The 144,179-nt window shown below is 37.7% G+C and overlaps 5 protein-coding genes, 4 long non-coding RNA genes and 1 pseudogene across 15 annotated transcripts in view; 7 read left to right on the top strand and 3 right to left on the bottom strand.

Moving 5' to 3' along the window:
* Positions 1-15,248, top strand: part of LOC127956070 (uncharacterized) — a 24,326-nt gene extending 9,078 nt beyond the window's left edge. For 2 of the 6 annotated variants that reach the window (XR_008153432.1, XR_008153430.1), the window contains one exon: positions 10,015-10,794. This is a non-coding gene — a long non-coding RNA (uncharacterized LOC127956070). Of the gene's footprint in view, positions 1-1,984; positions 2,252-4,777; positions 4,843-7,508; positions 7,636-10,014; positions 10,795-15,162 lie in introns of those variants that run through there. The other 4 variants (XR_008153434.1, XR_008153435.1, XR_008153433.1 and 1 more) reach the window with 4 other exon arrangements.
* Positions 1-56,008, bottom strand: part of LOC127956044 (uncharacterized) — a 114,906-nt gene extending 58,898 nt beyond the window's left edge. The window contains exons 1-3 of one of the 2 annotated variants that reach the window (XM_052553802.1): positions 55,943-56,008; positions 55,287-55,619; positions 54,880-55,188 (exon numbers count right to left, since the gene is read on the bottom strand). In XM_052553802.1, the coding sequence (XP_052409762.1) occupies positions 54,880-55,188; positions 55,287-55,619; positions 55,943-56,003 (703 nt within the window). In that variant the 5' untranslated portion in view covers positions 56,004-56,008. The remainder of the gene's footprint in view (positions 1-54,879; positions 55,189-55,286; positions 55,620-55,942) is intronic. The other variant, XM_052553819.1, reaches the window with a different exon arrangement.
* Positions 56,009-78,149: 22,141 nt separating this feature from the next.
* LOC127943340 (uncharacterized) lies at positions 78,150-101,845 on the top strand (the record flags this gene model as incomplete). The annotated part of the gene is made up of 7 exons (XM_052539710.1): positions 78,150-78,237; positions 78,340-78,639; positions 97,182-97,220; positions 97,717-97,800; positions 97,970-97,998; positions 101,507-101,572; positions 101,726-101,845. Coding segments are annotated over 7 exons (726 nt in total), but the record flags the coding sequence as incomplete, so codon positions are not given.
* LOC127956024 (uncharacterized) lies at positions 90,332-91,729 on the bottom strand. Its single transcript, XR_008153423.1, has 3 exons — positions 91,395-91,729; positions 90,603-90,635; positions 90,332-90,523 (listed from the first exon to the last, which is right to left on the bottom strand). It is a non-coding gene; the product is annotated as an uncharacterized LOC127956024 (long non-coding RNA).
* On the top strand, positions 93,247-96,854 carry LOC127956009 (uncharacterized). Its single transcript, XM_052553758.1, has 4 exons — positions 93,247-93,395; positions 93,729-94,061; positions 94,164-94,463; positions 95,436-96,854. Exons 1-4 carry the CDS (start codon positions 93,335-93,337, stop codon positions 95,534-95,536), a joined length of 795 nt encoding a protein of 264 aa, XP_052409718.1. The 5' UTR covers positions 93,247-93,334; the 3' UTR covers positions 95,537-96,854.
* On the top strand, positions 97,982-104,088 carry LOC127956017 (GTPase IMAP family member 9-like; annotated as a pseudogene).
* Positions 104,089-104,418: 330 nt separating this feature from the next.
* Positions 104,419-106,411, top strand: LOC127956037 (uncharacterized). The gene is made up of 3 exons (XR_008153425.1): positions 104,419-104,648; positions 105,564-105,778; positions 105,904-106,411. It is a non-coding gene; the product is annotated as an uncharacterized LOC127956037 (long non-coding RNA).
* Positions 106,412-106,588: 177 nt separating this feature from the next.
* Positions 106,589-107,139, top strand: LOC127956030 (uncharacterized). The gene is made up of 3 exons (XR_008153424.1): positions 106,589-106,759; positions 106,846-106,942; positions 107,076-107,139. It is a non-coding gene; the product is annotated as an uncharacterized LOC127956030 (long non-coding RNA).
* Positions 107,140-112,409: 5,270 nt separating this feature from the next.
* LOC127956001 (gastrula zinc finger protein XlCGF57.1-like) lies at positions 112,410-115,004 on the top strand. Its single transcript, XM_052553747.1, has 2 exons — positions 112,410-112,847; positions 113,276-115,004. Exons 1-2 carry the CDS (start codon positions 112,679-112,681, stop codon positions 114,427-114,429), a joined length of 1,323 nt encoding a protein of 440 aa, XP_052409707.1. The 5' UTR covers positions 112,410-112,678; the 3' UTR covers positions 114,430-115,004.
* Positions 115,005-117,940: 2,936 nt separating this feature from the next.
* On the bottom strand, positions 117,941-120,876 carry LOC127943145 (zinc finger protein 501-like). Its single transcript, XM_052539350.1, has 2 exons — positions 120,400-120,876; positions 117,941-119,467 (listed from the first exon to the last, which is right to left on the bottom strand). The coding sequence occupies exons 1-2, from the start codon at positions 120,551-120,553 to the stop codon at positions 118,560-118,562; spliced, it is 1,062 nt and encodes a 353-aa protein (XP_052395310.1). The 5' UTR covers positions 120,554-120,876; the 3' UTR covers positions 117,941-118,559.
* Positions 120,877-144,179: the final 23,303 nt, after the last annotated feature.

The following is a 144,179-nucleotide window of genomic DNA, read 5'->3' as shown; positions in this document are numbered from 1 at the left end:
TAGCGCCCCCAAGTGGCAGAGATGCGCAATTTTTTTGATTTGACCAAAGATTGAGCTCATACATATGTGTACCGAGTTTGGTGAAGATATCTCATTCCGTACAAGAGTTATAGTCAAAATAGCATTTGGCTAACGTTAGCATAGACGCTTTTTGGTGTACTGTTTCGCGTAAGAATTGAAATTTCAACTTTTTTTTGATAATTATTGATATTGAGTGTCCAGGGAATATTTATGAATTGGTTTGGTTCTGATTGGTTGAAAATCCTAGGACTAGTTCGCAAAAGTAGGTTTCGGATATAGCTCGATTTTGCGAGAAAACGGTGCGTCGTAGACCCCAAAAAGGCGCCGTGCACTTTTGTTCGGGCTAACCCAAGGATTGCAACAATGCCATGTTTTTGAGTCTACGGCTAACGGTATACGATTTACGGCCAAAAATGTCCAAAATTTTTGCTTTTCGCGCTGTAGCGCCCCCGTTAGGCCGATTGGGCTGAGACTTTGATAAGTTCTCCCCAAATTGAGCTCTACGATCTGTCCAAATTTCAGCTCTCTAGGCCTTACGGTTTGGGCTGCACGTTCAGTTCTAGGGCAGAAGAATAATAATAATAATAATAATTAAAGCTGCAAGCAGCATTTACCGGGGTTCAAGCACATTTAGGCCTCTGAGGTGGTCTGAGCCAACCTGGATGCATGGATGACATTTAAACACATCCAAAATGGAGAACAGGCTAACAGACAGACACACACACTGAAAGTAAATGATTAGACTAATATATGTATACTCTATAAGCATATGCACACACACACACACACACACACACACACACACACACAGAAAGACACACATATACATGCACAAACATTTTGTTGCAGATATAGGTATTTGAAATAAGTGATAGGTGACAATAAACTTATTGCAAGTCTTCTCTTTTTAAGAGTTTAGATGTCATTTTCAGGTTAAACTGTAATCACAATGTGGCAAAATAGTAAAAACTGATATATCTGTAAGAACAAAATGGAAAACATTGACTCAATGAGATTTAAAATGTTATAACAGTTACATTTTTAATGTTTTGGGATGAATTCATGAATCCTTTCAACAGTACTGTTCAACTTAACTGAATGAGCCCATTAGTGGTCTTCCGCTGCCATCTAGAGGTTATAAATTGCATTTACTCAAGCAACACTGTTTTTAAACATAACTGTTATAGTGTTTTTTTTTTTTTTTTTTTGCCCAATCTCTCTTAAATTTTGCATGCTTGTTTAGAATGAAATTATGCATTGTTTTACACAGTTTTGATAATGTGTGGGCTTTCTGTTTGTATTAATAGGCCTTTGTGTACACTATGAAAAGAACATATTATAAAATTACTGGTTTATAGTTGCCCAAATGCAATTGTTCAACATGTTTTTGATAGTTATTGACCTTCAGAGTCTACAGAATTGTACTTCAGTGGTTTTATTGATTTCCATCTTAAACCGTATCACAAGTATGCCAAAGTAACTTTTTAAAATAATCTTGAATATTTAATTAACAGCTTTATTGACAACATTGGTCCCAGAGGCAAAGTTGTTCAGAATGAGGAGATCTATCATATGATATGAAGATTTAGTGTTTTTGAGTGAATATATGAGCATTTTCAAACAATTTGGGGCCATTTACCATATAAATCTTGTGTTTTGAGACCTTTTCTACTGTTATAGCGCCACCTATGGTCTGATCTCCATGAAACTTTGCATGCTTGTTAAGAGTCACCTGATACATGATTTCACTGAGTTTCATACAGTTTTGAGTTTTCCTTTAGGTTTTATAGGCTTTGGGGTATGTTTGGACACACCCCTTTTTCTAAATTACCCGGTTACAGCTAACCAAAGGACAAAATTCAACATTTTTTTAATAATTATTGATCTAGAGAGTCCACAGAATATTACTGCAGTGGTTTGGTTCCGATCGGACAAAAAACCTAGGACTAGTTCGCAAAACTAGGTTTTTAACATATTTGTGAATAACAATTGAACGATTTGATTGACAGCAATGGTTCTTGAGGCAAAGTTGTGCATTACGAGGAGATCTATCAAATGATATGCATATTGTGTTGATATGTGAAACACCACGTGATTACAGAGCCATAAAACTCGTTAGCGCCAACTAGTGGCCGATTTCTTTCAAAATTCTTACAGACCTTAAGGTTCATGAGTCGAACGTACCCAGCGAGTTTCGTTCCGATCAACATCCGTTAACCCTTTCAAATAGGTGCTTAAATTTGTTTGGCCAATGACGGCCATGTTTTTTGAGATATGCAAATGTCCTCATAAGTACTTGTGCCCCTTCAGACCAAGACACTGCATACCGATTTTCAAGTTGATCGAGCCAACGGTTGCCTAGTTATAGCAATTTATGTGTTTTTTCTATCTTATAGCGCCCCCAAGTGGCAGAGATGCGCAATTTTTTTGATTTGACCAAAGACTGAGCTCATACATATGTGTACCGAGTTTGGTGAAGATATCTCATTCCGTTCAAGAGTTATAGTCAAAATAGTATTTGGCTAACGTTAGCATAGACGCTTTTTGGCGTACTGTTTCACGTAAGAATTGAAATTTCAACTTTTTTTTAATAATTATTGATATTGAGTGTCCAGGGAATATTTATGAAGTGGTTTGGTTCTGATTGGTTGAAAATCCTAGGACTAGTTCGCAAAAGTAGGTTTCGGATATAGCTGGATTTTGCGAGAAAACGGTGCGTCGTAGACCCCAAAAAGGCGCCGTGCACTTTTGTTCGGGCTAACCCAAGGATTGCAACAATGCCATGTTTTTGAGTCTACGGCTAACGGTATACGATTTACGGCCAAAAATGTCCAAAATTTTTGTTTTTTGCGCTGTAGCGCCCCCGTTAGGCCGATTGGGCTGAGACTTTGATAAGTTCTCCCCAAATTGAGCTCTACGATCTGTCCAAATTTCAGCTCTCTAGGCCTTACGGTTTGGGCTGCACGTTCAGTTCTAGGGCAGAAGAATAATAATAATAATAATAATAATAATAATAATAATAATAAAAATCCTAACAAATACAATAGGGTTTCAGCACTGCGTGCTTGAACCCCTAATAAAAATCCTAACAATTACAATAGGGTTTCAGCACTGCGTGCTTGAACCCCTAATAATAAAAATCCTAACAAATACAATAGGGTTTCAGCACTGCGTGCTTGAACCCCTAATTAAAGCTGCAAGCAGCATTTTACCGGGGTTCAAGCACATTAAGGCCTCTGAGGTGGTCAGAGCCAACCTGGATATTTGGATGACATTTAAACACATCCAAAATGGAGAACAGGCTAACAGACAGACACACACACTGAAAGTAAATGATTAGACTAATATATTAATTCTCTATAAGCATGTGCACACACACACACACACACACACACACACAAAGACAAAGACACACATTTACATGCACACACATTTTGTTGCAGATATAGGTATTTGAAATAAGTGATAGGTGACAGTAAACTGATTGCAAGTCTTCTCTTTTTAAGAGTTTAGATGTCATTTTCAGGTTAAACTGTAATCATAATGTGGCAAAATTGTAAAAACTGATATATCTGTATGAACAAAATGGAAAACATTGACTCAATGAGATTTAAAATGTTATAACAGTTCATTTTTTAATGTTTTGGCATGAATTCATGAATCCTTTCAACAGTACTGTTCAACTTTGCTGAATGAGCCATTAGTGGTCTTCCGCTGCCATCTAGTGGTTATAAATTGCATTTACTCAAGCAACACTGTGTTTTAAAACATAACTGTTATAGTGTGTTTTTTTTTTTTGCCCAATCTCTCTTAAATTTTGCATGCTTGTTTAAAATGAAATTATGCATTATTTTACACAGTTTTGATAATTTGTGGCCTTTCTGTTTGTATTAATAGGCCTTTGTGTACACTATGAAAAGAACATATTACAAAATTACTGGTTTATAGTGGCCCAAATGCACTTGTTCAACATGTTTATGATAATTATTGACCTTCAGACTCTAGAGAATTGTACTTCAGTGGTTTTATTGATTTTCAGCTTATACCTTATAACTAGTTTGCCAAAAGTAACTTTTTAAAATAATCTTGAATTTTTAATTAACAGCTTTATTGACAACATTGGTCCCAGAGGCAAAGTTGTTCAGAATGAGGTGATCTATCATATGATATGAAGATCTAGTGTTTTTGAGTGAATATATGAGCATTTTCAAACAATTTGAGGCCATTTACCATATAAATCTTGTGTTTTGAGACCTTTTCTACTGTTATAGCGCCACCTATGGTCTGATCTCCATGAAACTTTGCATGCTTGTTAAGAGTCACCTGTGACATGATTTCACTGAGTTTCATAAAGTTTTGAGTTTTCCTTTAGGTTTTATAGGCTTTGGGGTATATTTGGCCACACCCCTTTTCCTAAATTACCCCGTTACAGCTAACCAAAGGACAAAATTCAACATTTTTTTAATAATTATTGATCTAGAGAGTCCACAGAATATTACTGCAGTGGTTTGGTTCCGATCGGACAAAAAACCTAGGACTAGTTCGCAAAAGTAGGTTTTTAACATATTTGTGAATAACAATTGAACGATTTGATTGACAGCAATGGTTCTTGAGGCAAAGTTGTGCATTATGAGGAGATCTATCAAATGATATGCATATTGTGTTGATATGTGAAACACCACGTGATTACAGAGCCATAAAACTTGTTAGCGCCAACTAGTGGCCGATTTCTTTCAAAATTCTTACAGACCTTAAGGTTCATGAGTCGAACGTACCCAGCGAGTTTCGTTCCGATCAACATCCGTTAACCCTTTCAAATAGGTGCTTAAAATTGTTTGGCCAATAGCGGCCATGTTTTTTGACATATGCAAATGTCCTCATAGGTACTTGTGCCCCTTCAGACCAAGACACTGCATACCAATTTTCAAGTCGATCGAGCCAACGGTTGCCTAGTTATAGCCATTTATGTGTTTTTTCTATCTTATTGCGCCCCCAAGTGGCAGAGATGCGCATTTTTTTTTATTTTACCCAAAATTGAGCTCGTACATATGTGTACCAAGTTTGGTGAAGTTATCTCATTCCGTTCAAGAGTTATAGTTAAAATAGCATTTGGCCAACGTTACTATAGACGCTTTTTGGCGTACTGTTTCGCGTAAAAATTGAAATTTCAACTTTTTTTTGATAATTATTGATATTGAGTGTCCAGGGAATATTTCTGAAGTGGTTTGGTTCTGATTGGTTGAAAATCCTAGGACTAGTTCGCAAAAGTAGGTTTCGGATATAGCTTGATTTTGCGAGAAAACGATGCGTCGTAGACCCCAAAAAGGCGCCGTGCACTTTTGTTCGGGCTAACCCAAGGATTGCTATGATGCCATGTTTTTGAGTTTATGGCAAACGGTTTACGATTCACGGCCAAAAACGTCCAAAATTTTTGTTTTTTGCGCTATAGCGCCCCCGTTTGGCCGATTGGGCTGAGACTTTGATAAGTTCTCCCCAAAATGAGCTCTACGATCTGTCCAAATTTCAGCTCTCTAGGCCTTACGGTTTGGGCTGCACGTTCAGTTCTAGGGCGGAAGAATAATAATAATAATAATAATTAAAGCTGCAAGCAGCGTTTACCGGGGTTCAAGCACATTAAGGCCTCTGAGGTGGTCTGAGCCAACCTGGACGTATGGATGACCGTTAAACACATCCAATATGGAGAATAGGCTGACAGACAGACACACGCACTGAAATTAAATGATTAAACTAGTTTTTAAGAGTTTGGATGTCATTTTCAGGTTTCACTGTAATCATAATGTGGCAAAATTTTAAAAACTGATAAGTCTGTATGAAGAAAATTGAAAACTTTAACAGTGAGATTTAAAACGTTGCAACAGTGGGTTTTTTTTATTGTTTGGGCATGAATTCATAAATCTTTTCAAAAGTACTGTTTCAATTTGCAGAATGAGCCCATTAGTGGTCTTCTGCTGCCATCTAGTGGTTATAAATTGCATTTACTCAAACAACACTGTTTTTAAACATAACTGTTATAGTATAGTGTTATGTTTTTTGCCCAATCTCTCTTAAATTTTACATACTTGTTTAGGATGAAATTAGGCATTATTTTACACAGTTTTGATAATTTGTGGGCTTTCTGTTTGTATTAATAGGCCTTTGTGTACACTATGAAAAGAACATATTATAAAATTACTGGTTTATAGTTGTCCAAATAAAATTGTTCAACATGTTTTTGATAATTATTGACATTCAGAGTCTAGAGAATTGTACTTCAGTGGTTTTATTGATTTAATTTTCAGCTTAAAGCCTTGGACTACTTTGCCAAAGTAACTTTTTTAAATAATCTTCAATATTTAATTAACAGCTTTATTGACAACATTGGTCCCAGAAGTTGTTCAGAATGAGGAGATCTATCATATGATATGAAGATCTAGTGTTTATGTGAATATATGAGCATTTTCAGACAATTTGAGGCCATTTACCATGTAAATCTTATGTTTTGAGACCTTTTCTACTGTTATAGCGCCACCTATGGTCCGATCTCCATGAAAATTTGCATGGTTGTTAAGGGTCAGCTGTTACATGTTTTCATCAAGTTTCATAAAGTTTTGAGTTTTCGTTTAGGTTTTATATGCTTTTGGGTATTTTGGTCACGCCCCTTTTCTAATTTAGCCAGTTATAGCTAACCAAAGGACAAAATTCTGAAAATTTTATGATAATTATTGATCTAGAGAGTCCAGAGAAAATTACTGCAGTGGTTTGGTTTCGATCGGGTAAAAAACCTGGGACTAGTTCGCAAAAGTAGCTTGTTGACATATTTGTGAATTGCAATTGAACGATTTGATTGACATCTTCGCTCCTTGAGGCAAAGTTGTTCACAAAGAGGAGATCTATCATATGATATGAAGATCTAGTGTTTGTGTGAATGTATGAACATGTCCAACAAATTGTGATCATTTTCTATTGAAAATGTGTGTTTTTGAGGCTTTTTCAAATGTTATAGCGCCACCTATGATCCGATCTCCATGACACTTTGCATGCTTGTTAAGAGTCACCTGTTACATGTTCTCACCGAGTTTCATAAAGTTTTGAGTTTTCGTTTAGGTTTTATAGGCTTTGGGGTGTGTTTGGCCACACCCCTTTTCTAAATGACTGATTTAAAGCTAGCCAAACGACAAAATTCAACATTTTTTTGATAATTATTGATCTAGAGAGTCCACAGAATATTACTGCAGTAGTTTGGTTCCGATCGGACAAAAAACCTAGGACTAGTTCGCAAAAGTAGGTTTTTAACATATTTGTGAATAACAATTGAACGATTTGATTGACAGCAATGGTTCTTGAGGCAAAGTTGTGCATTATGAGGAGATCTATCAAATGATATGCATATTGTGTTGATATGTGAAACACCACGTGATTACAGAGCCATAAAACTCGTTAGCGCCAACTAGTGGCCGATTTCTTTCAAAATTTTTACAGACCTTAAGGTTCATGAGTCGAACGTACCCAGCGAGTTTCGTTCCGATCAACATCCGTTAACCCTTTCAAATAGGTGCTTAAAATTGTTTGGCCAATGGCGGCCATGTTTTTTGAGATATGCAAATGTCCTCATAGGTACTTGTGCCCCTTCAGACCAAGACACTGCATACCATTTTTCAAGTCGATCGAGCCAACGGTTGCCTAGTTATAGCCATTTATGTGTTTTTTCTATCTTATTGCGCCCCCAAGTGGCAGAGATGCGCAATTTTTTTGATTTGACCAAAGATTGAGCTCATAGATATGTGTACCGAGTTTGGTGAAGATATCTCATTCCGTTCAAGAGTTATAGTTAAAATAGCATTTGACTAACGTTAGCATAGACGCTTTTTGGCGTATAGTTTTGCGTAAAAATTGAAATTTCAACTTTTTTTTGATAATTATTGATATTGAGTGTCGAGGGAATATTTCTGCAGTGGTTTGGTTTCGAATGGTTGAAAATCCTATGACTAGTTCGCAAAAGTAGGTTTCGGATATAGCTCGATTTTGCACGAAAACGGTGCGTCGTAGAGCAAAAAATGCAGCTGTGCACTTTTGTTCGGACTAACCCAAGGATTGCAATGATGCCATGTTTTTGAGTCTACGGCTAACGGTTTACGTCCTGCGGCCAAAAATGTCAAAAATTTTAGTTTTTTGCGCTGTAGCGCCCCCGTTAGGCCGATTGGGCCGGTTTTTTGTATCTGAGTAGCGAGCAGGACTACTACCATCTGACCAAGTTTCAGCTCTCTAGGCCTTACGGTTTGGGCTGCACGTTCAGTTTTAAGGCGGAAGAATAATAATAATAATAAAAATCTTAACAATTACAATAGGGTTTCAGCACTGCGTGCTTGAACCCCTAATTAAAGCTGCAAGCAGCATTTTACCGGGGTTCAAGCATTTAAGGCATCTGAGGTGGTCAGAGCCAACCTGGATGTTTGGATGACATTTAAACACATCCAAAAGGAGAACAGGCTAACAGACAGACACACACACTGACAGCAAATGATTAGACTAATATATGTATACTCTATAAGCATATGCACACACACACACACACACACACACACACAAAGACACACATATACATGGACACAAATTTTGTTGCAGATATAGGTATTTGAAATAAGTGATAGGTGACAATAAACCTATTGCAAGTCTTCTCTTTTTAGAGTTTAGATGTCATTTTCAGGTTAAACTGTAATCATAATGTGGCAAAATTGTAAAAACTGATACATCTGTATGAACAAAATGGAAAACATTGATTCAGTAAGATTTAAAATGTTATAACAGTTAATTTATTATTGTTTTGGCAAGAATTCATGAAAACCGTGCTGTTCAACTTAGCTAAATGAGCCCATTAGTGGTCTTCCGCTGCCATCTAGTGGTTATAAATTGCATTTACTCAAACAACCCTGGTTTTAAACATAACTGTTATAGTGTTGTAATTTTTTTTTTGCCCAATCTCTCTTAAATTTTGCATGCTTGTTTAGAATGAAATTATGCATTATTTTACACAGTTTTGATAATTTGTGGGCTTTCTGTTTGTATAAATAGGCCTTTGTGTACACTATGCAAATAACATATTATAAAATTATTGGTTTATAGTTGCCCAAATGCAATTGTTCAACATGTTTTTGATAATTATTGACCTTCAGAGTCTAGAGAATTGTACTTCAGTGGTTTTATTGATTTTCATCTTAAACCGTATCACAAGTATGCCAAAGTAACTTTTTAAAATAATCTTGAATATTTAATTAACAGCTTTATTGACAACATTGGTCCCAGAGGCAAAGTTGTTCAGAATGAGGAGATATATCATATGATATGAAGATTTAGTGTTTTTGAGTGAATATATGAACATTTTCAAACAATTTGAGGCCATTTACCATATAAATCTTGTGTTTTGAGACCTTTTCTACTGTTATAGCGCCACCTATGGTCTGATCTCCATGAAACTTTGCATGCTTGTTAAGAGTCACCTGTTACATGATTTCACTGAGTTTCATAAAGTTTTGAGTTTTCCTTTAGGTTTTATAGGCTTTGGGGTATGTTTGGCCACACCCCTTTTTCTAAATTACCCTGTTACAGCTAACCAAAGGACAAAATTCAACATTTTTTTAATAATTATTGATCTAGAGAGTCCACAGAATATTACTGCAGTGGTTTGGTTCCGATCGGGCAAAAAACCTAGGACTAGTTCGCAAAAGTAGGTTTTTAACATATTTGTGAATAACAATTAAACGATTTGATTGACAGCAATGGTTCTTGAGGCAAAGTTGTGCATTACGAGGAGATCTATCAAATGATATGCATATTGTGTTGATATGTGAAACACCACGTGATTACAGAGCCATAAAACTCGTTAGCGCCAACTAGTGGCCGATTTCTTTCAAAATTCTTACAGACCTTAAGGTTCATGAGTCGAACGTACCCAGCGAGTTTCGTTCCGAGTCAACATCCGTTAACCCTTTCAAATAGGTGCTTAAAATTGTTTGGCCAATGGCGGCCATGTTTTTTGAGATATGCAAATGTCCTCATAGGTACTTGTGCCCCTTCAGACCAAGACACTGCATACCGATTTTCAAGTCGATCGAGCCAACGGTTGCCTAGTTATAGCCATTTATGTGTTTTTTCTATCTTATTGCGCCCCCAAGTGGCAGAGATGAGCAATTTTTTTGATTTGACCAAAGATTGAGCTCATACATATGTGTACCGAGTTTGGTGAAGATATCTCATTCCGTTCAAGAGTTATAGTTAAAATAGCATTTGGCTAACGTCAGCATAGACGCTTTTTGGCATACTGTTTCGCGTAAGAATTGAAATTTCAACTTTTTTTTGATAATTATTGATATTGAGTGTCCAGGGAATATTTCTGAAGTGGTTTGGTTCTGATTGGTTGAAAATCCTAGGACTAGTTCGCAAAAGTAGGTTTCGGATATAGCTCGATTTTGCGCGAAAACGGTGCCTCGTAGAGCAAAAAATGCAGCTGTGCACTTTTGTTCGGACTAACCCAAGGATTGCAACGATGCCATGTTTTTGAGTCTACGGCTAACGGTTTACGATCTGCGGCCAAAAATGTCAAAAATTTTAGTTTTTTGCGCAGTAGCGCCCCCATTAGGCCGATTGGGCCGGTTTTTTGTATCTGAGTAGCGAGCAGGACTACTACCATCTGACCAAGTTTCAGCTCTCTAGGCCTTACGGTTTGGGCTGCACGTTCAGTTTTAAGGCGGAAAAATAATAATAATAATAAAAATCTTAACAATTACAATAGGGTTTCAGCACTGCGTGCTTGAACCCCTAATTAAAGCTGCAAGCAGCATTTACGGGGTTCAAGCACTTAAGGCATCTTAGGTGGTCAGAGCCAACCTGGACATATATGGATGGCCGTTAAACACATCCAAAATGGAGAATAGGCTAACAGACAGACACACACACTGAAATTAAATGATTAAACTAGTTTTTAAGATTTTAGATGTCATGTTCAGGTTTCACTGTAATCATAATGTGGCAAAATTTTAAAAACTGATATGTCTGAATGAACAAAATGGAAAACTTTAACTCAATGAGATTTGAAATGTTGTAAGAGTGTTTTTTGTATTGTTTAGGCATTACATCCTTTCAACTGTACAGTTTAAGTTAGCTGAATGAGCCCATTAGTGGTTTTCCGCTGCCATCTAGTGGTTATAAATGGCAATTTCTCATACATCAATGTGTTAATCCTTTTAACTCTTAGTGTTTTTTGCCCAATATCTCTTAAATATGGCATGCTCGTTTAGAATGAAATTATGCATTATTTTACACAGTTTTGATAATTTGTGGGCTTTCTGTTTGTATTAATAGGCCTTTGTGTACACTATGCAAATAACATATTATAAAATTACTGGTTTATAGTTGTCCAAATGCAATTGTTCAACATGTTTTTGATAATTATTGACCTTCTGAGTCTAGAGAATTGTACTTCAGTGGTTTTATTGATTTTCAGCTTAAAGCCTTGGAATACTTTGCCAAAGTAACTTTTTCAAATAATCTTGAATATTTAATTAACAGATTTATTGACAAAATTGGTCCCAGAGGCAAAGTTTTTCAGAATGAGGAGATCTATCATATGAAATGAAGATTTAGTGTTTTTGAGTGAATATATGTGCATTTTCAAACAGTTTGAGGCCATTTACCATCTAAATCTTGTGTTATGAGACCTTTTCTACTGTTATAGCGCCACCTATGGATCAATCTCCATGAAACTTTGCAGCCTTGTTGAGAGTCACCTGTTACATGATTTCACCTAGTTTCATAAAGTTTTGAGTTTTCGTTTAGGTTTTATAGGCTTTGGGGTATGTTTGGCCACACCCCTTTTTCTAAATTACCCCTTTACAGCTAACCAAAGGACAAAATTCAACATTTTTTTGATAATTATTGATCTAGAGAGTCCACAGAATATTACTGTAGTGGTTTGGTTCTGATCGGGCAAAAAATCTAGGACTAGTTCGCAAAAGTAGGTTTTTAACATATTTGTGAATAACAATTGAACGATTTGATTGACAGCAATGGTTCTTGAGGCAAAGTTGTGCATTATGAGGAGATCTATCAAATGATATGCATATTGTGTTGATATGTGAAACACCACGTGATTACAGAGCCATAAAACTCGTTAGCGCCAACTAGTGGCCGATTTCTTTCAAAATTCTTACAGACCTTAAGGTTCATGAGTCGAACGTACCCAGCGAGTTTCGTTCCGATCAACATCCGTTAACCCTTTCAAATAGGTGCTTAAAATTGTTTGGCCAATGGCGGCCATGTTTTTTGAGATATGCAAATGTCCTCATAGGTACTTGTGCCCCTTCAGACCAAGACACTGCATACCAATTTTCAAGTCGATCGAGCCAACGGTTGCCTAGTTATAGCCATTTATGTGTTTTTTCTATCTTATTGCGCCCCCAAGTGGCAGAGATGCGCAATTTTTTTTATTTGACCCAAAATTGAGCTCGTACATATGTGTACCAAGTTTGGTGAAGTTATCTCATTCCGTTCAAGAGTTATAGTTAAAATAGCATTTGGCCAACGTTACTATAGACGCTTTTTGGCGTACTGTTTCGCGTAAAAATTGAAATTTCAACTTTTTTTTGATAATTATTGATATTGAGTGTCCAGGAAATATTTCTGAAGTGGTTTGGTTCTGATTGGTTGAAAATCCTAGGACTAGTTCGCAAAAGTAGGTTTCGGATATAGCTGGATTTTGCGAGAAAACGGTGCGTCGTAGACCCCAAAAAGGCGCCGTACACTTTTGTTCGGGCTAACCCAAGGATTGCTATGATGCCATGTTTTTGAGTTTATGGCTAACAGTTTACGATTCACGGCCAAAAACGTCCAAAATTTTTGTTTTTTGCGCTATAGCGCCCCCGTTTGGCCGATTGGGCTGAGACTTTGATAAGTTCTCCCCAAAATGAGCTCTACGATCTGTCCAAATTTCAGCTCTCTAGGCCTTACGGTTTGGGCTGCACGTTCAGTTCTAGGGCGGAAGAATAATAATAATAATAATAATATTAAAGCTGCAAGCAGCATTTTACCGGGGTTCAAGCACATTAAGGCCTCTGAGGTGGTCAGAGCCAACCTGGATGCATGGATGACAGTTAAACACATCCAAAATGGAGAACAGGCTAACAGACAGACACACACACTGAAAGTAAATGATTAGACTAATATATTAACACTCTATAAGCATATGCACACACACACACACACACACACACACACACACACACAAAGATAAACATATACATGCACAAACATTTTGTTGCAGATATAGGTATTTGAAATAAGTGATAGGTGATAATAAACTTATTGCAAGTCTTCTCTTTTTAAGAGTTTAGATGTCATTTTGAGGTTAAACTGTAATCATAATGTGGCAAAATTTTAAAAACTGATATATCTGTATGAACAAAATGGAAAACATTGACTCAATGAGATTTAAAATGTTATAACAGTTCATTTTTAATGTTTTGGCATGAATTCATAAATCCTTTCAACAGTACTGTTCAACTTTACTGAATGAGCCCATTAGTGGTCTTCCGCTGCCATCTAGTGGTTATAAATTGCATTTACTCCAAGAACACTGTGTTTTTAAACATAACTGTTATAGTGTTATTTTTTTTTTTTTGCCCAATCTCTCTTAAATTTTGCATGCTTGTTTAGAATGAAATTATGCATTATTTTACACAGTTTTGATTATTTGTGGGCTTTCTGATTGTATTAATAGGCCTTTGTGTGCACTATGAAAAGAACATATTATGAAATGACTGGTTTATAGTTGCCCAAATGCAATTGTTCAACATCTTTTTGATAATTATTGACCTTCAGAGTCTAGAGAATTGTACTTCAGTGGTTTTATTGATTTTCATCTTAAACCGTATCACAAGTATGCCAAAGTAACTTTTTTAAATAATCTTGAATATTTAATTAACAGCTTTATTGACAACATTGGTCCCAGAGGCAAAGTTGTTCAGAATGAGGAGATTTATCATATGATATGAAGATTTAGTGTTTTTGAGTGAATATATGAACATTTTCAAACAATTTGAGGCCATTTACCATATAAATCTTGTGTTTTGAGACCTTTTCTACTGTTATAGCGCCACCTATGGTCTGATCTCCATGAAACTTTGCATGCTTGTTAAGAGTCACGTGTTACATGATTTCAGTGAGTTTCATAAAGTTTTGAGTTTTCGTTTAGGTTTTATAGGCTTTGGGGTATGTTTGGCCACACCCCTTTTTCTATATTACCCCCTTACAGCTAACCAAAGGACAAAATTCAACATTTTTTTAATAATTATTGATCTACAGAGTCCACAGAATATTACTGCAGTGGTTTGGTTCCGATCGGACAAAAAACCTAGGACTAGTTCGCAAAAGTAGGTTTTTAACATATTTGTGAATAACAATTGAACGATTTGATTGACAGCAATGGTTCTTGAGGCAAAGTTGTGCATTATGAGGAGATCTATCAAATGATATGCATATTGTGTTGATATGTGAAACACCACGTGATTACAGAGCCATAAAACTCGTTAGCGCCAACTAGTGGCCGTTTTCTTTCAAAATTCTTACAGACCTTGAGGTTCATGAGTCGAACGTACCCAGCGAGTTTCGTTCCGATCAACATCCGTTAACCCTTTCAAATAGGTGCTTAAATTTGTTTGGCCAATGGCGGCCATGTTTTTTGAGATATGCAAATGTCCTCATAGGTACTTGTGCCCCTTCAGACCAAGACACTGCATACCAATTTTCAAGTCGATCGAGCCAACGGGTGCCTAGTTATAGCCATTTATGTGTTTTTTAAATCTTATTGCGCCCCCAAGTGGCAGAGATGCGCAATTTTTTTCATTTGACCAAAGATTGAGCTCATACATATGTATACCGAGTTTGGTGAAGATATCTCATTCCGTTCAAGAGTTATAGTCAAAATAGCATTTGGCTAACGTTAGCATAGACGCTTTTTGGTGTACTGTTTCGCGTATGAATTGAAATTTCAACTTTTTTTTGATAATTATTGATATTGAGTGTCCAGGGAATATTTATGAAGTGGTTTGGTTCTGATTGGTTGAAAATCCTAGGACTAGTTCGCAAAAGTAGGTTTCGGATATAGCTCGATTTTGCGAGAAAACGGTGCGTCGTAGACCCCAAAAAGGCGCCGTGCACTTTTGTTCGGGCTAACCCAAGGATTGAAACAATGCCATGTTTTTGAGTCTACGGCTAACGGTATACGATTTTCGGCCAAAACTGTCCAAAATTTTTGTTTTTTGCGCTGTAGCGCCCCCGTTAGGCCGATTGGGCCGGTTCTTTGTATCTGAGTAGCGAGCAAGACTACTACCATCTGACCAAGTTTCAGCTCTCTAGGCCTTACGGTTTGGGCTGCACGTTCAGTTTTAAGGCGGAAGAATAATAATAATAATTAAAGCTGCAAGCAGCATTTACCGGGGTTCAAGCACATTAAGGCCTCTGAGGTGGTCAGAGCCAACCTGGATGCTTGGATGACATTTAAACACATCCAAAATGGAGAACAGGCTAACAGACAGACACACACACTGAAAGTAAATGATTAGACTAATATATGTATACTCTATAAGCATATGCACACACACACACACACACACACACACAAAGACACACATATACATATGCACAAAACATTTTGTTGCAGATATAGGTATTTGAAATAAGGGATTGGTGACAATAAAAGTATTGCAAGTCTTCTCTTTTTAAGAGTTTAGATGTCATTTTCAGGTTAAACTGTAATCATAATGTGGCAAAATTGTAAAAACTGATATATCTGTATGAACAAAATGGAAAATATTGACTCAATGAGATTTAAAATGTTATAACAGTTAATTTTGTAATGTTTTGGCATGAATTCATGAATTCTTTCAACAATACTGTTCACCTTAGCTGAATGAGCCAATTAGTGGTCTTCCGCTGCCATCTAGTGGTTATAAATTGCATTTACTGAAACAGCACTGTGTTTTTAAACATAACTGTTATAGTCTTTTTTTTTTTTTTCCCAATCTCTCTTAAATTTTGCATGCTTGTTTAGAATGAAATTATGCATTGTTTTACACAGTTTTGATAATGTGTGGGCTTTCTGTTTGTATTAATAGGCCTTTGTGTACACTATGAAAAGAACATATTATAAAATTACTGGTTTATAGTTGTCCAAATGCAATTGTTCAACATGTTTTTGATAATTATTGACCTTCAGAGTCTAGAGAATTGTACTTCAGTGGTTTTATTGATTTTCATCTTAAACCGTATCACAAGTATGCCAAAGTAACTTTTTAAAATAATCTTGAATATTTAATTAACAGCTTTATTGACAACATTGGTCCCAGAGGCAAAGTTGTTCAGAATGAGGAGATCTATCATATGATATGAAGATTTAGTGTTTTTGAGTGAATATATGAGCATTTTCAAACAATTTGGGGCCATTTACCATATAAATCTTGTGTTTTGAGACCTTTTCTACTGTTATAGCACCACCTATGGTCTGATCTCCATGAAACTTTGCATGCTTGTTAAGAGTCACCTGATACATGATTTCACTGAGTTTCATACAGTTTTGAGTTTTCCTTTAGGTTTTATAGGCTTTGGGGTATGTTTGGCCACACCCCTTTTTCTAAATTACCCGGTTACAGCTAACCAAAGGACAAAATTCAACATTTTTTTAATAATTATTGATCTAGAGAGTCCACAGAATATTACTGCAGTGGTTTGGTTCCGATCGGGCAAAAAACCTAGGACTAGTTCGCAAAAGTAGGTTTTTAACATATTTGTGAATAACAATTGAACGATTTGATTGACAGCAATGGTTCTTGAGGCAAAGTTGTGCATTACGAGGAGATCTATCAAATGATATGCATATTGTGTTGATATGTGAAACACCACGTGATTACAGAGCCATAAAACTCGTTAGCGCCAACTAGTGGCCGATTTCTTTCAAAATTCTTACAGACCTTAAGGTTCATGAGTCGAACGTACCCAGCGAGTTTCGTTCCGATCAACATCCGTTAACCCTTTCAAATAGGTGCTTAAATTTGTTTGGCCAATGACGGCCATGTTTTTTGAGATATGCAAATCTCCTCATAAGTACTTGTGCCCCTTCAGACCAAGACACTGCATACCGATTTTCAAGTTGATCGAGCCAACGGTTGCCTAGTTATAGCAATTTATGTGTTTTTTCTATCTTATAGCGCCCCCAAGTGGCAGAGATGCGCAATTTTTTTGATTTGACCAAAGATTGAGCTCATACATATGTGTACCGAGTTTGGTGAAGATATCTCATTCCGTTCAAGAGTTATAGTCAAAATAGTATTTGGCTAACGTTAGCATAGACGCTTTTTGGCGTACTGTTTCGCGTAAGAATTGAAATTTCAACTTTTTTTTAATAATTATTGATAATGAGTGTCCAGGGAATATTTATGAAGTGGTTTGGTTCTGATTGGTTGAAAATCCTAGGACTAGTTCGCAAAAGTAGGTTTCGGATATAGCTCGATTTTGCGAGAAAACGGTGCGTCGTAGACCCCAAAAAGGCGCCGTACACTTTTGTTCGGGCTAACCCAAGGATTGCAACAATGCCATGTTTTTGAGTCTACGGCTAACGGTATACGATTTACGGCCAAAAATGTCCAAAATTTTTGTTTTTTGCGCTGTAGCGCCCCCGTTAGGCCGATTGGGCTGAGACTTTGATAAGTTCTCCCCAAATTGAGCTCTACGATCTGTCCAAATTTCAGCTCTCTACGCCTCACGGTTTGGGCTGCACGTTCAGTTCTAGGGCAGAAGAATAATAATAATAATAATAATTAAAGCTGCAAGCAGCATTTACCGGGGTTCAAGCACATTAAGGCCTCTGAGGTGGTCTGAGCCAACCTGGATGCATGGATGACAGTTAAACACATCCAAAATGGAGAACAGGCTAACAGACAGACACACACACTGAAAGTAAATGATTAGACTAATATATGTATACTCTATAAGCATATGCACACACACACACACACACACACACACACACACACAGAAAGACACACATATACATGCACAAACATTTTGTTGCAGATATAGGTATTTGAAATAAGTGATAGGTGACAATAAACTTATTGCAAGTCTTCTCCTTTTAAGAGTTTAGATGTCGTTTTCAGGTTAAACTGTAATCACAATGTGGCAAAATAGTAAAAACTGATATATCTGTAAGAACAAAATGGAAAACATTGACTCAATGAGATTTAAAATGTTATAACAGTTACATTTTTAATGTTTTGGGATGAATTCATGAGTCATTTCAACAGTACTGTTCAACTTAACTGAATGAGCCCATTAGTGGTCTTCCACTGCCATCTAGAGGTTATAAATTGCATTTACTCAAGCAACACTGTGTTTTTAAACATAACTGTTATAGTTTTGTTTTTTGTTTTTTTGCCCAATCTCTCTTAAATATTGCGTGCTTGTTTAGAATGAAATTATGCATTATTTTACACAGTTTTAATAATTTGTGGGCTTTCTGTTTGTATTAATAGGCCTTTGTGTACACTATGCAAATAACATATTATAAAATTACTGGTTTATAATTGTCCAAATGCAATTGTTCAACATGTTTTTGATAATTATTGACCTTCAGAGTCTAGAGAATTGTACTTCAGTGGTTTTATTGATTTTCATTTTAAACCCTATCACAAGTATGCCAAAGTAACTTTTTTAAATAATCTTGAACATTTAATTAACAGCTTTATTGACAACATTGGTCCCAGAGGCAAAGTTGTTCAGAATGAGGAGATTTATCATATGATATGAAGATTTAGTGTTTTTGAGTGAATATATGAGCATTTTCAAACAATTTGGGGCCATTTACCATATAAATCTTGTGTTTTGAGACCTGTTGTACTGTTATAGCGCCACCTATGGTCTGATCTCCATGAAACTTTGCATGCTTGTTAAGAGTCACCTGTTACATGTTCTCACTGAGTTTCATAAAGTTTTGAGTTTTCGTTTAGGTTTTATAGGCTTTGGGGTATGTTTGGCCACACCCCTTTTTCTAAATTATCCCTTTACAGCTAACCAAAGGACAAAATTCAACATTTTTTTAATAATTATTGATCTAGAGAGTCCACAGAATATTACTGCAGTGGTTTGGTTCCGATCGGACAAAAAACCTAGGACTAGTTCGCAAAAGTAGGTTTTTAACATATTTGTGAATAACAATTGAACGATTTGATTGACAGCAATGGTTCTTGAGGCAAAGTTGTGCATCATGAGGAGGTCTATCAAATGATATGCATATTGTGTTGATATGTGAAACACCACGTGATTACAGAGCCATAAAACTCGTTAGCGCCAACTAGTGGCTGATTTCTTTCAAAATTCTTACAGACCTTAAGGTTCATGAGTCGAACGTACCCAGCGAGTTTCGTTCCGATCAACATCCGTTAACCCTTTCAAATAGGTGCTTAAAATTGTTTGGCCAATGGCGGCTATGTTTTTTTGAGATATGCAAATGTCCTCATAGGTACTTGTGCCCCTTCAGACCAAGACATTGCATACCAATTTTCAAGTCGATCGAGCCAACGGTTGCCTAGTTATAGCCATTTATGTGTTTTTTAAATCTTATTGCGCCCCCAAGTGGCAGAGATGCGCAATTTTTTTGATTTGACCAAAGATTGAGCTTATACATATGTATACCGAGTTTGGTGAAGATATCTCATTCCGTTCAAGAGTTATAGTTAAAATAGCATTTGGCTAACGTTAGCATAGACGCTTTTTGGTGTACTGTTTCGCGTAAGAATTGAAATTTCAACTTTTTTTTGATAATTATTGATATTGAGTGTCCAGGGAATATTTATGAAGTGGTTTGGTTCTGATTGGTTGAAAATCCTAGGACTAGTTCGCAAAAGTAGGTTTCGGATTTAGCTCGATTTTGCGAGAAAACGGTGCGTCGTAGACCCCAAAAAGGCGCCGTGCACTTTTGTTCGGGCTAACCCAAGGATTGCAACAATGCCATGTTTTTGAGTCTACGGCTAACGGTATACGATTTACGGCCAAAAATGTCCAAAATTTTTGTTTTTTGCGCTGTAGCGCCCCCGTTAGGCCGATTGGGCTGAGACTTTGATAAGTTCTCCCCAAATTGAGCTCTACGATCTGTCCAAATTTCAGCTCTCTACGCCTTACGGTTTGGGCTGCACGTTCAGTTCTAGGGCAGAAGAATAATAATAATAATAATAATAATAATAATAATAATAATAAAAATCCTAACAAATACAATAGGGTTTCAGCACTGCGTGCTTGAACCCCTAATAATAAAAATCCTAACAATTACAATAGGGTTTCAGCACTGCGTGCTTGAACCCCTAATAATAATTAAAGCTGCAAGCAGCATTTATCGGGGTTCAAGCATTTTAGGTCTCTGGGGTGGTCTCGGCCAACCTGGATGTACGGATGACAGTTAAACACATCCAAAATGGAGATTAGGCTCACAGACAGACACACGCACTGAAATTAAATGATTGAACTAGTTTTTAATAGTTTAGATGTCATTTTCAGCTTTCACTGTAATCATAAAGTGGCAGAAGTGTAAAAACTGACGTTTACATTTATCTGACGCTTTTATCCAAAGTGACTTACACTTGCTATATATGTCAGAGGTCACATGCTTCTGGACCAACTTGGGGTTAAGTGTCTTGCTCAGCGACACATTGGTGTCTCACAGTGGATTCGAACCCTGGTCGCTCGCACCGATGGCGTGTGTCTTATCCACTGCGCCAACAACACCACTACGTCTGTTGGAAATGTCTGTTTGAACAAAATGGAAAACTTTGACTCAATGAGATTTAAAATGTAACTTTGTTTTTTATTTTTTAGGCATGAATTCACTTAAATTTTGCATGCTTGTTTAGAATGAGATTATGCATTATTTTACACAGTTTTGATAATTTGCGGGCTTTCTGTTTGTATTAACAGGTCTTTGGGTACACTACGTAAAGAACGTATTTTAAAATAACTGGTTTATAGTTGTTCAAATACAATTGTTCAATATTTTTTTGATAATTATTGACCTTCAGAGTCTAGAGAATTGTACTTAATTGGTTTTATTGATTTTCAGCTTAAAACCTTGGACTAGTTTGCCAAAGTAACTTTTTAAAATAATCTTGAATATTTAATTAGGAGTTTTATCGACAACATTGATCCAAGAGGCAAAGTTGTTCAGAATGAGGAGATCTATCATATGATCTAGTGTTTGCGTGAATATATGAGTATTTTTAACCAATTTGAGGCCATTTACCATATAAATCTTGTGTTTTTGAGACCTTTTCTACTGTTATAGCGCCACCTATTGTCCGATCTCCATGAAACTTTGCATGATTGTTCAGAGACATCTGCTCCATGTTTTCTCCTAGTTTTGTAAAGTTTTGAGTTTCTGTTGAGGTTTTATAGGCTTTTGTTTGTATGTGGCCACGCCCCTTTTATTAATGACCTGGTTACAGCTAACCAAAGGACAAAATTTAACATTTTTTTGATAACTATTGATCTAGAGAGTCCAGAGAATATTACTGCATTGGTTTGGTTCTGATTGGGTGAAAAACCTAGGACTAGTTCGCAAAAGTAGGTTTTTAACATATTTGTGAATAATTAATGAACAATTTGATTGACAGCCATGGTTCTTGAGGCAAAGTTGTGCATCATGAGGAGATCTATCAAATGATATGCATATTATGTGAATCTGTGTAATACCACGTGATTACTGAGCCAAAAAATCCAATTAGCGCCAACTAGTGGCCGATTTCTTTCAAAATTCTTACAGACCTTTAGGGCCCTAAGTCGAACGTGCCTACCGAGTTTTGTTCCGATTGACCTCTGTTAACCTTGTCAAAAAGGTGCTTACATTTCATTGGCCAATGGCGGCCATGTTTTTTTAGATACGCCTATTTCCTCATAGACCCTTGTGTCACATGGGACAATGACATGGCATACAAATTTTCAAGTAGATCAGGCTAACGGTTGTGTAGTTATAGCCATTTTTATGTTTTTACCTCTTATAGCGCCACCAAGTGGCAGAGCTGTGCAATTCTTTTTTATTTGACCAAAGTTTCAGCTCATCAAAATGTGTTACAAGTTTGGTTAAGATATCTCATTTCGTTCACGAGTTCTGGCCTTTTGAATGAAATTGGTCCTCGACTTGTGAAGGTATTAGCGCCCCCTTGCAGCAGTGAGTGAAAATTTCAAATTGTTTTTGATAATTATTGATAATGACTGTCCATAGAACATTTCTGCACTGGTTTTGTTACGATTGGCTGAAAAACCTAGGACTAGTTTGCAAAAGTAGGTTTTGGCTATAGGTCGATTTTACGGGAAAACGGTGCGTCGTAGAGTAAAAAAAGGCGCAGAACAATTTTGTTCCTTTTAACCCAAGGATGCAAAATATATAAAGTTTTTGAGTCTACGTCAAGTGGTTTAGGAGCTATGGCCAAAAATGTCTGAAAATTTAGTTTTTTGTGCTGTAGCGCCCCCGTTAGGCCGATTGGGCCGAGTCTTTGCGCCTGAGTAGCGAGCCAGACTACTACAATCTGGCCAAGTTTCAGCTCTCTAGCCCTTACGGTTTGGGCTGCACGATCAGTTTTAGGGAAGAATAATAATAATAATAATAATAATAATAATAATAATAATAATAATAATAATAAAAATCCTAACAAAAACAATAGGGTTTCAGCACTTCGTGCTTGAACCCCTAAATAATAAAAATCCTAACAATTACAATAGGGTTTCAGCACTGCGTGCTTGAACCCCTAATAAAAATCCTAACAATTACAATAGGGTTTCAGCACTGCGTGCTTGAACCCCTAAAAATCCTAACAATTACAATAGGGTTTCAGCACTGCGTGCTTGAACCCCTAATAAACATAAATAAAAATAAGTATACAGAGTATTAGAAATTCCATCTAGTGCAGCCAAATAAATTTACTCATTGAAGGACCCAAAAACATCTCTCCTCCTTTCATTACCCTGAACATACTGCTGGACAATTTCTTGTCTGTCGAGTCTGTCAAGCCTCTCTTGGTGAATATGGCACACAGCAATGCCATTCAGTCTTTTCTGTCTCATTGTTGATCTCAACCATGTTTTTAATCTGCGTAACCCACTAAAACTGCGCTCTGCCTCAGCAGATGATATGGGCATCACCATCAACAATCTTACTAATGTCTCTACCCGATCAAATAAGCCACGGACTTCAGGGGGCATTTCTTTCAAAGCTTGCACAGCATCTGCAGTTGTGCTGACCTTGTATTTTTAAACATGGCTAATTGGATTTTCAAGTCTTCCACATTCAGTTCAGGATATTTTTGAACTGCTGCATCATTGGTAATCGGAGTCAGGAGTGAGTTTTCAAGTTCTTTTAGAGTTTGAATGCCTGGTTGCATAAACCTCTCAGTAATTTGTGCATCTACTGTGTCAAGGACACGGTAGAACTCTACTCTGTAAAAATCCACAGCTGATCCAGGTGTGTGTGCAGGAGCCTGTCCAGAATATCTCTTAGTGTGCGTGGTGAAACAATGGGCTCTAGAGACAGATTGTCACACCTGTCTCCTGCCTCTTCAAAGATTGTCTCAAAGTGTTCAGTGTTGCTTTTGGATTTCAAGCTGTCTTGGACTAAAGAGACTGCAGAGAGCATGCCCTCCACTGTCTGTTTTTCTGGAGAGAGGCGTTTAGAATCTCTAGTTCATTGATCACATCTAAAGCAAGCAGAAGTCCGAGTACAACATTACCCTGTTGCAGTCGAACACATAAGCCCTCTGCCCGGCTTGCAGATTCAGAATTACTTGCAGCCATCTCATCAAGTGCATTTAGTACCATCCCATATTGGCTGAGAACAGCACGGATTGCAGGTGAGCGTACAGTCCACCTAGTGGGACATAAAGGCCTGATAGACAGGTCTGGCCTTTCCCCTTCAGCTGCAACAATGGCTTTAAACTTGTCTTTCAGCTTACCAGAGTGCCCAAAAAATGTGCCAAGCTCATGTATCCAGTCAAGTGCATTTTGCGCGACACTGGAGGCTGAGCAAGCCTGTTGTGTAACTAAATTAACACAGTGTGCTCCACAGTGTATATATGGTGCTAGTGGCTGTGCTCTCTGAATGACAGCCTGGGCACCCGAGTACTTTCCAGCCATATTTGAAGCCCCATCATATGCCTGACCTCTGAGGCCAGATATTGGCAAATTTAGTCTCAATAGAACGTCCAAAATGATGCTGGCAAGGTTTTCACCTGTTGTAGAAGTTGTTTCATACAACCCTATAAAGTCTTCGTGCACCAGCAAATCAGTGTCAATATAACGTAGGCACAGCGCCTCCTGCTCAACACCAGAGATGTCCCTTGTCCCATCCATAATAATCGAATACTGCAACACTGGTAGGGACCGGATCTCAGCTGCAATTGTCCTGATAATTGATGAACTCATCAAATTTATACGCTCATTTTGACTATCCCTAGATGTGTGCACCCCCCTCTTTGCAGATAACCACCTAGTAAATGGTTGATCATCTTCAGCTTTGTATTTTAAAAGTTGCTCATGGTTACCTTGATGATGTTCATGCCCCCTAAAGGCCAATCCCTGCCTCACCAGAAACATCTCTCCCCCTATTATTTTTAAGAGGTTAGCTCTGTTTTCTGCCTGCTGTGTTCTGACTGCACTGCTCAACTGTGTAGTAACTGGCCTGTTTTCATATGCAGCAGTTGTGACAGCAACCTTGTGACCCTCTGATTTCTCATGCATGGAACATTTTTCAAGCGCCTTTTTCCAGTTTTTAAATCCACTGCTGACAAAAGCTGGGTCTATACTCTTGGCTTGTGCTGGTTTCCCTGTCTTAAAGTATTTAGAGCAGTGAAAACACAGAACACCATCAGTACCCATAATAACGTGCAGCCAGGGATACTTCTCATACCATGATTTTTGGAATGTCAGTGTCCGGTCTTTCATCACTTGTTTTTGCAACTTTAGGGTCAGGTTGATTTGGCTTTGTATATGTCATTATCATGTCAACATCCTCTCCCTCTGTGTTGCCTCCTGTCCCTGCTTCTTCTGTCTGTAATCCTACTCTCTCTGCTTCTTCATGATGTCTTTTTCTACTGTGGCTGCCCTCCGGCAGATCCTCACTTGACTGACTAGGGCCTGCCTTACTGTCATCAGGAATAGCCTGCAGGCCAGGAGGACAATGTTAACATTTTAAATCTTATAATTTCAGTTAACCCTCTATACCCCAATAGAATTTTACAACAATATGAAATGCAACATATTCCTGAGAATTCCGGCTAAAACTATTAAAGTTTGTCATTATTTCAAATGTCTAAGAATAACTAAAAAATGATTAAAGTGTCAATTACAAGCAATTTATGGTTTAGAAATAGCTCTTTCAAATGATGTGCAAGTCATAAAGAACTAAACATCCATGTTTTCCATAGCTCATAATTTAAGACCATAAAAAAGGAATAAACATGATTTTGTAAACATGACCTATATCCTCTGTACAAAAAAAACAAACAAAAAAAACTTAATTTCACAGCTATAAGAGGATGTCAAAAAGGCTGTGTATGCCTTTATTTGTTGTTTGCATAAACCTTGCACTGCACAAATTTACTTACATAATAATTATTATAATTATATTATATATTATATGGTATATGATCACTATGGTTACCGCTACAGGCACAATTGAGGCAGCTACAGGCTCCTCCTCATAGGACCCCTGCATCAGGAGTCGTAGTAGCACATGATACACACACTGAAAGCGTAAACGTCGGTGGCAACACCATCATCATGTGTGTTTTTTTCAACAGAACAGCATGTAGTGAGAACGTGGATACAAAGTAATGGTGATCAGTAAATTATTATTGTGCGTCAGCCTGCGTCTTTCCCGACCCGACTCTAAAGCTGTCGCGCGCGGCAATAATTAAGGAGCGGTGGACAGGAACATAGCGGAAAACCTGATTAATCATCTGTTTTACGGATGTGTGTCACCTTTCGTGGCGAAAGTGAGGGGGACAGATCGTGTCATTATGAAACTGAGGGGGTCGTTTCCCCCCTGTCCCTAGTGCCATCTGCGCGCCTGATTAGGTGTGAGATGTTTGCGAACAACTGATGTAACATATTGCATATAACAAAAATCCCAAATATAACTGACAAAGTTAACATCACTATATATGTACATATATATACACAAGTACATTCATATATACACAGGTACATAACATGACACATGTCAATGCCAAAATCTGAAATGCTAGAAACATAGACAAGTGTTCTGAAGATGTGTTCACAAAGCAGTTCAGAACAGAGGAAAAGATCTAAGCGAGCGATAAATAATATGGATATTGAAAGTAAATACATTTAAAAATGAGCTGAAGCCCATGATATTGTCTTCTGGCTGAAGGTGCAAGCCAGGACAGCTGTTCTTACATCACACAATGATGTGTCCTCTAGGGGCATCGAAGGATGAATCGGCACAGGCTGTTGTATACCACATCAAGAGAGTGTAGACAAGTAGCAGTAGTATTAGCATATATAACATCTGCATAGTCCAGAATAGGTAGCAACAACTGAGAGACTATTCTTCTCCTAACCTGAAAGTTAAAGCAGTCTATAGATTGATATAATGTTTTGAGACGAAAGCTAAGTTTGTTGTTAATCGCTTGTACATGAGCTTTGAATGAAAGATCAGTTTCTAGCCAAATACCAAGATATTAGGTGATTACATTTGTTTGTTTAATTAAAAATATTGTATGTTTAGTCATTGTAGTAGTAATAACTGTCTGTTTATTGCTGCAAAAATTGTTTCATGGCCGGTTAAAAAATAAATAAAAATAATAAATTATATAATTTGCAGATGTGGCAAAAAGTTAGTTTTGGGCCCTGTTCCCAATCCTTTAAGAGTTGTAATGAGTAGTCCACTGAACAGCAAGTTAAAGATGAACCCATGTGCAGCTTTATTTATAAAGTGATCCAAAATCCAAACAATACAAACAGACTTGACTTGAAAAGTGAAGTGAAAGTTACTTTCCGATACTCTCTAGTTAGTGGAACACATAGAGCTTTAAACTGACTGTGACTGACTTAAATCAGTGAAGCTGCCTTTATGATGCCAGTCTGTGTAAACACCTTTTAAAAGAACTGTACTGAACAATCTAATTATCACCAAAATGTTCATTATTTGTGAAATGAAAAAGCAGCTAAATATTTATTCCTTGAAATTAAACTTAACTAAAATAATCATTAATGAAGAAGTTATGATCCCCATCCCGAGCCATTATCTCTGTTTCTACTAAACTGATCGCGATCTCTCAGTTCTTCTACAGCTCTACAGTTAAATAAAGCATTTCTGAGCACCTCTGCATCAGTCACAAACACCCCGCACAAGCACAGGGATATTTTAAAAGAGCCTGTTAACGCAGTCGCTATTTATTTCTAACTCACATCTAGAAACGGTCAGAATCCTGTAAATGTTTGAGGCCACACCATCAGAGGAATCTCAGGAGGTTTCTGTGTCATTGCTACAAAGAAAATATGTCTAAAGACAGAAAATATATTTACCATAAACATACAGGTTTGACAAAGGATATTTTATTATTGACAGACAAAATATAATTTTACAAGTATTGCTGAAAGCAGCTGTTCAAACGGTTCAAACACCAAATGATGATTCCTTTCATATTGTGATAAATGCTTACATCATCATACACAGTATATTTGCCATAATTAGTGCAAGCTGACAGTTAATTAATCACTCGAGACAATCAACGATTTAATGAGAATGATCTAAGAGAGTAAAACTGTGCTCTATTTTCTAGACTTTGTGCAAACAGAGCCTTAATTAATAATAAAGACACACAGACAGCTACTTAAAAAAAAATTATATATATATATATATATATATATATATATATATATATGGGTAATGAACTGTAATTTGTTCCTAATCCATGCAGCATTGAATATATATATAATGGCACTGAATGAAACCATTAAGAGTCAGTTACATAAGGCTCATATTGCTCTGCTGGTGCGATTATCTTATGATTATTTTCCTGATTTGTGATGGTTCTTGTTTACAGAAGCGTAAAGTTGACTGCAGTCTTCCTGATCTCCAGCTTTTGCTCCTCCGATGGAAGCGTAAGTCACTTTATCATCACAGCAAACCTGAATCAACATCACAGTGACTGTTTCAACCCACAGTTATTACAGCATGAGGTTTGAGCTCAGTTCACCACACATTTATATCAGAATAAGAGAGATACAGGTTACACTGAGAGAAGGAGGACATCCATGAGAGGACAAGAAGTGTTTGCTCACCTTGTTCTTTTTGGCTCTGTTTTTACTGACCGCAGTAACTTCAGTATAAGTCACATCATCTGTCTGCTCCTAAACACCAGTGAAAATACAGTAAATCAAGCTGTTAAAGGCCCATCCATCACTACTGTGTGAAGCAGACTCATTATTTCACACAGTTGCTGCAAATGGTTAGGAGAAACAGAGTCATGTTCATCTCACCTACAGGTTTAGTGAACATCTATTACATTTACATTTATTCATTTAGCAGACACTTTTATCCAAAGCGACTTACAGATGAAGACAGTGGAAGCAATCAAAAACAACAAAAGAGCAATGATATATAAGTGCTATAACGAGTCTCAGTTAGGTTAACACAGTACACCTAGCATGGGTTTTTAAATAATATAATAAATAAAAAGAAAACATATAGAATAGAAAAAGAATAGAGCAAGCTAGTGTTAGAGATCTTATATATATATATATATATATATATATATATATATATATATATATATATATATATATATATATATATATATATATATATCAAGATGGAAGAGATGTGTTTTAAGCCGATTCTTGAAGATGGCTAAGGACTCGGATTGAGTTGGGGAGGTCATTTCATCATTCTATTATACAGATATGATGTTATGATGCAGGGGCGTAGCCATCTTTTCAGAAGTGAGGGGAACAGAAATATGTATATATATAAAACATTACAAGATAACATTTCTGTAATAGCCTACCAGTCAACGGTTTTTGAACAGTAAGATTTTTTATGTTTTTAAAAAAGTCTCTTCTGCTATTTAAAATAACTGTTTTCTATTTTAATATTTTTTTTTTAAATGTAATTTATTTCTTTGATGCTCCGCTGTATTTTCAGCATCATTCCTCCAGTCTTCAGTGTCACATGATCTTCAGAAATCAGAAAAATATGATGATTTGCTGATGATCAATATTTAAAACAGATGAATATTTTTTTTTCCCCGGTATTCTTTGATGAATAGAAGGATCCACAGACCAGCGTTTATGTGAAATAAAAAGCTGTCGCAACATTATAAACTATCATTCAAAAGCTTAGAGTTAGTACACATTTATTTTTGGGAATAATATAAATTAAAGGGACTGTAAGTAGGAATTAATCCCATCTAGTGGTGAAATTGTATTTTGTATTCAAACTAATTTTGCTCTCCAGCGCCTCGCTTTTTCAAATGCGCGTTGCATCTACGGTAGGCGATATGTACCAAAAAGCTTTGACGGGATGTATTCTAATAGCACTTCGTCGAGTTTTCCTTCAGGTGAACAGGTGTGTTATTTCAAACAAACTGCAACATGACAACTAACAAACGAATGTTACAGTATGAATTACTGACTGTGGAAAACATGAAATATTGTAATTAGTAGTTATGTCTTTATTCGTTATATTTTCTGAATTATATGCATTGTTAGATATAAAAAAAATATATTATAATATAGATTGTAACACTGACTTACCTGTCGAGAAGAAAACTGGCCACTTCAGCGTCTCTTTTGAAATCTTTATCAAGCATTAGCTCTTTCCACCTAGAAAAAGCTTCCCCGACATTAACTCTTGTTTTCTGTAATCTACGGTCACGTTTCCTTTTACGTTCTATTTTTGACTGTTTTGGCGCGGCATATGTATGGTCCATAATAAGAATGCAATCCAGACTTTTAAACTTGCCGGTGCAGTTTCAAGCGCCTCTCACTGCTCTGCACCTGCGTTTCTGGCTCTGACCGAAAACGCACTGTGGAAACACGTTGGCTTAGTACTTGTTGTCCCTCTCTGCTATTATAGTTTTGCAAGATGGCAGATGGAAACCTGAAAAAAATCTACTTTAATTTTTATTTTATCTTATTTTATAAAAAAAATTAAAATAAATTGAGCAACAAATCAGAATATCAGAGTTATTTCTGAAGGATTGTGTGACTGGAGTAATGATGAAAAAAAAATTCAGCTGTGCAGTATCAATAAATTACATTTTGAAATATATTCAAACAGAAAAAAGTTATTTCAAATAGTCTTGTAAAAATATTCCAAAATGTTATTGTTTTGCTTTACTTTGTATCAAATAAATGCAGGCATGGTGAACAGAAGAGACTTCTTTAAACAACATTAACAAGCTCACTGTTCAAAAACTGTTGACATAGGCAACTTAATTTTTTCTCTAATTTCTAGCTTTTAATTGTCTTAGAAATCTATAACTGCTGAACAATAACAAACAACACTATTTTATCAAACAATAAGGCAGAATAGTTTATATATTGCAATAGATGCTATGTCAATTAGCACTGCATTGTTCATATACTTAATTTATCACCTGCTGGAGAACTATATATTGTCGCAATTGTATGTTTAATGTGTTAGTGTTTCCAAAAGTTTCAGTTTTTCTGTGAAAACATTGTTTTCAAACAGAAATAGCTTGACACTTTTGACCCCATATTAGGAGTTTCCTGTTATGACTTTCTGCGCGAGAGCGCCCTCCGGCTTCAAGGATGAATGAAACAAACACTGCAGGAGAGTTTAATGCTCCATGGTGTTCATCTCGCCCAGGGCAGTCGCAAGTGGGGTGAAAGGTGGGGACGATTATAGGGGCCCACGGATGAGTGGGGGCCCCCAGCGATCTCAACCCTCTGGCTGAGCTTTTCATTTTCATATGTTTTTAAGCCTGGCCACTTTCCAATTTAAACATTCAAAAGAGTTTAAATCATTTAAACACAAGACACAGAAAATCTCAACTCGTGTGCTGTGTTCGGTGTGCACGCATCTTACAGTCTCAGAGCTGTGTCCGACAGACAGCAACACTGAACCCAGATCTCCTTTGCGAAGTTCTCTTCGAATTTCCTCCTGCACCTGAACGAACAAATACAAATAGCAGTTTAAACAAACAGAAAAGGATGTAAAAAAGCCAATTTCAGCACCACGGTGTTCTGGTGTTTAGGGCTCACGCAGAGAAAGGCGTCTCAAAATACTTGAACACAGAATTTGCCTCTTTTTGCTCTTGTGCCGACAAATACATACAAAATATGTCAAAATACCCGTCTTGGAAAGTATGTTCGAAAAAAAAACAGTTGTTATGTCTTATTAATTAAAGTAAACAGTTGAGAAGAAAATCAGATGTGTATTATACTGGATGCATTCATTGTCTCTTAAAGTGACCACACCTAATTTAGCCACTAGATGGTGTAATGTTAATCCACAGGCACGTGCACTGGTAGGGCTCAACCTGTGCAGAGCACATGCTCTTTTTGCCCTTACACTCCGAAGTGCCCTTTTTTTATTTTTATTTTTTTATCAATGCTATTGGTCACCCTTTACGTCTGTCTGTCTGTTTTACAAATATTTAGCAAATGAAAGTTCTTAAAACGAGCTTGTGTAAATCTTATTCGATCCTCAAGCTGTCAGTAAGCTGATAACTCCGCCCCCTCTATATTCATTGAATCAACTGAAGATCCACATCAGCCTGCCAGCTGCACAGTAGACAACAGCGGAGCTGAACAGTTTTGCAAAGGGTAAATGAATATCTCGTTGTTTGAATAAGTACTACTAAACACTATGTCTATGTAAAGGCTCATATTTTATTTATTTGATGTCTGACTGACTCACTGACTGAGACATGTGGGACGTCGCCTGAGAGAGAGGGCTAGCATTTGCCATCTAGTCATAGCCAACAATTAAATAGCCTGTGCATATAGTAGCATTTCATCTTTTATAAAATGCGATTTAGGCCAAATGCATTTTACCACAGTAAAAAACTGAGCGCTCCGTCTATACAAAAACTAGTTTGTAACCTGTAGATGAAAATGTAATGTGATGCCGGCGATGACGGACAAAAAAAAAAATTCACATTTGCACACATTCGCTGGTCAAAAACCATATATTGATAAGTAATACAACAACATATCATTTGTTTTTACCATCGGAAAATCATAACAGGTGCGCCCCTGCGCTGTTTCGTACCTCGTCACCTAGATAACATGTATTTCTAAGAAATTTCGTCTTTGATTTATGATTGCTGATACACTTAATTAACATTTAGGCTAATCATGTTATGGTATACTCTCCGCTCATCTTCACATGTATTAAATGTATTAAAACATGGTTTTATTACACTAATGTAGTAGTAACTAAAAAAGATACAGAAGATCACTGTGAAATCTTTATATTTTATCATGCAGAATGTAATTCAGGATTCATTCCAAAGCTTCAATTATTTGATCCAAAATACAGCAAAAACAGTAATATTGTGTAATATTTTTACAATTTTAAATAACTGTTTTCTATTTGAATATTTTAAAATGTAATTTATTTTTGTGATCAAAGCTGAATTTTCAGCATCATTACATCAGTACTCTTCAGTGTCACGTGATTCTTCAGAAATGCTTTTCACTGCAACTGTACTTTTCACACTATTTTTATTTATTTTTTCATTGCTGGCTTATTTTAGGGAAAGTGTAGTGAATAAGAGACCTTCAAGAAACCAACATCCCTGGTCCACCACAGTATCAAATTTTTGCCAGGTAGGCGGATACATGTTGGATATGTTATAGTGACGGTATGGCTATAGTTTCTTATAATCTGGAATTGAGTTGGACATAATTACTTAAATTATATTTCAAAAAAGTTTGTCAAAAATACTTGACTCATTGCTCACCTTCCCCTCTTCTCAATGTCATTCATAATCATGTTAACCAAATAATACAAATTAGCTTATAAAACCAAACAGAATAGCTAAAAAAGAGAATATATATAATTTATATAAAAAAAGGGAGGGGGTGCCCTTTTTCAGTTTCAGCACATGCCCCTCAAAAGGTCTGTGCACGGCCCTGTTAATCCATGAAAATTAAATTAAGAAAATCACTCACTGCTCTTGACTGAATTACTCCTTAGTTTTAACAAGAATGAGTGCACAGTCAAACCAAAAATTATTCAGACATCATATATTATAAAAAAAACTACTTTTAATAGTAGGTGCAGGACACTATAATTAATTTAGGTAAGTGAGTATAGCAAAATAAAGTGAACCGTGACATATTATGCCCCAAAAAAACTTCATACAGTGGACAACTAGTGAAATTGATAGAAAAAAATGGGATCAAAAATTATTCAGTCACTTTGACCTCACCATGTTTTGCTTACATGTTTTGAATTTATATGTATTCACACCAGCTCCTGAAAAACACTTGACCGAAAAAGTGCTGGGGACGAATTTAAATGATAGTAAAAGTGGGGGGACACGTCCCCCACATCTCCCGCGTAATCTACGCCCCTGGTATGATGACTGTAACATGACCAGAGTAACTGTCGAATATTCACAGACATGAACAACATAAATCACTGAAGATGAATCATATTGTTCAGCAGGAGTAGGATGAATGGAAATGTTTGATTGTGTCACTGTTTCCATTCTGTTTATTTCTATCGCTGAGCTTTAGAGCAGAAACAGTAGAAATATCCTTGTCATGATCTAATGTGAGTAATAAGAGTATGATATTTCAGAATCAGACCTCTGTAGAGCTCATGATCAACCTACAAAACTCACCACAGAGTCATCCGTCGCTCTTCTGACAGCTGAAATATAATGAGATGGGAACAGTTATGATCAAACACTCAACACAGTGTCTAAAGCAGATGACAAGTGATTTCTGAGAGTCCAGAAGACTCTAGTACTACAGAATACACACATTAGTTTAACTCTCTTTAATACTGATTCAGATGTTCTGGACTGAACTCTAGAAACTCACCAGATCTTTTTTTACGAATCATCATCCAAAGAATCAGAGCAAGAAGGAGAAGAATGAATGAAGTGCCGACAACAATCATAATCACTGAGAGAGAGAGACGATACAGAGAGACACAATCAGCATTACTGTGTTTAACCAGATATAGACAGAGAACTACAACAAATAAAATGATAAATTATTAATTTAATACAAGCATTAGTATCCTTCAAATATACAGCTAGCAGTGATCAAATAAAACACTGTTTATCACTGCACTGGTATTAACACCTCTACAGTATATTATAACACTTGATTTTCATCACTTTATTTAATTGGAACTACTCCTTTATTTTAAGTGATTGCATGTATTTGTTAAAGGGACTGTAAGTAGGAATTACTCCCATCTAGTGGTGAAATTGTATTTTGTATTCAAACTAATTTTGCTCTCCAGCGCCTCGCTTTTTTCAAATGCGCGTTGCATCTACGGTAGGCGATATGTACCAAAAAGCTTTGACAGGATGTATTCTAATAGCACTTCGTCGAGTTTTCCTTCAGGTGAACAGGTGTGTTATTTCAAACAAACTGCAACATGACAACTAACAAACGAATGTTACAGTATGAATTACTGACTGTGGAAAACATGAACTATTGTAATTAGTAGTTATGTCTAATTTATTTGTTATATTTTCTGAATTATATGCATTGTTAGATATAAAAAAAATATTAATATATAGATTGTAACACTGACTTACCTGTCGAGAAGAAAACTGGCCACTTCAGCGTCTCTTTTGAAATCTTTATCCAGCATTAGCTCTTTCCACCTAGAAAAAGCTTCCCCGACATTAACTCTTGTTTTCTGTAATCTACGGTCACATTTCCTTTTACGTTCTATCTTTGACTGTTTTGGCGACGATGTTTTCTTCTCCTGTGGCGCGGCATATGTATGGTCCATAATAAGAATGCAATCCAGACTTTTAAACTTGCCGGTGCAGTTTCAAGCGCCTCTCACTGCTCTGCACCTGCGTTTCTGGCTCTGACCGAAAACGCGCTGTGGAAACGCGTTGGCTTAGTACTTTTTGTCCCTCTCTGCTATTATAGTTTTGCAAGATGGCGGAACTACATGGAAGCCTCCATCGACCTACCCGTCCCATGTATATAAAGATAATAAATTCTTCATTTACAAGGATTAGTTTAAACATTGGCATAGGTATTTGTACACCATTGAGGGCATATTTATGAATAAAAATATTGATTTTAGATAATAAAATACCTAAAAAGTTACTTATTGTCCCTTTAATGTGGAGACAAGAGGATTCAGTAAAATGACAGAGAAAGTTAATTTGCCTGTACCTTCTTTAGTATTCACTGTTGTCGTTGAATCAGCTTGAGCTGTGAAAGATGAATGTTAGTTTAGATGCATCAAACTGTAAAACAGTGTTTTTAAAGTGTTCATGAAATATTTTTCTATACCGTATTTTCCAAGAAATATTTAATCATCTGAAACTCTACAATTCCTTATTTGTCTATTTTTAAATGGAATTGCAAATTATATTTTCAATTACGTTTTCCATATGTGGACGTTAATTGAGACATAATACAAACACGATTGCAAATCTTTCATTACCGTTTGTATTTCGGTTTTGCAAATTCACAGTGACTGCCAAATTTCAAATGGCAAAGTTAATTTGCAATTGTATATACCATGTCTTACAAGTTATGAATCTGTCATATTTAAATCTCTATGCGTTGTGAATGTAACCTGCCAAAACTCAAGTGAAATCACAATCCCTTTTGCATTTGAATTTCCGATGCCTTACACAGATACCTGTCAATCAGAGTCAGGGGTGGGACTAAACAAGGGGCGTGATCATTATGTGATATATTAAGAGATATATTATCAGAGAGCTGTTTGAATCTCAAACACTATGTTAGGAATAATCCAGTGTGTTCTGTAACATGACGAGACTCTGAGAGCACAATGTGAATAAACCAAACTGGCTGAGCAACAACTTGAACACTACAACAATATTAGAGTCATTTTAATCCTGACGTCCTCTGAGGTCATTATCACTACAGTCCATTACTGAGACACAGGACGATTCAGTTGTGTTTGTATGAAAGCAGTGCTGGTGTCAGTGCTACTAATAATCAGAAAGGTGTCTGATATACAGTGATGCCATGGAGATATCTGATGACAGTATTTTCAGTATTTTCTTTAGAGTTGTTTATTTGACCTTAAAGTCATCTGCACACTAACAGACTGTACCTCACATTAATTAAATGCGCATGACACATGATTGTCTGAGTGAACTTAAATATATTAGGGGTGTGTGATATTGACAACAAATATATATCTCAATATTATATAATTAGATGGTATTTTGCTGAGTGTTATTGTGTTGATATCTTAAGGACTACTGTGACTAACGTAAGTTTTTGATATTCTTTATTTTCGTGTGGTGATCAATTCACACTGATAGAGATTCATCTTTTCCAATAAGTTTAAATATATATATATATATATATATATATATATATATATATATATATATATATATATATATATATATATATATTTATATATATTGTTGTGGCCAAAAGTTTTGAGAATTACATAAATATTGGAAATTGGAAAAGTTGCTAATTAAGTTTTATAATAGCAATCTGCATATACTCCAGAATGTTATGAAAAGTGATCAGATGAATTGCTTAGTCCTTCTTTGCCATGAAAATTAACTTAATCCCAAAAAAACCTTTCCACTGCATTTCATTGCTGTCATTAAAGGACATAAAAATGGCTTCACAGGCAAGGATAGTGTGGCTACTAAAATTGCACCTAAATCAACAATTTATAGGATCATCATGAACTTCAAGGAAAGAGGTTCAATTCTTGTAAAGAAGGCTTCAGGGCATCCAAGAAAGTCCAGCAAGTGCCAGGATCATCTCCTAAAGAGGATTCAGCTGCGGGATCGGAGTGCCACCAGTGCAGAGCTTGCTCAAGAATGGTAGCAAGCAGGTGTGAGCGCATCTGTACGCACAGTGAGGCCAGGACTTTTGGAAGATGGCCTGGTGTCAAGAAGGGCAGCAAAGAAGCCACTTCTCTCCAAAAAAAACATCAGAGATAGATTGATCTTCTGCAGAAAGTATAGTGAATGGACTGCTGAGGACTGGGGCAAAGTCATATTCTCTGATGAAGCCCCTTTCCGATTGTTTGGGGCATCTGGAAAAAGGCTTGTCCGGAGAAGAAAAGGTCTCATCCAAGGGAGTGGGATCACTCACAATTCTGCCCAAAAACACAGCCATGAATAAAGAATGGTACCAAAACACCCTCCAACAGCAACTTCTTCCAACAATCCAACAACAGTTTGGTGAAGAACAATGCATTTTTCCAGCACGATGGAGCACCGTGCCATAAGGCAAAAGTGATAACTAAGTGGCTCGGGGACCAGAATGTTGAAATTTTGGGTCCATGGCCTGGAAACTCCCCAGATCTTAATCCCATTGAGAACTTGTGGTCAATCCTCAAGAGGCAGGTGGACAAACAAAAACCCACTAATTCTGACAAACTCCAAGAAGTGATTATGAAAGAATGGGTTGCTATCAGTCGGGATTTGGCCCAGAAGTTGATTGAGAGCATGCCCAGTCGAATTGCAGAGGTCCTGAAAAAGAAGGGCCAATACTGCAAATACTGACTCTTTGCATGAATGTCATGTAATTGTCGATAAAAGCCTTTGAAACGTATGAAGTGCTTGTAATTATATTTCAGTACATCACAGAAACAACTGAAACAAAGATCTAAAAGCAGTTTAGCAGCAAACTTTTTGAAAACTAATATTTATGTAATTCTCAAAACTTTTGGCCACGACTGTATATATATATTAGTGGTGGGTCGTTATCGGCGTTAACGTGCTGCGTTATGAGCCATTTTAATCTAGTTTAATCTAGATTAATTTCAAGATCACAGTGAGATTAATCTAGATTAAAAAAAAAAAAAATCTATGCCCACCACTAATATATATAATATCTTTTATAGGCATTTTTACCTTTTATAAAGCTTTTTTTTGTGCATCATTTTTTTTTCAGTCTAATTATTAAATTAAACCAATCATTTATAATAATAAGTCACCAAGCAAATAAAATCAGTATTGACAAAATGAATCTTTGCAATGCATAGAAAACACAGAAGCTGCATCAGAAGGGACATTTAGATCCATTTACACACTGTTTAATGCAGGACATAAATGTATTTAACCAGAGACACAAATTAGAATTAAATTTGTTGTCGAAATAGAGCAAAAACAGTCAATATTGTGTCTAAGACATAAGTGTTTTAAAATTGAATTGTTGTTTATTGAACAGCTGTATACAAATCAATATTACATTTGTAATAATGCAGTTTAAGAAATGTGCACTGGTCTAACCTACAATAATTTCTATTGCCTTCGCTTAACTTAAGTTAACTTTCATGGTAGCTCATCATGAGTCATCATGGATGTTAGCCTGAAAAAATTAACTATATTTGCCCTTTGTCTTTTAGGCAATTAGCTTTAAATTCGGGGCACAGGTTAATCTTTGTTCATCACCACCAGGGGCGGACTGGCTATCTGGACGTTCTGGAGAAGTCCCCTTGGTATAAAGGAGAAAAAATGGTGGAGCTCGTCTCTAGAGCATCCCTGCTATATTCAGGGCTGGGAAGGTTACTTTTAAAACGTATTTCACTACAGATTACACAATACATGCTTTAAAAAGTAATCAGTAACATATTTCGTTAGATTACTCAGGTTTAGTAACTTAATCTAAATACTTTAAAATACTTTGAAATACTTAAGATTTGTAACACAAAGGAACATATTTACTGGATGTCTTGTTTTTATGCTTTCCAACTAGGGCTGAAACGATTAGTCGACATTATCTACAATAAAAAATTGACTACAAATATTTTTGTTGTAGAGTAGTCGTTTGATTTAATTTAACATAATTTAGAGCCTGCAAAAATGTAGTTTGACCAGTGTGGCACTGTATCGCAAGACTGTAATTCAGACCTCCTCGATGCAATTCAAGAGAAGAAGAGACACAGCCCTTGCTCAGCGCTGCTTCAGAGAAATCGAATGGCGTTTGGATATGAAAATATATAACGCGTGCTTTTCCCTCAATAACAAGACAAACAACAACACAAAAATCACAGCAGTGTGAAAGCAGCAGTTAAAAATGCATCTTATTACACCGATGTGGATGTCTGAACGAGCTCAGTAAAGCATGCACGTCACGTCTATAGTATTTTATGCAATACTTCAAATCAAGCAGCTTTATGGTATTAAACATTTATTATTGAGTATTTGATTAAAGTGTAAGTTTGGTTTGCAGAGATCAAAGCTTAATCTAGCTCATGACTGTTTTGATTATCATAACCCAGTAAGGTATTTTAAGAGAGATTACTCTACCAGTCAAACGTTTTTGAATGGTAACGTTTTGATTTTTAAAGTTTTTTTTTTCTTGTTTTTTTTTTAAGAAAGTCTCTTTCACTCACCAAGCCTGCATTTATTTGATCCAAAATACAGCAAAAGCAGTAATATTGTGCAATATTTTTATGATTTAAAATAACTGCTTTCTATTTGAATATATTGAAAAATGTAATTTATTCTTGTGGTCAAAGCTGAATTTTCTCCAGTCTTTAGTGTCACATGATCTTCAGAAATCATTAAAATATGCTGATTTGCTGCTCAAGACACATTTATTATTATTATTATTATTATTATTATTATTATTATTATTATTATTATTATTATTATTATTATTATTATTATTATCAATATTTAAAACAGTTGAGCACATTTTTTCAGGATTCTTTGATTATAAAGATCCAGAGATCAGAATTTATCTGAAATAAAATGCTATTGTAACATTATACGCAATACCATTCAAAAGCTTGGAGTCAATATATATATATATATATATATATATATATATATATATTTTTTTTTTATTGGGGTGGGGGGAGGGGTTGTTGAAGATCAATCGACAAAGACTATTATTTTCTATTTCAAATAAATGCTGATCTTCTGAACTTTCTATTCATTAAAGAAACCTGAAAAATTTTATTCCGCTGTTTTCAACATAATAATAATAATAATAATAATAATAATAATAATAAATGTTTTTTTTTTGGAGCAGCAAATCAGTATATTAGAATGATTTCTGAAGGATCATGTGACTGGAGTAATGATGCTAACAATTCAGTCTTGAAATCACAGGAATAAATTACATTTTAAAATATATATAAATAACAACAGTTATTTTAAGTAGTAAAAAACCTTTCAAAGATGTACTGTTTTTGCTGTACTTTGGATCAAATACATGCAGGCTTGACGAGCAGAAGATACTTCTTTAAAAACAATGTTACTGTTTAAAAATGTTTGACTGGTAGGGAATAAAATTGTTTATCCAAAAATAAAACATCTAATCACTTAACTTTATTTTGTTTCTTATCCATATTTTATACTTACGAAAGGAGATGTCAGCATGATCAGTTCTGTGCGCACAGGGCACATGCAGAGAGCGCGTCTCAAAGCCATTTAACACTGAATTTGCCTCTTCTTGCTCCGTACCAACAAATACATACAAAATGATGTAAAAATACCTGTCTTGGAAAGTTTGTTCGAAAAAACTGTTGGTATTATGTCTTAATTGAAAGTAAACAGAGGAGAAAGAAATCGGATCTGTATAATGATGCTTTGTCTCTTAAAGTGACCGCGCCTAATTTTAATTTTATCGTTAATCCAAGAAAATGAAAGACAGAAAATCACTTACTGCTCTTGACTGAATTACTTTGTAGTTTTAACAAGATTTAATAATTTTTGCCATTTATTAGTGGGTGCAGGACACTAAAGTCAATTTATGTAAGTGAGTAGGCTACAGCAAAATAAAGTGTAACACTTGCTTTGCAAAATTTGTGATAAACCAGATCAATGGGCCAATCAGAAGACACAGGAGTCGAGGGAGACAAAGGTGGACACACACACATTTTTATATCAAAAGTAAAAGTGTCAATGAAATAATTAACCAAACAAAAAATAGATTTTGAATCAACAATGCCTTTTTAAAGAAAATAAATTGTACAACATTCAGTTGTGAGTTAAATATTAAAATAATTACCCAAATTAAATGCCAGAAATTATCAACCAACAAAATAAATTTAAAATACTGGTTTGTTACCCACAGTAATAACGACAGAAAGATCAGAGTCCAAACCACACAAAAAAATGTGAATTTTCCCTTTTTCTTCTCAGAAAATGTCAGTTCCAAAAAAAAAAAAAAAAAAATACCTCAATCCTTAAGTTCAAAAGAGATGAACTCCTACAGAATGAACAGACTGGAGAAATGACACAAATCCACAGGAAGATGAGAAAAGTTGATCCAAGTTCGGTTTACGGGTGGCTCGTCATCTATTTCTTTCGTTTGTCACACGACTCGATGCATCCACACCAAAGAACGCAGTTCACGATAGAAAATCCATCTTCAAAACACATACATGCAAAACTGGCCTGCACACAACAGGGCAATATCCTTAGTAATTTATCTTTACATTAGCATCATTTAACACATTTCTAAACAACAATTCGACATTGTAATCACTCTTTACACATTGTGATACATTGCTTTTATGGTTTAGTCTCACATAATACTGTACATAAACCACGTTAGTTTCATTAGTGTTAATTTGGCCTTAAACATTGACACAATCAAGTGAAAGTGACGTGACATTCAGCCAAGTATGGTGACCCATACTCAGAATTTGTGCATTTAACCCATCCGAAGTGCACACACACAGAGCAGTGAACACACACACTGTGAACACACACCCGGAGCAGTGGGCAGCCATTTATGCTGCAGCTCCCGGGGAGCAGTTTGGGGTTCAGTGCCTTGCTCAAGGGCACCTAAGATTTATAAATCAGCCCTGAATTTGGCTCGTTCCAGTTTTGTATCTGCTACAATTAATAAATCAAGCAACAGGCCAAAAGCATTATTCAACACAATAAATAAAATTACCAAACCTCCATCTCATGTTGCTCTAGCTTCTGATAAACTTTGCACTTCATTCTTGGCTCACATGCTAGAAAAGACAGATGCCGTAAACCAGTGCCTCTTTAATGATGCCAGTAACAGTAGTTATCTGCCGAATCAACCTGTTCAATCCCTGCCTTTTTTCTCTCTGTCTACTCCTTCTTCTGTCTCTGAGTTAATCTTGAAATCCAACCCTTCATCTTGTCATCTTGACCCTGCTCCTACTACTCTACTGAAACTTTGCCATTCAGTTATTTCTGCACCTATCTCTCACTTCATCAACGCATCTCTTACCTCTGCTTCATTTCCTCTGTCACTCAAAACTGCAGCTGTTACCCCTGTTCTCAAGAAACCCAACCTTGATCCCTCAGATTTATCTAATTATCGTCCCATTTCAAATCTCCCCTTCATAGCTAAATTACTGGAAAGTACTGTTGCCTCCCAGCTTCAGTCTTTTCTAGTTGAAAATAATCTTTTTGATCCTTTTCAATCTGGTTTTCGCCCTTTGCATAGTACTGAAACTGCTCTAGTTAAGGTACTGAATGATCTGCTTCTCTCTGGTGATTCTGGTTCTTTGTCTATGCTTTTGCTGCTCGACCTCAGCTCTGCCTTCGATAAGTCTCCCATCAACTACTCATTTTGCGCCTTTCAGATGTGGGTATTTCTGGTGCTGCTCTTTCCTGGTTCTCGTCTTATCTCTCTGACAGACTGTTTTACATTTCAATTCAGAATTTTCACTCAACTACTGTCCCCCTGAAGCAAGGTGTCCCTCAGGGATCCGTTCTTGGGCCATTATTATTTATAATTTATATAATACCTCTTGGTCAGATCCTCCGCCGTCATGGTTTTAATTATAATTTTTATGCTGACGACATTCAATTATATACTACCTGTACATCAACTTTATCTTCCACAACTGACAAAATTGTGTACATGAAATAAAAGATTGGCTTCATTCAAATTTTCTAAAACTTAACATTGACAAAACTGAGATTATTTTCACTGGACCTTCATCACTCACTAATAAAATTCCTACTAACTTCACCTGTGAGATCGCAGGCTCTCTTATCAAACCATCTAGTACTGTTAAAAATCTTGGTGTAATTTTTGATTCCTCTCTATCTTTCCACTCTCACTAAATTGGCATTATTTCATCTACGTCGTATCGCTCAGCTCTGTCCCTTTATCAGTATCTCAGATGCTGAAACTGTCATCCATGCATTTGTAACCTCATGTCTTGATTACTGCAATGCACTTTTCATTGGCCTATCAGCTAGCTCCATTTCCAAATTACAATACATTCAAAACTCTGCTGCCAGACTACTCACCCACACCAAGCGTTCTGCACATATTTCCCCAATTCTGCATGATCTTCACTGGCTTCCTGTGGCTTACCGTATTAAATTCAAAATTCTCCTTCTCGCTTTTAAGTCTCTGCACGGCCTTGCTCCCCCCTACCTCTGTAACCTGCTTCTCCCTTACACCCCAACTCGCTCTTTACGATCCGCTGATTCCAGCCTACTCGTTGTTCCTCGGCATCGCCTTGCTTCAATGGGGGGGCAGATCATTCAGTGTTGTTGCGCCCAAAAATGTGGAACTCTCTCCCCCCATCACTCCGTTTTGTTAACACTATATCTGAATTCAAATCCATGCTCAAAACACACCTATTTTCTGAATGTTATAGTTCTTAGTGGGTTTTTTTTTCTTCTTTTCTTTCTCTGCTGGTTGCTGCCCCATCTACCCAATTCTCACTTACTGTACTTGCACTCTCTTTTGCCTATTGTTGTTCTGTCTGCTCTCTTTGTCAATTGCCTTTATTGTTGTTTGTTTATTGTAAGTGTCCTTGAGCTCTGGAAAGGCGCTATATAAATAAAACTTATTATTAACTTATTATAAGTCATGGTATTGAAGGTGGAGAGAGAACTGTACATGCACTCCCCCCACCTACAATTCCTGCCGGCACGAGACTCGAACTCACAACCTTTCGATTGCCAGTCCAACTCTCTAACCATTAGGCCATGACTTCCCTGGAACAGCAGGAACTCTATGCAAGTAAGTACCTAAACAAATGTCTCCAATCAGTGTAGTGTTGTAACAAACTGATTTTCGATTAAATTCTATGTTTTCTTCCAGGTATTTCACAATTAATTATCTTAATAACTCTTCCACTCTCTGTATTCTATCACTGTTTTTTTTTTCAATCTGCGTTGCTCGCAAGAGGCGGAGTCAGTGCTGCTACCTGGGTCTTTTCCGATTGGATCTCTAACATCTGCAGTGCTATTCAGAGTTCTGATTCGTTGCAATTTGCTGCAATAATTTACATATCACTTAAATTAATAATAAAATGTATAATTTAAACATTTTAATAAAATATTACTGTGACGAGTGGGGCGGGGCCGAGGGATGTGGGAACGAGCAAGGCCGGTCGAGTAATTGGTAAATGAGCGGGTCCCACAGAGGAGATGGAAGGATATAAAACTGGAGCGATGACCGTGAAGGACGAGAGAGGACCAGGCCTGGGCTTTATTTTATGTTTTGCTTTTTATTTGTGCGCATCAGTCGTCCGTGAGGGGCTGGTGCGCTGTTTTGTGTTTATTTGTCTAATTAAAATGTCATTTGGATTGTCTGCCTGTTCCCCCCGCCTCCTTCCCAATGATTATGGAGTTTGTATTATTACAGTGGTGCCGAAACCCGGGAGAAGGAGGGACGCGCTGCTGAAGATCCCTCGCTGCTGTGATGAATCCGCAGTGCCATCGAGCTGGCGAGGAGTGTGCCGCCATGGATGCTCGAAGCGGTGGACTGAAGCGAGTTGCCGGGGACGGACGAGCTCACTGCTGGCCGCCCGTGATGTGGAGGGGTGGCTGCCATCCGTGAGGGAGCGGAGGAGTCGGCCCCGTTCGCCAGGGGGCCGGAGCCTGCTGCCATCCGCTGGAATGGGAAGGAGCAGGGAACAGGAGACTCCTGCCGGCTGCCCAAAACCGGAGGAGCCGTCGGAGGAGTGTCGTGCCGTCCGCCGAGGGCCATACAGTGCCACCGCCAGGCACTGCGGAGGAGATCACCCAACTGGTGGAGGGCTGAGCAGCAGTGCGTCTGGCAACCAGAATTCATCGCTCTTCCTTCCATCTCCTTTTCTGAGCGCAGTCTCAAGGGTACCCCCCGGCCTGCAAGGAGTGATGGGGGTATGTGATGAGTGGGGCGGGGCCGAGGGATGTGGGAACGAGGAGGCCGGTGGAGTAATTGGGAAATGAGCGACACCTGCGACCCACCACTGGTCTCGAGTCCCACAGAGGAGATGGAAGGATATAAAACTGGAGCGACGAGAGAGGACCAGGCCTGGGCTTTATTTTATGTTTTGCTTTTTATTTGTGCGCATCAGTCGTCCGTGAGGGGCTGGTGTGCTGTTTTGTGTTTATTAGTGTAATTAAAATGTCATTTGGATTGTCCGCCGGTTCCCGCCTCCTTCTTCCCGATGATTATGAAGGTTTTATTATTACAATTACATTGTCACAAAGCTTTGTTTTATTTGCTGTACAATCACATACATAATTAAATATGTAATTATACTGATTTAAATGTTTAATATTTTGAACAAATTAACTTGGGTATAGACTGCAGATATACTAATTTGAGTCTGGGTTACAAAAGTGAACTGTGAAATATTATACCCCAATATTTTTCATACTATGGACTACCAGTGAAATTGATAAACTATTTGGGACCAAAAACTGTTCAGACACTTTGCCCTGACCATGTGTGACGATCATGTATAGGAAACACAAGGAGAGGGTAGATCCAATTGCAAAGTATGATTTAATAACAAAAAGGGTAATACAAAATAAACAGTCCAGGGAGACAAACAAAACAAAACAAAAGAGAAAACCGGATGAAACGGAACAGAAAACTCGGAGGAACGAGAAGGCAGGGGTAAGTCTCGGGAGACGAGAACATATCACACAAAGGGTAAAGACTCCATACAAACAACAGGTAAAGACATGTATTTATAGGGACACTAATGACAATTGATTTCCTGCACCTGTGCGATTAATTGGAGTGCAATTACTGTGAAGACAGGACTAGACTAGAGGAATTAAAGTGCCTATGGTGAAGTGCCTAAGGAGAAGCGAGCTCACTAGGGAACACCCAGGAAAACAGAGACTGACAGCGTGACACCGTGTTTACCAAAGTGGTTCTTCTTTAATTGCTAATTAACCATGAGTGAACAAAATTAAGCATTGCTTGGTAATTGGTCAACAAAGTATTGATAGCTGTGTAAATATTGGCATAGTGACATTTGTCTGACGTTTTGTTTGATTGTAATCCTTTACACACCTTTCTATCAAAGTTTTCTGGCATTATCAAGATAAATTAGTTCTGACAGTTTAACTACAAACTATAAACTTCTAAACTATAGCAAATAAACTATGATAATGTAAGACATGTTGAAAGTATCTGAATATATTTTGGTCTGACTTTCTTTTATTTTACATTGAAGACAATGCAGTGCTATTTTACATTTGATTATTCGGTTTCTGTACTTACACCTACAAACTTAAACAAGCTTAAACATTGTGTAAATAGCACAAATAAATAAATATAATGAACATGCAAATTAAACAATTTCAAACAGGGCCCACTGTACTACCTGCACCGGGGCCCCGTAAACCCCAGCAACGGCCCTGCAAAGATGATCTATTATTGGACATTTTGAATGAATAAAGACTTCAAGTTCATAGGTAAAACACATAAAGTTATCATTTGACTTTATAAACTTTTATTTCATGCATAATTCAGGGGTATGATTCTTCCGGAAAAATCTGGAAATCCAGCTTTTCCGTCCTGAAAATGATGCTCTCGTAAAAAAAAAAAAAAAATGGCGGATGGTGGTTGCGATGGGTTGGGTATTGGTAAACATAATGACCGCTCACCGCTGTCAACGTTTTTTTTGCCTCTGATTCATGTCGACATGTCACTCCTCAAGTAGTCGAATCATTTGTCACGATTGAAGTTCAAAGTGTATGCGCACTGTTATGAATGCACACACACCCAACCATCTACTCACGTGAACAGCTTCAGTTGACTGACGACAGTGAACACGGATGATTCAGCTAAGCAAATCCAATATATTGTCTTTCATTTTTATATGCAGGTCTAGTAAAATGTAACGACTCCTTTGAACTAGGGCTGAATCGAAAAAACGATTCGATTTTGATTTTGGCCTCCATCTATTATGAAAATCCATCGAGATAAAATGATTATTGCACCCCATTCCTGTATCATGTATCACTTTCTTTAAATAAATCACTCATATAAAGTTTTGGTCATATGGCCCCCTCATGATCGTGTTAAATAATCGTAATTACAATATTGACCAAAATAATCGTGATTATGATTTTTGACATAATCGAGCAGCCCTACTTTGAAACAATTCACTTTAATGAATGCTTAAAACTGATCTGGGTCGAGTCTCCTGATAACAATGTATCTTAGCTCTGAAGAGCGCTCACAACATACAAGGTTACAAACTCTCACCGCAATTCCACGTGCTTTTCCCAAAAAAATTATTTGACATGAACGCGTTCTACGTGCTACTTAAGAGTCGCTGTCCATTCGCAGAATTCTTGCTGAAATATAACCTATGGAATCGTATTCTGAACGTTCAACCTAATACTCGTCATCTGTTGTGGATTAGCAATCATAGAAGTCTATAATAAAGCTCATACCTACAGGCGGAGGCACTGACAAAATGGCTGAACAGAAAACACAAGAAAAGATACCTTTAAAAAATATAGAGGGAAATAAAGATGATGTTTTTAATAGATGTAAAGGAAACCATAGAAATAAGGGGAAAAAAAACATCTGGGAGGACAAGAAATGCCCAATAAATGATTTTTTTTGGAATTCATCCCTATTTTTCCCACATTACTCCTTTTTATGATTTTTTTTTTTGTTTGTTTAATCATTTAATTTAGATGTGTATTTCAATTTGTTTTCAATTTTTAATTAATTTATAAATTCATTTAAACAAAAAACTAGTACAATAATTTATTATTAATTTATTATTATACTATATAAATTATGTCACTGTGTGTGGGGTGGGGGTTGGATCTGTCGCCGCGTCATGATAAGTGCACCGTATAGTGTCCTGCTTTTTTGTCCTTTGCCAATCATACCTATGATGATTTGTATGGATCTGTTAACTGAATGCAAAGTGTGAATTTTAGAAGAAAGTTTGTGTTGTGATGAGCATATATCACTCACTGGGAGTTGCTAAATGAACAGCTGCTGCAGTGTTTTTGTTTCAACTGAGAATCAGGTGAGGTATTGGTTAAAATCCGCAAACTGTTTACTTAAATATTAAATTAATAAATGAAATCAAAATAAAAGTAATCACTGGTAATCTAAAATACTTTTCAGATGTAACTGTAATCTGATTACAGTTATTTAGTTTTTTAAATACCTAACGCCGTTACATGTATTTTGTTACTCCCCAGCCTTGTATATATATAGAGAGAGATTTTAGGTTTATGCTTATATATATTTTTTTAATTTTGCATTCTGGTCTTTTTCTATATATTTAAAGTATTTTAGTTCATACAATAATACATTTATTTCAATCCCCTACTGAAAAAAAATAAATAAAAAAAAAAAAAAAAAAAAAAAAATAGAAAGCATCACATCATCTGTAATGGTTTTACTGGTTATAATAAAATTGTATTGGTTTTAATGGAACTGTAATGGTGTCTGTTGGTCTCTTCTGTTATTTGGTCACCTTCTATTAGTGGCTTTTGTTTAAACCATTAAATGTAAAATGTCTCAAAAACACACTACATATTGTTTCTATGGTTTCCTCCACACCAAGACAAACATTGGAAAGGAAGGGAGGGCTTCACTTCTGCGGCTCTCTGTTCCATTCCATTCACACAGCATGTGTGTTCCGAGAAAATGTACAGGTGTGAGTTTCGTTATCAGGGGCATTGCACAAGATCCCGAGCCCTGCGCAGTCCTGATGGGCCCCCATGCCCCCCCCCCCCATACTATTTTAGTTTTTTAATCCCTACATCAACAAACTGCGCACTGTATGATAACCAAACAAGACTTGATGGACTGAATTGCTCTGCCTGTTTTTCCAGTCCCTCTCTATCTATCATTTGCACACTGTGCTCAAAGCAACACTCATGCTCCCTGCTCACTTCACTTCCACCATCATCCTCAATTACATCTTCACTATCTTTCTCTACATGAAGTATACATTTGAAATTAACCTCTTATCCTAATTATAACTTACGATAATAATACATACTGTGATGTTAGTGTCACTTAACACCTTTCAGTCAGAATAGCTAAACATGGTTTGCTTTCATTTTGAACTACATTAGCTCACCTTGTTTCAAATCCGAGGAAGAGGATGAAAGGTCTGTTGTTACTGATGTGAAAGTTTCTGAAACTGAGGGGCATGTGTTTCACAATGTTAAGATCTGCTCCTACTAAATCTGACAAATATAATGTTGTTCAATATAATGGTATAACTAATATATTATATAGACTCATTGCATGCAAAGTGAGATATTTCAAGCCTTTATTTGTTGTAATTTTGATGATTATTTATTACTTACAGCTATGAAAACCTTTTCACAATATTCTAATTCTGAATTTGTTGTTTTCATAAGCTGCAAGTCATAAATAATCATCAACATTAAAACAAATGAAGACTTGAAATATCTCACTTTGCATGCAATGAGTCTATATAATATATTAGTTATACCATTATAACAATATATTAATATATGAAATTAACTTTTGCACAATATTCTTTTTTATTGTTCGAATTTCACGGTAGCTACTGATGAGATAACAAGCTACCTATGACACTGATTAACCTACTATTGCTAATTTTTGATATAATTTAAAATGAAACATTTCAAAATTACGCTGTTATAATGGTGTGTTGTATGCAAACAGCATTGTTAGTGTTCAGTTTGTTTAAGTAGCTAAAGTAATTTACCTGAGATATATAACCAAATTGTCATCTGAAAGTGTATGTTCTGCTCTTTCAATGGGTTGTCTCAGTTCATTTTTTAGCACTAACGATTGCGGATTCGCGGGGATATTCAAGCAGTTTAGCACTATACATTTCATGCTTTAGTTTGTGCCCACCTTTTTTTTTAAATGGAGTCAGTAACCAACCCTAATTTTGTTTTCTTTACTCCTCCTGTCTTTGTTTTTTGGTGGCTTGATCTGGCTTTCTTTGAGAAAGACGTTCCTACAGCGCTCCACCAGATGCTCAACTGATGGTGCGTTCAAGTCCTCCTGGGAAGTTCGTACGCACGAGGTGGGAAGTCATGCTTATGACGGCATGTGCGTTCAAGTCACTTTCATCGGAGCAAGATGTCGGAGTACTTTCTCTTTATTAATAACACAAAAATAAAGCAATGTTCTTAAACTCTTGTTCTAAAAAACGAAGAACAAAGAAATGTGCATTAGGCATACTTCGTTTTTTAACGTTTAAAATTAATTGATGAAGCCACTGCCAACTTTATTGTTACAAGTTGCATTGTTATATTATAATACCATCATATTAAGTGTCTTTGATTAACTTACTCTGCTGTAATTAGAAAAGCCTGACAATATCACAGCTAAATACCTTTAAGTATTGTATATTCCGCCATGTTAATCACTGACACGCCCCCAGCTCGTACAGATCGGGGCTTAAAGAAAATCCGGATCTCCCCACTGGTATTTACAATATTGTGGTGGCGTTCATGTGCATTAAACTTGGAAATATGATCTATACGAGATAACTTGAACGCACAATAACAAACTGCGTGCAGATGGACTAAACCATTTGGTGCATTAGCAATGGGGTGGGATCATGAGACCGTCAGTCAATCAACCAAGTTATTCAGCCAATACACAAAATGTATGTTTCATCTGACATTCATTATGAAATTTAATTAGAAAATGAAAATATCCAGGTAAAATAAAATATATTCCAGACTTTTAAAGGGCCCTCTTGTTGTCCGTTAGAGAATGAGGTTTTCAGGCCATAAGTAAATGAACTGTGTGTGAATGTGAGCGTATTAAAGTCTTAAATACAGGACTGAAAACCGTATTCTGCTGCTGTGTGAACGAGGCCAGAGTCTCAACATTTCCCGAACTGACCTGATATTTAGATTCTTTATTAGTTTGACAGGGAAAGCTGTGCACAAACAGAAACACAAACACACACACACACACACATTAATTAATTAATTATTAAAATGTAATATATATATATATATATATATATATATATATATATATATATATATATATATATATATATATATACACACACATATATAAACTCCCCAGAAAAAGGGCAATATGTCTCGAAGAAAAAGGACAGGTGCTCAAGCCCCTTTTGTTGTCTATGTGTGCATGTGGCTGCTAGAGAGGACTCTATGGTACTTTATTTACTGTGAACTGAGTGTCTGGAATGAGGAATGTGTATATACACAAGTTTATTTGTAGAGTCTGATGAGTTATCTTGAATCACTGCTGTTGCTGTAGTTGACATTTAAACTAAATAAGAGAAAAAAGACTGCCTACAAAAAAGTCTGATAAGCTAGAAATTGCAAACAGGCAATTGTCTCAAATATAAATATGAGCTACAGATATAAACTTGTGGAGATAAGGTCAGAAAGTTTGAAGCTTGTGGTGCCAGTCTGTCATTCAAGTCTGAACAAGACGTAACTCATATCAAGGCGTTATGATAACGACATCTCTGAGAGTCTGATAGATAAAAGAAAACAATAAATATTTTTTTTCCTAATGTGTGCATCAGATCAATTAAACACAGGAGCTGGAATGTGTGTGAGAGGTGCTACAATAGACCACAAATCTGATGTGATGATTCACCAGTTTGTGAGAAAGACTGCTGGTGTGTGAGAGAGATGATGAACCTTGTGTAGGAGCTTCTGCTGTAGTCCGGCTCGATGTCGTCTCAGAGATTGAGCTGCTGAATGGATTCAGTGTTGAATCTGGAGCTGCAGAAGATGAACATCAGATACATCATAATACACCTGAACAAGCTAATCAGTAGGGATGGGCAAATCAATCCTGAAATATCAGTAAATCGATACGGATGCATGATCATGTTCTATTCTGTAATGTTAGTATAAATCATACACTGTCAGAATAAAAAGGTTGCATTTGATATGTGCAACACCCTTTCACTGGTAGTCCATCATAAAAATGAACCATAGTTTTACTAAAGTGACCATGGTTTAACTATAGTATTTGTAGATGTCTGTGGTTATCACTACAGTAAACACATTTTAACCATGTGTGAACAAAAATATAACTTAAAGGGTTCATATGATTCAATTTCAATTGTTCCTTTCTCTTTGGAGTGTTACAAGCTGTTTGTGAATAGATGATATCCCTAAAGTTGCAAAGACTAAAGTCTCAAACCCAAAGAGATATTCTTTATAAAAGTTAAGACTGGTCCATGCCCCTTTAAAACACCTTGTTAAAACACACCCCCACATTTCTACATCACTGTGTGGGAAGATTTGCATGATGCTGCCCAGATGTTCATGCCAAGAAAGAAGGTGTAACCTTTTATTAGCGCTGTTGTATTGTTGTTGCAGCCACTGCCATGTTGTATAGACGTTGTGTGTTTCACTGTGCAAGTGAAACTACTTTGTTTGTTCTTCCAAAAGAAGACACTAGATATCAGTGGTTAAGTTGTATTTACAGAACTGTTCCAGAACCAAATATTCAGATTTAAGACATGGTCTGTCTGAATACTCAGTTCTGATTGGCTGACAGGTGTTGATTAAATTCATTTAACAGCCCAGGTATTTCCAGGTCAGTTTAATCATGTATTATATTTTTGCCCTTCCTAAAAACATTGGTAACCATAGTAACATCTAACAAGTAGTAACTGACAAAAATATCCATCATTTTTATTGTTCCAGTCAAATATGGCAGTGCGAATATTATTAACATCTTTAATATGCTGGCAAATGACCATTGCATAAGCGTGATAATCAACGGCTAGCTGTGAATTAAACCGCTGTTTTTCAAATCGTTTAATGCACAGCTAGCTGTTGATTATCCCTTACATGTGCTGAGCATTTTACGGAGGACTGATTCCTGAACGTAGCCGACAATGATATCTGTGGCACAAAGCTGTTTCTATAAAGTGGGACAGTTTCTACTTTGTGAGGACAGTCTTGTGCTTCTGACTCACAGTCTGTAAGTACATTTTACATATTTAAAGAATTTGTTACTGATGATTCAAACGTGAGTTTTGAGCAGTGTAGAGTAGCGCTTGTTGTTTGTTGTTTCTCAGATCACAAATGCAGACATGGTTTTATGTTTATGCAGCGAGATACGCAACACAACTCATAAAAAGACAGTATAAGTCATTATAATCAGTAATTATGTCCCCACTGGATGCAGCAAATGCCTCGTTTGTAATGAGTTTTACTGCTTTTGTCTGGTTGTGCTGCTGGGAGACGCATCACAGTATGGTGAGGGGGTTAACATTTCCATCACATGCTTGAGGAATTCAGCCAATCACAAAGCACTGGAGAGATGGCCAATCAGAGCACACTTCGCTTTGTTTTTTTTTTTGGAAACACCCTTTAAACATGAAGAACAGATATTTTCCACATACACATTACCAACTACTCCAATAGATCAATCAATAAATAAAAAGTAGTTCCTACAATCCACAGTTGTTAGATCTAGATAAACCGAAGTAAAATGCACAAACTGAAAAAAAAATGTTTTTTTTATTTTGTATATTTTTTTTACTTGATAATGTTAGAATTAAAATGAAAAGTTTAGTTTTAGTTGAACTTAGTCAATGTTTTGTTACTTCTATAGCTCAGCTATATTGAGCAGCTTCTAGTATGTTCATGTCAGTTGTTTTCCACAGTGGTGAAGCGTGGAGCTCAGGTTGTGGCGGCTGTTGTAAATGAGTGTCGTCTATGATTGATGGGAGGACGGGTCAACAGACATTCACAGAGCAACAATACCAAAACCAGCTGATCATACTGACTACAGTTAAAATATGCAGCTTATAGATCACATGCATTGAACAAATAAAACAATGTTTATCACTGAACTGATATTAACACGAAGCAACAAACACCACAGTCATCATCTACAACCAAACCACTTCAGAATACCAGAAACTCTGATAAAAAGTCCAATTAACTGAACAATAAGACTTGACTTTCAAAATCCATGATATAACACTTGATTTTAACTTTATTTCATTGAAACTATTAATTTAAATGATAACCTGCATTTTTTAATCCGGACACGAGATGATTCAGTTCATCAACAGTGAGAGTTCAGTTGTTTGACTGTACCTTCTGTAGAAGTTACTGCTGCTGCTGTAGTTGAGTTTGTGTTGTGGACTGAGGACCGTGCTGTGGTTGAATCAGCTTGAGCTGTAAAAGATGAATGTTAGTTCAGATCAGATCAGTCTCAATTCCTTCATTATTCCCAGCATCAGGTTCTGGACTGTTAAACTCGACTGCAGTTCATTAGTTTGCAGCAGAGCTCTGAGTTTCTTCTGTCAGACTGAAAGAAGCTTTTGTTCCTCGGTTTGTTCTGCTTCAGTGACACTAACAGTCCTTAATGATACTGACATTATGAGACTCTAAAACTGATAATGAGATGTTTTCTCACCTGAACTGTTGACAGTGTATGTGACTGAGGTCTTGACTTGATCTCTGTGAGTAACATTACATCTCCACTCTCTGTTGTGATCTTCATTCAGGAGTGTTTTATTCAGAGAGATGATACACTGATCTGATGAGGATGATATCTGATATCTGGAGTCTGATATATTCAGTTTAACACCAGCCTGATTCACCCAGAACAGATGAATTCTCTCAGAACGACCCGAATCATCACAAGAGACTCGAGGATATGAATACAGCCGACAGAAGAGAGTCACAGAGAGACCTGCACTGATCTCAGTGTGTGAGGATGAGACTGAAACACAGAATAACACACACATCACACACTCTTCAATCATCATCAGAGATTAAATCAAGAATTTACCCTTTTAAAATTGACACATCATAAATTACCATGAAGAACATGCAGATAAACACCAGCATCAGGTCCTTGTTTTTGGTGTTTTCCATTCTCACCAGTCCATTGTTGACAGATGTAAGATCCATAATCTTCTGTTGAGATGTTCCTGATGTTCAGAGAGCAGTCAGACCCCAGACTCAGTCTCTCATGTCTCTCTATGTCTTTATTCTTTTCCCCTAAATGAATCAGTTCAACTGCTGAATCTCTGAATCTGTTATTATAGCTCCATGTAGTTGAGTTACAGTCCTGAAGAGCATTATTACAGGGCAGACGGACATCTTCACCAGAACTGATGAACACATGAACATAATCCACTCCACTGACACCTGAAACACAAGAACATCTGATTATTAATGTTATTAATTATATTAATGTCAGCATAAAAAGCAGAAGATTCAGTTCATACAGTTTTTTTATAATTTAATGCAAATAACACACTCTCAGAATAAACTGTTTCTTTATCAGAGAGCTGTTCAAATCACAAACACACTCTCAATATGAAATTAACTCAGCATCAGATGTTTGAGTGCGTTCAGGAATAATCCAGTATGTTCTGTGGTAAACACAAGATTAAACTGATCATGTTCAGATTAACTCTTTCTCAGTCTGATCACACTGAGTGTCTTGAAGAGAAAACAGATTTCTTTACCTGTGAGAAGTGAAGAGAGAAAGATCAGTCCCAGCAGACACAGATGATTATTATCAGACATTCTCTCTTTCTGACCTGAAAGTCTTTCTCTTGTGTATGTGATCTCATCTCTTTCTTTAAATACCGTTAGCTCTTCCTGTGTTTGTTCATTTCCTCTGGTCTGATCGACTGAGTGTTTAAATCATGCGAGAGTTGCTATAATAGTCACATTTCTCCTTCATTCTTCAGTCTGAACTGCACAGTGTTAACCACATTTGCTCTGAACCCAATCTTTAGGCCATTCTTTACTTCACTGTTAGTTTAGTAGTTTCCTGCATGACATTAAATTCTAGAAATAAAATCATTATTATTTTCCACTATCCATGACTCTCTTGTAGGAAATTAATTCTAAAATAGTTTTTAAAGTATTTCAAAATTATTAACATCAATTCCTGTTTGGTCAAACAGAGTCTTTGCACACGCTATACGAGCGTCTCTAAAGTGCTTCTACACATGGATCATAACATACAGCTTTTCATCAGATCCAGAGTCCTTTATTAACACTATAAACTCCAGCACATCTTCCCTTCGGATTCCACAGCAGCACGAGTCTCAGACGGCTGATGATTCACGGAGAGATGGATTTGTGTGCTGTGACACAGACTGAGATGTTTAAACAGATGCTGTTTTTGAATTGGTAGTAAAAAGATATATTTTATGAATGCTTTGGTTTGTCATCATGAGCAGAAAGATGAATGTGCCACTCAGTGATATCTTTTAGAGTCCAGAACAGTGACATCAGACAAACTTCTCACAAAACTCTAGACTCTCACAACAAAGTGCTCACTACGGTCTCCACGCTTGCTTGATTGAACATATAAAGATCATTTATTTGCTGTGTTTCTGTGAATGATTATGATAATAGTGATTATTGAATCATCATATCATACTCAGTTTTACAGTGATGTTTTGCATCTATTCAGAGTCCAGACCTTCTCACTAAGCTGAGATGGTTGACTCTCATAACTAAGTATAGCAGCTGTGTTTGGAAACACATCACTCATGTTACTCAGAACTCAGCTTGACCACAGTAGAGCTGAGCTCATCTCGCAGCCCAGTTTAGACTGATAGGTGTGAATCTGCTTCATTCTGATGTCACTTCCTCTTCCTTCTGTAAGTGAGCTGCAGCTTTCAGTTAACAATGAAATGAGTTCAGACTGTTTAATAAACTGATCTGAACCCTAATTTTAATTAAATCAACATCCTTCTGAATTAAATTGTATTTAAATTTCTATAAAAATCAATTAATATACAGTATGAGAGCAGTTTACTTTAACTTCATCAAGTCCTCCTTTCAAATCTTCTCTTTTATTATGGTCAATAATTGTATATATTAGATTTACATTACATTCACAGACAAATATCTGAGGGATTCTTAGGGCTCAAAGAAGTAAAATGATTAGTAATTAGATAATGACTGAAGTGGAATCTGATTTCAAGAGCCCAAAGAAATGAATCAACAAAAACAAACCTCTGATGAAGATGTATAAAGTGTCTGGAGCTGACACTAGTTCATTCTGATTGGCTGCTCACTAAATGTTGCTCCCATTGGTCCTTTGTGTCTGGATGGGCGGGGCTTGAGTCAGACTTTGGGTTATATTGTATTAACACGCAGTGTGAACACATATCTTTATACTCAAACAGACTTTGTTTTACATTTGCTAATTATTTTTGGACAATAATAATTCCTAACCCGGTAAATCTGCTCTTGTAACCCAGCTGTGAGAAAAGGTGAAGTTTGCGGAGATCATTGGTTTATCAAATTAGATTTCTTTAACTAAACACAATCAAGTTGAATTAATATGATCATGAATTAATCATTTGATTATTTGTTCATCTTTGTTGCTTTGCTTCACAGTTTAACATCCTCACATTACCAGCTCATGAAGGGAAATCACCAGATCTGAAAGAAATATCTGAGCAAAGGTGATCCTGACTTCAGTTTCTGCTGGATCTGTTAGTTCAGTTTAAACATAATGAACACATAAACACATATACATCACAGAAATTATAAAAGATCTTCCACTGCTTCACGAGTCTATCATCAATTGTCATGTAATTTTAATCAGGAGAAAAACGATGGTTGTCATTTACCAAAAGTAAATCTTTCTGTCCAATTTGTTCTCATTATTATTCACAGATATTCATATGTAAAGACTACGTATAAGTTTGCATAAACCCTGAAATGTAGAATATCTTTGTAGTGACAGCAATCTAAATTTTAAAGACTTATATGGAAACATTTCAAATGCACAGATATTTCTGAATCCTTTGAGGTTTTAGCACTGATCTAATGGAATAGCAGGATGATTGTCTTGTGGTCAGATCAGTTGTGGCAAGAAGTGTTAAACAGTGACGTGAGAGGCTGCTGATGTGTGTGTGTGTGTGAGAGAGAGAGAAAGAGAGAGAGAGAGAGAGAGAGAGATGTTGAAGCTTGTGTAGGAGCTGCTGCTGTAGTTTGGCTTGGAGTTTTCCTCATTGTTAAGCTGCATCGTAATACTGGAGGACACTGAAATCATATTTTCATACTTCATCATTACATAACATGCAGTTTGTGCTCCATCATCAGTTTGCAGTGGCAGTTATTCTGAAGAGAGGTGTTTCCACCGAGGCTGTTTCCAGCTGTAATTGGTTGTTTAGGTGTCTGAACCGCCAGCAAAGCAAACTAAAAGCTGTAATTAAGACTCAGGCAGCGGTTACGCCTCAGTTTTAAAATGCCTACTTGTGTCCCGAGGTGGAAAGGAAAGTGAAACTGAAGAGATAGTTGAAGCTCAAAGTGTTTTTCATCATCAGGAAGCTCAACTACATATCAGGAGTGGAAAAATGAAGAAAAAAGGGGAAGGGGAAGCACTGGAAATACATGAATGTAAATCAGCTTCCTGACTAGATGTTGTTTGTTCATAACTATTAAAGCAAAATAGAAATAGAACAATCATACTTTCATGCATGTAATCATTTATTTTACAAACTGAGAGTGATTTATTATAACTGTTGTAGTTCAGCGCGGCTCTGTCTCAGTTATGCTGCTGAAAGCTGTTCACACTCACGTTATAACAACCATTAGAGCAGTTACTTTGGTTTTTGAGCAGTAGCACCACTAACATGCTCTAGGGGGCTCACCAGACTACTCTTTCTCTGGATAAAAGGCAGGAAGAAGTAGAGTAGGAGTATTGTTTGGTTGGAGAGAAGCATGGCTTCCTTCTGCTAACCTTATGTATAGAGTCCGGATTGAGAAACTGTGGTTTTAAGCTCATCCAAGTAAGTGTTATCATTGTTTTGCTGGGTGACGTTATTTCAAGTAATATGTTTGGTGTTAATGTTAGCCTGTATGTTTTTATTTAGATGGACTGTCATAGATACCTCATCTACGGAGTTATCCTTCTTATTCTACTTGATGCTTCGGTCACACCCAGGGGCGGCTATGCTTTGACTAAGCCACACCCCTTCTCAACTTCTACCTCGAGGAGGTCCCCAAAGCCAACCCAATGGCCAAACAACACGAGAACAAGTAAGTGATAAAAAAATCTTTATTTAAATATTTAAAAAATAGCTTGGGGAATAGGGAAAGGGCAATTAAAACTAAACTCTGACTCGGCCCTCCAGATGGGCTATGGCCGGGAAGAGGTCAGGGAGAAGGGGGCCATGGGGATCCGGGGCATGGGACTCGGGGCCCGGCCAGAGTCTTAGGTATCCGTAGCGCCCTCCTTCTTCCTCCTCTTCGCTGAATACAACTCACGGTAAGTACTGGTTCACACAGTTCGTTCTCGGGGTGCTCACTCTCTTTTTCTTCCTCCACAGGCAACGGCTGGGACGCAAAGGCACAGTTAATTCGGCTTGGTTTTGCTCTCACCTCTTCGCTGATTGCAGCTCACAGTAAGTACTGGTTCACACAGTTCGTTCCTTGGGTGCTCACTCGCTTTCTCTTTCTCCACAGGCAGCGGCGTAAGTACAGGTTTCCTCGGTCTCTCCTCGTGTTACCCACTCTCTCTCCTTTTCTCTCCACAGGTATCAACTTGGACACAAAACACAGTTACTCTGCTTTGGATGGCTTTCACCTCTGGGCTGGACACAACGTACTGTAAGTACAGGGTTCGCTCTATTCCTCCTCGTGTTATTCACTCTCTCTCCTTTTCTCTCCACAGGTATCAACTTGGGCACAATAGCACAGTTAGTTTGCTTTGAATGACTCTCACCTCTGGGGCTGAACACAGCGTACTGTAAGTACAGGTTTCCTCGGTTTCTCCTTGTGTTACTCACTCTCTCTTTCCTTTTCTCTCCACAGGTATCAGATTGGACACAAAGCACAGTTAGTTTGCTTTGAATAGCTCCCACCTCTGGGGCTGAACACAGCGTACCGTGCTAACTCCGGAGATCTGAAGCACGCTCACAACATATACTGTACTGAACTAGGCTAGAACCAGCAGTCTCCTTGTCCTCCCGCGACGGAGTGCGTGAAGGCGGGGGTTTATCTGACAGGACACACGGCAATACACAGCACCACGTCAAAATTTTAGGTTTTCACAGCACGAAGACTCACCCACCACACTCAGTGTACGAAAAGGACACCCGTCTTCCTTCACTTCGCTTGGTTCGGATCTGGCGATGGAATATGCGGCCTAGCTAGTGATGTCGTCGTTGTGACTACTTCAATAAGTATTCCTTCGGCTCTCCCACCACGCTATATTAGGGGTAGGGCCGCCCTCCTCCTCCTGGGGAGATCTACACAACGCCAGGTCAATATACAGGGCACTTTCGGCTTGCTCTTAGTACTCACATCAATGCCGCTTCCAATCCCCTTTTTCACGTCGTCTCAATTCGCCGTATAATACATTCACTTCTCAACCTTTAAGGTTCCCGATGTCTTCACAATCGTACAATTCCAGCCTGAGGGAGAGAGAGAGTTAGACAGCCACCAGCAGCGCACCAAGACAGGCACAACACAGTGCTTCACACACACCAGAAAGAGCTCCCAGACTGTGAAATAACTTGGCCTTAAGTACTGCCTTGTCCAGCGTATCCTCCAATCACCAACCGCTGTCCCTAACTAGGCACAGGTGCATCGAATTCCCTGATTTTCCCTCTTACGGCGCTACCGGACGTTTCGGTGTTCTGTTTTTCCGGTCCGGGCGGAAACACTTCCGGGCGGAACCAAACTTCCCGAATTTTGGTTCCGCCCCTAAAGATCGTCACCTTGTGACACTTCCATCCTATGCTGTACTGTTTCTTAATGGATTCTAATTAGTCATGCCAGTATCACCATTGGATGACTTGAATCAACTGAGATTTGAGATGTTTGAGGCCAAAAGGACACCATTATTGCAATGTAAGCTGAACGGAAGCCTGGATTGACTGAAGCTAGAATATGAAATGAACTACTGAACTTTTTTGCTCTTTTCTTGTTTGACAAATCCACTATCGTCATCTGTACCTGTGGTATGGACAATGACCAGATACGTTTGCTACCATATGTCCTTTTTCACTATATCAACTTAGAAAACATGCATACATCTCTTCAATTGTTTGTTCACTGTTTTGATAGTTTTGTGGGAAATATTTGATATAAACATTTATGCAATTACTTGGGTGTTTGTACTTGGTTTGTGTTTCTGAGTCTGAATTTCTTAATTCCATAATAGTCAATGAAGCCCTTCATTATAAATGTATTTGTGATGAGTCCTTCTGAGAGTTCTCAGTTGGAAGGTTACAACGTGGATGACTACTTGTTTTTTTTAATAACTTGTTCACTATATGATTTTAAAGATATAAACTCAAAGCCTCAATTCTGTCATTGACATATACAATGAAAGATGATATTAGCCTGTTTGTGTGAGGAAGTGAATGACTATGTTACCTCACTGACACGTCACACTAGGCTCAAATACAAAGCGCAATAATTTCACTGTCCCATATACCCGTAATCCATTTAGTGCAATCCAAAAATTTACATTGTTTTTACACTGTGGGGGGCTCCATTATTTTATGTGCACAGTACATTCTGCGTTGATGTCGTCAAATGGTTGCACTCAGTGAGATCCTGACACTTTTTACTGCGACACAACTCAGAAAACACAACTGAAGACAATAAAATACTGATACGATACCACATTGTGTGGTTTTTGGATGTAATTTTCAGTCGGAGAGCAACAAGAGAAGCAATATAATACTTCACTGATTTCCTAGCGATAAGAAGAGGAGAAAAGAATGGGAAGATGCATAAACGTAGAGATAAAACGTTTTAAAGACTGATTTTTTTCTCTCCACTTCAGCCCTGATGCCTTTGAGGTTTTTAGTGGACCACAGCTACTGAAACAGCTTACAAATGGCTGAGATGAGAAACTCTATGCCACCCTGTTATAATGTAAATATGCCAAAGCTAATCGTGGTGCTGCGGCTGCTGGATGAGTTTCTCAGCGTGGATTTCCCTCGAGATCTAGGGAGTTTAGACTCCTTGTGCGGAAAATCGATGGTACGGCATTTGGTTTAAGCCTATACTTATATCCATCACCACCTGTAAGCTCTTTCAACAGCTGTAGTCATCATATCAGTTAATAGAAACAGTTTAGATGGCATTTTCCTTTCATCTTGACTAAGAATAACACATTTAGTGTTTACAGCGGTAATCAAGAAAAACCTGCATCACTGCTGTTCCTTACGCGCCACCTGCTGACAGAGAGTGAATTTACATTTTCATTCAGCCTGTCTGCTGTTTGCTTTGTTTTATGTAGCCTAATTCCACAAATCTAAAGTCAGACCATTCTGTTTTTGCTTTGGGTTTAGAAATTATACAGTCTAATTTAAATCAAAATAGAGTTTAACCCTCCTGTTACCCTCAAATCTGAAAACATCTGTTACCCACTGGGGTCATTTTGACCCCAGTAATTTAAACCTCAAGAATATGATTTTTTTTTTTTTTTTTTTTTTTTACAAAGGTTTGTGTCTCAGGTAATTTATGTCTTTGTTGACTACTTAAATAGCCTTTTAAGTTGACATACACCCACTCTGGCAGGGATGGCGGAAGTATGGCTTTGAGACGCAGCGTCTAGTTCCCTTTGGAGAACCATGGTTACATAGGTAACCTGGGACGTTCCCCTTCAGGAACTCGAGCTGGATCCAAAATGCTATGGGAACGAGAATGCCCAGCCGCCAGACTTGCAAGTCCCTGCCTAGTGTGTATACAAGGAGCACAGCTAAGGCAAGATAAAGAAGAGCCATAAGTGGCTCGCAGATCCAAACCATAAAATCTGATGAATGTGAGGGGCGTCCAGCTGTGTTGCAGATGTCCTGTATAGACACACCTGACAAGAAGGCCTTGGAGGCTGCCATACTTTGGTTCAAGTGAGCCTTGACTCCAAATGGTGTGGGGAGATCAGAGGACTCAAGGTTTTAGGATAGCATCCTGATCAACCACTTCTTCTGGCCGGAGGCCTCAGCCTCAGTGCACTGCAGAGGAAACATGTAACCAGAGGGTGTCTGCCCACTGAATGGCCACCAAGAGGGGGATGGTAGACTGTAATGGCCCCCACATAGACCCTCAGGGTGGAGTGGGTCAAACTTGCAGAGAGAAGGGCCTGCAGGAACTGCAGAACTGTCCCAACTGGGCAAATAACTGGGTCGTGCTGGCATTCTTCGCACCAGGAGGTGAAAGGTTTCCACCTCAAGGTGTACAGTTTCCTCATGGAGAGAGTTCTGGATTGAAGGATGATCTCAGCAACCTCGGTTGAGAGACCAAAAGCTACAGGATGTGCCCCCTCAGGGGCATATTGCATTTTGCCCTTCCAGTGTCAGCATTCCAAAGGCTTGCTGTTGCTTCTCCTTTTGCCTTGTAGACTCCTGCCAAAATAAGCAACCCAATGTATTCTTTCAAGTCAGTCACATCAAATTCTTTCCAACCAACCCCATACACACGCCTACCCTCATTTCAAGTACATTCTTTTCAATTGATGGTGTGGTGAAAAGATGAAATGCTGATTTTATATATTGGACATGGCTGACAGTATATCTAGTGGCCCATGGAACCATTTTGTTGACATTAGCGGCACTAAGTCTACCCTGTTGTTCAGGTGGTGAGCGGGATCATGATAACTTTCCATTTTTGGAAGGTAATGGGTTTGTGGGTGGTTGAGAGACAACAGCAGGGTCAACATTAGGAGTCTCATTCTCATCTGAGGAGGATGCCTCATAATCAGGGTCCTCAATATTACCATCGGTCTCAGACACATTCTCCTCGGTCACTTTCACTGTCAAAATCTCAAAATCTCATTGACAGAAAATCTTTGCTTAGATGTAATTTTCAAATGAGAGAGATGGAGAACATATAGAGCACACAGAGCACAAAGAGAAATGGTTTAGAATGCTTCTGTTCATGCTTTTATAATGTATGCTCCTCCCCTTTGTTTGGTAAACCATGAGAATAAGGTTTCCCCTCCCCACGGCACAGGAAATATCAAAGTTCTCACAAAAATGATGTTTTCCCCTCCCCTACGGCACGGGAAACATCAAAGTTCTCATGAGAATTATGTCCCATGTCATGTGAACTACTTCAGATACGGTTATGTTAGGTTAGAGCCCTAAAACAGAAGAAGTTTTTTAATATAATACTGAATATGTAAAATTATAATGAACATTATATAATTATAACATGTTATAGACCCCTTTTGCGCGGACGTCACAGGTACATCACGGCGCTAGCTGGAGGCAAAATAAATGGAAAAGTGGAGGCGGATAATACAAACCAACACAGGGTCGGCTACTCAAATGGAGTAAAAAGGAGCTTAAAATGTCATCTTGTTGTGTTGTTGGTTGCCAGAATCGACGGAGAACATTTTATATACATTGTTGTGATTAATTGTGACCGGAATTTAAGGACATGGTAAGAAAGAATAAATAAAGTAAGTTTATAATTAATTTGCAGTCTTCGGAATTTTTTTCTCTAGAAAATATTTACATCTTAATAATAATTTTACTGTAATGTCACTCTTTATTTAATCTAAGGATTTATACGCCCTCAGTTTCTCTTTACTTTACACGCTCGGTTTCTCTATCAGGTAACGTTAAGTGAAGATGTCAGGCCACTCAATCGGAGGTAATCCTGTCAGATCGTCCATCCAATGAGTGATTGTGTAGGGGTCGACCAATCTGGTTCCGTCCGTTAAAGTTAACTTTTTCAAATAATTATCGCGGTCCCGGACAGTGAGTGACCTTAAATATTCGGATAAAGCAGATATATTCAGATTTTCTCCAGCCACTGTTAAAAAAACAAGCTAAGAAAACTCGCTAGCTACCGCTTGTTCAAGTGTTGAAGGGAATCTTTCTGCCTCCAGCTAAGCCCCGCCCACACAAATACGTCACCTTGTTTACCAACTGTAAAAGGGTCTATAGTGACCTCAATAAAACAACCAAAACAAATGTGTGTGAAATTTCTATATTTCTTATGTTTTATACAGCTAAAAGAGCCTGGGGTCAAATTGACCCCAAGGAGCACCGATGCTACAAAATGTGTACAGGACATCGAAAAAAAATATCAGCAGGGTAATTTTATGTTTATAAAGTTGTCCCCATCAAATTAGGAAAATTCATTAAATCTGAAGATTTTTTTTATTTTTATAATGTATTTACAGACGTTAAATATTGAATGGGGTCAAATTGACCCCAAAGTTAAAAGGAGGGTTAATAAAGCAAATAACCATATACTTCATGTACTTATATTGTCTTTCCTTCTTGTCTTTTGATTAAAATACATTTAAAAAATCAGTCTTGGATTCTGCCGTAAAGTTAAGATCATTGAATCCCTAAATTTATTTTTGAAATGAAGAAATTTGAGGTTTAAATGTTAGTAATGCAGCTGCCTTTGGATGATAAAGTTCTCTAATTTAAATTTCTAGATGAGTTAATGTCAGTTTATTTATTGTGCAACCACCTTATTTCATATGTAATTTGTTTCATGTCATAAAGCTATGAAGTTTCTGTGTGAATGATCGGTGGTGGGATTGACCTATCGGTAAGTCCCTCCGCTCAAACACAAATGAGCCAATGGCAGTTGAGTATCAGTTGCACAGGGAGCAAAACTCGGACATCTGTAGGTTTCAGCCATAGGCATAATATATATGTATATTCATGTCTATGGTTTCAGCATTGGAGGATGCAAAGCTCACATTGGTTTGATAATGTTTATGCTACGAAAATGTAAATCAATGTGTCTGTGGTACTAATTCTGATTCCAGATATCCTGAGAGGATAGGCAATGACATTTATTTTATTACATTTCCTAACCTAAAAAAAAAAAAAAAAAAAAAACAGAGCAAAAAAACAAATTGTTCCTAAGCATTCAACCCCAATCCCAATGAAAAACAAATACTCATTTTACTATATTTTAATATTCTCATACTCCAATTAAGTTAAAGTTTTAATCTGCTCAAGCAAAACATTAATCTTGTGTTTCAGCAAGGTATCTCCGGCTAAAAATAATGTTAAAGTTAGTGTCCATGATAACACACTGTTCTCACGTGCAATGTACAGTAGGTCAAGAACACCTAAACAAAGGTCTAAATTTCAGTGTCTCTCCATATTAAACTGGTTAAATGTACATTAATTTAATCTTACTCTGCGATACATGAACAGTGTTGATCTGGGATGTCGTGACCTGCGATCATGACGATTGTAATTGGAGCCTTCTCCCGCTTGCATTGTGGTGAACCCTGGCTTTGAGTTATCCAGCATATTTATTTTTATATTTTGTATATCCCTCCATGGCATATTTAATTCCCACTTGACTGGTTGCCCTTCTATGTCCAAAATTGTTCAAAAACATTGTGGGACAAGGCTTTCACACTGACAGGCTGTCATTGTAAGCAGAGATGTATAGTAACGAAGTAGAACTACTTCACTACTGTACTTAAGTACTAAAAGGCGGTATCTGTACTTTACTAGAGTATTATTTTTTTCTCCTACTTCCACTTTTACTTCGGTACATATTTTCGCTGAGTTTAATACTTTTACTCCGATATTTTTTTTATGTGCTGCATCGTTACTCGTTACAATTATAAAAATGTTACGAATCATTCCATTACAAACCCAGATTACCACTGCCAGAACTGTAGATGGCAGGTTTGATGAAGCTGGCACATCATTGAGCGAAGACTGCGCGTGCTGACTGAACTGCTGTGAAGAGAGAGATGAACACCGAACCGAGCCAGATAATGACTCGTTCACGAGTCAAGAACCGGTTGCATCGGTTTTCGGATGACCAGTAACGTTAGTTCTTTCTGACAGTTCGATTCAATAAACCAGTTGAAGAAAACAGTTCACCGATTCTTTTGCGCTCGATGCAATGGCGTCATTGGCGTTGACTGCACATGGGCTCATCATAACATTAACACAGAATCAGTTCAGAATCAATCACCAAAAGAATCAGTTCGTTTCAGACGCTCTTTGTGTCGGTTTGCTTCACGCTAAATCACACATGCGCAGTATCATCAGCTCGGTTCACGAATCGGACGCGTCTGACAGAAACGGTTCTTGACTCGTGAACGAGTCATTATCTGGCTCGGCTCGGTGTTCATCTTCAGTTCTCTCTTCACAGCAGTTCAGTCAGTGTACTGTTTGAGTCAATGAATTACTCCGGGATATTGGTTTGTTTTAACTCAGAGGGAGTGTCAGACACATTAAACAAGTTAACAGCTTAATTCATCTGTGGATTAATGCGCATTGGAGACGCGAACTGTTTAAAACGATTCAGTTCGATTTGGTGGACTGTTTCAAAAAGATCCGGTTACATCGAATGATTCGTTCGCGAACCAGATATCACAAACTGCTTTGTTTTTAACTGTCTTACAACAGACACGGAAGAGAAGACAATGCTGAATAAAGTCATAGTTTTTTGCTATTTTTGGACCAAAATGTATTTTCGATGCTTCAAAAAATTCGAAATGACCCTCTGATGTCTTATGGGTTTGAAACAACATGAGGGTAAGTTATTAATGACATCATTTTGCAAATTGGGCTAACTAACCCTAGTAACTGTTTTTTGTTTACAAGAAGTTACAGTCAAAGGAATTGTGATTGTCCTTTAGGTTAATCATTTGAAATAGTAAAAACAATATGTTTAAACTTTTGACTATTTTCTTTAATAGCTACATTACAGAATACTTCTACTTTTACTTTCAGTACTTGAGTAGTAAATTTTAAAATAGACTACTTGCAATACTTAAGTACAAAAAATGTTGAATACTTTAGTACTTCTACTTAAGTGTGGTGCTTAAAGAGCACTTCTACTTCTACTCAAGTCACTTTTTTGATAGAGCACTTGTACTTTTACTCAAGTATGGTTCTCTAGTACTTTATACATCTCTGATTGTAAGAGAGTGAGCAGCTCAGTTTGTTTGTCCAAGGGGGCAACAGTAACTAAAGAGGGAGGGGGAGGGGCTTATCGATAGGTCAATTGGCTGTGCAAGGGGCACCAGCTAAAATCTTACCTAGAGCACCAAATTGGTCAGAGCCACCTCTGGACAGGGCATAGGATTAATAAAGTGAGTGCACATACTGTAAATTAATGTAATAAACTCATAATTATCCTGGTAGTCTTCAATAAAATCACTTGATGAATAATGAATATTGAATATTGAATAATGAATATTGAATAATGAATAATGAATAATGAATAATGAATATTGAATAATAAATAATGAATATTGGCTGACCCATTATTTAAATTCTTCACTTGCACAGACAACAATGAAAAGACTGTATCAGTCAAAGCTCATCTTTGGGGAGGGAATAGATACAGGAGACTGTGATAAATGGTGATGAGATGAGAGAAGTGCCCAGGGTGGCATCGATATTATTACAATCATGTATTCCTAATTGCAACAGATCTTTGTTAATTGCAGTGGAAACTGTGGGCTCAATTTAACAACACCACAAACATTATATATATTTTGTCATAATACTATTAGTGAATAAATATATTTTTGAAAGTGCAACCTAACGAGATATTCCAAGAATGCTGATATTTCACCAGTATTTCACCAATCAATCTGGAACAAAAAAATTCTAGCTGGAATATGTCCATCCATCAATTATGAGCATTTAACGGAAACATGAGGAGCGAGCGGTTGCGATAGCGGATGGAGGAATGACGAATCCACCGGCTGAAGGGAAGATGTGCTGAAGTTTGTGGTGTTAATAAAGGATTCTAGATCTGATGTGTTTTCTCAGGGCTGGAGAGAGAAAAGAAGCACATTATGATCCATGTGTAGAAACACTCATTTCTCCTAAGATGCTCTTGTTAATAATTTCAATATACTTAAAAAACTGTTTCAGAATTCATTCTACAAATGAGTCCTGGATGATGGAAACCTTTTCAGTAACTATCAATTTTGATCACTAATAATTGTATAATTTTATTTCTATTTGACGAAATGCAGACTAAGAGAAAGAAGCGTTCCCCTGCGTTTCTCAGTGCTAGTGGTTATGGTTATGGTTAGAGAGTTTGTAGAAAACGCAGAAGGACCTGAGCTCAAGACAACACCAGCATCAGTCAATGCTCGGCTCTCGAGGGAAGATTAACCTGTTGAGGTGGAAAGCTCTTTTTTAGCTCTTTGATTCTTCTTTAATTGTGTGATTTTACTTGTTGGTCTATTAACCTTTTATTTAACCCTTTCCACATGCCCAGAGAAACACATATTAAACATCAGCTGCCAACGTTTTTTGTTTGCAACATAAACATTATTCATCCTTTTACATTCACAGTCACCTACACCACGAGGCCTTCAAAATGCATCTGGCTTTCATAATATCAAAACAACTTCTACAAATGTCTTTTATAGAATAAATCAAATATTTCATCAATATCTACAGGAGAAATGTGAAGCAACACTTGCTTGCGTACTGGCACAGCGTCACTATATACTCTAGTACATTTAAACACTCAGTCTGTCAGATCAGAAGAAGTAAAGAAATACAGGAGGAGCTGGAGTGTTTAAAGAAAGAGTTGCGATCATATACTGAAGAGAAAGACTGAGAGAAAGAGAAAATGTCTGATAATAATCATCTGTGTCTGCTGGGACTGATCTTTCTCTCTTCACTTCTCACAGGTAAAGAAATCTGTTTTCTTTTCAAGACACTCAGTGGAATCAGTCTGAGAACAATGATCAGTTTATTCTTGTGTTTCATACAGAACACACTGGATTATTCCTGAATGCAATATGTGTTGTTTGTATTAAATGATACAAAAATACCGTATGATCTGAATCTTCTGCTTTTTATGCAGACGTTAATATAATTAATAGTATACTGATCAGTCACGTGTTCTTGTGTTTCAACATGTGTTTTTGACATTCTAATTTCTTCAAATGCACCTGTATAAAATAATTCTCAGATGTTCTTGTGTTTCAGGTGTCAGTGGAGTGAATAAGACTCATGTGTTCATCAGTTCTGGTGAAGATGTCCGTCTGCCCTGTAATAATGCTCTTCATGACTGTACATCAACTACATGGCTCTATAACAGATTCAGTCATTCAGAAGCAGTTGAACTGATTGGTTTAGGGATAAAGAAGAGAGACATAGAGAGACATGAGAGACTGAGTCTGGGGTCTGACTGCTCTCTGAACATCAGGAACATCTCAACAGAAAATCATGTGTCACAGGTCGGGGGGGCCAAGCTGGACTGCACCCACCCCTGAAACCCAGGATCACCTCGGGGAGCGTACCAGAAGAACCAGACGGACGAGAGTATAAAAAATGAACAAGGTTTTATTTGGTTAAAAGCAATTTAAAAGTTCAGTGTTCCCTCCGTGTCTCCCGACCAGAACGGAGCCAGACCTCGGACGCCGGGAAGGCGTGGAGTCGTCAGCAATTCGTGCCTGTACGGGGCCAGCAAGAGCCAGGGTAGTCTGTCACCCGTCCCGGAGTGAGGGGGGGTATCCGGGTAAGTAGAGCTCGTGGATGTTTCGGTCGAGACCGGGAAAAGGAATAATTCGTGTGTCCACCTCTTTTCATAGGGACATCACATGCGGCGTTCGGCTCAAAGGATCCTGCGATCTGCACAGCAGAGTAAGTAATCAACAGTAAGTATGTGTTCTTGAATAAGTAGTGGGCTTACGGCTGGGAGATGCTTCGGTTGAGTGCCTGGGTGTGGATTACGGTGATGGTGGTGGGCTCTCGGGGTGGTGAGCGTCCGGCATTAACTCTATATATCTTCCCCACACTCTGTAACTTCACTTCAAACGATTTATTGTGCAAACACACCACTTCAGACACGGCACACCCACTCTTAGTGCAAATAGAGCCAGCACTCACCCGACGATGACTCCGTCCACTTCACAACGTTATCACTCCCAGTCCAGATGTATACAATTGATCGAAGTCCCAGATCAGGTCTCTTAACTTCCCTCCGATAGCGATGGCGCGGTCTGGTCTTCACTTGCTTTCCAAAACTCACACTCTTTCTGTCCTGAATATCTCCACTCGATCGCTGATATATCTTTTGCACAGCCAGATAGCCGAAACCCCACAATAGTCCTCAAATACCTCCACACGCCAGCCCAAACGTCCCAGGAATTCACCTCTCCTAGGGGAACACATCCAAAGAGAAGAACCACACACGGGGGCAAGCCAACCAGGAAGAATAGCCGGGAGAACGAACGACCAAAAAGAATCACCCACACTCCATATGGTCTCTGCACTTCTCTTTTTATGTGGTTACTCCGCCTCCATAATCCTCTCACAGATCGCCACATCAAACTCCCCACACCAGATGTCAATCTGTCATTAGCGTTGTTATTGCGACATCGGGCGCAACCCGGAAGTGGACCGGTGTTACCGCGACACCGTCCCGAGGGGAACACAAAATTCCGGCGGGACTTAGTTCCGCTTCCCTTTCGTCACCCCGTGACATACCCCCCTGCCAAACCGTTCTAGTCCCTAGAACGCCTTTCAGTCGCCCATTCTCCATAGCGTGCCGGGGGCCGACCTTGGTTCTCCCTCTGGGACCGTCGTGGTGGCGAGACAGGGTCGATGTCCGCAGGCATATCCATCGGGTCTCTGGGGGCCATTTCTGCGGGGACATTTCCCCGTTCTCCTGGGATCACGGCCCATCCTGCTATCCACGGGGCTACAGCTTCAGGCTCCTTTGGCGCCTCTTCTACGGGGCTGGGATAGTTCGGACAGGGGCGGATCATGTTCCGATGGACCACTCTAGCGGGCCCGGCTTGTCCTTCGGGCCGAATTGTATATACTGGCTGTCCAGGCCGCTGCTGGCCCTCGACCACGTATGGTGCATTCTCCCATCGGTCACTGAGCTTCCCCTTCCCTTGTCGCCGGTTGTCCCTTACCAGGACCCTTTCTCCTGGGAGAAGGGGGGCTTCCCGAGCCGTCCGGTCGTACAGCCTCTTGTTTTTCTTCCCAGCCGCTCGGATCCGTCCCGAGACTTGCTCGTATGCAAAATGGAGGCGTTGGTGGTGGCGCCTTACCCATTCAGTTACGTTCCCCTCCTCCTCGGTTGCTGCCGTCCCCAGCAATAAGTCGGTGGGCATCCGCACATGCCTGCCAAACATCAAATAAGTGGGGGCGTAGCCCGTGGTACTGTGCGTACTATTATTGTAGGCCTGAACCAGATTTGGTAGCGCACTCACCCAGTCGCTCTGATGTTCATGGTCTAGCGTGCCGAGCAAGTTCAATAGGGTCTGATTGAACCGCTCGCATCCGCCATTTCCCTGGGGGTGGTAAGTAGTGGTATGGGTCTTGGTGCAGCCGTACACTTTACACAGCTCTCTGATTACCCGAGACTCGAAGTTTGGCCCTTGGTCCGAGTGTAGGAACTCGGGGCAACCGAACGGCTGGAAGACAGCTCTCCACAGAGCAGTGGCGGTGGTGTTCGCCGTCTGGTCCAAAGTAGGAATGGCCCAGGAGTACTTGGTGAACAAGTCGGTAATGACAAGGATGTTCTGATAGCGGTCTGCCGGCCGACCCAAAGTCAAGAAGTCCATTGCGACTATGTGGAGAGGAGCCTTTGCCTGGATGGGGACCATCGGTGCTCGTGCCTCCTTCCTGGCTTTGAACAAGGTGCAACGAGGACAGGCCTGAACGAAGGTACGTACCGTTGCTTCTAGGTTGGGCCAGTAGAAGTGTCGCCTCAAGAGAGAGACCGTTTTCTCGTGCCCTTGGTGGCCCAGCTGATCATGGTATGCTATCAAGAGCTCTTGTACCTGGCCTTCGGGGACAACGATCTGTCGGAGTTCCTCGTCCAGCCCCGGATCTCGGACAGACCTACAGAGTACTCCCTCCTTCACCTGTAGTCTGGCCCATTGTCCCAACAGCTTCCTTCCTGTTCCCCCTTGGGCCCGTTGTTCGGCCAACGTCGGTTTTCGGCCCCGTTCCAGCCATCGCATCAAGCCACTGATCTCCCTGTCGGCCTGCTGTCGCTCTTTCCAGCGGCAGGGGTCCCATCCCCAACTCACAGGCATCCCCTCATGTTGAGTCCCCGGCGCCTCCACAATGCCCACCATATACTCCTCTCCTTCGGGGTCTGGCGTGGGTTCCGGTGGGTCCCTCGGACCTTGAGCTTCCGGGAGTCGGGACAGGGCGTCAGCGTTGGTGTTCTCCCGTCCTGGCCGGTATTGGAGCTGGTAGTTGTAATTGGCCAACTGGGCCACCCAGCGCTGTTCCACTGCCCCCAACTTCGCCGTCTGTAGATGTACTAGGGGGTTGTTGTCAGTTACTACCGTCACCTGGGCACCCCACAAGTAATCTTTAAACTTTTCGCTGAGTGCCCATTTCAGCGCCAGCAGTTCCAACTTGAAGGAGCTGTAATTGGCGTCGTTCCTCTCTGCTGGATGAAGGCTCCGGCTTGCGTAGGCTACGACCCGCTCTACACCGTCCTGTTGCTGGGCCAACACGGCCCCCAAACCCAGGTTGCTAGCGTCCGTGTATAGGACAAAGGGCTTGGAGAAGTCAGCATACGCCAGAATCGGCGCCTGCAGCAACTCGTCTTTCAGTCGCCGGAACGCAGCCTCACACTCGGGGCTCCATAGGATAGCCGGCGATCCGCGACCTCGGGGGCGTCCTGTCCCAGCCAGCAACTGATTTAGGGGCTTTGCGATCTTGGAGAAGTCCTTGATAAAGCGGCGGTAGTACCCCACGAAGCCCAGGAATGACCGGACCTGCTTCACCGTCTGCGGGGCAGCCCACTCTCGCACCGCCGACACCTTCTCCGGGTCGACCGAAACTCCCGCCGCGCCCACACAGTGTCCCAAGAATTTGACCTCCCGCCGTAACAGATGGCATTTGTCCGGCTGTAGCTTCAGCCCATATTTCTCCATGGCCCCGAAGACCTGCTCAAGGTGTTGTAAGTGGGAGTCAAAATCTGGGGAATAGACAATCACATCGTCCAGGTATACCAAGGTGGACTCCATCAACTGACCTCCCAGGCACCGCTGCATCAGCCTCTGGAAGGTGGCAGGAGCGTTGCAGAGGCCGAAGGGCATCCGGTCCCACTCAAAGAGACCGAACGGGGTGGTAAAGGCGGTCTTCTCCCGGTCGGCCTCGGCCACTTGTACCTGCCAGTAGCCACTTGCCAAGTCCAGCGTGGAGTACCATGCCGAGCGTGTCAAGCCAGCCAGGGAGTCCTCAATCCGGGGTAGGGGGAACGCGTCCTTCCTAGTGACCAGGTTCAGCTTGCGGTAGTCGATGCAAAACCTCCATGCGCCAGTCTTCTTCTGTACCAACACGATGGGAGCTGCCCACGGGCTGCTGCTCTCTCTAACAACCCCTCGATTGAGCATACCTTGCAGCAGGGTACGAACCTCCGTGTACAGGGTAGGTGGGACGGGTCGGTACCTTTCTCTACTGGGCTCTGCATCTCCGGTGGGGATCCGATGTTGCACGACGTTGGTGCAGCCGTAGTCCTCTTCGTGTGCCGAGAAGACATGTTGCCACTTGCTCAGCAGGTCTCGCAGCTTCCTGGCCTGTGTCGGTCCCAGCTCCTCCCCTTGCAGGGAACTTCCCTTCAAGTGGCCGGGCACCTCCTCCCCTAGGCTCTGGGGCGACGAGCTCGCTTGGGTAAGGGCCACTTCCACCACCGCGGGGTGTACTTGGCGAAAGCTCACGTCCTGGTCCTCCCGCACCTGATGGGATTCTACCGGCGTTACCTTGACCAGCCGCTGATGTTTATGTAGGTGCACAACATGGGGCGTCCCGTTCCGAACTCTCACCGGGATCCGTCCTCTTCGTACCACGGCCAAACCTCTGGCGACTTCTACCTGATGGCCATCCCAGTGGGGCTCCACCAACACCCATTCCTCCGCTCCCACGTCCCGCTGGAGGACTCGCACCCATACTAGGGCCTCGCTGTTCGCTGGCACGGACAGGGCATAACGGCACGCTACCCGACCTGTCCCTTCGCGGCCTTGCCGGGCCCGGGACATCTGGATCCGTCTGCATTCAGCGGCGACACGTTCCCATTCCTGTTGTTCGGCCAGCGAGATCCCTCGAGCGGGCGTTGCCCGAAACAATTCTTCCCAACATGCAGATAATACATTCATACCTAGCAAGGCCCGGTGACTCCCCAGACAGTGGTCCTTTACGATGATCACTCCCTTCTGGGGCACGATCACTCCGTGGATCTCCAAGTCCGTCAGCCTGTAGCCAATGTAGGGGATGTCCAGACCATTTGCTCCTTTCAGGGAGAGCCAGGGAGCCTCCGTCCCATGCATCCTCTGATCTCCAAACAGCTCTTGCGACAGGCTCTCCGCGAATAGGGTCACCTGGGATCCGGTGTCGACGAGACAGGGCACCTTCACACCACACACCTGGACCTCCACCACTGGGCTATGCCCGACCAGCCTGTCCTTGGAGCCTGTTCCGATGGGTGGGTCATCTAAGGGGGTCCCGACCACACGACCCACTGTGGCCGGTCGACCTAAAAACCCCCCTCCGAACCTCTTCGAGGACCACACTGTCGGCTGTAATGGCCTGGTTGGCCACAGCGGTTGCAGATAGGTCGTCCTTGCTCGTCCCATTCAAACTGGGGCCGCCTGGGCCGGTTAGGTCGCCTCCCTGCGTCCCTGTTCCCGTCCGAGTACACCCGGTCCCGCGAGATGGGCCTCACCTCTGGCCTGGTAGCCCCAGAACGCAGCTCGTCCACGAGCGTCTTGGTTAGCTCCGCCATCTGCTCCCGGACATCCTTTAGGAGTTCGAGCTTCAGAGTCTGTTTCCACTCTGCCATGTCGGGGACAGCCACTGCGGAGCTACTTATGGCCGCACACACAGAGGGTTCTTGCACCTCAACCTGATCGTTCTCCAATGCCACCGCTTCCTTCTTTAGGTCTTCGAAGGTGAGTTCCGGCTCCCTTCTAAATTGGACTCTAAGTCCCTGGCGTACCGGGCCTTCCCTTAGCCCCAACAGGAATTGGTCCCTCAACAGAGTCTCACTATCTCCGAGACCATGGTCTGGGCGTCCCTGCAGCCTGGTAACTCGCTCCCGTAGTTGGAGGGCGAAAGCTCTGACGGATTGGCGGGGGCCCTGCTTGCTGCTGAAGAACTGGGCCCGGAGAACCGCAGTTGGAGTGGCGTCACCATACCTTTCCGTCAGGAATCTGAACACAGACTGGGCGGTGGTTCGGACAGCTTCGGGGGCGGCTTGGACTTCCCGCCGCGCTTCCCCGTCAAGGGAGTTGAGGGCAAACTGTAGCTGTTGGGTCGCGCTCAGTCCCTGTAGCCCGGCCAGATATTCAATCTGAGCCCGCCATTCGGAGAGGCGCACCTCTGACTCATTTCCTCCATATTTCTGGACCCAGGGGTTTCCCATGAACACTGGCATGACTCGGGGTGGGGCCCCCAGTGCCTCGTCGTCGGCCATCTGAGAATCCCTGGTCGCTCAACCCGAGGTGAAACCCTGCCGACTACGCCAAATCTGTCACAGGTCGGGGGGGCCAAGCTGGACTGCACCCACCCCTGAAACCCAGGATCACCTCGGGGAGCGTACCAGAAGAACCAGACGGACGAGAGTATAAAAAATGAACAAGGTTTTATTTGGTTAAAAGCAATTTAAAAGTTCAGTGTTCCCTCCGTGTCTCCCGACCAGAACGGAGCCAGACCTCGGACGCCGGGAAGGCGTGGAGTCGTCAGCAATTCGTGCCTGTACGGGGCCAGCAAGAGCCAGGGTAGTCTGTCACCCGTCCCGGAGTGAGGGGGGGTATCCGGGTAAGTAGAGCTCGTGGATGTTTCGGTCGAGACCGGGAAAAGGAATAATTCGTGTGTCCACCTCTTTTCATAGGGACATCACATGCGGCGTTTGGCTCAAAGGATCCTGCGATCTGCACAGCAGAGTAAGTAATCAACAGTAAGTATGTGTTCTTGAATAAGTAGTGGGCTTACGGCTGGGAGATGCTTCGGTTGAGTGCCTGGGTGTGGATTACAGAGACTGTGGTGGGCTCCTCGGGGTGGTGAGCGTCCGGCATTAACTCTATATATCTTCCCCACACTCTGTAACTTCACTTCAAACGATTTATTGTGCAAACACACCACTTCAGACACGGCACACCCACTCTTAGTGCAAATAGAGCCAGCACTCACCCGACGATGACTCCGTCCACTTCACAACGTTATCACTCCCAGTCCAGATGTATACAATTGATCGAAGTCCCAGATCAGGTCTCTTAACTTCCCTCCGATAGCGATGGCGCGGTCTGGTCTTCACTTGCTTTCCAAAACTCACTCTTTCTGTCCTGAATATCTCCACTCGATCGCTGATATATCTTTTGCACAGCCAGATAGCCGAAACCCCACAATAGTCCTCAAATACCTCCACACGCAAGCCCAAACGTCCCAGGAATTCACCTCTCCTAGGGGAACACATCCAAAGAGAAGAACCACACACGGGGGCAAGCCAACCAGGAAGAATAGCCGGGAGAACGAACGACCAAAAAGAATCACCCACACTCCATATGGTCTCTGCACTTCTCTTTTTATGTGGTTACTCCGCCTCCATAATCCTCTCACAGATCGCCACATCAAACTCCCCACACCAGATGTCAATCTGTCATTAGCGTTGTTATTGCGACATCGGGCGCAACCCGGAAGTGGACCGGTGTTACCGCGACACCGTCCCGAGGGGAACACAAAATTCCGGCGGGACTTAGTTCCGCTTCCCTTTCGTCACCCCGTGACACATGGATCTTACATCTGTCAACAATGGACTGGTGTGAATGGAAAACACCAAAAACAAGGACCTGATGCTGGTGTTTATCTGCATGTTCTTCATGGTAATTTATGATTATGTGAACAATTTAAAAAGGGTAAATTATTGATTTAATCTCTGATGATGATAGAGAAGTGTATGATGTGTGTGTTATTCTGTGTTTCAGTCTCATCCTCACACACTGAGATCAGTGCAGGTCTCTCTGTGACTCTCTTCTGTCGGCTGTATTCATATCCTCGAGTCTCTTGTGGTGATCCGGGTCGTTCTGAGAGAATTCATCTGTTCTGGGTGAATCAGGCTGGTGTTAAATCAGACTCCAGATATCAGATATCATCCTCATCAGATCCCTGTATCATCTCTCTGAATAAAACACTCCTGAATGAAGATCACAACAGAGAGTGGAGATGTGAAGTTACTCACAGAGATCAAGTCAAGACCTCAGTCACATACACTGTCAAGAGTTCAGGTGAGAAATGAATTTCACTGGGGGAAGGGAAGGATGGCATAAAATACAAGGTATAAATTGCCTTATGTTGCTTTTTGTTGTCAGTGCTATTTCTGAGCATAAAAGGGTCCTAAGGGAAGTCTTAAATGATAATAGATGATAGACTCATGAAGCAGTGGAAATTCTCACAGGCTCCATTACATATTTATCATTTCTGTAATGTGAAGCTCAAGTATGATGTGATGATGATGGTCTGTTCCTATGTTCATTATGTTTGAACTGAACTAACATGTATGATCACAGATCTGGCAGAAACTAAAGTCAATATGATTGCTGGATCATTATTCAGAGGTACCACATGTCTTTACATTGTTCATTGTTTCGTAGCTTTGATTTAATTCCCAGTTTCACAGTTTGAGTCTCTTTGTTTTCTCTTGATTCTGTTCATCTGTCCATCTTTCCTGCAGTGATTGTGATTATTGTTGAGTTTGTGGTGTTTGCTGCTCCTACTGTGATTCTTCTTCAGATCATCTGTGCAAGAAGAGCTGGTGAGTTTTTCAGATGATTCAACATTGATCTGAAACAATCTGCACTCATGAGAGCTCAGTAAATGATTTTGTGTTCAATTATTTTGCAGAGAGGAAGGACTCGCAGCAGCCAGAGGAAATAGTGCTGAATATGATGTCAGAATAAAATGCTTTACAAATAACCAATTACAGCAAGATTTATCTTCATGCCAGTGATATTATGGATAATTGCATACAGTTTATGTCGATATTTTCCATACTGTATTGATTGTTTTAAATATAATTTTAAATACAGCGATCAACAATGCAAGACAGGCACCTTTAATATACAGTACAGACCAAAAGTCTGGACACATTACTATTTTTAATGTTTTTGAAAGAAGTTTCTTCTGCTCATCAAGCCTGCATTTATTTGATCAAAAATACAGAAAAACAGTAGTATTGTGAATATTATTACAACTTAAAATAATATATTTCTATTTGAATATACTTTAAAAAAAAATAATTTATTCCTGTGATGCAAAGCTGAATTTCCAGCATCATTCCTCCAGCCTTCAGTGTCACATGTAACATCAGTCGATCACATGATCATTTAGAAATCATTCTAATATTCTGATTTATTATGAGTGTTGGAAACAGTTCTGCTGTCGAATATATTTGATCAATAAAAGGTTAAAAAGAACTGCATTTATTCAACATAAAAAAAAAAAATCTAATAATATATATTCTAATATTATATTTTCTTTACTATCACTTTTATCAATTTAACATCCTTGCTGAATAAAAGTATTGATTTTATAAAAAAAAAGAAAGAAAAAAAACTTTTTATTCATCAAAGAATCCTAAAAAAGTGTCACATGTTCTGAAAAAAAGTTTCCAACTTTGATAATGAATCATCATATTAGAATGATTTCTAAAGGATCATGTGATAATGATCCTAAAAATTCAGCTTTGCATCACAGAAATAAATTATTATTTAAAGTATAATAAATTTAAAACAATTATTTTCACAATATTACATTTTTTTCTGTATTTTTGATCAAATAAATGCAGGCTTGATGAGCAGAAGAAACTTTTTTCAAAAACATTAAAAATAGTAATGTTTCCAAACTTTTGGTCTGTACTGTACATGAATGGTTTTTACAGAAATACTAATATTAATACACACTTTCTAAGTAATTTTGTGTCCTTGACTCATCTGATTGTTACATTGAACTTTTTAAATGTTTTAATAGTCCATATAGATTGATGATGCAACACATGTCTGTTAATTACAATATTGTCACAAACTTTTATTGTCTATTCTCGTTAATTCATCAGTTGAACCATTTAGGCTTTGCTTGTTAGATTTACCTCTTGAGTGTGTTATTGAAGACTTTTAACCAAATCTTCTGCATCATCGTCTGCTTCTACAACTATGTGTGGCAAAGTACCACAGGTGATGGACTCGTGACTCGTCCTCACTATTTAACAATTTGATTGAACTGTTAGTAGCAGCCATCTAACCAAAACAGGTACATTAGAGTTCAAGCACAAAAAAACAGTCTTTACGCAGATGACATATTACTGTATCTACAAGACCCCCCATCAACATTACAAAAACAATTAAACTTATTGATTTTCTAATATTTCTGAATCATTCACCTGAAGTAAATCATCTATTCTTTCACTTTATCCCAACAACCTGAATGTGATAACCCAGACACCACGTATCCCGTCATGCATCAATCTCATCACATATTTAGGCAGTTAGGGTTGTTTAGTCTTAATTTCACTCCATTATTTAAAACAATAAATGATGATCTTCAATGCTTGGTGAACTTACCACTATCAATTATTGAGAATTCTACTGTAAAAAATAAGATCCATTGAATTAAATTGACTGACCTACAGAAACCAATAAAACACAAGCAGAACCAAAGCACCACATGTTTGGGCAAACAGCTTCATAATATATGCAAATGGTTTAATCCAAACCCTTCAAACTTGGGCATATTCGTTCTGATACCAGATCACTCTAAATTGTAATGTAGACACATGGATTTTATGTTAAGCTGCTTTGTAACAATGTGTATTGTGAAAAGCTATATACAAATACATATGAATTGAATTAATAGCAACAGCTCTGTATATATATATATATATATATATATATATATATATATATATATATATATATATATAATCCCCGGTATGCAGGGGGTCCCGGCACCATGAGCTCATTCCTGAGGGGACTGGACAAGGATATTTTGGTCGATCATAAACTTCTACTTCGAAGTCTGAATTGTTCAACCACAGGACTAGATTAATAAGCTCGATCAAAGGAAATCACCACCAGGAAGAGTACAACAGATTGTGTCCTCATCCATCCCTAGCAGAAAACAAGCGCACAGCAACGAGTTGTGATAACTCACCTGATTTGCAAGATATATAAAAAATAAAAATAAAAAAATAAGCAGCGCAACTTTTCCCAACATTGATAATAAACCAGCATTTTAAGCCCTATTCACACGGGACTAGTATTATCTGGGGACCTTGAGTGATTTCACAAGATGGAAAGAAAGATGCTGGCCAAGGCTAAGATATGCCGATTTGCATGAGTCTAATACTATCACAGGTTGGTATTCAGCAAAATATGGTAAGTCATTTGCGGGGGAATTTTTATGTTACACATGACAGACATGACCGATTTGCAGGGAATTAATATCACAAACAACCTGCACTATTATAACAAATGACTGGAGTTCACAGGTAATACTAATCACGTGCGAATAGGGCTTTAGAATGATTTCTGAAGGGTCATGTGACAGAAAACTGGAGTAATGATGCTGAAAATACAGTTAGGCATCACAGAAGTTAATTATATTTTAAAGAATATTAAAATAGAAAAACATTATTTTAAATTAAGTACAATTTAATGATTATTTTTTTCTGTATTTTTAATTTAAAATGCAGGCTTGATGAGAATAAGACACTTTCATAATGCTGCATAATTATCAAAAATGGTAATATAATAAAGTCCTTTCACATCACCATTTCGCCAGCTTACACTCACATAACAGGCCTGTAGGTGGCACTTGGGCTTCATTATTGATGATAGTTTCATGAAATCATAAATGGTGTTCCACACATAAACATAAGGGAACTGAACACTGATTACCATTATTGTGACTTTTAGCACTGCACGGTATATAGCCCAGTGAGTGTATAAAAGACCTACTGTGTATGTGAAATCTAGCAACTGAACACATATCCCAAAATTCTAACTGAGAGACAGAAAAAGTACATAGTCCATAAGTTGGACTTTTTTAAAGATCATAGTTATGCAGCGCCACCTCTTCGGTTGACTGATAAGAACATAAGAAACCCAATCTCGTCTGAAAGTATATTCTCACAGCAGAGGCTTTTGTTTGCTTCATTGTAAAATGTGATTAATTTTTGCTTCAGTCTGTCTTAAGATAAGGACACTAAGTTGGCCATATTCATATTTTGCAATTGTATGTAACCAAATATGAACCTCTGAAGTATCCATTATAATAGATTTTTAATCACTGCAGTTCAATTCAGTTTTCACAGTTACAGACCAAATGCAGTATAATTTACAATTTACCAGTCATTTACTGTTAAATCTACTGTTTTACTGTAATACTTTACAGTATGTTACTGTACTGTACCATGCACTACATTAAAATGTTAATTCATTTCATTTGTTGAAACTGACTGTCTTACATTGGCAGACTGTCATGTTAGCTTAGAAACTATAATGTATAATGTGCTAGTAAGTTGTATTTGAGCAAATTATTACTGTGAACTTATTTTATTTGAGTCTACTAAAAACCCTGCCTTAACCATGTTTTTTTTTTACTCTCTTTTTTTTAATATGCAATTTTATACATACATTTTTTTATAGACACACTTACATTTTCAAAATGAGACTGCAATAGAATAAATAATAATTAATAAATTAATGGTTCACATTTAATACAAACATTAATTCAAATAAAATGTTTCTTATGAATAATCAAAGAAAAAAAAGAAAACATATTAAGAAGAGCATATATTAATAAGAGAGCGTGCCATGAGGCCACCGAGGTATGGACCTATGTAAATTTTTCATGTTTAAATATAAAATGTGTTCTCTAAATGACTAATTTGATGTTGAAAACTCATGTGTTTCTGCATGTATAATGTAGTTTAGACAGTTTGCATAAATGTTTAGCATCTGTAGTGTAAGCATAGCATAACTCCGGTGAGAAGTGACAGAAGCACAGAGGACAGAGGAAAACAGAACACCGGTCACAAATTAGCACATAATGAAGATTTCTTAAGAAAATGTTGAAGGATTTCAGTATAAGCAAAGAGGACACACGTTTTCCTTTGTTGTAAACAAAACTTGGTTCTTGTGAGGCAAGCGTATTCTCACCGGAGCTTATGCTATGCCTACGTACTGCATCAGCCGGAATGCCACTCTCTTGACAGAAATATGACAGTCAGTGGAATCTAGAGATAACAGTTTATAAAGTTTTAAATATGGATATTTTGCTTACACAACCACATTGCTTTACTTCAGAATGCCTTTATTCATCCATTTATTTATTTATTTATTATTTACTTGAATCTTCATTCTCTTTTTTTTTCTTTTTTTTTTTTTTTGTGAACTATCCCTGTAAGTCAAAAGTATATCCTTGTTTGTCTGCGTTCCATTCAGTCTCAGAGCATGTCCACACAAACAAACTGCCTGCCAAAAGTGTATTATTATAATATTTGCCCATGCTTCTTTTTCCACTCCAAAGTTCCAATAATTCCTTCCCACTAAAAGCTGCATGGATATATTTGCTTACTCTGACTGGCTTGTCTATGAAAACGATTTTGATAAAGATTTATATCATTGCCACGATAGGTATTGTCATTTCACCCAGCCCTATCATGCAGTGATGCTTTAAACACATTTCTGTCATGACAAATCTCAGAGGGATTGGCATGATAATGTACAGGACTATGTTAATGTATTTGGTCTTGGAGGAATAGATCTGCTACCCTGCTGCTGCTGAGGCAGAGCAAGTACAGACATGATACTGCCAAGAGAACTACACAGGCTGCTGTGAGAATGTAAGAAATATTACTGCTGCAAATATAACATACATGAAATAACCCCCAAATAGCATATATGAATCACCTCATAGCAGATCTAAACAGGTGGAGCTGGGGAAGGTGGAGGTTTTCTAAAGCAAGCTGCAACTGGTACAGGCAAGCACTAGTCATATATTTAAATATTGAGCAGCTAGCTCATTTTCTACCCACTGCACCATTAGGAGTTTCATGAAACAACAACTGAATAACTATCACAACTAATCTGCACTGAGATGGGCTTCGTTGCCGGTTCTCACACCTTGTCAGACGGATAGGGCTCTGGCTCTGGGGTGTTCCCCATCTCTGTCGCTCCTCTTAGCAATAGCTCATCAGTCGTGGTGTGTTCTGGCTGTTGCTCCGTGCAGCAGGTTGATGATTGGCTGGGCACTGGGTCCGGAGTAGGGCCAATTCATCGGCATAATAAAGGCTGATTTATACTTCTGCGTCGAACCTACACCATAGTCTACGCATAGACGCACATCCTAAACCATAGCCTACACAGTAGCCTGATGTACTTGTACTGCAAGCGCTCGGATTGGTCTGCAAGAACCCCTCCTCCCGTATGTACTTGAGTTTTGTGTGTGTTTATGTTAATATATTTTGATGTTACACCTTCTTATAGAAAATAAAACAAAGCAAAGAACAGAGTGTCTTATTTATTATATTACACAGCATTATACATCACTAGTTGTCCACAACAAACAGTGTTGATCTGCCGTGATACAAGTCCTAGTGGAGATGGAAATAATGTCATATTCTTCTGTTTCCTAGTGGTCTCCTTTTGATTTGATATTTATTTTCCGCCATTAAGGCTATAATGCTTCTCTGACGAGCCACTTCTTCTTTGGCTTTTGTCGTGGTACTGTAGGTTACACAAGCATCATGCCCGTGGACACTGCACACTAGTGGTTTGAGTGTGTACTGCACGTCGACGCGGACAACGACGCAGAAGTAGAAATCAAAACTGATGCTTAGCCTACAGCGTAAAGGTCAGATGCAGAAGTATAAATCAGGCTTAAGCAGTCAGTGGTGAGTTACAGCTCTCAAGCATCCACTCACACTGATCAATTCTGTCTCTCTGATAAAATCAAAGAAGACTTTACTATTTATTTGACATGACCAATTTATTAAAATCATAAAATTTAGATCCTGAAGTCCATTTTCCTTAGTTCTTCTATATTTTTTTTCCTTTCTTGTTTGTACTTCCTACCTTGCAAGAAATGCATGAGGTATTGCTTTTTTTTAACATTACAGTGTTCACATAACTTTTGTGGACGTTTCCCTATCATTTTAAGAGTGCGGTTAGTTTTCTGTCTTTGTAGTTAAAAATTACATATAATTTTCTCCTTTAAAACTTTAAAATCATCCAAAGTCGTTGTTTTATCTTTTTAGTAAAAAGCATTTGACATATGCTTTGGACGTTGCCTTTGTAGACTCTGAGTTGGTACTTCCACCTATGTCATGGCTGAGGAATAAGAGTGCAGGCGCATCACAAAGGTTTTATTTTTATTTATTTTTTTATTTTTTTTTAAGAAAATTACCAATAATTTTGCTAGATAAGACCTTTATTCCTCAGCTAGGATCATGTAGAACCCTTTGAACCTTCATTGAATCTAAGTTTTTAATCTTTAATCTGCGGGCCACCATAAAAGTCCACTGTATTAAGAAAAATCATGGAACATATTTCTCAAAAAATTTAATTTCTTTGTAACTGAAGAAAGAAAGACATAAACATCTTGGATGATAGGGTGAGTAACTTATGAGGAAAATGTGTTTTTGTGTTTGTCATAAAATTATGAATAAATAAAATAACACTGTGTTAATGAAAAAAAAATAATAATAATATGAGGTATGCCTAATTCTGTAAAAATGCAAAATATACAACAAGGCTGAAGAGGTTTTAACAACAGTTTTATTTAGCACAACCAAGGCTGTTTGTGTTACCCAAGGTTTAAATATAGTAACGTATTTTTTTTTTTACTATTGAATAAAAACGTTTAATTTTCGTAAGGTGCAGGGTACAGTAAATCCAAGGGTTAAGGTGAGTTTGTCACCTACTAACTGTTGCATATTCTCTATTTTGTTTTATTATGAAGTTCTTCTTTGTTATTTTCCAGTTACCTGTGTAAGTTTTGTAGCCCTTTGTTATTTTATTATGTATAGCTTCAGCATATCACAGTGTTGGCAACTCAGCCAACAGATTTGCCTTGAAACATTGCCACTGTAAAAAATTGTCCTGTAAATTAACGGTAGTATACTGGCAGCAGGGTTTCCAGCAGTGTACCGTAATTTTACAGTTTTATTACCGTTTTCTGAATTACGGCTTTTTTGTAAATTAACGGTAATATACTGGCAGCAGGGTTTCCAGCTGTGTACCGTTATTTTACAGTTTTCTGAATTACAGCTTTTTTTGTAAATTAACAGTAATATACTGGCAGCAAGGTTTCCAGCGGTGTACCGTAATTTTTCAGGATCATTACTGTATTCTAGTTTTTTTTTTTTTCTAAACCGTAGAACTGGCAATTTTGCCAATCATTAACTTTATTAAAAATATCTGTATTTTAACAAATTCACAAACTGGCATTTCATTTATACTAAAAAGTGGCAGCAAATAGACAGAAAAGAGAAGACCAAGGGGGTATTTCTTATAGAACACTATTTATTTAAGTGCCCAACCAATAATTCAAATGCTTTCTCCAAAAAAAATAAGCAATCAAAATGGAAGAGTCAGTCTTTGTATGTGTTAGAGAAAGATGAGATGAAGAGAGAAGAAAATTAACCAATTTACAAAACAGACAATGTGCAAAATGAACCCTGCAGAAGTCTGTGGACATATTTAAACTAATTTAAGTTGACCATATAAAACACAAAACAAGCAGCCATTTTAGGTCTAGCTTTGTGCTATGAGTACGACAATGCATGGGCATGGACTTGGAGTGTACGTTCCCCTAAAAACAGCCTTTAAGAAATGGCAAACAACTTCTGAACAAGAATCTTATTTTGGTGTAATAAGTCAAAACCTGGCAAGGATTTGTAGAACAGTCCAAGAACGTTTCAGAAGCATAAAACTGTCACCAACTCTGATGCAAGTGTAGCCAGGGAGGGGTGTAGTCTGAAACATAAACATTGAGAAAAATCCTTTTTAAGTTAAAATAACATCAGCAGAATTTTAATAGAATGTAACAAAAAACATGTATACTGCATAATAATATAAAACATTTCAGAAACTTAGGACCCTACGATTTCCACGATGTGAAAAACATGGAGGCAATCACGGAATCAAATCATGAAAACGGAATTAGGCAAATAATGTGGATTGTCACAGAATTTGTCACATTTGTGATGAATACAATAAAATAGTGTTGTACACTAACTGAAATCGCGATGTGGATTAGTGTATTAATGAATAAAAGTTGCAATACTATGTTAGAAGTTGTACTTATAATTTTTGTAAAGTTATCCAAAGGATTAATTAGCTAATCAAAAAAGGGAACACTAGATTAAAGGGGGGGGGGGGGGGTTGAAATGCTATTTCATGCATACTGAAGTTTTTTTACACTGTTAAAGAGTTGGATTCCCATGCTAAACATCGACAAAGTTTCAAAAATTAAGTTGTACGTTTGAAAGTTTGTACGTTTGAAGGAGTATTTTTGTTCCAAAAATACTCCTTCCGGTTTGTCACAAGTTTCGGAAAGTTTTTTTCGAGTATGGCTCTGTGTGACGTTAGATGGAGGGGAATTTCCTTATATGGGTCCTGAGGCACTTCTGCCGGAAGAGCGCGCTCCCGTATAGCAGAGCACTGAGAGCACAACAGACTTCACTGATCAGAGCCAGAGCGTCGCCAAATGTCACAAAAGGAGTGTGTTTTTGGTTGCCAGGGCAAGACAACCCTGCACAGATTACCAAAAGAGAAACAGCATTAAGGGACCAGTGGATGGAGTTTATTTTTACAGAGCATCAACGGAGTTGTGCAAGTGTTTGTGTTTGTTCCCTGCATTTCGAAGATACTTGTTTCACAAACAAGGCCCAGTTTGACGACGAATTTGCGTATCGTTTATTTCTTAAGGATGATGCAATCCCAACGAAAAAGGGTCAGGATTGTGTGTTGGAACCGCAGGCGGTGAGTAAAACTGCTTCAAATATCTCTGCCTCCTTGTTAGTGTGTCCGCCTCCCATGCCGAGACCCGGGTTCGAGCCCCGCTCGGAGCGAGTCATTGCTGCTGCTGCTCTCGTTCAGTTTCATCCTCTGGATCTGATTCTGGATCATAAATAAACGGCTGAATCTGACTGTTAACCATGGTTTGTTTTGGATGATGTTTTTTTTTCCTCACGCTAATGTCACAACTTCCAAACGCTCTCAATGCAAAAGCCTACTGGCGCTAGTGATTCTTTAGCTCCACCCACACGTCACATTAGTTTACAGAAAAGATAATCAATAGCTGCAGCTCTATCCCACATACACAAAAAAAAAAAAATCAAGTGTCTTCACATCAATCCTTCAAAATAAAGGTTTGGTCTAATGTGATGTGATTGTGACGGAAATATATCACTTTTGTACAGTAGAATATGTCATTTTCAAAGTAATATAATAATACAAATAAGAATTATAGTAATAAAAATAATAATAATCATTAAAAATGATGTTTAAGGAATAATTACACAATTGTTATTCCATGTTTTAATTGTAACAGGAATAAAAATGGAATTTGAGAATAAAACGTATTTCTAAAATGTATTTTAACCATTAAGATGTAATTTGAAAAAGTTAAAACAAAACAAAAAAAATCATAAAACATATTTACTTAATTTCTTCGTGAGTGTTAAGTTAAATATTAAGCAGACTTTGAGCAACATTAGTGGACCAACTAAACTGATTAATAGTGTGCATGTACTCAAAAAAAAAAAAAAAAAAAAAAAAAATTCATGGTTTTAATAAAATCATTATATTATTTCAACCTCGAATTTTTTTGTGTGTTTGGATAGTTTTTGTGTAACCTGGGACTGAACAGTCGCAACAACATAGGGGTTGTAATGAGTGCGGACTGTATCCTCTTCAGGGTAGTTCTCAGTGCCACTGACGACTTTTTTTTGGGTCAAATATAGGTTTGTGGATTTTATTTATAAAACCGTTTCTTTGCTGTAAATTATTTTATTTTATGCAATGCAAACTACAGGGGCGCAACATTAGTAACCAAAATGAGTCACACCAGTCTTTTTCAACTGACTACTTTTAAATGTTGATTTTTTTTTTTTGTTAAACAAGTTTAAATGTGAGAAATATTCTGTGTGTGTAAACTGTGAAATCAGTTGTATTAAGAACTGTATTTAATGAAAATGTATGTGTAACTTCACTTGCCTAGATGAAGTCCCATTTGAAGTCCATTCGATTTTTTTGTAGAGTGGCAACCTTTGGATTGACTGTAGTGGACTTCTTATTCACCACCTTCCCCGTCTTCCTGGAGACTACCTCGCCTCGGCAGGTCTTTGAGCCTCTTTCTGGGTTTATTCCATAGAATCATCTAAGGAAAGTTGCATTACACATTACCGAAGTGTATAATAACCATTTTTCAAAATTCTGATTAATTAATTTGGTTTAGAATTTAGATTAATTTTGTAAAACTTTATAATAAGTATAAAGTAATAAAGCACTTATAAATCATTTGCAAACGATCTATATATATATTCTGACTCGTTTCGATTTAATGTGGATCTACATGCCTTTCTCCTATTTTCTCCGTGTCTGGCATGTGTATAAAACCACATTTGACAGTGTTTCAGATGATGAACTGAAAAAACTGAAATGGAAGAACACAAGTAGAACACAGGAGAAAGGTTGAGGTAACTAGTTTGCAAATAATTTATTACTTTACTACTGTATACTTATTATAAAGTGTTACCACAGATTCTAAGAGAGTGATTAAAACATACGCAAAAAGGAAAACACTTACCTTTGAAAAAACTCTAACGTGCAACAGGCCTCCTCTTGATACTGCAGATTGAAGATGTAGTGCACAGCAAACACTTGCAACTGCAGTCAAAAATGTTGACTGGACACTCACAAAAAGAAAAGAAAAAAAAGAAGCAATATTAACAATTGTGCACAACAGCAATGTTAACAATTTTAGATCTCAGCCATCAGTAAATGTTTCTTCTTCATCATGTGCAATGACACACTAACCCAGCAAAATCAGATGAGGATTGGCAGGTAGATTGAGTGTCTTCTCAACCTCAGATGCAGATGCTGCAACCTGTAGAGAACACACAATACACAAATAATATTACATAATATAATGTGGTGAAGTGGAAAGAAGAAAATTAAATACTTACATCTGCATGTGAAACCAGTCCATCTTCATGTTCCTGGAAGTGGGACATTAACGTTAGAATCTTGACAAGCAGGTGTACCATATCTTTGTTCTCATCCAGGGACATCCTCCAACTTTTCATTAAAAACACTTAAAAATATTCTGTCTACTGCTCTCTCCTCTTCCTCTCTCTCTAACTCTCTCTCTCTCACACACACACACACACACACTCACTCACTCACTCTCTCTCTCACACACACACACTCTCTCTCTCTCTCTCACACACACACAAAACTGTATTTGAGGCTGAGGAACAAGTTAGAATGTAAGTGAATGAAGTAACGTTTCCTCTGTGATATAGAGATTTGTGCCAATAAATCCAGTGCAAAATTAAAATTAAAATGTGCTCACATACAAAGCCCACTTTATTAATAATAAGTTCGCATATATTTAGATTACACTCTAACTAGTTTTAGATACGACTTATATTGAAAGACTAATGTGTCACTCCGAAAAAAACAAACGTTTCTCACCATAACGTTAACGCTACTCTTTCCATCTATCAAGTCAAGTGCTCATGCAAAAGGCGATGAGTTTATGCTTCCTAAGTAAAATTAAGTTTACAGGCCTATTTTCGATTTCCCAATATATAAGGATAATATATAAGTTACCAACTTTATACGCACCTAACTTAGCAACATTAATGCAAATAAAACAAATCCTCCATTTTAAACTACACTGGGTTGGCGCCAATGCAAAATGTAAATATAATTGTGCAAATAAGTGTTTCAGAAAATCAGGAAAACACACTTACTTCATATCCTCGTTATCTGCAATCTGTAATCGAGATTATATTTGAGATAATATCCGTTTTATTCACAGAGACTTTTCTCTGGTATCAGACGCTAACCGTTGCTCCCCTCCCCCACCGATCACGTGCTCATCTTGTTGCCAAATATGTTCAATTCATATCCAATTAAATAATCAGCGAACGCAAGTATTTTATATTTAACTATTTACAAGTTTAACATTTACAGGATTTTACACCAGGAAAAAAAAAAACGATGCAAATCCTTCACAAACACACTCATACACACTTAACTTTCAGGAGAAATTTGTAAAAATTGCATACATGCTAGTTCACCGTCTTGGCAAGATTTGTCAAAGGTAAATTCAAATATTGTGCCCACATAAAAAAAACGCTGCAGTTTAAGATAAAAATGTATTCAGACTTTGATCTGCTTACCTGTAAATGAGCCTCAACTTGAGATGAAATCCATAAAACTTTGAAACCATGCTCCTCCATGCGTCAGCTAGCCTTTGGTTCCCCCTCTCCCACCGATCACGTGTGCATTTACGGTAAGACACCGTAATTTTAGAAAACAGTTCAGTACTGTATATTTACGCTGTTAATATGCTGTAAATTTACAGAAATTTATGTGGAACAGAGTCCTCACAAAAGTCTATATATATATATATATATATATATATATATATATATATATTATATTATATTATATTTGGTTAGATATAAGCTTTGTGCAGCACTTCCTTACATTATGCAAACTCAACAAGTTTTAACCATTTTCTTTTCTTTTTTTTTTTGGTGAAAACTGCATCAGAGGGGGAGGACTTTTCTGCTCCCTCATATTCTGCAGGGACAACATTGCAAGTACTGCAAAAGATCTCCAGAAATGTGCTGACTCCTGCCCAAAGCGGAAAGAAAAACAGACAGTATACCTTTTACAAATACATTTAGGACATGATTTTGTGTGTGTGTTTACTGTTTATTTTTTTGTATTTTGTATCAGTGGTTGCAAATTAGTTTTTTTCTGCATTTTGCTTTTGTAAAAGATCTGTTATACTGTTATATCAGTTTTTTTTTTTTTTAATAATAAAAATATATCTTTGGTAACTTGTGGTCTTTGGACCTTACATTTAACTATTTAATACAGTTCACTGTTAATAGCTTTAAAACATAGCTATTGTAGCATAACTAAAATTAATGTTACACTTATATGTAACAAGAGGTTATATAACAAGGTCTCACATTAAATTAAAGCCCGCAGATGTTACACTACACGTAACAAAAGGGTAACAAGGTTTCACTTTAAATTACAGCCTTTAGATGTTACACTTGCACAGTAGCTTAAAAAAATAAATTAAAATAAAACCTATGCAGGAAATACATCATCACAATCTTTGAAAAATGTCCATTATACATTGGAAAAGCATTTCTCAAGTGCTTTAAATGGCAACTTTGCCTGTGTCACAGCACACATATCCAACAATATATGTCTTTTATAGTCTCTAAATGCTATTCTAGAAAGTTCACATGCAACTGCTTTATGTGTGAACAAGAATTGATGTGGAAACCTTCTCAGTAAGAAACCAGTTTTATCAGAAATAATGTAATGTTATTTCTACTGTAAGTTTTAACAGCATGTTGGAAACTGCTAAAAGAGAGAAGTGAAACTAACAGAAAGGCACTTGTGTGCAGGGATGAGGTCAGTACGCTGGACTCAGACCATACATGGGTTCAGCTCGTGTGGCTGACACGAAAGAAGACTTTTCACACAAATGTGAGACAACACTTCTCCATTACATACTGGAATATAGTGCAACTCGAGCAGATTTTTTTAACACTCAGTCTGTAGATCAGAGGAAGTGAACAAACACAGGAAGAGCTGGGAGTGTTTAAAGAAAGAGTTTATCATACAGTATAATGAAGAGAAAGACTGAGAGAAAGAGAAAATGTCTGATGAGTGTCATCTGTGTCTGCTGGGACTGATCTTTCTCTCTTCACTTCTCTCAGGTAAAGACATCTGTTTTCTCTTCAAGACACTCAGTGGAATCAGTCTGAGAACGATGATCAGTTTATTCTTGCCCATGTTCCCGTTGTGCTCTCAGAGTCTCGTCGTTACACACAGAACACACTGGATTATTCCTAACATAGTGTTTGAGATTCCAACAGCTCTCTGATAAAAAAACAATAGTTTAATCTGGAGTGTGCTGTTCAGGAAAAAAATATAATGTTTTGAATATTCAGATTTTTATGTTGGTGTGTTTTATGTTTTTATTTATTAATATATAACATTCATTTATTAATATTTAACATACTGATCAGTCACATGTTCTTGTGTTTTAGGTATCAGTGGAGTGGATTATGATCATGTGTTCATCAGTTCTGGTGAAGATGTCCGTCTGCCCTGTAATAATGCTCTTCATGACTGTAACTCAACTACATGGCTCTATAATAACAGATTCAGTCATTCAGAAGCAGTTGAACTGATTGGTTTAGGGAAAAAGAAGAAAGACACAGAGAGTCATGAGAGACTGAGTCTGGGGTCTGACTGCTCTCTGAACATCAGGAACATCTCAACAGAAGATTATGGATCTTACATCTGTCAACAATGGACTGGTGAGAAGAAAGACCAAAAACAAGAACCTGATGCTCGTGTTTATCTGCATGTTCTTCATGGTAATTTATGATTATGTGCTCAATTTAAAAAGGGTAAATTCTTGATTTAATCTCTCCTGATGACTGTAGAGTGTGTGATGTGTGTGTTATTCTGTGTTTCAGTCTCATCCTCACACACTGAGATCAGTTCAGGTCTCTCTGTGACTCTCTTCTGTCAGCTGTATTCATATCCTCGAGTCTCTTGTGATGATTGGATCCGTTCTGAGAGAATTCATCTGTTCTGGGTGAATCAGACTGGTGTTAAATCAGACTCCAGATATCAGATATCATCCTCATCAGATCACTGTATCATCTCTCTGAATAAAACACTCCTGAATGAAGATGACAACAGAGAGTGGAGATGTGAAGTTACTCAGAGAGATCAAGTCAAGACCTCAGTCACATACACTGTCAAGAGTTCAGGTGAGAAAACATCTCATTATCAGTTTTAGAGTCTCATAATGTCAGTATCATTAAGGACTGTTAGAGTCACTGAAGCAGAACAAACCGAGAAACAAAAGCTTCTTTCAGTCTGACAGAAGAAACTCAGAGTACTGCTGCAAACTAATGAACTGCAGTCGAGTTTAACAGTCCAGAACCTGCTCCTGGGAATAATGAACAAATTGTGACTTGACAGCAAATTTTGTGTACTTCCTGCACAACCGTCTGTGTGTGACATCACCTCCCAATACAAACACACCCCTGGTTTAGTCCCACCCCTGTCACTGATTGACAGGTATCCGTGTCAGGCATCAGAAATTAAAATGCAAAAGGAATTGTGATTCCATTTTTTTGGGGCAGGTTACATGCGTGACACAGAGAGAGTGAAAAAGCAGATGCGGTAATTAATACTGTTTTTAATACTGCTCCAGGTGTGTGTTCACGGTGTGTGTGATCACTGCTGTGCACTTTGGATGGGTTAAATGCAGAGCACTCTGAGTATGGGTGACCATACTTGACTGTATGTCCTGTCACTTTCACTTAAAATATGACAGTCTCACTTGTAAGACAAGGTAAATTTCAGTTGCAAATTAACTTTGTGACACAGCCCTGGACACTTTGTGTCTTTTTGCCCCTGTAACCCAGTTTCTTCCGAATTTGGTTTGAATAGTTCATGGGTGTGTTTAGTTTTCCCTCATCATGTGTTCCGTGTCCCTGTTAATTTAATTATTCATTGCACCTGTTTTTCCCCAGTTATCCTGTCTTTACAAGCCTTGTCCTTTAAGTTGTTTTGTCGGGTCTACAAACCACATACGTGTGTCTTCCTCAGTGTTCCATGTTGGAAATACTCTTTCACTTACCCTCGGCTCCGTGTTCCTTCCGTCACATATTGTGACAGAAGATCCAACCTAAAAAAAGTTAAATTGTGTGTCTCCCCTCCATTTATTTCCATAGTGTGTCCATGGATCCCTTCCTTTGCACCGAGTTCTTCCTCCTCCTGCCAGAGCAGAAAGGTCGTGCTCTCGAGGAACATAAGAGACAGTTCCTACTGCTAGCTAATGTCACCAGCTACTAGGATGACCCACTCTGTACTTTCTATAACACCAGCCTGAACACAGAGTGCAGAGCATTGTCATCCGAAGATGGTCCTCGGGAGAAATTCTCTGCCTTTGTGGAATGGACTCACCACTTACTATCTGCCCTGAGGAGGATCGCGCTGGATCCACTACCGACCCAGAGCCCAGCCCACAATCACAAATGACGGAAAGCCAGAGTGTAACCCGTCAGACCAGGTATGAGAGCCGGCGACAGTGCCACCACGAGAGAGCAAGCCACGGACTGTGTGAGTGCGGAGTGGAGCTCCACCACCTGCATCACGGCTGAGGGTGAGCAGAATATGAAATGCCAAAAGGGCCAAAATGAGGAGGTGGATTTTTTTTTTGGTGTAGGAATCTGAACTGGAGGACGAACTGCCCCCTCTCCTCTCTTCAACGTCTCCACTGGTCCCTTCCAGCCCTCCTTCATCTTTGGTTTCCTCGTCCAGCCCTAAGGGGGCTTCCTATCTTCCAGTGCCTGTTCCCCAGTGAAGCCCAGGAAGCACTCCAGTGTCGGCTCAAGCTCCGGTGCTCACTCCAATTTCGGCTCCAGTCCCAGAGCTCTCTCCAGTGTCGCCTCCAGCCCCAGAGATTACTCCAGTGCTTGTTCCTATAAAGAATCCTCCAAAATGCCTGCCCTCCCACCTGCTCCTGTCTCCCTCACCTCCGCCTCCAGCCCTCCTCCGTCCTTGGTTTCCTCGTCCAGCCCTGAGGGGGCTTTCTATTCTCCAGTGCCTGTTCTCCAGTTCCCCTCCACCACTGTCGTCTAGCAGCCCCTCTTCTAGCCCACCATCTTTGCGGTGCAAGCTTTGCGAGACTGCCATCCTCCAGGGCCGCTATGGTGGAGTTTCCTTCACCTCCGCCTCCAGCCTCCGAGGCCTGGATTCTGCCTCGGGCCATTGACCTCTTGGCTCTACCATAGCTTCTATCTCCCTCCTCTCCGCCGTGGCCCAGCAGTCCACAAGCTCCACCCGACTCCCCACGACCATCCTACACCTCGGGGTCTCCACTCCTCTGGCTTCGCCTAATCCCTCTGCCCCTCCTGCTCCATCAGGCTCCTTCATCCCCTCAGCTCCACCTCAGTCCTCTTTCACTCTGGCTCCAAATCTTCATCTTTAGATGTTCCTTACACCTGTTACCCCAATTATCCTGTTTTTATAAGCGTTTTCCTTTTTTAGATCAGTTTTGTCGGGTCTACAAACCACATACGTGTGTCTTCTTCAGTGTTCCATGTTGGATATATACCCTGTGTTGGATTAATAAATTCTTCTTTCTCTTATCCTTGGCTCCATGTTTCTTCTGGACAGCATATTGTGACACTTTGCTTGGCAGTCACTGTGCGTTCGCAAAAGTGAAAACACAAACGGTTATGCAAGATTTGAAACTGGGTTTGGATGATGTCAAAATTAATGCGTCAACGTATGAAAAACGTAATTGAAAATAACAATTTTAGCAATTCCTTTTGAAAACATACTACTTTTGTAGAATAGATAATTGTAGTTTTGGATGATTAAATTTTTTTTACAAGATATGGTATAGAAAAATACTTCAAAGAAACCACGGTTTTATAGTTTGAAGCATCTGAACTAACATTCATCTTTCACAGCTCAAGCTGATTCAGGGACAGCAGGGATTACTATACAAGGTACCGTCAAATTAACTTTCTCTGTCATTTTACTGAATTGCCTTGTGCCCAGTTTAAATGCATGTAATCACTTAACATAAAAGAGTAGTTTCACTGAAATAAAGCAATGAAAATGAAGTGTTACATTATAGATTTTGAAAGTCAATGATAAGTTATTTTAGACTTTTTGAAGAGTTCCTGTTGAAGATTTATGGTTATAACTGAGCTGAAGAGTAGAGCTCATTGTCTGGTTGTAGATGATGACTGTTGTGTCTGTTGTGTCATGCAGTCAATATAGATGTGTTAATAGCAGTGCAGTGATAAACAGTGTTTTATTTTAGCTGTATATTTCAGCTGTAGTCAGTATAATAAGTTGTTTTGAGGATTGCTGCTCTTAACACTCACATGTTTTAGAATCAAATTAACTATTTATCATTTTATTTGTATCAGCCATCTGTCTATATTTGGTTAAACACAGTTTTGCCGATTGTGTCTCTCTGTATCGTCTCTCTCTCAGTGATTATGATTGTTGCCGGCACTTCATTCATTCTTCTCCTTCTTGCTCTGATTCTTTGGCTGATGATGCATAAAAAAAGATCCGGTGAGTTTCTAGAGTTCAGTCCAGAACATCTTACTCAGTATTAAAGAGAGGTAAACTAATGTGTGTATTCTGTAGTACTAGAGTCTTCTGGACTCTCAGAAATCACTTGTCATCTGCTTTAGAGACTGTATTGAGTGTTCGTAACTGTTCCCATCTCATTATATTTCAGCTGTCAGAAGAGCAACTGATGACTCTGTGGTGAGTTTTGTAGGTTGATCATGAGCTGTTAGTGTTTCATGAGCTCCACAGAGGTCTGATTCTGAAATATCATACTATTATTACTCACATTAGATCATGACAAGAATATTTCTACTGTTTCTGCTCTAAAGCTCGGCGATAGAAATAAACAGAATGGAAACAGTGACACAATCAAACATTTCCATTCATCCTACTCCTGCTGAACAATATGATTCATCTTCAGTGATTTGTGTATATTTTCATATCTGTGTATATTTGACAGTTACTCTGTCATGTTACGATAGGATCCATCATCCAGAGCTGGGAACAACTCATTGTTTTGTGAGTCACAAGTAAATTTTGAGTCTTTGCATTCAAGTCTAGAGTCAAGACGGACAAGTCCAAGTCGAGATGTAAGTCCTCATCTTTATGCTACAAGTCCTAAACAAGTCATTAGTTCTGTTTTTTTTCCAAATTATCATCTCTGTATTCATTACTACAGTTCATTTCATGTCATTAATAGTCAATAGTAAGTATAATTAAGTATCATAAGAATAAATATATAATAATTAGTGGTGGTTCGTGGAGGAATGAATCACTGCTTGTGAACAAATCGTAGGCCTAAGTGAATTACTAATTTATTTAATGTTCACCGTTTCATTTTTAAATAATTCAGTGATTTTAATGAATCATTTAAGTCAAATTTATAACTTGCCAATATGTAAACCAGATGCTAATTTATCGCCACCTTTTGGCATAGGTCTACTGAACTAGACATAGTTTTGAAGAAGCTGAAAGATAAATATATCCAATAGTTATAATGTATCGGCTAAAAATCCTTAATAACAATAAGAATCCATCAGTGAATGGATTTAATAGACGGAAGGAATGAATAAATGTGTTGCAACTATATTATTTTATGTTGATACATAATATATTCCTTTAACAAATATTGATAACAACAAATGATTCAAATGTGATGCTGTCATGGAGAGGAGTGCAAAACGGAAATATAGTTACAGTCATGAGAGTGCACTGTCTAAGTCAAGTCTTGAGTAATGTGACTCAAGTCCACAACTCTGCTGTCATCATAACATCGCGTGTGTGAATATTGGAGAGTTACTCTGGTCGCGTTACGGTAGGATCGGTCATCGTAACATCGCGTCTGTGAATATTGGAGAGTCACGCTGGTCGCGTTACAGTAGTATCGGTCATCGTAACATCGCGTCTGTGAATATTGGAGAGTCACTCTGGACGCGATACAGTAGTATCGGTCATCGTAACATCGCGTCTGTGAATATTGGAGAGTCACTCTGGTCGCGTTACAGTAGGATCGGTCATCGTAACATCGCGTCTGTGAATATTGGAGAGTCACTCTGGTCGCGTTACAGTAGGATCGGTCATCGTAACATCGCGTCTGTGAATATTGGAGAGTTACTCTGGTCGCGTTACAGTAGGATCGGTCATCGTAACATCGCGTGTGTGAATATTGGAGAGTCACTCTGGTCGCGTTACAGTAGGATCGGTCATCGTAACATCGCGTCTGTGAATCTTGGAGAGTCACTCTGGTCGCGTTACAGTAGGATCGGTCATCGTAACTACGCGTCTGTGAATCTTGGAGAGTTACTCTGGTCGCGTTACAGTAGGATCGGTCATCGTAACATCGCGTCTGTGAATCTTGGAGAGTCACTCTGGTCGCGTTACAGTAGGATCGGTCATCGTAACATCGCGTGTGTGAATATTGGAGAGTCACTCTGGTCGCGTTACAGTAGGATCGGTCATCGTAACATCGCGTGTGTGAATATTGGAGAGTCACTCTGGTCGCGTTACAGTAGGATCGGTCATCGTAACATCGCGTGTGTGAATATTGGAGAGTCACTCTGGTCGCGTTACAGTAGGATCGGTCATCGTAACATCGCGTGTGTGAATATTGGAGAGTCACTCTGGTCGCGTTACAGTAGGATCGGTCATCGTAACATCGCGTATGTGAATATTGGAGAGTCACTCTGGTCGCGTTACAGTAGGATCGGTCATCGTAACATCGCGTCTGTGAATATTGGAGAGTCACTCTGGTCGCGTTACAGTAGGATCGGTCATCGTAACATCGCGTGTGTGAATATTGGAGAGTCACTCTGGTCGCGTTACAGTAGGATCGGTCATCGTAACATCGCGTGTGTGAATATTGGAGAGTCACTCTGGTCGCGTTACAGTAGGATCGGTCATCGTAACATCGCGTCTGTGAATATTGGAGAGTCACTCTGGTCGCGTTACAGTAGGATCGGTCATCGTAACATCGCGTGTGTGAATATTGGAGAGTCACTCTGGTCGCGTTACAGTAGGATCGGTCATCGTAACATCGCGTCTGTGAAAATTGGAGAGTCACTCTGGTCGCGTTACAGTAGGATCGGTCATCGTAACAACGCGTCTGTGAATATTGGATAGTCACTCTGGTCGCGTTACAGTAGGATCGGTCATCGTAACATCGCGTCTGTGAATATTGGAGAGTCACTCTGGTCGCGTTACAGTAGGATCTGTGATCGTAACATAGCGTCTGTGAATATTGGAGAGTCACTCTGGTCGCGTTACAGAAGTATCGGTCATCGGAACATCGCGTCTGTGAATATTGGAGAGTCACTCTGGTCGCGTTACAGTAGGACCGGTCATCGTAACATCGCGTCTGTGAATATTGGAGAGTCACTCTGGTCGCGTTACAGTAGGACCGGTCATCGTAACATCGCGTCTGTGAATATTGGAGAGTCACTCTGGTCGCGTTACAGTAGGACCGGTCATCGTAACATCGCGTCTGTGAAAATTGGAGAGTCACTCTGGTCGTGTTACAGTAGAATCGGTCATCGTAACATCGCGTCTGTGAATATTGGAGAGTCACTCTGGTCGCGTTTCAGTAGGATCGGTCATCGTAACATCGCGTCTGTGAATATTGGAGAGTCACTCTGGTCGCGTTACAGTAGGATCGGTCATCATAACATCGCGTCTGTGAATATTGGAGAGTCACTCTGTTCGCGTTACAGTAGGATCGGTCATCATAACATCGCGTCTGTGAATCTTGGAGAGTCACTCTGGTCGCGTAACAGTAGGATCGGTCATCATAACATCGCGTCTGTGAATCTTGGAGAGTCACTCTGGTCGCGTTACAGTAGGATCGGTCATCATAACATCGCGTCTGTGAATCTTGGAGAGTCACTCTGATCGCGTCAGAGTAGGATCGGTCATCATAACATCGCGTCTGTGAATATTGTAGAGTCACTCCGGTCGCGTTACAGTAGGATCGGTCATCATAACATCACGTCTGTGAATATTTGAGAGTTACTCTGGTCGCGTTACAGTAGGATCTGTGATCGTAACATCATGTCTATATAATAGATGTTCATTAAACCTGTAGGTGAGATGAACATGACTCTGTTTCTCCTAACTGTTTGTAGCAGCTGTGTGAAATAATGAGTCTGCTTCACACAGTAGTGATGGATGGGCCTTTAACAGCTTGATTTACTGTATTTTCACTGGTGTTTAGGAGCAGACAGATGATGTGACTTATACTGAAGTTACTGCGGTCAGTAAAGACAGAGCCAAGAACAAGGTGAGCAAACACTTCTTGTCCTCTCATGGATGTCCTCCTTCTCTCAGTGTGACCTGTATCTCTCTTATTCTGATATAAATGTGTGGTGAACTGAGCTCAAACCTCATGCTGTAATAACTGTGGGTTGAAACAGTCACTGTGATGTTGATACAGGTTTGCTGTGATGATAAAGTGACTTACGCTTCCATCGGAGGAGCAAAAGCCGGAGATCAGGAAGACTGCAGTCAACTTTACGCTTCTGTGAACAAGAACCATCACAAATCAGGAAAATAATCATAAGATAATCACACCAGCAGAGCAATATGAGCCTTATGTAACTGACTCTTCATGGTTTCAGTCAGTGCCATTATATATACGTTCAATGTTTTTACATGTTAAGAAGCAAGTTATTGGTTATTCTGGTCAGTAAGTGATGTTTTTTTTTACAATATATTTCCGTGTGTCTTTTTTATTAATTTAGACTCTGTTTGCACAAAGTCTAGAAAATAGAGGAGAGTTTAACTCTCTTAGATCTATCTAATATTATCTTGAGTGATTAATTAACTGTCAGCTTGCACTAATTATTGCAAAGCTACTGTTGATGATGATGTAAGTGTTTATCATAATATGACAGTAATGATCTTTTGGTGTTTGAACCGTTTGAACAGTTGCTTTCAGCAATACTTGTAAAATTATATTGTATGTGTCACTAAAAAATGTCCACTTAAAGTTTACTTTTGTACACTAGTCCTGGTTTCACAGAGAGCTTAAGTCAGGACTATACTGTTTAAAATTTGTGCAAGTTTAATTAAAATATAGTAAAAAAAAAATGCTACAGAGGAAAAAATACTGTAAATAACAGTAAGTTTCTGTACTACATACAGTGGAAAACTGTAAAAGATCTAACCAGATGATTCATGTCATTGTACAGTAAATTATCATAAAACAATGTATAATTTACGGTCAATAACTAAACAGGTATCCCCTGACAATCACAGTTGAAAGTATTTTGTTTAAATAATCATGTTTCTTAATAGTTTTTGTAATCATTAATCTACATTAATTGTTTTATGTTATATCTGCTGTTGTTTAATGTATGTTTATTGCATTATTTAAGAGTTGTTTGTGTTACCCTGATGGTGTTTTGTCTGTGGATTGTACTGATTGGAAGGACAGGAAATGGAAAGAGTTCAACATGAAACACTATTCTGGGAAGAGATGATCAAAGCCAGATGTGATCCGATTCAGTGATGTCTGCATGTGAAAAGAGAATTGGTGAAGTTGATGGTCGATCAGTAGCTGTGGTTGATACTCCAGGACTCTTTCACACATCACTGTCAAATGAACACGTAGCAGAAGAAACTGTGAAATGTGTTTCACTCTCGTCTCCTGGACCTCATGTGTTTGTCATTGTGTTGAGATTAAGGATATTCACACAGGCTGAGATGAGCACTAAAGATCTGATCAAGAAGATCTCTGGTCCAAAATCTGCTCCGTTCAGCATCGTTCTGTTCACTGGAGGAGACGATCTTGAGAATTGGTCCATAGAAGATTATGTGAGACAACATTCTTCAGAACTGAAGAAACTGATCAGAGATTGTGGAAACACATTCCTGGTTTTCAGTAACAGAGAAAGACAAGACAGAACTCAAGTGATTCAACTGTTAAACATGATAGAAGAGGTGAAGAACAGTAATCAGGGTCGATACTTGTTTGAGGAGGCTGAGATGTCCACACTGAAAAAATTATACTTTGGACCAACAAAAAAAAAAAAAAAAAAAAAAAAAAAGCTGTAATTTGTTACAGCTACATTTATTAGTTTTTCTCAAACTAAATTTTTGATTTGGTTGAAACTTTTCATATAATTAAAAATTACATTGAAACAAAGTTAAAATATAGTTTTTTTTATGGACACCAAATCATTATTTTTACTTTGGAAAAACGTACTTTTTACCATAACATCCAAGTATAAATTTGACTTTGGACTAAACTAAATAAATTGCTGTAATTTTGTTACAAGCAATATTGTTACATTAACTTAAGTTAAATTTCTGAAATTTTTCATAACATCTAAATCAATTTATTTTCTTTAGTCACAAGATAAAACTTTACTTAAATGTAGGTGAATATATATTTTTGTTGAGTTACCATAAATAAAGACAGGTTCTACTTGTCAGCCTGGTGAGAGAGTGTATCCTTGTCACCCCTTTGAGAAGTCTTTGTATATCCGTGAGTGTTTCTTTGTAGTTAGTGTTCTAGTGTTTTGAGTCTTTGTTTATCGTGTCAACATAGTCCTGTTAAGTTATTTTGAATCTGCACTAGTCCTTGTTTTCCCCCTCGTGGGTTTTGTTTTCCCCTTTTTGTGTTTAATAAACCCTTCGTGATGTGATTCCTGTCTGCATTTGAGTTCCTCCTTGCCAAACCCTGACAGAAAGAGGTTTGACTGAGAGAAAAGCATTACAGGTAAAGAAGAAATCATGTGATTTTTGTACATTTAATGTGTTTGAAAGACAAAAGCCTTCTAAAGACATACTACATCGTCAAATAACCTACTTACTAATAATTCAAATAAAAATAAATTCATGTTCAATTGTAGTTGATGCAGTGTTGAAATATTGAGAAAACCACTGAAATTATTTCTGTAAATGCTGCGATGTCTCTTGATTTGCTGTGTATTTATTTCTACCGGACTCGTGATTGGCTTTAGTGTGAATGCCAATGAAACTGGAAGACTTTCTGAGTGTGTGCAAGCGGTAGACTATTTTAGAAAGATGTTAAATAATGAATTCATTATTAGGAAGAATTAATAAATTATGAATAATCTATTGCTATCATGTGAATAATAAGCAAGTCTGCTTTTGCAACCCGTTCTCATCAGTCTGCGTATAAATAACACGACTTTACACTTTCTTTTTGCGTGTAATGCATACGCCAAATGCCATTTTTGCGTGCATATGATACGCCAATCCTTCCCATTAATTTCGGTGGAGAGCAGATGCGTCCAAATAACACGCATCATCTTCAGCGGCAGTGACGTCACCAGCGAGGCTCGTTCAGTTCACCTGATGCGCGTACACCTTCAAACAGGTAAGCAAGGGTAAATATATTTTTTTATTCTTCTTTTTGTAATGATATCACGTGGTTAAGCGTATTGTTTTAATTATTTCAGTATTTCTGCATCACGTTAGACAGGGCCGTGTTTTTAAAGGGCATTTTTTGCTCCAATTATGGGTCAGTGGGCTGCTCAGCTAGCCTACCATTGTCATTAGCCTAAGCTAACCTGTACTGTTTATAGACCTGTTGCAGTTTTAAATAAATTTATAATGTGACATATGGGTCTTCAGCTTTTAGACATGACTAATACAAGCACAACAAAGCACCCAACCCAATATCGCGTGATAATCGTGATCGTGTAAAAAGTCCACACATTTAGCATATTTTTACAATACTAGCCTAACTTTTGCTTGACCACGTCATGTGTAGCCAATACACACACAGTAACTACAGCATATTTACCATGCTTCTCCTACTGTAACCGTAGTTTTACTCTGGACTTTGTAACGCACATAACCACGACATTTACTATGGGTTTACCATAGTAACCATAGTTTTACTCTGGTATTTGTAGTTACTAACACACAATAACCACGACATTTACTATGGGTTTACCATAGTAACCATAGTTTTACTCTGGTATTTGTATTTACTAACACACAATAACCACAACATTTACTATGGGTTTACCATAGTTACCATGGTTTTACTCTGGTATTTGTATTTACTAACACACAATAACCACAACATTTACTATGGGTTTACCATAGTAACCATAGTTTTACTCTGGTATTTGTATTTACTAACACACAATAACCACAACACTTACCAGGATTTTACCACAGTAACTGTGTTTTTACTCTACACTATTTGTAAAGCACAGTAACCACTAAGTTTGCCATGCCTTTAATATCTTTTTGTGATGTAATTGTAATTCAGTGTTTTTTCTGTCTTGCAGTTACGTCGGATTACATACTCCACAACAACCTGTAATCCAGCAGATCTTTAAAGAAGCCATCTCTTGTAAAATCTCTCTCTCTCTCTCTCTCTCTCTCTCTCTCTCTCTCGCTCTGCTAGAATTAACAGTTAACTCAACTCCACGCTCCCAATGCTGATATTGAAGAAGCTGTCAAGGGGGCTGAACAAGTCCTTCAAAGGATCAACCCTTCACAGGTAATGTTGAAGACTCTTAGTTATAACTGATTTGCTTTAATGAACGCATCCTTATATTATGTGTTAATCAAATATTTTGGTCACAGATCATTTTAACACACTGTCTCAACATGTTTATATTTCAGGAAGGCCTGTCATGAGATTTGAATTTGACCATCTTGTGCATTTATGAAGAAGACCAAAAGCTGCAAAGGCAACACTTCCAATGGTACGTCAGATACATTTTTCTCAGCATTTGATGTTTCTTAAATTTTGGTTCACTTAGCCCATCAGGAAGAACACTCAACAAAGAGCATGTTGTAGTAGTAATAATTCATCCAATAATCATATTATATTGCACAAGCGTACTTGTACAAAATTCTACAACTTTTACTCCTACTGCTGTTATTGGCCATTACCACAGCTCCCATCAGATTGTGCCCATTGTAAGAGTGTTTATATCATGAAGTTTAAATGAAGTCCATTGTATTCTTTATTAATCTTTACAAATTGGTGCCGCCTCTTCCTGTTTCAACAGTACATGATATCTGTCCACACCTCATAGTCTGCCTTTCTTTCTATGGTGATGTTACTGAACACATCTGTCTTAGAAGCAAGAGAATGGAAATCCTAGTTTAACTTTTCAAGTGCTACAAATCAAATCTTCAATGAATTTGGGCAATCAGATCACTTAAAGTTGTTCACACAAAGACCAATAACTATAATGAGAAGTATTTTAGCATCCACACCAATAGACAGTACTGTTCTCTTAAATCTCTTAAATGTTCCCCTCATTCTGTTAAATTTATACACAACATTCTGCCTTTCTCTGCCTTTTTCACTTCATCTTCATGCTGTACTCCCTCACTCACACATTCTTTTATGCTCTGTTGTAAGGCAGAAACTGAGAGTTTGCATGATGGTATTTTCTCAGACGCTGAATCTGATGTGTACAGATGAACTCAGGAGCCTACTAGAGTTGCCAAGGAACTTGTGCTTGAAGTATATAATTATATCTGCTTTATTTATATTTTTAAACAACAATAATGATTAAACATGGGGTCAATAAATATTTTCTTGTTTTACAGCTGAAGACCAGAAACGCAAAGAAAATCAGTCAAACCAGTCCTAAAGAAATGAGGAATGAACATGGACTTCTTGTGCCCCAAAAGAAAAGACAGAAAGGTGAAAAGTTTCACATTTCAATTTGTATGTCTGAATTCAATGCAGTTATGTGTGGTACAACATTGATGTTGATCTCTCAAAAGACTTTTCAAGTCCGCAGTTATAGTTTTTCACATATACATCTTTTTTATAGCTCCTAAAATGAGCAAATAAGCTGTGCATCATCTCTGTGATTTGGGAAGGAAATGAGTGAATATTGTGAGTACAGACACCTGCAACTGTATTCACCAACACTATTACTCTAGAATGGTTATTGCTGACTTATTGTTTTGTCTGTTTGTTTGAATTAAGATGAAGCCAGATGATGAAGATATCGATTGAATGGCCACCGAGTGCATCACTGCTACCTGAACCCATCAGTTATCTGCTGTGAAGACTGCATTCACAAACCGCTCTACTGCGACAGCTCAGATGTTACGGCCTGTAAAAGTAAACATCACAGCTAAACAACGAGAGCTAGTTGTGGTGGGATTCTTTTGGCCAATACCCCCAACAAGAATCAATGTTAAGTCCAGTGCAACAATTGTCTTAATATAGTATAAAAATACTATATATTGTTTATTGATTTACCATAACCTAAATACATGTTTTGGCCCTCCAGGACATCTAGACCAGGTGGAGTGTGAGGAGGACCGTCAGAGACTCCAGCCAGCCGAGCCATGGATTGCTCTCACTGTTACCATCAGGCAGACGTTATCACAGAACCTACACCAGCAGACAGTGAGACAAGTTCCTTTCACAGGCAATCAGACTGAACTGAACTCATACCAGTAAAACCATACACACCCCACCAACCTCATATGCCCTGCACTCTTATCAGTTATGCTGACTGGACTCAATATTATTATGCACCCTGACATTCTGTTTGCACTAATTCATACCGTGCTTTACTGCAGAGATGTATGTGTACTGTGATTATTATTGTTTTCAATTCATGCTCTTTGTATAGCATAATTTTTAACATATATTGTTCTCTACCTGAATTGAGTCCCTTATATATGTGTGTTGCATATATATATATATTCAGAATTTGTATTTCATATATATTCATGAATTAATTCATTTGTCATCCATACTGTCACGCTGCAGTCTGCACCCAAGACTTTCATCACCTGTATACTTGTGTTCATTGTATTGTGACAATAAAGATATTCAGAGACTCAGTCACAGTGCAGAAACATCTCTGCACGGCACCGCACATGGAATGGATCGCCGGACCGCATCCGCGTGTAGTGTGAAAGCTCTATAATACGGAGCCCGGGAATCAGTTGTATAAGATTAAAAACCCGAGACCCCTCCGTATATTCACCAGGCCCACCTATTAATGACGTTCTGTATCCGCCACTGTCCCAAACTGACTCAAATAATTCGCGAATCCCGCTCCGAACTCCCAAACTGACTCAAATGATTCCCGATCCCCAAACTGAATCAAATGATTTGCAATCCCGCTCCGAGACCCCGAACTGATTAAAATGATTCACGCTCTGAACTCCCAAACTGACTCAAATGATTCCCGATCCCCAAACTGACTCAAATGATTTGCGATCCCCAAACTGATAATGATTAGCCATCCCGCTCCGAACTCCCAAACTTATATTAAAATCGCAAACATTTCACATTAAAACTTAAAATGGACAAAAACAGCCGACTATCATGCCTTCTCTTTTGCATTTAAGTTTTAATATTATAAATATTACATGTCACAAAGAAATTGTTTTTTCACCTCCACCATGAATGAGACGAGAGTTGTTCATTATGTCGCCTTGTTGTAAATTTTATTTTTCCTTGCTTTGGCAGACACTGTGCGTTCACTTAATCGAAAATGAAAATGGTAATGCACGATTTGCATTTCCGTTTGGATTATGTCACATTTTATGCAAATACAATTTGCAATTCCTTTTGAATAAAGTCTGCAATATCATTCCATAGTAAACAGTCTGCAAAGTTGTACAGCTGGAAGTGTATCATAAATCAAATTATTGGGCCTCATTTATCAATCTAACATAGAAATGATCACAAATCCTGTAGAAAGTTTGCATTAACCAGAATATGAATGAATCAAGTTCAATCTTTGTGAATATATCCATTTATATATAAATGCATTTCACTGTAATGTGTATTTGCCTGTGTGCACAGAGCCCTGCATGAGAATGTAATGTGCATACATATGGTGGATTTGATAATGTACTGTGCAGACATAAAGCTGCACATCCTGTCTTGACATGAGACAAAGAATATATGATGGGGCCTCTTCCTTCTAAAGTTACATAAATTGGGGTCTTCTGTCTGCTTGCAGGAAACATATTGGAGGCATAGCCAAAAAAAGTTAAACAATTACAGTGTGAAGGAAATGTGTGGAGCACGCCTTAAAAACAAGAAAAAAAAGAAAAAACTGTATAAAAGTAGGTGTGTCGAAATTAATAGTTGCATTGATGCAACACAATGCGGACTTGCGATACAGTAATAGACCAGAAACAATTATAGCCTTCTGATGTCATTTCACATATGCACTTGTTACCCGAGTATTAAAAATGCACACTCTATTTTAAGATCTGAGCTTAGCTTTTTCCTGTCGATGGCACATGTGCATGCTAGAGACAATCGTGGCAGGCTTCATTGCACAGGATATGAGACACTTGCATATTGCTTGACTGTGCTTCCATTTGCTGTTTTTTTTTTCTTTCATTTTATATATATATATATATATATATATATATATATATATATATATATATATATATATATTTTACTGTGCAATTTCTTACATAATTTATTTGAGTTAGACTGAACTTTTACTTTGGTGGGTTGTATACAGAGTTTCTGTGTTTTTTAATAAACTATTATTATTATTAGCTATTAAGCCTACTTGAAGAATAGCATACTCTTCTGTGCAATAGTATTATATTTCTGTTTGAATTTCTTCAAGTTATACCAATATTTTATTTTGACAGTTTGTCGTCAAGACATTGCCATTTTTGTCAGTCTGTGTATACGATACGAATGAATGACGATAGTTTTATAAAATGAAATGGGGAAATCATCTCATAGCAAGCTGGCGTGCACATGTGTAGCATACATCATGCGTCAGTATAATGAAGAGCTGAAAACACCACGCGTGCTTCAGTGTGTGTGTGTGTGTGTGTGTGTGTATTGAGCACATATTGAGCGCTCATTCCCTGAGAAGTGTATAACAACACCTTTTATATTCACAGACACTAGTCTATATTGAGATCTGATTAAACGTACAGGCCTACTTTTGATTTATTCATTCAAACATGGCTGAATTTGTGACGTTTTGCATTATACAGCAAGTTTAAATTTTTGACTGGATTCCGCGATTCAGTCTCTTGCCGCTCTGTCGTCCTCTCATGCTGCATTCACTGCAGTCGGACATTGGAGATTCGCGCGTGCAAACTTTCAAGGCCTTAACTTTTTATTTGTTGCTGCCAACTGTGCCACTATGGCAGATCCGCCTCTGCCCCCCACTAACATATGATGACATACACCAGTCACTTTGTGCAGCATTGGTTTGCTCATTACTTCATTCAGCATGGAACTGACGTCATTCTTCCACCTCATGAGTCAGTTAAATAAAATAACTGCTCTTGAGCCCTTTGTCAATTTAATCAGACTGAATAAGCTTTTTTGCACTACAATCTTTTTATCCGTTTGTTCACTTCACTGGTTTGCACTCTATCTGCCATGTGCCTCACACTGCTTTATTTTACTTTATTTTTATTATTATTTTTTTTTTATCATGCCCTTATTTGTATAGTTGTATTTTATATTTTATATTAGATTTTTAGGCTCTTCTGTTAGTGTTACCTGTATGCACCATGGGTCTGAGAGTAACATAATTTCAAATCTCTGTATGTATGTACTGTACATGTGGAAGAATTGACAATAAAGCAGACTTGACTTAAATTTAATCTATTTTTGAATAAGGCTGAAACAAAATGTAGAAAAAGGGAAATGCTGTGAATACTTTCTGGATGCACCTTAGAAGAAGGAGGGAAAAGTGAATACCTGACTAATATTAATCCTAAAACTAACTTTACTTGGAGGGGTTAAATGCAGATGGGACCCATACTTGGCCATGTCACTTTACTAACTTATTATAAGGATTTACAATGAGACAAAGCTTTCTATTTGTGAGGCTCTGGTCTCTTCAAAGATAGAATTGGGAAGGGATCTGCTTCACTAACAATGTGTAAATTCGTTAAAACACTTCAGTAACTGTTTTTTTATTTATTTATTTATTTATTTATTTTTTATGTTTTTGATAGAGTTGATTGACGAATACAAGGAGGGTGAAGGACTGAGTGAAGTCGAGGAGAAAAATCACTTCAAAACTGGTGAAAAACTCTTGAGTTCCTCTCAAACCAAACAGGAAGATTTGAAGAAAAGAAGAGTCACCTGCACTCAGTGTGGAAAGAGTCTGTCATGCAAATCTACTCTTAATGAGAGTTCACACTGGAGAGAAACCATACAAGTGTTCACACTGTGACAAGAGGTTCAGGACGCCTGAAAACACACAAGATGATACACACTGTGAAAAGAGATTCAGTCGGTCAGGAATCCTGAAAAACACAAAAAAAAATTCTCATATGTGTAAAAATGCCTGGCAATAAAAGCTGATTCTGATTCTAAATATATGTTGCCATTCTCAAGCACAACAAAGAAGACTAAAAAAAGAAACATCCACCAATTTAGTATATAATAAAAATAATACAATTATAAGGCATGAGAAATGGTTAATGTTTGGCAGTAAGGTCACTGATTCTACCTTCTCTGTTTTCTATCTCATTATTTTCAGTTGAACACACATACCTACTAGGTCCCTTTGACTTAAATAGAAGAGAGTAGTAATGTAACGGATATATTATCATGGAACTTGTCAGTCTATTATTTCCAATTCACTTTTATCCAAAGAGAGGAACTATCTGAAAGTGAAGTGAAGTGACATGCAGCCAAGTATGTTGACCCATACTCAGAATTCGTGCTCTGCATTTAACCCATCCGAAGTGTGTGCGCGCACACACACACACACACACACACACACACACACACACACACACGGGGAGCAGTTGGGGGTTCGATGCCTTGCTCAAGGACACCTAAGTCGTGGTATTGAAGGTGGAGAGAGAACTGTTCATGCACTCCCCCCACCCACAATTCCTGCCGGCCCGAGACTAGAACCCACAACCCTTCGATTGGGAGGCCAACCCTCTAACCATTAGGCCACGATTTCCCCCTGTATAGCACTGTATTTATCAATTTATACATTCCATATTTACATGCTACAATGTTGTGTGCTTACCAGTGAAAAATGTAAGTTTATAAATCGTTTTTTCTCTCTCTCTCTCTCTCTCTCTCTCTCTCTTATAATTCTCACTCACAAAAACTGTTGATGAGTCTATAATCTCTTAAGGTCTTTTTTATTATTATTATTAGATCGGAGGAAAACAGCGCACCTTGTACACGCAGTGATGCCTCCACTCGCCGCTTCACTCCAGTCCAGCGGGTGGCGCTAAAACACATACATTGTTTAAAGAACAACATTAAACCACAGAGGAAGAACCTTAGTTTCTCTCTGTTGTTTTTAGCATTGATGCTGATTTAATGCAAAAATCAGGTCAGCAAATGTTGTAGTCATCTCATTCTCACAGCCGTGACTTTTTGTAAGCAGGAATATCTGTAGGAGTATAATCTGAACTGAGATCTGCTGCTGTGAAGATGGAGTTTATTAAAGAGGAGAGTGAAGAGGACATCAGTGAACTAGAAACCTGGAGAATAAAACAAGAGGAACCAGAACCCTGCAGAATAAAACAAGAGGAACCAGAACCCTGCAGAATAAAACAAGAGGAACCAGAACCCTTGATAATAAAACAGGAGGAACAAGGAGGTTGGTGTTTATTCTTTAAAAATCTTTAATGACTTTTTGTGGCACATTAGGCTAGCAAAGCTTTTTAATAATACTGACAGTTATAAAGTTTAAAGCAGATTTAGATTTAGTTTGATTTAATAGAAACAATCCTTAGAGATGATAAATAAGAATATAGATGGAGCAGCAAACAATACATGTTTAATGGCGCTCTCTATAAACATGGGATTTGTTTATATACCATTTGAAAAAATGATATTTTGCAGATCAGTCTTCATGAAAAGTTTCAGTGATGTATAATTTATAAAACTGCATCAAAAGTAACATCATGTTTTTGCACAGAAATTTAATTTACACTGTTACACCAGGGTTCACTTTTATGTACTTTCATATTTCTGTTTAATCCCCTACAGTTACTGACAAATAAACTGATTTTGCTTTTATTTTAGAGTTTAATGAAGGATATGAGGAGAATGTAGAATTGAGTGAATCTGAGGTGAAAAAACATATAAAAACCAGAGAAAAACATTGGAGTTGCACTCAAACCAAACAAAAAGATTTGAAGAAAAGAAGAGCAAAGACATATTTCAACTGCACTCAGTGTGGAAAGAGCTTTACAAGCAAATATAGACTTAATGTTCACATGAGAGGTCATACTGGAGAGAAACCATTCAAGTGTTCACACTGTGACAAGAGATTCATTTATTCAGGAGACCTGAAAACACATGAGAGGATGCACACTGGAGAAAAACCACACACATGTGATCAGTGCGGGAAGAGTTTCACAATAAAAGGACACCTTAATAGGCACATGCGAGTTCATACCGGAGAGAAACCATTCACTTGTGATCAGTGCAGGAAGAGTTTCACGATAAAAGGACACCTTAATAGACACATGCGAGTTCATACCGGAGAGAAACCATTCACTTGTGATCAGTGCAGGAAGAGTTTCACGATAAAAGGACACCTTAATAGACACATGCGAGTTCATACCGGAGAGAAACCATTCACTTGTGATCAGTGCGGGAAGAGTTTCACACAATTATCACATCTTAAGGATCACATGAACATCCACACTGGCGAGAAGTGGCACACGTGTGATCAATGTGGCAAAACATTTTTGAGGGCATCAGACCTGATGAAACACAAGATAGTTCATACAAAGGAGAAACCACATTCATGTTATTTGTGTGGGAAGAGTTATTCATGTCTTCAAAGCTTGAAAGAACATCAGAAAATACACACTGCTGTGAAAGAGTATGTGTGCTTTGTGTGTGAGAAGACTTTTACTTTATCTAAATATTTAAAACAGCATGAGAGGATCCACTGTGGAGAAACACCTTACAAGTGTTCACAGTGTAACAAGAGATTCAGTCAGGCACCACTTCTGAAACGACACGAGAAGATTCACTCTGGAGAGAAACCTTACCAGTGTACACACTGTGAACAGAGATTCAGCCAGTCAGGAAATCTGAAAAGACACGAGAGAATCCACTCTGGAGAGAAACCTTACAAGTGTTCACATTGTGACAAGAGGTTCAGTCAGTCAGGAGACCTGAAAACACACGAGAGGATCCACTCTGGAGAGAAACCATATCACTGAACTGCATGTGGGAATCGTTATAATCAACCATCTGCTCTACACAGTCATATAAAAAGCTATCACAGCAAGTAGATCATCTTCAGATCAGCACTTTCACGTCTGATGCTGCATCCCCGTCAAATGAAACACAATAATGCATCAAGTAGTAAAACATCATCTGGATAAATCTGTCCTAACCAGACATTACAAAAGAGACATGACAAAGAAACATGAATTGAAGTTTCAAAGTGAAGAAAGTTAATCTTTATCTTCAAAACCAGAGAAAAATGTCAGAAATATTTATTCTTGTATATCATTGTGTTTTCTTATAAGTTGCATATTACGTTCAGTTGTCTTATAATGCATATGTGTCACCTGTAGTTTGCTTAGTTTGCTTTTGATGTTTGATGTAAATTACAGTGGTATATTAGAGGAAATTTAGTGTCTTGAGGACATGTGTTTCTGTTAATTCCATGTGACCATAGTAAAACATTATTATAAGTTTATACCACTAATCTATAATAGTGAACTGGTATTGCTATTCCCTAGTATTCCCATACATTCAAATGAATTAAGAATAAATCGTTTCAGTTTGAGAAAACATTACCAAAAGAGTCAGTATTTTTATATCTGAAGTATTCCTTTACATTCTTACAGCACACTGTCACGAATGCACACACGAAACGAGAGATCCAATAGCAGTGTTTAATGGGAAATCCAAAATCAATATCTAAAACCATGAAAGCAGTCCAAAAAACAAGAAACATGAAAACACAAGGGAACACGAGAAACCCAGGTGACGGAAAACAAGGACTCCATGAATCAGATAGAAAACAGACCGGTTTATATAGATAGGTGAAGACGATGAAAGTGGAGACAGCAAGAACAGAAGGGATTTTGAAAATGAGATAAACGGGTGCAAAACGGACCCGGGCCGGTCCCGCCGTGGAGGTAAAGTTTTAATCGCGGATGCGCAGCGTATGCAGTGCGGAGCAATGGCGGGTCCTCCATCCGCCTTCGTTTCGGATCCGTCATTGTTCTGGAGTTCGGAGTGGGATCGCAAATCATTTGAATCAGTTCGGGAGTTCGGAGCGGGATCACGAATCATTTGAGTCAGTTTGGGGATCGCAAATCATTTCGGGAGTTCGGAGCGGGTTCGCGAATCATTTGAATCAATTTGGGAATCACAAATCATTTAAATCAGTTCGGGAGTACTTAGCGGGTTCGCGAATCATTTGAGTCAGTTTGGGAGTTCAAGGTGGGTTCGCGAATCATTTGAGTCAGTTTTGGGGATCGCAAATCATTTGAATCATTTCGGGAGTTCGGAGCGGCTTCGCGGATCATTTGAATCAATTCGAGAGTTCGGAATGGATTCGCGAATCACTTGAGTCAGTTTCGGAGTTCAGAGCGGGATCGCGAATCATTTGAATCAGTTTGGGGATCACTGCATTATTCGGTGTATTTAAATGCATTTATGAATGCATGTGAATGATCACAAAATTCAAGATATGGGGGTTAGAAAATGTATATATTTATATCATTTTATTTAGTTAATCAATATCACACGAAGTGCCATTTTAGTTTTTCTCCAAAAAATCAGCAAGATTAAAATGTGATATTAAGTTACTACTCGGCCGGCACATGACCGACCTTCAACGTTGAAATATGGTTGAAATAAGGTCAGTTGTGGTCTCAACGTTGAAACAACGTTGATTCAACATTTAAAGATGAACGGTTGAAAAACTTCCAGCACATGACCAACTTTCAACATTGAAATATGGTTGAAATAAGGGCAGTTTTAATGAAACAAACTTAAAAATGTTTAATTCTAAATGGTTGAAAAAGGTTAACAAGCATTTAAATTATTTATAATAAATTATTTAAATTATTTTTTAATAGCATTTTAAAATATTTTAGTCATGATACCTATTCTAAAATCTAAAGGTATATGTTAAATATTATCATCCTTAACAACAATAAAACTAAAAACATTTCACTGCTTCATCACACTGAAACAACTCCCATTGGTAGTTTTATTTTATTACTTCGATCATGATTGGTTAATCTGGCTGTCATTCAGGAAACTGGACAATTAATCGGTTTGCGCCTTTCTACATTTAAAAATATGACCGTTATTGTCGTCTTTCTGTGAGTGAGGCGGCTGACTGTGAGCTGCGGTCGTTATAACGGACTGCTCGGTTTTTAATATTTGCCTGTTAAGTTTTTGTTTTTTTTGTTTTTTTTGAGTGAATTTGAGTCGTGACATGTCAAAGGAGAACACAAACTGTGAACACAAGAAGGGTCAGATGTGTTCTGCGAGGTCCTGCAAACATATTGGCAAAATGAGGTAAGAAAATCGCTATCTTTATTATCTTTTGAAAATAGTAAAGTATAACCAGAGTTTACAAATGGGTATCTTAGAGGACATGTAACCTGGTGAATCACTAAATTAAACTAATTAATGTTAATACATTTTAATTTAATCTTTAAGTTTTTTTTTTTTTGCACATTTAAGTATGTTACAGTTAATGTACAGTACAGTTTTGTAACTTTTGTTTCATAATAACATTTAAAATTACTTAATTAAACTTAAATTATTTAATTTAGACTTTTTGTTTTCATTTATCTGTATGTAAGAACAGTGTAGTGTTAATGTTCAATCTGTATTTACCATGGTAAAGTGTCTGACAACAATAAATATTCTTTTTAGAATAAAACTGTAAAGATAAACCATCTTTTAAACTGTAGATAAACCATCATAAATATAGACTATATTGAGTTTTCATGTTTTTATTTGCTTTCATCTTCATGGGTTCGTTGTGATCTGATTTAGTGAAAATAGCGTCCAGATCCGAAACACTTTCCTGCCGAACAACCTAAATGATTCCCCTTTGTTAGGCCATATTGACCAAAATAATGTACAGTAGTGTCAGGGAATGCCTTTGGTTCACATTTGAACCATTTTACTTGCAATTGTGAGCAGCCTTTTACAAAATTGAGTTCTGATTGGCCAATAATCACTTTAATTTAATTCATAGATTAATAGCTAGATATTTTTATTATTTTATTAGCATGATAAGTTTTACATAATACACCACCTTATCGATCTAAAAGGGATGGTAAGGGGGGATGGAGTTTCATGGAGAGGATTTTTTTTTTTTTTTTTTGTCTTTATAACAGTAGACCTGATGTTGATGAAGTGGCATGTACAAGAACAAAAAAAGAACACACGTACTTTTTACGAAGGGAGAGACAAAAATATTAGCGAAAATTATGAAAAGGGAAATTAAGGTGGAGTTCAAGAGGGAATATTTACTTAATTGTAAAATCGCTGATTTGTTAGGTGATGGTTTCTCATTAAATTCATGAAATGTCCTATTAATCCAAAAGAATGCATGAGAATAATGGGGAATAGCAATATGGCAGTTCAGTAGCTTCTCTTTTATGATGTCATGAGCAAACCATATTCTCTAATATATTACTTTATTATCCCATTTAAAAATAGTTTAATACCGGGTTCAGGTACACAAGAGAAGCACAGAAAGATCAGTTTCAATGCTACATGACAGTTTATTCTGAATCTGCATTTTCTAAACACATAAGTGGAAGATTTACTACTCATTATAAAAAATAAAATAAAAAAATATGTCTTTTTTAAAAGTGTTGCAGCCTCTTTATCTGTTTCTAAACAAGAACAGTTGGTAAGAATCTTTTATATTCCTTCATGTAAGAATAAGCAAACTACAAGTGACGCATTATAATACAATTGAACATAATTTGAAACTCATATGAAAACACAATGATATGTATTTAATGAAGCAAAATAATACACAGGAATAAACCTTTCTGACATTGTTCTCTGTGGAGGAACGGCATCTTTGAGTTAATCTGAATCTCTCAGTAGAATCTGCTGGATTCGAAGATGAAGATGAACTTTCTTCACTGTGAAACTTCAGATAATGTTTTTTTGTCATGTCTCTTGTAATGTCTGGTTAGGACAGACTTATCCAGATGATGTTTTACTGATTGATGCATTATTGTGTCTCATTTGGTGAGGACGCAGCAGTGTTGTAGTCGAGACCAGCTCTTTTGAGTCTGAGTCAAGGCTGAGACCAGAGAGATTGGGTCTGAGACAAGACCTAAAGAAATCTTCAAGAGTATGAAAATATTTGGTGGTGATTGCTCTTTGTATGTCTGTGTAGAGCAGATGAACGATTGAAAAACTTCCCACATGCAGTGCAGTGATACGGTTTCTCTCCGGTGTGGATCCTCTCATGAGTCTTCAGAGTCCCTGACCGAGTGAATCTCTTGTCACAGTGTGAACACGTGTACGGTTTCTCTCCAGCGTGGATCCTCTGGTGTCGTTTCAGATGTTCAGCTGAAGTAAAAGTCTTCTCACAGTCGAAGCACATGTACTCTTCTCTCACAGCAGCGTGTGTCTTCTGATGTACTTTAAAATAATGTAGACGTGAATAACTCTTCCCACACAAATGACACGAATGTGGTTTCTCCTTTGAATGAACTCTCAGGTGATTCTTTACGTGTGATGCCCTCAGAAATGTTTTGTCACATTGATCACATGAGTACAGCTTCTCTCTCGTGTGGATGTTCATGTGATCCTTAAGATTAGCAGCGTGTCCAAAGCTCTTCCCGCAGTGATCACATGTGTATGGTTTCTCTCCGGTGTGAATCCTCATGTGCCCTTTAAGGTGCTCTTTTTGTTTGAAACTCTTCCCGCACTGATCACATGTGTAAGGTTTCTCTCCGGTGTGGATCCTCTCGTGTGTTTTCAGGTGTCCTAAACGACTGAATCTCCTGTCACAGTGTGAACACTTGTATGGTTTCTCTCCGGTGTGAACTCTCATGTGAACAGCACATTTATATTTGCTTGTCAATCTCTTTCCACACTGAGTGCAGGTGAAAGATTTCATGGCTCTTGTTTTCTTTAAATCTCTCTGTTTGGTTTGAGAGGAACTCAATGGTTTTTCTCCAGTTTCAGCATGATTTTTCTCCTCAACTTCACTCAATTCTTCGCTCTCCTCGTTTTTTTCAGTCAACTCTGCAAATAAAAGTAAAAGAGGTTCATTTTCAGTAACTCTCAGTAATCCTGATGAGACCAGATGTAACAGTGTAAAGCAGACAATTTCTACACAAAAGGTTGATCATTTTGATGCATTATTTTACCGATTTTATAACTACAGCCACTGAATCTGGGTATGCGCAGGTATCAGAAGACCACATTTAATACTTTTTAATACCCTTTTCAAACCATCTCCACTAAAGATAAAATAACAACAACAACAATAACTGAAACATGATATATGAGTCATAATAGATTATGATCATGCATAGACATCTAATTTTTAGCAAGACTCAATAATGCATCAACTTCTATGCAACACAAAATCATTTTCTCATGTAGATTTATGAATGAACAACAGACCTTTTCACATTTCTGACACGAAGAAAGCAATAGCAGGCATTGTAGACGTATCTATGTATGGGAGACCATTAGAAAATATATTTTTGGTCCAAAAGAGAAAGAAAAATCCAGACAGAAGAGATAAAACATGTCTTCTTTTCTTTCTTTGGTCCAGGGTAACATAACACCAAGTACAGTGTCATAAATGTACATTAGTTATTAAGTAGAAAACAATTCTACTTATTTAATCAGAAAACAAACCTTTGCCCACAAAATGTTACACTTATTACACTAATGTACAAAAAGTGAATCCAATATGTCTCACAAGCTCTGAACTAAATACTTTTACGATTCTAATATATATATATATATATATATATATATATATATATATATATATATATATATATATCTTCACACTTTTAAAAGTGGATTTAAGATATTTTAAGGATAGTTAAGCCCTTATGTTCTACATTAAGGAATGTAGATTTTTAAGGATCTGAAGGAAATCTTTGTTAGCTTACTGTACCACAAACCAATTTAAAAATGAATGAAGGATAATGACCAACCTCCCTGTTCCTCCTCTTTTATTCTCCAGGTTTGTGTTTCCTCCTGTTTTATTATCAAGGGTTCTGGTTCCTTGTGTGTTATTCTCAATGTTTCTGGTTCCTCTTGTTTTATTCTGCAGGTTTGTAGTTCACTGATGTCTTTAATAAACTCCATCTTCACAGCAGCAGATCTCAGTTCAGATGATACTCCTTCAGATATTCCTGCTTATTACAAAACGTAGTCACGACTATGGGAAAGAGAATATTACAAGTTTTTATTGACCTGATTCAAAAACTGTATTTTTTTATTTACAGCAGCTGCATTTCTAACAGTTTTTATTAAAACAGCATCAAGACAAAACTACAGGGAGAGACCGCTGAGAAACTCATCTTCTTCTTCTGTGGTTTAATGTTGTTTGGTGAAGAAGCGTTGGTGTTTTAGCGCCCCCCGCTGGACTGGAGTGAAGCGGCGAGTGGAGATGCGCAAACCATTGGAAACCATTCGAATTTCTGGGATGGTTCCTATTATTATTATTATTATTATTATTATTATTATTATTATTATTATTATTATTATTATTATTATTATTATTATTATTATTATTATTATTTTAGCAGGGATATATAAATTCAATATGCAATATGCAGTATGCATTTTCCCCTTGAAAAAAAAAATATTATTCATATTCATTGTGTGACTGTGTATTTGAGAGTGTAAATGAATAAGTAAGAGTGAAAACTTGATTGTTAAGTAATGTTGCCATCAGAATGCTATCGTGAATGTATGTTATCCCACTTTTATACCGCAGTTGTGTAATCTGAGATATACTGATTTGCTTGATTATAGTCTCCTATAAGTGAGAGAAAGAGAGATGATTTTCAACCCATACTTTTATTAAATAAATAAAAATAAATAAATAAAAATCAAACCATTATCACAAAACCAATGAGCACAACAAAAAGACAAAAAATTACGCCCCACACACAGTACAAAAAACCCCATTAAAACAAAAGGTTTGTCACATGGACTTTTATGCCAATAAAGATGACACAAACACAATGTCTTTTAATTCAGATCATGCCACTTTACTCATGTGACCAAGCTTTACAGTCTGAGTCTCTCACAGTCTCTGAGACAGATTTGCCACTTGATCCGTAATGTCCAGACGAGCCCCCTTAATGTAATGTGAAGTAATCAGCAATCGTAGGATTTGTTCCTGCATTTTTTATGCCAGGTTGGAGTTAAACACTGATTTTCTGCCATGGTCTATGGCCCCCCTGAATTAGCATTGGCCTCCCCATGTGTAAAACTCTAGCTCCGCCACTGTCTTTTATGCTGCTCTTCGGTTTTACTTTCACTTTCACAGGAGATGTGCTGATTGGTTCCTGCTGCTGTCAATCATCTGAGAGGGGTGGGTTAAAAATCAAAACAGAAAATCAGATTTAAAACTGAATCTACCCACTCATTGTTTTATAATACATATAGATCATAAACGGTCTCTCCACACTAGCAGTTCCAGGTTTCTCACTACTATGACGTCATACTCTGGGAAAGTCCCGGCCATTTGTGACACTCTCTGTCCTATCAGCATATACACAGCCCTGAGTCAAGCAGCGGTCCATCATTACTGTTCTCTTGCTGTAGCTGCTGGAGGTACAATGTCATGTGTTGGGATGCGCAAATGCACATAGGAGTCTCTATAGACAGCTGAGGACACGGTGGTTAACTTTCATTTCCTAAGGAAATGTCCCGAAAAAAACAACAACATAAAAGTACTAAACCTTTTAGTTCAGGGCTGGAGTTATGCAAAGATTAGAAGACAAGAGGGATCGATAGCAACACTTCATGCTCAAACGTCCAGACTCCAGACAGACAAAGCATCAAGCAGCATATTTTGTTTTCCACAAGAGCTTTGGCTCTCTGTACGACTAGTGTTGCTAAAGCTACCATTGTCTCTGCCTGTCTATTGCATTATTTGCTCGAGTTTTCTTATTAAAAAAAAATCTTCCACAACTTCCTTGTGCAAGCGGAGAGATTCACGCTCATGCATCATATTAATGCACTTTCCTGCTATAACAGTGCACTCTCGACATTTATCAGTAAAATAAATGCTAGTTTAAAATACCCACACCAGAAATTGAAACCACAGGAGGATGCCATAGTTTCTTGTGAGCACGCAAAAGTCTGTGTACTTTTTTTTATTTTTGCAAAGTTCCCATTAGGGGCTCTGTAAACTGACATAAACAAAAAAACATGACATTATTGTATGCAACTTTATGATAAATTAATAAAGGAATTATTGAATCATTGAGTCATTAATTTTGTTTTATTTGCTTACAAAATGTTTTCCCATCACTTCATATAACCCAGATTGCACGTCTGATGGCAGATGGACTATTCTGAAGATGACTTTCATACCTTTTCTGGACCTTGACACTGTTATTTACTTGGCAGTCTATGGGACAGTCTCAAGCCTCCAGGTTTCATCCACAATATCTTAAACTGTGTTCTGAAGATGAACAGAGCTTTTACAGGTTTGGAATGACATGGGGGTAAGTGATTAAAAAGAAGCCTCTCACTGCAAAAAAAAAAAAAAAAAAGATTTGTCATCTCAGCTTGTTGTGGTCTAGTTTTGTCATCTGCATCCATTATTACAACACTTTGGTACTAGTGTTAGTACTAGAACATTTTGTTTTTAAATGCATTCAAATGTTAATCCTCCGAAAGAATGAATGTTAATGAATAATGATTCAGTAAAAATTTACTTCATAACAGTGTATGTGACTGAGGTCTTGACTTGATCTCTCTCAGTAACTTCACATCTCCACTCTCTGTTGTCATCTTCATTCAGGAGTGTTTTATTCAGAGAGATGATACAGGGATCTGATGAGGATGATATCTGATATCTGGAGTCTGATTTAACACCAGTCTGATTCACCCAGAACAGCTGAATTCTCTCAGAACGGATCCAATCATCACAAGAGACTCGAGGATATGAATACAGCTGACAGAAGAGAGTCACAGAGAGACCAGCACTGATCTCAGTGTGAAAAAAAGTTTCAAGGAAAAAAATAGTTTTTTCCATGTATTTATGTTGTTAGAGCATTAAAAATAATGTAAAAATCAAAGACATGAATGAACATGCATTGACAACAACTATTAATTTTTTTAATCACCAATTCATATTTAGTTTTCAATATTGTTTTCGCAAAATGTGTGTAAAATTACAATAAACAGGTTTTCTCATTATATTCAAAGTATCTATAAACTAAATATAATTTGCATGTGAATGTGTTTTGGGGCAACATGTAATGGAAAAAGGTTTGTAATAATGGGAGTAATAATTAACAAGATTTTCCTAGAATATTGAAATATAATTTATTTCAGTATTCATTTTTTATGTCTCCCAAAAGGCATAATACCCATGCTTTTAGTCCAGTGTCCATATATCTCTGAAAGCCCTGAATGTGCTCTGTACAGGACATCCAGACGTGAAACTGTGGCATGTTCAGTCTCAGAGAAATTCACTGAAATATAATGTGCTCATCTCGGGCCTCAGGGTGTTAAGAGGTTAACTTTAACTGTGTGTGTAGACCGTACCACAGCCAGACTGACACACACACACACAGAGAGCAGAAGATAACTCATGAAACACTCGATGAAACCGTCTACAAATGTACTTTTATCTTTTAAACTTCACTCTAAATGTATATTGTTTTGTGTTCAGTTTTTATTATTCCACATATCCCTGTTGGTTCATGTGTGAGGTGCTACAGGTTCATTTATGTTGATCTCTTTTAGGTGTTTAAATTAGTCTCTAAAACACTTCACTTCACAATAATATATTGAATATTTGCTAAACTTTATCAGATGTGAAGTGTTTGTTCTTGTAGTAAGACTTCACTCACGTGAGGATTATTCTATGAGAGGCATCTAAAATGAAAAATAAAATAAAAAACTTATTTGAAAGAAGTGTCTTCTGCTCATCGATTTTTAGAAATATTTAGAAATATAAATATATACTGTATTTTCGAAATTACAATACTTGAATTTCTAACTTCTATATGATTCTTCTTAAAGTACAGATTTTGTCTACAGCAGGGCAGAACTGCAGAATATACTGTCATACAGATATGATTAATATTATTACATCTCTTCTCCATCAGTGGGGTCAATCATTCGTTCTAGTAGCATTAGTTTCAATGGAATAATTGCAGCATGTTTCGAAGAAGCAAGTGAATCTATCTCTACTTGAATCTGAACAGTTGCAACACTTTAAAGGCACAGGCCGAGCAGATGGCAGTTTCTGAGATAAGATAAAAACATTGAACAGTTAGTTAGAAGTTTCATCTCACAACAGTGTATGTTGCAAAATACATCTGCTTTCAGAAGCATTGTGCAACTTAACAAGATATCTCTCTCTTTGATGAGCTTCAGCTTTGAGAAGCTCCTGTCTGCTTTATCTACAGTCATTATGAGAGTAAGACAAATTCTGAGAATAGTCCACAAATTTGGATGTTGACAGGACTCCAAACTTCTTTCCCACGTCACACCCTAAACACACAAAGAATAAGACCAGCCCCAAAAATATCAACTGTTAACTCTAGAAGTCACATATTTCTAAAGCCTGTACATGATCAAGACGATAAAAACAAACGTTTCATACAGCCTTCGGTCATGACTGAGAGTGATGATGTTCAAAACAATAAAACATATCTAAAAACATTTCAGTTCTAAGTTAATTTAGGTTTGTGCTTTTGGAAATGATCGTTACTATCCCTAATCAGGTTTATTATTTTGCGTTTACATCCGTGTTTGCTTTAGTTTGCTCTTGACCCTTGACTAACTGCAGTAGATTTGTCTCTGTAATAATGCATGTGGTGTTGTACTGTATCTGTACAATGAACAGCTGGTCTTACTGGACAGGATCTCATTTCTTATTTGTATTATATAATATTACTATTATTGTATCTTTTTTTAGATTAGATGTAACAGGAATAGTTTATAATCTTTTGACATACCTATTGGTAGATTGGTTATTTTTCAGTACAAAATTGCCTTGAATTTGACAAGAAGTAATTGTATAATCTTTAGTCCAAATATAAATATTAAATGGTGTACTATGTAGTAGTGTCTTTAGATGGTTCTATTTTCAGGTTGAGTTTTGAGTCAGTTGCTCAGTTTCTGCTCTAGATGTCAGTGAAGAAACAACATAAATATATTACATTATTTGAGCTTCATGTCGAGCGCAAAGATCACACAACATCTTCTTCTGTAGAGCTGCTTTAGAGCTGAAATTAAAACATTTATAAGATTAAATACGAGAATATTTCCTGTTCATTACTGTGCAGCTGTTTTTAAACATTTAATTCAATAAAGAGATTATAATTTCTGTGTAAATGACATAAACTGAAAACAACAACAACAACAAAAACAACAACAACATGATATTATTACATACATCTTTATGATAAATTAGTAAAGAGACACATTTTTTTTCTGAAATAATAAAGTAAATGTCAATCAGCCTGAAAGTATGGATCTTAAAATCATCTCCAGTTGGTCAGGTAAGATAAACAATTATTATTTTATTTATGTATTTTTTTTAGTACTATAAAAAACTTGTTTAAAAGATAATAATTAATTAATTTCCTTTACTTTTTTTTCTTGATATTATTATATTATTTGCTATTACCTTCACTTCAATTATTAGATGAAAATCAAACAGTTAACATTAAATGAAAAGTTCCTTTGGCAACTCATTGAAATAAATTAACTTCAAGTTTTAAAATGACAAACTAAAACTGAAATAAAAGTCTATATATATATATATAATAAATAATTGTTGATTAACAATTAACTGTTGATTTTGGTGTAGCAGATGATCTGGTTATTGACTCGGAAAGCTGAAATCTGTCAATATTGCATCATTTACAGTGTGTGTGTGTGTGTGTGTGTGTGTGTGTGAGCTCGGATCTTCTCCAGTCAGACTCACTGTTCTGGACGATGTCCTGCATCTTCTTCCAGACTCTGAAGAGCAGGTTTCCCAAGTATCGTGGGACATGAATCAGAGCTCCAGAAGGAGTCTGTGGATCCGGCTGTGATGAGATCTGAACTCTGGAAGAACATTCAGGATCAGAACTGAAGTGACTTTGGATCAGAAGCAGAGAGAGAGAAGATCACTCACCTTTCCATCGAGACTGGGAACTTCTGCAGAACAAACACACCATTGATCATCAACAACTCAAACAATCAATCAACCATCAATCAATAACTCAATCAATCAAGACGTCTGGTCATCAGTGACAAATGTCTACTACGATGTTCTGCATGCTTTGGAAGAAGGTGGCCACCTTGATATTTCTGACCTTACTCATCTGTTCTGTTGCCACTATGTATTTCTCCCACGGCTTCAAGATGATCTCAACCTATTCCGAAACACCTGGGACAATCACCCAATACGCACAGAGGGTAATATGTCTCCTAACCAGCTGTGGGTGATGGGAAGTGTCCGCAATGCTGTACCTGAACCTGACATAGAGCTATGTTTGTGGATTTTGACAGTAAAAACTTTTGAGTAATCACACTGTATTCAATACAAGATATTACAACTTTATACTGTATTGATGAAACGTTATTCTCTGTTCAGAACTGTAATTGGTATCTCATTTGTGACATAAAATGCTGTGTTATTGTTTGAAGGGATTCAGCACACCACAGATAGACTGGGAGAGTAGTGGACTGAGTGTTGATTCACATTCCAGTGTTGTGTCTCAAACCCAATGTGCCCCGACTGATGAAGCACTCAGAGACACTGTAGACCCCAAAACACCTTCACAGACTTTTGGCTGGGACATCTATCTAGCTGCACTTCTTTTTTGCCAATCGATTATGGAATAAATGTGATTGTCATCTTCTGTTTTAAAGAGGCAGACTTCTAGCAGAAGCAATTAAGAAAGAATTAATATTTGTACTCAACAATACGTTAAAGTATCTGAATTAAAAAAAAAAAACCTGTATGTAAGAATTGTTGTTTTTGTTTAATTTGTACTTGTTTGATTTGACACTTCCATCAGTTAGTGATAAACACAGTGGATTATGGATTATTTTATTCATGAATAGACTAATTGCTTAGATTTAATATTTGTACTCCCATTGGACATGTTTAAATATACATTTTGCATAAATTTAAATACTTTAAAAGAATAAAGTACTTGACGATATTTAGCTAATTCTGACAAGCTATGGAACAACTAGCATTCAACATTTCTATACCAATGCATAAGGTCATGCATGAAAAAATCAATTTTGGAGCGATACAAGCTTACAGTGTAAGAGACTGCATGTACATTACATTAACCCATTACTTAATGTACTATATCTTACAGCATAGTATCAAAACATAACAGCATGATCAACAAGCATCATGTACAAATCAATCCAAAAAAGAAAATAACTTGTAAGCTGGATTTGAACAAAGCATTCGTCCTAAGTGCAGTAACGGCATTTGATAAAAGTGTGTATCACTGTGTAACAAATGTAACATGTGCATGTGTCTAAAAATTACACATGGCCAAAACCATACTAGCAAGTGCCAATGCACATCATCAAGTCCTTGGTGGAGGACTGGAAACTGTTGTAGTGCCCTGGGAGCCGGAGAACACAGAAGCAGCTAGAGGATTCTGGGAGATCACTTTTCACAATTTCCACAGCCATATTTCCCTCATCCGCTCCCATCCGACCCAGAACTTCAGAAGGTTTTTTAAGTCCTTGCTGGAGCCTGAAATAACAGAAGTTATAGAATTTCACCCTAAAATGATAACTCTCTTATTGTTTACTCCTTCAGAAAATCAAACTGTTGTCTTTCCCTTGTGATATCTGTGATTAGATTCATGTAATGGAATTTCAGAGGGTTTAAAGATGGGGTAACACTTTAGAACAGGTAACACCTATTAGTTGCTTATTAGCATGCATATTACTAGAATATTAGCCATGTATTGGTGCTAATTAAGAACATATTAATGCCTTATTCTACTTGAACCTATTCTACATCCCTAATCTTACCCAATACCTAAACCTAACAACTACATTACTAACTATTAATAAGCAGCAAATGAAGAATGTATTGAGAGAAATGTCATAGTTAATAGTTAACAAGTGTTACCTATTCCAATGTGTTACCAAACTTTATAATAACTTTAATAAATCCTTAGTAATCATTATATAATGACCAAATCATGAGAACATACTCATATAGCTATACGTATGAGATGTGCTTGTTAAAGGGATCTTTCACCCCTAAATTCTGACTGTTCTTAGAAGCCCTTGAACTAAACTGCTTTCTTCCTATGGATTAGTTTTACCATCGCTATAAACTTTTTGAAGCATCTAATTGATAGTTGCATAGAATCAACAAAAGGACATAAATCTTTCAGATTTCATCAAAAAGATCTTCATGTGTGTTTTAAATGTGAACTACGGTTTTATGGGTGTGGAACGACATGAGGGTGAGTAATGACAGAATTTTCATTTTTGGATGAACACTAACACTAGAATTCTTGGCATTTTGTAGCTATGAGTGACCTGGATGTTCAAGAGAAAACTGAAGAATATAACACTATATATTAGGTGTCTTAAACTACTTGCGTCAAAAAATGTATATTGCAAACACACTAGCTGCTATTGAGGTGGGATACGAGTAAGGTTAGGGACAGGTTTGCTGGTATGGGGAGCTTTCAGGGTTGCTTTAAGAGTCTAATCTTAACTAATCACCCTTTACACAAGTGTTGTTACAGTAGCTATAAGTCCAACACATACAAATGTAGTAAATGACTAATAATAAACATTTACAAATTATGAATATTTTCAACTTTAGATAACTTTAGAAACAATACACACCACAACAAAAAATTAGCAAATTTATGACCTTACAGATTGTGATTATGAATTGATATGTTATTTAAATTGCATAATAATATAAATTCAAAGTTTAATGACGTTTGTAAGCCTTTTAATTTACAGTAAATAATCTGCTAATCATTATGTAACTAGTTCATAAGCAAACATTAACAAGCACATTATCTCACATAGATGTGTGAATATACACTATATTATGCAGTGCTTATTATTTTTGTCATATTTACACATTAATTAGCAGTTTCTGATCATTTTCAGTTAGACATAATGTGTTTATATCAGGGCTCTGAACCGGTTCAAGTAACAAAAACGAAAACAAAGGTTATTTTGACAGGAACATTTTTTTAGTTGCGAACAGAATCGAAAATTTGAAATAGACATTAACCGGTTAATAACGTTATTTTATCGTTCCGTTTAATATTTGAAATTTGCTGTCAACCAATCAGGAATTCCCACAGTACAGCATATGCAAATGTGACTCTGAAGCAGCGAGTGAAATGTCTGCTCAGCTGTGAACTCAGTCAAGTCTCAATGCACCGCCTTCAGGACCGGATTAAGACCAAATTGGGCCCGATGACGCAGCACAAAAAGGGCCTATCTTTACTAGGCGTTGGTGCATGTGCATACTACACTCAAGTAGAGACCTGGGAGTACCGCGGGACCCAGCGCAACCGAGTGCGCGGGACAATATTTGATTGGTGAATGCGGACGCGGGCGGGGTTGCGGGAAAATAAAGTTATTTGCGGGAAATATCTAGCAAAATAAAATCACTAAAAACAGATAAACCTTTATTTATAATAGACTAAAATAAAATAAAATAGACTTTGCTGAATGGGAGGATGCTGATGAAACCATGGACAGCGACGTGTAATTCCATTCCGAAATAGCGAGAGATCCAATGGTGGAAAAGGCGATATCAAGAGTTTCCGAGATTAAGCAAAGTAACACGACATGTGCATCTCCAGCTCCCAGTGCACCATTGGAGAGGGCTTTCAGTAATTGCGGTCGCATAAGTGAACAGAGACGGATTGATCTGAAGCCCTCATCAGTGAAGGACATGCTATTCCTGCACAGACTACATTAGCAGTCCTAGTCGACTGGGTTGTCATAGTCTACAATATATTTTTTTTAATTCAGTTTATTTTTAATTTATGTATTTTGCTAAATATTAAAAGTTGGTGTATTTTGTTAGAGGAAATAATATATTTTTGTTTGTTTAATGTTTGAGGAAAAGACATTCTTAAGCAGTATAGGCAAATTTTCCTTTGAACATTGGATGTCATAAGTAATCTTTAATCTGTGGGCTATTCCCTGTGTTTTTGTTTGGTTTATATTCATGTTTTTGGCTTTATTTTCTGGTCTATGGTGCACATTAGGTCAAGAAAGAGACGCCAAAAAGTTTTTTTTTTTTTTTTTTTTTTTTTATTTATTCAAAGTTTGTTTGATTTCCTTTCCTTTTTTCCTCTGGGCTCATGACTGCAGCATGGTTTGGGGATGAGGGTTTAAAAGGAAGTGCGGCCTTCCTGTTTCCTATTTTATACCATCAAATGGAATTCTGGGTAATGTAGGCATAGTCTACTGGTTAGTCCGAGCAGGGGGGTCATCGTTTGTTTATTTTGAATGTGTGTATATATAAATGTATTGTTTAGTTTTTGAATGTATTTTTGTAATGTTGATCTTATGATGTTTTGAACTTTATCTTCAATTTAGTTTATGTGGTTGTTTATGTGTTTGTATATGATTTTAATTTTTGTGGGTTTCCCTATAATTTGGGATGGTTTGACCCTTGAGTTTAAAAAGGGGATACTTGGCCTCTCAGGGTTTAGTGTTGGTTGGGGCCTCCATGACGAGGGTCAACTTTAATGTCTCCAGTGTCTGATGTGATTCAATAAACCTTTTTTGACTGCAAGCAAGCGTCTCCCCGCCTTTGTTCTGGTCATGTCCCCACAAACATGAAATAAATCCAGGTTTATTATTATTATATAATTCATTAGGCTATACTATAGCCTATGTATGTAGGCTACTTTGCATTACTATAGCCTAATACTATACAATAGTATTATACTATAGCCTAATAGGTATATATATATATATATATATATATATATATATATATATATATATATATATATATATATATATATATTTTACATTTCTTACTTTTTTACTGTATTTCTATGTTCCAAATTCTTAAGTTCCATGTTCGTTCCTTTCATCCATTTAATTAAACGCAAATAAAACGAAACATTTGTTTCTTTTTTAAATTTATATTCAACAGGGAACAATTGAAAAATAACAGAGTAGCAGGCATAATATGCAATGCATTTAAAAAAAAAAAAAAAAAACGTATCATAAAAAACATCATCATGCACAGATAGATGCGACAACCAATTTCGACATATGGAAACATCTGAGAAAGATTTAACGATGACAAAAGCTCGTACAAGCTCTGCTGATTCGTTCACAGTCACCGGTTTCTGAGTGCAGCAAACTCAGATCAGCTGATTTTGACTGATTAATAATCAGTTAAACGGTATAAAAAGTCATTTATTTATTTTCAGTAAATTATCCAAATATTTAAAAAGGTTTTCCTGCATGGTTAATGTACAGGGGTGGTTCTAGGGTGAGTGGAGATCCGGGGCTTAGCCCAGAAAAATCCATGTATGTGACTTTTTATTTTAATAAATCAGAAATATTTACCTTGTTTAAAATATACAAAAACAATAAAAACAAAAACAAATTTAAAACATTTTATTTAAAGTATTGAGGAAAATACATTTGCTTTTTGCAAACAAAAATTAAGAATCGCAAAACAAATGAAACAGCGCAAAAGCAATGATTTTGCAATAAATATTTTCCATGGTCATATCTATTAATTTATTTGCAACGCTGCTTTTATTTTGCGTGTCAGTCTAGTTTGAGCTTGCGAAGCCATTTTTCCTTTGCGTTTCACTTTTCTGCGTGGGGGCGGAGTCAAGGGACGGGGGCGTGTACAACTTGCCTCCATGGAAGTGACGTCATCGGTCCGAGACAGCTCACTGATCCAGATCCTGTCTCTTGAGGGGACCCGGATCTTCGTTCTTTTTAAATATTTAGTCAGTTTTAAGAAGCCAGCTTGGGGGCATCTCAGTTTATCCTGGAAATAATCACTGGGAGGAATGATGAGGTCAGATCTGTAGTCAAATAATTAAAACTCAGATATCACACACCAATATCTGAGTTTGAATTATTCTGAAATATTGATTATTACCTCATTTGTCATGTGTGGACTACATTCCATAGGGTTGCACAAATCCCTCTGCTTAGACAGAGACATCACTATTTTGGATTTACCTTTAGTACAAAGTGTGTGTGTGTGTGTGTGTGTGTGTGTGTGTGTGTGTGTGTGTGTAAAGCAACGTTGACTTATGTTATTCATACAACACCTACTCACAAATAAACATCAAAAACAAAGCCGGCTGCAATGAATTTCTGTGCAAAACAGCTTTTACGACAAACACTTTCACACAAGAACATTGTTATCACACAATAATATTTTGATAGAAAACTAAAAATATTTAAAGTAGATAAAATTAGAATAAATAAAATGGAAATGTCTACATACTATTACTACTGTAAACTTTGCAAATAGGACATCAGCCCCTTCAAGTCAATGAACAATAACAAAGTGGGCTGCAATGAATGAATGTCTGTGCAAAACAGCTTTTAGTTAAAAATTTCTATACAAAAACAGTATCACAATTTTTTTTTTTTTAACAGGGCATATCTTTCCACTGGAGTACTCACGTGAAGGATGCGTGCACAACTAATAACTAATATCATCACGCTATAAAGGGTTGGCCTGCGCTGGGTGCGCCCCTCCCTCTATAACTGTTCTGTCTTGCGGAGGAGCTCATTTGTGTGCATCTGTGTGAAACACACATAGGAAAAAAGATCGACAGAAAGAACGGCTCCCCTGCAGCCGCGACTCATCGGCTCCCATCGTTCATGTTTATGAGCCGTTCAAAAGAATCGGTTCGTTCGCGAACGTCACAACTCTGTCATGATGAGCCAGACTTTTGAGTGGATCGTTTATTTTTATTCAGTAGCATTAAAGCATTCATGTTTTCGTTTTATTTACTTTATTAATAAATGTATGTGTATTAAAAGTGTTTGCTCAAGTTAAAGAAGTTGTTAACATGACAATCTGCTGTTTATTTCTCTCTATGTGCACATTTTTATATGTGTATTGGGATCGCTAATCATTTGAGTCAGTTCGGGAGCTCGAAGCGGGATCGCGAATCATTTGAGTCAGTTCGGGAGTTCAAAGCGGCTTTGCTAATCATTTGAGTCAATTTGGGGATCGCGAATCATTTGAGTTAGTTCGGGAGTTCGTGGCGGGATCGCGAATCATTTGAGTCAGTTTGGGCATCGCCAATCATTTGAATCAGTTCGGGAGTTCGTAGCGGGTTCGCGAATCATTTGAGTCAATTTGGGGATCGCGAATCATTTGAGTCAGTTCGGGAGTTCGTGGCGGGATCGCGAATCATTTGAGTCAGTTTGGGCATCGCGAATCATTTGAATCAGTTCGGGAGTTCGTAGCGGGTTCGCGAATCATTTGAGTCAGTTTGGGAGTTCAAATCGAGTTCGCGAATCATTTGAGTCAGTTCGAGAGTTCAAAGCGGGTTCGCGAATCATTGGAGTCAGTTTGGGCATCGCGAATCATTTGAATCAGTTCGGGAGTTCGTAGCGGGTTCGCGAATCATTTGAGTCAGTTTGGGAGTTCAAATCGAGTTCGCGAATCATTTGAGTCAGTTCGAGAGTTCAAAGCGGGTTCGCGAATCATTGGAGTCAGTTTGGGCATCGCGAAACATTTGAATCAGTTCGGGAGTTCGTAGCGGGTTCGCGAATCATTTGAGTCAGTTTGGGAGTTCGAATCGAGTTCGCGAATCATTTGAGTCAGTTCGAGAGTTCAAAGCGGGTTTGCGAATCATTGGAGTCAGTTTGGGGATCGCAAATCATTTGATCAGTTCGGGAGTTCGTAGTGGTTTGGCGAATCATTTGAGTCAGTTTGGGGTTCACAAATCATAGCTGTATATGGATAGGTATTTTTAACTAATTTAGTAGCTAGTTCTAATTACTTTTCCACACTTGTTTAGGTGTGATATGTGAACTCTTATTTTTTTGTTTTAATCCTAGAGAGAGAGAAAAACTTGTAAATAAGTTTTTTAGAGAAAAAAAAATATTTCATTCATAAATTGTATAGGCAATGCAGACACAAAATGTTTATAAAAATTAGGCTATTTTTATAATCTTTTGTTATTCAAATACATGGCGAATACTGAAACTTTGATTTTGTGTGGAATAAGAAACCCAGTGTGTTTCAGTTTCGTTTTAGTCTAAATTAATGAGTTTTGGTTTGTCGTTTATATTGCTATAGCTTCTTATATTTGTAATATTTGATCTTTTCTAAATACTGTTAATTGAAATTATTTTGTTGTGGAGTGAAGGGAACTAAAATAGCCTATAGCTTCACAAATTTCCCAAAAGCTGAACAGTTTTCATTTGATATTAACCTCAAAATAATTATTGAATGAAATTTGGAGTCCGACTGTCGGACGCATATACAGCGTTACTTATTATACATTTACTATCATTCTATGTTCTTTATATTAAATAACATTTTAGCATCCAGATACTTTGGGAACATGGAAACATTTGGATTCGTGCCGAATGAGAGAAGTAGGCGTCAGCTTCAGCTTACATTCATTTGTTTTTGGATTGAGGTTTTTATAGCCAAATTTAGAGGATTTGATGAGAAACTAATAACTGTTTTTATAAGGTTTTTAAACATTTTGCTTTAGACTACAGGCATTTTAGCCTTAATTATTTCGGAAATAGGGATAATAAAATGCAATGTGAGCCGCTACTTTTTTTTTTGTTTGTTTGTTTTTTTTTTCTTAAAAATACTTTTAAAGTGTTGATAGATTTTTTTTTTTTTTTTTTTTTTTTTTTTTTTTGTAAGGCCTAGCTTACATTTGGAGAAAATCTGGTGCAAGCTGTAAATTGTAAGCGTTAGATCTGTATGTATTCCTTTTTTTGAGTAAGGAAAACGCTATACTTTATTATTATTATTAAATTATTATTAATAGGCAAATTATAGGCAAATAATATTGTTTTTAAAAAATAACGTTATTAACCGGTATTTTTTCCTCCTAAACCGGTTTCGGAACGGTAATAATATCAGAGGAACGCAGAACAGAAACGTTAAAATATCGATTCTGCTTGGAGTGAACCAATTGAATTTTTTTTTTTTTTTTTTTCGTTTCCCTGGTTTAAATGTTCAGTTTGACACAATGTGTTGTCCCTGAACACACCCATCACATGTGATCAAATTCTGCACAACGTGTCATTTTTAACACATCTCTTTTTGTAGTGTTCATGTAATATGAAAACTCTTCTGAGATGTTGTTACCTTCCTTCCTCTTGAAACAGAGTGTCTCCAATTCCTTCCTTTATCAGTTTTCCAGTCCAGAATGACACAAACACAGAGGATACAAGGACATTCAGATCAGCTATTCTCCTCCATAACAGTCAGTCTGGAGATCAAGAAACAGATACATTTATCACTTTAAATCCTGCTATCATTTCTAACAGGGATCAAGAGACGTAAAGCGCTTTATGTGGAACACAAAAATAAAGATTTAACCATCTATTATTGTTGTTGTTATTTATGATTATTATTTATTTTTATTGTCTTTGTATTGTGTAACCTTGTGCTTTATTGCATATGCTGTAAATGTATAATAAATGATTCTAAATGTCAAATCTGCACCAAGGTTTCCTGAGAAACTGTGTTTCACTTGATTTTCACTCTTCCAGCGTGATGAAAGAAGCAGAAGTGATTCAGCCAGATGAGATGTACTTCTACTTCTCTCCTCTAGATGACAGCATCATGTCTCAGTGAAAAACAACTTGACTTTCTTACCTGTTTTTTGTGATTGACCACGAATCAAGAAGCACAATCCAGCTGCAACTGCATAACCAACCTACAGAAACAAACATAACACATCAATGAATCTGAATAAAGCTGTTGGATCGAATTAAATTAAATTGAAAGCCTTTATAGTCATTTTATTTTTCTGGTGTAGGAAAACAAACATACAATAAATATGACTATAGATTGCACAGTGCAATTCTAAAAGTATATACAAGAAATGACCGAGTCATAATATTGCACACTGAGAAATCTGAGTGAAGTGAGTATTGACTGCATATTGACATCTACACAGATATGAAACAGTAAGTTTATACAAGATGTACAATGCAGTAGTGATTAGTGACCAGATATAGTCTTGCACATTGACATGCCACATTTACTGCGTTTGTTAAAAGGCTAGTTCACCCCCCAATCAAAATGACCCTGTGTTTGACTCACCCTCCAAGCATCTTATGTGTTTACAACTTTCTTATTTCAGATGAATCCAGGTCTATTAAATATTGTCCAGACCCCTCCAAACCTTACTATGGAGTAAAGCGGGTGCTTTTTGTCAACAGTCCAGAAATCGTGAATTAAAGTGTGTGCATCCATAATGAAACGTGCCTCACAAGCCTCCTGTATGAAACCCATGTGTTTTTGTAAGAAAATATACATATTTCAAATGTAATAAACACTTTTGTCTCATGTATGTTGTTGTTTGTATTTGTTTTGTTTGTGTTTTTTGCACTTGTAATATATTTTAATATTACACCTCGGTATATAAAATAAAACCAAGCAAAGAACAAGTGACTAATTAAAGAGGCAGGTGAAAGCGTTTAACAGATTACATTTATGTCTGTTTAATGTTTTTATAACAACATACACATAAATCATAACTTGATTTTTGCAAGAATTGTAAACCGATGCTCTACGGTTAACAGTGATTTTTGATGTTTCCTGCGTCTGATGTATTCTCCGTTCTGTATGATGTCAAGAAAGTCTTCAAGCATACTGTATAGCACACCGGCAGAGAGGAAACAATTATCGTTATTATTATATTACAGTTCCTAAACATTTTTCTATTTTTCTTTACCACAGAAGCCCTGTCCCGAGACGCTCTCGAGTTACGTTGAGACTGATGATTCCCCAATCTTCCACAATGGACTTCACACAGGATGAACTGTTTCCAGTTTCAGCAAAACAGCAAGGATTCATTAATGGATGACTGCACCTTAGCACTCTTCACTAACACTGCCTGTATCACCTGGGTCACAGAGAAAACAATGTTACTGCCTGTACATGGCACAATTAACCTTTAACCTTACAGCTGAATCAATGCAGTAACACTGTTAACTACCATTGACATTGTACCAAATGTTCAGACTGAATATACAGAGGAGAACTGGTCCCCAGTGTTTTTGGTTTGTCTCTCCAAAGGTTTTTTTTTTTTTTTTTACTCCAGTATCGGCATCTTGCAGATTTTTCTTTATTTACCACTGTTGCCTCTGGCTTGCTTGCTGTATGTATGAAGACCAACTATTAAAACAGTGAAGGTGTTTTTGACTATATTGACACAACAGTATGTCTTTCTGCAAAGATTCTTTGAAATGTTATGTATTTGAAAAATTTATAATAGTGTGTATATTGCTTGGACATTTATATGTAAAAAAGAAAATTCTGTAGCATTATTATAATATAATTGCAAGTTATAATTATATAACAATTATAAACTATTTATCTGTTTTCTTAGTTACTTCCAGTGCACAAACAACCATTATTCACTTACTATTACTGATTTAGTAACTTGTACTATTTTATGTGCTGTGTTAGCTATATGAGTTCAAGTCAATTACAATTGTAATTTCTATCATCATAATTAATTTATATAGTGTGATAATTACTTCATGATTTTCTTTGAAAACAATACTTTCTCAAAGGTCCCCTCAAAGCTTTTTTTTTTGAAGCTTTGATTGTGTTTAGTGTGCAATATAACGTGTTCATGTTTCACGTGTAAAAAAAAAAAACACAGTATTTTTCACACAATTCACCTATCTGTATACCGCTGTTTTCACAGTCATAAAAACGTGCTGATGACTTCCTTGTTCTATGATGCTTCTCCTTCAGAAATACGTAACGAGTTCTGATTGGGCCAGCGGTTCCTGTGCTGTGATTCGACAGCAGCTGAGCGCACGCTGCCCTCCTGGTAATGCGATTGGAATAGTTTTAAGAAGCAACTGGGCAGGATTTGTTTTGAAAACCTGGCAATCCTGATCTGAACGCACGTGCTGTACCTCTAATCAGAGCGCCTTTCCTGACGAGATCCACGTGAAAATTGAATTTGATATTTTTGCACAGCCCTAACATCTAGTTAACAAAGCTAAACAGCGTTGCCCTAACAGAAGTAACAGAAACTGTTAAACGCACCAACTTAAATAATAAAATACACTAACCGGTTGTGGTCCATAAACAAAGCCTTCTCCAGACAAAGAGGGAACTGCTCCATCGTTCAAGAATAATCTTTGTGCGAATCTGGCATTAAACTGATTGAGATTGAGGAAGCTGTCCTCAGCAAAATGTGCTGCACATAGTTTTACATGTGGATTATAATTTTCGGGAATCGGGTTAAACATAAATTGTAACCATTAATCTCCAAGTACAGCGTTCCTGGGAAGCCCAAACAAAGGTGATTGGACTCCGAGATGAAAATAACAGCGTTTCGACAACATGGCGACAAACACAAACACAGCTCTTCCTTCTTCTCCGTCGGGACACAACAAGGCCACGCCCCCTGTTTGTGAATTAATGTGGGCCGAGGCTAGTCAAAAAACTGTTTTAGTGATGTCATTACTGCAGGAACTAGAGGGGTGTAGTCCAAACGGGTCGTTTTTTGTAGGCGAATTCGGTTCAATAAATATATCTCGCTTGGCATTGAACTTTGAGCTTTAGAATTTTACAGATATTATTTATACTCTAACAACAACATTACACACTAACTAAAGTTTAAAACATGGGATCACGAAGAAGGGGACCTTTAAATAATATACAATCTGCAAATGCAGTACATTAACTGCATGTAAGCAAAACCATGTATAACAACATAAGTTCTTATTACATTATTTAAAATAATAAATATAATCATATATTACATGAATTAGGTAGTAAGTCAAAATAAATAAATATTAAAGTGTGTTTGTGTGTGTGTGTATGCATGTATGTATGTATGTATGTATGTATGTATGTATGTATGTTCACTACATAGACGGCTCTTTCTGTCACGCTCACTACATGGACACCTCTTACGCTCCCTACACAGACGGCTCTCTCTGTCATGCTTACTACACAGATAATGGTGTTTTCGAGCAGAAGATCTGCGATTTTGCTGGAGACATGAGAAACATTCTTCTCAACCTTTCACCTTTACATAATTTCATGAGATTTAAGAACAATAATGGTTTAAAATCACAGCATTTAGCGGATTCCTTAGCAGCTGCATTACATTTACACAGAAAACAGAACCATGATCAACGAACAAGTCTTGTTGAATTCCTCCACAGTGAAATCTTTAATAAACACTTTAAAACTGTGTGAATGAGCCGAAACAATGAGAGTTAAAGAGGTTTCACTGATCTGAGCACAAGATCAACTGATTCTTCTGATTCGTTGAGACCGGAAATCTGAATTTGAGAATTAAACAGCTGCATGTCCAGATGATGGTCAGGATCTTCATCACTTTTCATATTTCCTCCTAAACTCAGCACTGAACGTCACGGTGAAGGGAGATTCAGTTCAACACAGAGTGATTCAGTGAATCAGATTCTTCAGATCTGAGCTTCATTTGGACACCAGATTCAGGAACCCTGAGAGAATCAGAATCAGATTCAGATTGATTCAGATTCACAGAGTCTCAAATGTAATCTTAATATGGATGTTATTCAGTCAGATTCAGTTTAAGTCTTTATTTCTCTCAGTTTGATTCACTCACCTGTTTTCTGAATCATGGCGCACAAAGACGTTCAGAAAACATCTGACAATAGATTGAAAATGATTATTAAATATTATTATATTCAAAGTATTTTCTATGTAATGCGATAGATTTTACAGTTTAATACACTGATTCAATCATTAAATATGACTTTATATCAGGTCTGTTAAAGAGACCAAATCAAACAATATTTTCATTTATAATGTCAGTCTTTGTTTCTAACAATCATAGAAATCATAATTTAGTGACCAGTGTCTTTCTGATACTCATGTCTCACCCAAGTTTCTTTTTCTGCCACAAGAAACAGATCAAGATGATGATGAGGACTAGACTAATAAAAACAACCAGAATCCACAGCCAATGATCTGTACAAGAGATGAAGAAAATACAGTCAGCTGATCAATAACCACGACTGAACAATATTAGAAAGAAAACCACAAGGGGTTAACTTTGATAATCTTAATGTGATCCAAGACATTATTTTTGAGTCATTATTAGAGTACTTTACTGGCATGATTGATTAACATAAAATAAAGCAAGAATAAACACACAAAACAAACAATACAGAATAAGATTGAAATATTTGATGAAGTATAGTGTTGTACCTGAGAGCTGGAGAGTCACTTCATTCAGAACATCTTCACAAACACAAAGATCACAAATATGAGTCAATGTGAGAGAAAAGAGTGAAAGTGGATTGAGTGTGAATCAGATCTGCAGTGTTGTATTAGTGAATAATCAGATGAATAATCACCTGAGTCTGGAGTCACTGCAGTTTCATTCCTCACTGAAAAACAGATTCACAATCATCATGATTCACGTGAAGATTCACAGAAGATTCAGTTCAACACAGAGTCTGATCTCAATCAGGACACACACTGTTTCTCTCACCTCTGAACACGCTCTCACGACTGAAATGAGTCTGACATGAAAGAGAGAAGCATTAAACATTGTTTAAATACAGTTAATGAATATTCACTAAGAGATGAATGCTGAGCGAGAGCTTGAGTTGATTTACTCCATCAGCAGAATCACAGATGATCTCATGATTCAGATTCACACACTGAGACGTGACGAGACGATCAGGAGAGACAGACGTCACAGGATCAATCAGTTCGTGAGGTTTTAATGGATCTGCGATCAGATGCCTGTCCTGCTCACATTAAACAAAAGAGGATAGAGTCATGTGTGGCATACTTGTGCTGGACCAAATGGAGCTATAGTAATAACTTTTGGGGGCATGTTTTGGTCCCCGTGAGGAAACAAGCTTAAATCTAAAAATGAAGAAGGTGTTCTGTGAGGTGTAGAGTTAGAAAGAGTTAGAGAGGATAGAAAATACAGTTTGTACTATAAAAAAACCATTACACCTATGAAATGAACCCATAGGAATACCAGTGTGTGTGTGTGAGAGAGAGAGAACAGAAACACACTCACCTGTGAATACCAGTGTGTGTGTGTGTGTGTGTGTGAGAGAGAGAGCGAGAGAGAACAGAAACACTCACCTGTGAATACCAGTGTGTGTGTGTGTGTGTGTGAGGACAGAAACACACTCACCTGTGAATACCAGCTCTGCTCACAGTCAGCACTGAGGGTTTGGTTCAGTGTAACAGACTGAATCTCATACAGAAAACCCCCTGTGCTCTCAATCTCTGAACACAACACATTGATGACGTTTAACATGATTCAGAGCTGAAGAAGTTTTGAATCAATTCGTGCATTATGTTATTATTAAGTGCTTACTTATAACAAACATTCAAACATTAGTGAAATGTGTTTTGATAGGTAGGCTATTTTTAAAAAAGTAAATAAAATAACTATACTTCAATTAAAGTCTGTAATGAAAATGGATCAGCCGAATTTCTGAATAAAATGTGACAATCAGAAACAAATATTCGGTTATCAGTGGTACTGTTACTGAAATACTAAAGTGTTTACATGAGTAATATCTGAAAGTGACATCAGAAGAAATGATGTTGATGCATGCTATAATTTTAACACTTTAACCAAGTGTATTCCCAATATGACATACTTATCATATTCTGATTGAACCTGGTGTGTCATTTAAAGCAAATATCGTGCAAATATCCCTCCCTAGTCCGACATAAACACTACATATAAGCTTTGCACTAAAACTTAAAAGCATTTATTTGCACGTTCTTAACTGGGCGGTAATATAAACCGCGGAACAAATGAATATACCAATTATTCCGGTTGCATTTACATTTTACATGAACCATATTTGAAATCTAATTGAAACACTGATATTAAATAATAATCGTATTTCGCAGAACAGTGTTAAATGTAAACCCGATGCACAAAGGAGTTTTCGGATCGAGATATGCATGCCTGCAAGGGGTCTGGGTTAAAATTACTAACTATTACACTTATTAAACTATAGCTCTAAGTTTATAAACCCGGTTCTTAGTAAAAGTGTGTTTAAATGTAGCCTTAATCATACCTGAAGAGAATCCTTGGCCAAAAAACGCAGACGGAAAGAGCAGAATTAATCTTCTTCGGAAACCTGGATTAATTCTAGCGCGTTTTCGAGCACGAGGAATAGCGGTTCGAGTCCGACGACTACAACAGGATGCAATGCATCACACACATGAACTACACCCGGAAACTGTTGAAACTGCAATGAACGTGAGACCAGCTGTCGGTCACATCAAACACCGGCGCATCTCGATTAATGCAGAGTTCAGAGTTCAGGTCATCAGCACGACGGGATAAAACTGTACATTTCTATTCTGTTTCCACACTGTCACTTATACCAACGACGGAAATAAACAGAACAGCTAAATATGACTATAGACTAGATTGTATTGTAATAGGTAGCACCAGGGGCGATTCTAAGATTTTGATTTTAGGGGGGCTCAGCCCCCAATAAGGGTATGATTAAAAAATATTATTTTACTATTAGGGTAGGGTTGTATACTACTAACCTTATTGCAATCCACTATTCCATTGTATTCCCTGTATTTCATATATGGGAGTAGGAGTACTGACTGAGCCATATATAACACTGTAAAAAAAAACTATACAGTTTTTTTTACATGTGACCAGTCACTTGAAAATGTTGAATTGGGAATGTAGAATTTCTTTTTTTTTTTTTTTTTTTTTTTTACAATAAAGACTTCCTGATTCAGTATTAGGACATTCATGTTTATCCTTTGATGATACCACTGCTTTTTCTTATGAAATGTACGTGGAAATTGGCAGAAAATTAAAACAACATAAGGGTTCAATGACTGCAATGAATCTTGGGAATACAGTGGTATTGTGTGTGTGTGTGTGTGTGTGTGTGTGTGTGTGTGTGTGTGTGAGGCTGTCTGTTCTATTCTCACCTGACTGTTGCTCATTTGCAGACCTACTCCCGCACAACAAAAAAAAAATGTTGTATATCCATCTACAATGAAATATAAATTATTATATTTTATTATTATTATTATTATTAATTTTTAGCTTTTTAGCCTTTATAATCAACAATACGGTTGGTTATACATCAAGTCAGCCCCTGAACATTTATTTCATTTCAAATCATTTAACTAACCAGCTAATATTCATTAAGAATATAGACAAAACATGTATTAATGTAATTGTCTATTGGCAATATGTTTAATCTGTTCTATATTTATTTATATTTATTAAAAATAACATCATTATCAATTTGCCACTTCTATAAATCAATTACTTAAAAAAAAAAAAAATCACAGATCCCTTTAGCCTACTCTTACTCTAATATATGTATCATGATACACTAATGATTAATTATTACTTAATACAAAATTATGTTTAATAATAGAAAACAAAATAACTCCACATGATTTTTCTCTCTCTGTGCCATTTAGTACTTTCAGACAATGATGTGTGTCATTAATAATTTATTTTGCATGGCTGCATAATGTAATGCCGAAATACACAATAATATGTTTTCAATTTCAAAA

This window comes from Carassius gibelio, chromosome A3 (assembly GCF_023724105.1).
Source record: "Carassius gibelio isolate Cgi1373 ecotype wild population from Czech Republic chromosome A3, carGib1.2-hapl.c, whole genome shotgun sequence".
Taxonomy (NCBI): Eukaryota; Metazoa; Chordata; class Actinopteri; order Cypriniformes; family Cyprinidae; genus Carassius; species Carassius gibelio.
Note: the sequence above shows the minus strand (reverse complement) of the source record. Positions and strands in the feature narration are given on the sequence as shown.

Excerpts from the sequence above, each read along its gene's own strand:
- LOC127956009 (XM_052553758.1), top strand. The coding sequence starts at position 93,335 with ATGTCTGATGAGTGTCATCTGTGTCTGCTGGGACTGATCTTTCTCTCT. Across the intron at positions 94,062-94,163 it reads TTATCTGCATGTTCTTCATG|TCTCATCCTCACACACTGAG; the intron begins GTAATTTATGAT and ends TCTGTGTTTCAG. Across the intron at positions 94,464-95,435 it reads ATACACTGTCAAGAGTTCAG|TGTGTCCATGGATCCCTTCC; the intron begins GTGAGAAAACAT and ends TTATTTCCATAG.
- LOC127956001 (XM_052553747.1), top strand. The coding sequence starts at position 112,679 with ATGGAGTTTATTAAAGAGGAGAGTGAAGAGGACATCAGTGAACTAGAA. Across the intron at positions 112,848-113,275 it reads AAAACAGGAGGAACAAGGAG|AGTTTAATGAAGGATATGAG; the intron begins GTTGGTGTTTAT and ends CTTTTATTTTAG.
- LOC127943145 (XM_052539350.1), bottom strand. The coding sequence starts at position 120,553 with ATGGAGTTTATTAAAGACATCAGTGAACTACAAACCTGCAGAATAAAA. Across the intron at positions 119,468-120,399 it reads AAAAGAGGAGGAACAGGGAG|AGTTGACTGAAAAAAACGAG; the intron begins GTTGGTCATTAT and ends TTTTATTTGCAG.